Genomic DNA, 144,179 nt, shown 5'->3' on the forward strand with positions numbered 1-144,179 from the left:
ATCAACAATGTTTTAAATGCACACGTAGCCTACATACCAATACACACACACACTATCAACAATGTTTTAAATGCACACGTAGCCTACATACCAATACACATACACACTATCAACAATGTTTTAAATGCACACGTAGCCTACATACCAATACACACACACACTATCAACAATGTTTTTAAATGCACACGTAGCCTACATACCAATACACACACACTATCAACAATGTTTTAAATGCACACGTAGCCTACATACCAATACATACACACACTATCAACAATGTTTTAAATGCACACGTAGCCTACATACCAATACATACACACACTATCAACAATGTTTTAAATGCACACGTAGCCTACATACCAATACATACACACACTATCAACAATTTTTAAATGCACACGTAGCCTACATACCAATACATACACACACTATCAACAATGTTTTAAATGCACACGTAGCCTACATACCAATACACACACACACTATCAACAATGTTTTAAATGCACACGTAGCCTACATACCAATACACACACACACTATCAACAATGTTTTAAATGCACACGTAGCCTACATACCAATACATACACACACTATCAACAATGTTTTAAATGCACACATAGCCTACATACCAATACACACACACTATCAACAATGTTTTAAATGCACACGTAGCCTACATACCAATACACACACACACTATCAACAATGTTTTAAATGCACACGTAGCCTACATACCAATACACATACACACTATCAACAATGTTTTAAATGCACACGTAGCCTACATACCAATACACACACACACTATCAACAATGTTTTAAATGCACACGTAGCCTACATACCAATACATACACACACTATCAACAATGTTTTAAATGCACACGTAGCCTACATACCAATACACACACACACTATCAACAATGTTTTAAATGCACACGTAGCCTACATACCAATACACACACACACTATCAACAATGACAAGAAACAAGTATGTGGACCTGTTTGCTATTACCTGGATTTCTGCATATATTTCATCATCAAATTTGATCTGATCTTCATCTAAGTCACAATGATAGACTAACAGTCTGCTTAAACTATTAACACGCAAATTGTATTTTTCTTGTCTATATTGAATACATACATTATTTAAATATTCACAGTGTAGGTTGGGGAAAAGTATGTGAAAAGCTAAATGGAGTCAGGAGTCAGCAAACCTTTAGTCCAATCAATGAGATGAGATTGGAGATGTTGATTAGAGCTGCCCTGCCCTATAAAAAACACTCACAATATTTGAGCTTGCTATTCACAAGAAGCATTGCCTGATGTGAACCATGCCTCGGACAAAAGAGGTCTCAGAAGAACTAAAATTAAGAATTGTTGACTTGCATAAAGCTGGAAAGGGTTACAAAAGTATCTCTAAAAGCCTTGGATGTTCATCAGTCCACGGAAAGACAAATAGTCTATAAATGGAGAAAGTTCAGCACTGTTGCTACTCTCCCTAGGAGTGGCTGTCCTGCAAAGATGACTGCAAGACCACAGCGCAGAATGCTCAATGGGGTTAGGAAGAATCCTAGAGTGTCAGCTTATAGAAATCTCTGGAACATGCTGACATCTCTGTTGAGTCTACGATACGTAAAACACTAAACAAGAATGTTCATGGGAGGACACCACGGAAAAAGCCACTGCTGTCCAAAAAAACATTGATGCCCGTCTGAAGTTTGCAAAAGTGCACCTGGGTGTTCCACAGCGCTACTGGAACAATATTCTGTGGACAGATGAAACTACAGTTGAGTTGTTTGGAAGGAACACACAACACTATGTGTGGAGAAAAAAAAGGCACAGCACACCAATATTAAAACCTCATCCCAACGGTAAAGTATGGTGGAGGGAGCATCATGTCCTGACTTAGAGCATCTGGACGGTTCGGACTTAGAATATGTGAACAACTACAAATACGTAGGTGTCTGGCTAGACTGTAAACACTCCTTCCGGACTCATTAAGCATCTCCAATCCAAAATTAAATCTAGAATAGGCTTCCTAGTTCACAACAAAGCATCCTTCACTCATGCTGCCAAACATACCCTCGTAAAACTGACCATCCTACCTATCCTTGACTTCAGCGATGTCATTTACAAAATAGCTTCCAACACAATACTCAGCAAATTGGATGCAGTCTATCACAGTGCCATCCGTTTTGTTACCAAAGCCTCATATACTACCCACCACTGCGACCTGTATGCTCTCATTGGCTGGCCCTCGCTACATATCTGTCACCAGATCATCTATAATTCTTTGCTAGGTAAAGCCCTGCCTTATCTCAGCTCACTGGTCACCATAACAACACTCACCCGTAGTACGCGCTCCAGCAGGTATATCTCACTGGTCACCCCCAAAGATAACACCTATTTTGCCACCTTTCCTTCCAGCTCTCTGCTGCTAATGACTGGAACTAATTGCAAAAATAAATTGGAGACTTATATCTCCCTCACTAACTTTAAGCATCAGCTGTCAGAGCAGCTTACCAATCACTGCAGCTGTACACAGCCCATCTGTAAATAGCCCATCCAACTACCTACCTCATCCCTATATTTGTTTTTGTCTTTCTGCTCTTTTTGCACACCAGTACTTCTACTTGCACATCCTCATCTGCACATCTCTCACTCCAGTGTTAATTGCTAAATTGTAATTACTTCGCCACTATTGGCCTATTTATTGCCTTACCTCATTTGCACACACTGTATACATAATTTTCTATTGTGTTATTGACTGTACATTTGTTTATCCCATGTGTAACTCTGTGTCGTTGTTTTTGTCGCACTGCTTTGCTTTATCTTGGCCAGGTCACATTTGTAAATGAGAACTTGTTCTCAACAAGACTACCTGGTTAAATAAAGGTGTTCTCAACTAGCCTACCTGGTTAAATAAAGGTGTTCTCAATTAGCCTACCTGGTTAAATAAAGGTGTTCTCAACTAGCCTACCTGGTTAAATAAAGGTGTTCTCAACTAGCCTACCTGGTTAAATAAAGGTGTTCTCAACTAGTCTACCTGGTTAAATAAAGGTGTTCTCAACTAGCCTACCTGGTTAAATAAAGGTGTTCTCAACTAGTCTACCTGGTTAAATAAAGGTGTTCTCAACTAGCCTACCTGGTTAAATAAAGGTGTTCTCAACTAGTCTACCTGGTTAAATAAAGGTGTTCTCAACTAGCCTACCTGGTTAAATAAAGGTGTTCTCAACTAGTCTACCTGGTTAAATAAAGGTGTTCTCAACTAGCCTACCTGGTTAAATAAAGGTGTTCTCAACTAGCCTACCTGGTTAAATAAAGGTGTTCTCAACTAGTCTACCTGGTTAAATAAAGGTGTCCTCAACTAGCCTACCTGGTTAAATAAAGGTGTTCTCAACTAGCCTACCTGGTTAAATAAAGGTGTTCTCAACTAGTCTACCTGGTTAAATAAAGGTGTTCTCAACTAGCCTACCTGGTTAAATAAAGGTGTTCTCAACTAGCCTACCTGGTTAAATAAAGGTGTTCTCAACTAGCCTACCTGGTTAAATAAAGGTGTTCTCAACTAGCCTACCTGGTTAAATAAAGGTGTTCTCAACAAGCCTACCTGGTTAAATAAAGGTGTTCTCAACTAGCCTACCTGGTTAAATAAAGGTGTTCTCAACTAGTCTACCTGGATAAATAAAGGTGTTCTCAACTAGCCTACCTGGTTAAATAAAGGTGTTCTCAACTAGCCTACCTGGTTAAATAAAGGTGTTCTCAACTAGCCTACCTGGTTAAATAAAGGTGTTCTCAACTAGTCTACCTGGATAAATAAAGGTGTTCTCAACTAGCCTACCTGGTTAAATAAAGGTGTTCTCAACTAGCCTACCTGGTTAAATAAAGGTGTTCTCAACTAGCCTACCTGGTTAAATAAAGGTGTTCTCAACTAGTCTACCTGGTTAAATAAAGGTGTTCTCAACTAGCCTACCTGGTTAAATAAAGGTGTTCTCAACTAGCCTACCTGGTTAAATAAAGGTGTTCTCAACTAGCCTACCTGGTTAAATAAAGGTGTTCTCAACTAGCCTACCTGGTTAAATAAAGGTGTTCTCAACTAGCCTACCTGGTTAAATAAAGGTTAAATAAATAAAAAATACATTTAAAATAAACAATATTTTGCTTTGCAGCCTCAGGGCCTGGACAGTTTGCTATCATCGACAGAAAAATGAATACCCACGTTTATCAAGACATTTTGCAGGAGAATGTTAGGCCATCTGTCTGCCAATTGAAGCTCAAAGGAAGTTGGGTGATGCAACATGACAACGACCCAAAACACAGAAGTAAATCAACAAACAAGAAAAATACCAGAGTCCTGACCTCAAGCCGTTTGAGATGCTGTGGCATGACCTCAAGCCGTTTGAGATGCTGTGGCATGACCTCAAGCCGTTTGAGATGCTGTGGCATGACCTCAAGCCGTTTGAGATGCTGTGGCATGACCTCAAGCCGTTTGAGATGCTGTGGCATGACCTCAAGCCGTTTGAGATGCTGTGGCATGACCTCAAGAGAGCAGTTCACAACAGACATTCCAAGACTATTGTGGAACTGAAACAGTTTTGTAAAAAGGAATGGTCCAAAATTCCCCCTGGCCGTTGTGCCGGTCTGATCCGCAACTACAGAAAACGTTTGGTTGAGGTTATTGCTGCCAAAAGAAGGTCAACCTGTTATTAAATCCAATGGTTCACATACTTTCCCCACCCTGCACTGTGAATGTTTACACTGTGTGTTCAATAAAGACATGAAAACATATCATTGTTTGTGTGTTATTATAAGCACACTGTCTTTTGTTGTGACCTAGATGAAGATCAGATCTCATTTGATGATAGAATTACCTGGATTTCTGCATAAATTGTAAAGGGCTCACATACTTTTTCTCGCCACTGTAGGTTAAAAATCTGCCACACTCACTGCCAGAAGTGAGAAACAACTTGTAAAGTAATATCACAGGCAGGCAAAGATGTGAGAAAGGATAGAAAGATGGGAATGAGATAATGGAAATGCTACATACTAAGTATACGTATTATGTACAGTTGAAGTCAGAAGTTTACATACACCTTAGCCAAATACATTTAAACTCCGTTTTTCACAATTCCTGACATTTAATCCTAGTAAAAATTCCCTGTTTTAGGTCAGATAGGATCATCACTTTATTTTAAGAATGTGAAATGTCAGAATAATAGTAGAGAAAATGAATTATTTCAGCATTAATTTTTATTTCATCACATTCCCAGTGGGTCAGACGTTTACATACACTCAATTAGTATTTGGTAGCATTGCCTTTAAATTGTTTAACTTGGAAAAACGTTTCGGGTAGCCTTCCACAAGCTTCTTTTTTTTTGGAATCAGCTGTTGTTTTCTCAGAGAAGAAACACATTTACAATTGGCTCATTCATCCCCCTCCTCTCCCCAGGTCGTTGCTGCAAATGAGAACGTGTTCTCAGTCAACTTAAAATAACGGATAAATAAATACAAATATTTAAAAAAATTCAAAACCACACACCACACACTTATCCTTTTTATCTATGAAAGGTCTTTCACAACTCAATTCCTTTTCATCTCTTCACACATTTCTTTGGGATTCCACCTATTAAATGTAATTTGCCTCATGACGCATCAGCGGAGTGGGAGTTATTTTATGCCAATGCGTTTGTTTCCATGTTTTCCTCTCCTCCCATTACCTTTGACCTTTTTCAAAGTGTTTTGAGGAGAGGACAGAGGACAGGAGGCAAAGCACAACCAAAACTGGGATCCTTCCACAGTGGAAGCTCCACAAGATGGTGAAAGCTATCCGAGGGCACGACGGAGCTATTTCCACGTGAGTAGAAAATACTGTACAAGGCCAAACTGTTCAGATCAACAGAACACGAGGAGCCTTTGGATAGGCTGTAGGGTTCTCCGATGGCCCTCCTGATACCCAATCTGGTCTCTCCCTCCCAAACAGATTGAATAGGTTTTCCCATCCTCCCCCACCATCTCTACCCAGGCCCCAGATCTTTCTCTCTGCACCTCTGGAACTCTCTCATCTACTTACACCTCTCTCCCCATGCATACAATTACACCCCCACCACTCCCCGCATACAATTAACCCCCCCCCCCTCTCCCCGCCAGCCATTCCCTTCATTAGCACAAGTACAGTAGAGCAGACAGAAAGGAGACTAGGCAGAAAAGGAATGTCATCATCATGGTCAAAGATTGAGTTGTGCATTTCATGCACTGTAACTCCCTATGGGGGTGGGGGGTAAACAGAGTTGCTGAGTTTGGCTTTACTACCATCTCCCTCTTATGCAGTCAGACAAGCTCGTCTGAACGTTAAGACAATTAAATAAACACTATGGTTGTGTTTTCAAATCAAATTTATTTATATAGCCCTTCGTACATCAGCTGATATCTCAAAGTGCTGTACAGAAACCCAGCCTAAAACCCCAAACAGCAAGCAATGCAGGTGGAGAAGCACGGTGGCTAGGAAAAACTCCCTAGAAAGGCCAATACCTAGGAAGAAACCTAGAGAGGAACCAGGCTATGTGGGGTGGCCAGTCCTCTTCTGGCTGTGCCGGGTGGAGATTATAACAGAACATGGTCAAGATGTTCAATGTTCATAAATGACCAGCATGGTCGAATAATAATAAGGCAGAACAGTTGAAACTAGAGCAGCAGCACAGTCAGGTGGAAGTTGAAACTGGAGCAGCAGCATGGCCAGGTAGACTGGGGACAGCAAGGAGTCATCATGTCAGGTAGTCCTGGGGCATGGTCCTAGGGCTCAGGTCAGTTGAAACTGGAACAGCAGCATGGCCAGGTGGACACTTGTTGGTTGTGTACCTGTAAAACGACCGGAGCATTAGACAATACAATAGAAACACTATTGTTGTGTACCTGTAATACGACCTGAAGAACCTATCTATTCCTACCTCCTCACACCATTTGCACACACTGTATATAGACTTTTTCTATTGTGTTATTGACTGTACGCTTGTTTATTCCAGGTGTCACTCAGTTGTTTTTGTCGCACTGCTTTTGCTTTATCTTGGCCAGGTCACATGAGAACTTGTTCTCCACTGTCCTACCTGGTTAAATACAGGTGTTCTCCACTGTCCTACCTGGTTAAATACAGGTGTTCTCCACTGTCCTACCTTGTTACATACAGGTGTTCTCCACTGTCCTACCTGGTTAAATACAGGTGTTCTCAACTGGCCTACCTGGTTAAATACAGGTGTTCTCAAGTGGCCTACCTGGTTAAATACAGGTGTTCTCAACTAGCCTACCTGGTTAAATAAAGGTGTTCTCAACTAGCCTACCTGGTTAAATAAAGGTGTTCTCCACTGTCCTACCTCGTTAAATAAAAGGTGTTCTCCACTGTCCTACCTGGTTAAATAAAGGTGAAATAAATAAATACAATTCAACTGGTCCACTGCCCTCAGCTTTGATAATGGTAATTATGACATGATATACACATTACATTCTGCCACTCAGAAATCATGAGATGGGTGAGAAAAATCAGATTTTTTGAGCACAGTTAAAAAAAGAGACATTTAGAAAATGAACAACCAAACTATGACTCATTGACATAGCAGTGGGAGAAAGCCATCAATTGAGAACACCCCCCTCCCCCCCGTTGAAGAGGATTGGTCAATACCACTGATGTCGAAGCGGATTGGTCAATACCACTGATGTCGAAGCGGATTGGTCAATACCACTGTGATCGCTGTATTTTGTGTCTGTTAAACTCAGCCTGGTCGATGTCTCAGATTAGTCCATCATAGTCTCCTCAAGCTAGGGGGACAATGAACTACAACGGAATAAAATCACACTAAACTAAAGCAAGATAACCTGCTGCCAGGTATATGAATGGAGCTAGCTCTAGGAGTCATCCAATCAAGAACAAGCAGAGTTTGAGTTGGTGGTTTATTGATATTCTGCCTTGTAGCAACAAAAGAACATTTAAAAAAATAAAAATGGAGAAAACAATATTTTCACTTTGTTGAGTGAGAAGAATATGGTTGTTGTACACTCCAACAGACAAAACAAATAAATATGCAGAAATTGAAATATAAAAATGTTTGGTTAAGTTTGATGGCAGTTATACACCAGTGTCTAAAATGTCAATACTCAGAAAAAATTGTTTTGAGAACAAAAAAACAAAAAAAGATATTTAAAAAAAATAAAAGGTAAAAGACAAAAACAGAATTGATCAAAACTAAACATACCACAGTTTAAGACTTCACATGTCAAGAAGATACTTCACAGTATAGTTACCAGATAAAAATATTGGTAGTTAAAAAATAAAAAGCATGGTACAGCAAGAAAATAGAGATTCATAACAGAAATATATACTTAATGAGGCCAATTAGTACATTCTAAGTACATGTTCTGGTAGTGAGTCCAGAACTGTTGTAAGCCTTCATTAGTAAACAAATCAATGAAAATAAAACAAAAATGTCTTGAACCCTGTAACATATGCTGGAAAACCAATGAACCCTCTCATACTGTAAATAGCATTGGGGTGGCAGGTAGCCTAGTGGTTAAAGCATTGGACTAGGTAGAAATCTGTCATTCTGCCCCTTGAACAAGGCAGTGGATGAACACTTCAATTGTCATTTTTTTTGTGTGGGTGGAATCAAAACTCTGTGTTTGCAGAACACGCTTAGAAAACAAAAAAGGGAGGTAAACAATAAAGGAGAACCTTGATTCCTGAAACGTTTCCCGATAACTCAAGACTTCTTTCAACGCATCACATCTTAAACTAAATCTAGTAAAAAAGGTCAACCACTATGAATCTTCTAGAACAGATAGACATCAAATGGATTAACAAAAAACAGCACACCTTGAGAACAATTAACTAACTTAAAATGAGAACATGGAAATAAAGTGGTGTTGAACACATTACTGAGAGAGAAATTAAAAACCAACATTACTGAGAGATGAAAACCCATCATAATGAGAGAGATGGGATTATAAAACCCACCATAATGAGAGAGATGGGATTATAAAACCCACCATAATGAGAGAGATGGGATTAAAACCCACCATAATGAGAGATGGGATTAAAACCCACCATAATGAGAGAGGTGGGATTAAAACCCACCATAATGAGAGAGGTGGGATTAAAACCCACCAAAATGAGAGCGATGGGATTATAAAACCCATCATTATAAGAGAGAGATGGGATTAAAACCAAGACTAGAGAGACAAGAGAAGCAGAAACAACCAGTCTCAAACAAAGAGCCATTTAAATAAAGCCCCACTGTGACCATCATGGTGACTTTCAACTGCCTTTTGCCTGGAGGCCAGCGGAACATTAGTGGATCAGTGTCTTTTCACACACATGCAAATGTCCATGAGCTGAAGGTGATAGGTAAAGGAATGGAGGGAGGAGGGGAACAGACAAGGAGAGAAGGACAAATCAAGATTAAAGATGCATTTAGCTACAATTCCAATGCATTAGGCTTCACCCACGTGCTCTACCCAAACAAATAGTGTGTTCAGTTGAAGAAAAATCAACATTTTTTAAAGAGGGTGAGATGATACTGATGGCTCTGTTTGAGGAAGTGAAGGAGGAAGAAGAGATTGTTTAGGATTCTGAAGAGACAAGAGAGCATTTCAGTTTGTTACAGGGGCACCGTTCTGCTTAAATCTAGTGTAACAGAGTATGCCCTCTCTCTCTCAGCCATGCCCCCTCTCTCTCTCTCTCTCTCAGCCATGTACCAGTGGCACTCCGTGATGCAGGGCTCTCTTCCACATATAGTAGGTGGAACGGGGAGTCAGGGGGAAGAAGGACCTGAACTCTTTGAAGGTGGGGAAGGACTTCTCCTCAAAGCGTTTCTGGAGGAACAGTTTGGCCTTGGCCTTGAAGTTAGCCAGGGCCACCAGATCCATCACAAACATCTGGTCGTCTGTTGTGGTGGTGGTGGTAGACATCTTGGTTGGGTTGGGGAGGGGCAAAGGGGACATGGGTAAAGGGAGGGGAGCATCGAACGCGGGTGTCACAAAAGTCATTGTGGAAGGGTCTCTCAGACCCTCTGTTGGATCCCCCCCTAAGAACAACACGTCCTGAGTCACGTCCTGAGTCAGACCCCTCGTCTTTATCTCACTCTCCGTCACGCCGTTAACATTCTCCGTTACTGCGTTGTTGTTTTCCATAATATTCTCAGGCCTGTTCACCTCTAGAGACGGAGACGGATGGGTGCTTTTCTCCTTCCTGTTTTGACTCGGGCCGTTGCGCCACATCCAATAGAAACAGAGTGACAGGGAGGGGTAGTTCACTTTGAACTTGGACATCGGCCATCTTGACATCCACACCTTCACCTTGGCTGCTTCTCTCAGCTTCTTCCTGTGTAGGAACACCAACCTGAACCTTTTGTGGTTGTTTCTACAGATCTTCATTCTGGGGAAGACAGCAGCAGCATGACCATGTCTCTCAGTACCCCCGATAGGGGACAGTCCACCAGTGGAACTACTCTTATCCACATCAGAGTTGTCTTCACTACTCCTAGCCTTGTAGCCTCTATTGAACAGCATGGCTTCCCTTCTCCAGTTGTAGTAAGTGGATCTGTATTCATTCAAATTAAACTCGTGTTAAAGTGCATTTAAAATTGTAACACACTTAGTAAAATCAATAAAATGAAGGAGATGAATAAAAGAACAAAAGAAAATGATTGATTAAAGGCCACGCTATATAGCAGTTAAATCCTTGTCACTGACCTGGAGATGCCTGGGAAGCTCCTCTTGAAGATCCTGAAGGGGAACGAGGTGTTCATAGCGATGCAGTTCTGAAGAACTTTCTTGGCTTCCTGCATCAGCGCCAGGTTCTGGGCCCGTTCCCCGTCCACCTTATCATTGTTGTAGTTCAGGCCGAACATACCGGCCACGCTGTCGTGGTGCTCTGGGTCTGGCTCTACCTCTTTGTCCTCCTCCTGCCTGGGCTTGGACTCTGGGGAGGACCAGGACTCTTGCTCCGTGCTGTCCCCTGGACTCACCTCGTCCGTGGAGAAACTACCACCGGACGAGATCAGCTCGTGCTTCCAGGCATAGTAGGTGGACCTGGGAGAGAATGACATTGTTGTTGCCCCAAAAGGAAAGGTAATTCAGAGGCAACAGAACTATAAAAGACTGCGGTAGCATAACTACAGCATTCTAGGCACAGAAAAGTCAAGTTAAAAATCTAGATATTTTTTAACCACTTAAAAAGGTATTTTTTGGGTATTTTTTTTGTAAATACATCATGCCATGTGATCTCAACTGTATTGATGCTTTCAGTATCTTATTTACCGGGAGATCTCAGGGAAGAACTCTTTAAACTGGTGCAGTGGCATAAGTTTCCCTTCCAGATAACACGCCTGGACGAAGTGCTTGGCCTCGTACCTTCATAGAAAGGAGATTGAATTAGTATTAAATCTGTCTATGTCAGCAGAAGTTTAAATATACAGACCAAACAACACCACAATAAACACAGCACCACAACAAAACACCACAACAAAACACAAGCCATTAAAGTGCGATTGACCCAGAGTGCTGTGACGCTGTCATCACTATCTACGACTGATAAAGTATTGAGCTGTATAGAGGTGGACCTGGCAGCTGATTTCTCGCGGTGCTCCTGTGTCTGCCGTCTCCAGCGGTAGAACGTACTCTTGGTGACGTTGTACTTGTCCTTCAGACTGGAGTAGGACAGGAGAGAGTCCTGCTTGAGAAGCTCCTGGGTCTTCAGAGGGGGGGCCCTCTTTTCCGTGTTAGGACTGCCCATCCGGAGGTCACTAGCCTGGACTAACGCTACAAAGATTATGGGTCTAAATCTGGAGCTGGTGGAGCCCACCTCTAGCTCTCCAGACCACATAATGTGCAAGGTGATAGGATCCATGTCTTTGGGGTAGGACCTGGGTCTTATCAGGCGGTTGAAGTAGGGTCGTATCTTGAGGTTGTACATGGGGTAGACAGAATAGATGTTGCACTGGAGGACAGAGGAGAGGGAATAGAGGTGCCACATGTTGGCGTAGGAGCCAGAGAAGCAGGAGGCTTTGACATCAGCGTCAAATATAGCCTCGAGGACGGACAGGGGCAGGTTGAGCATGTCCTGGGACTCCTCGGCACACAAGCTGAACCTGGCTGCCTGCAGCATCACCTTAGAGTCGATCATACCACACAAGTAGTACCTCTTCCACAGCAGCATGTCGACCACTGTACGCACCTGGAGGGAATAGAGTACATGTTTCGGTACTTGTCAAAATACAGATTAGGCTACAAACCAGTATAGTAACTAATTATATATTTCTAAAATGTGTTGTCAGAATACAGTATTTTATATTTTGAAAACACAGAAAAATGACTTTTTTTTTTGCTCTGAGTTATCCACATTCAAAAGGACATAATTATAACCTTCATGCCTTGGAAATACAAATCCATAGAAGCAAATAAAACACGCAATTCAAACGCAATGTGAAACACTTGCTGCTCACCTGTAGCTCCAGACTGAGACTAGTCGTCCCCACTAGCAGCATGCTGGCTGCATCAAACAACAGGTTCCCCTCTCCCTTACAGACCAGAGGTAGGAGGCCCCTGGGGGCGTCAGCAGGGTACAGGCTCTGGGCCATGCCGTCGATGCCCGCCCAGCCGGGGAACTCCTGGCAAGGGGAGGAGGGCAGGGTGAAGGGGGTCAGTACCTGGTGGACCTCCAGAGCTACCCTGGTGAGGGCGTGCAGGCCGGAGCTCTCTGTAGCATCCTGAAGCTGTCCTAGAACTGACAGAACCACATCCTTCCTCTGAATCATACCTGCTGGGATACGGAGACAGAACAGAGATCGTTATATAGGAAGATGCACAAAAACCTTACAGAAAGATATTGTACAGAAACGGGACAGAAGCTTTCCAGTAAATTAATTCAATGTAGCGTTGTCTCTCTTGTCATGATGTGCGTTTTGTCCTATATTTATATTTTTATTTTGAATCACAGCCCCTGTCCCCGCAGGAGGCCTTGTGCTTTTTGGTAGGCCTTCATTGTAAATAAGAAAGTGTTCTTAACTGACGTGCCTAGTTAGGGCAAAGTAAATCAAATGAATGAAAAATGTAATTCTGCTGTTGCATGAAACATTTTCAAAAGTAGACTTAACAAGACACCTGTTTACGGTTTTTATTGAATAGGCCTTGACATACATACATTTATAACTGACTGCGAATGATTGAATTCTAGTGTCACGCTGAATGTTCAAACTAACGAGAACTACACTGTTTAGTGAAGGCATATGTATGTCTGTGACAATGTTGTTTTAAAGCATTTAAAATATGTATTAAATTCCCTATTAGAAAATGTAACCTGTGTAAAACACCCAATAGCAGTCTCCACGGAGATAAAAGTCGCTTATTTACCGTGCTAAGTGAAGTGCAATAATTTCAACCTAATGCAACGCACGAAGAAGACGTGTGGCACGCAGTACAAGAATACGTGTGCTGAACCGAGGAACTATGGGTCATTACAATTATAATTATTTAATTAAAAAAGGAAGCAAACAAACAATCTCTACACTACTGATTCATGGTCATTAATAAACGCGTGCGCAAAATTGCACCAGCCAACTTTGCCAGAAAACAGTTTCGGACTATGCCAATTTTTTCTCCCGATTACATCTCTGCGGTACTTTATACACTGCAACAGCAACAAAAAAATAGTCATTCGGGCACATTCCTTACCTGAAATATTTGGTATAAATAGTTTTCCAAGAGGACGTCACTCACTTCTGGAGTGGTAAAATGCACAGCATAGATTTTGAGCTTTCGTTCCAGTTTCCCCCTCAGATAGTTAGTCCATTGTGTGCGCGTGTAACAATGTAATCTGCGTGCTTGCGCCAATTCAGCCAACCTAGGTCCACTCCAGATGGAACACTTTGGAGAGAAATTTGAGAGTGATTAGCCCAACCTCCCTTCAGGAAATTGTCAATTGCCTAATATTTTTTTTTTTTTTTTTGCCTGTGGCTTCAGAAAACACCGCACTCCTTCCCTCGCTCAGGGCCACGGTCAATATCAACGTGAAGTGTTAACAAAAGCCGCGGTGTCAAAGGCTATCTGTAGAGGAACAGTTATATGGGTATATATCGGGTTGCTGACTACTTTAGGATTTTTACAACGTTGTTATGGGTTTGTTTTGTTTGGAGTGTTTGTGGGTTTTTTCACGCTGTTGCTTAATAATTAGGCCTAGTTCGATTACAAGTTTATTTAATTTCCAAGTTCTAGGGCTTTCCAAAACATACATGTTTTACTCATATCATGCTTGTAGAATATTGAATAATTTACACAGAACATGGATTCTTTAACTTGAGTTTACAACAGCACATGTTGTGTTGTGTGGTGACCTGGCCTCCCTGTTTCTCCTTAGACAAGGCCTTCTTCATGGAAGTGCAGAAAAGTCCTCCAAATAACAGTGACCTCACTTTGTACTTTCTGTAACTTGTGCATATTAACATTGATAGTCTGATGACCCATATCCAACCTCTCCCATTGACACGTCAGGCCAGTATCACTCTCAGAACCTGTACTGAACAGACTAGAAGCATTGTCTCAGTTGGTAGAGCATGGCATTTGAAAAGCAAGGGTTGTGGGTTTGATTTCCATGGAGGACCAGTATGAAAACATATGCACTCACTACTGTAGTGTCTCTGGATCAGAGAGTATGTTAAATGACTCACTACTGTAGTGGCTCTGGATAAGAGAGTCTTAATTAAATGACTCACTACTGTAGTGTCTCTGGATCAGAGAGTATGTTAAATGACTCACTACTGTAGTGGCTCTGGATCAGAGAGTATGTTAAATGACTCACTACTGTAGTGGCTCTGGGTAAGAGAGTCTGTTAAATGACTCACCACTGTAGTGTCTCTGGATCAGAGAGTCTGTTAAATGACTCACCACTGTAGTGTCTCTGGGTAAGAGAGTCTGTTAAATGACTCACTACTGTAGTGTCTCTGGGTAAGAGAGTCTGTTAAATGACTCACCACTGTAGTGTCTCTGGGTAAGAGAGTCTGTTAAATGACTCACCACGGTAGTGTCTCTGGGTAAGAGAGTCTGTTAAATGACTCACCACTGTAGTGTCTCTGGGTAAGAGAGTCTGTTAAATGACTCACCACTGTAGTGTCTCTGGGTAAGAGAGTCTGTTAAATGACTCACCACTGTAGTGTCTCTGGGTAAGAGAGTCTGTTAAATGACTCACTACTGTAGTGTCTCTGGGTAAGAGAGTCTGTTAAATGACTAAAATGTGGAACTGTTCCTCACAGCTCTGTCCTGCAAGTCTTTTGTTCTCCACACACTGCACAACAACCCTGTATGTCAACCACACCAGACTAAACCCATCTAATCTATGCACACACACACACATCTAAAACAAATGTATAAACCCCCACCTTTGTCTCCCCTCTGTCCAATGCCGTCCTGGGTAGACGTGCTGGTGCCTGGGTGTTCTGGTGACTGGGGTTCAAGGGATTGACCTGCTGGGAGGGAGATAGAGATTACACAACAATTTATCTGGGGGTTTAGGTCAAACCACAGCTAGATGTAAGTGAACAGATATTAGGTACAGGCAGATGGGAATATTCAAACCTATTTTAGGATAGATTATAGACAGGAAAGTCTAAACTGGTCTCTCACACATCTCTCTACCTCTGTTTATTTTTCCTTCATTTAACTAGGCAAGTCAGTGAAGAACAAATTCTTAGTTACAATGACGGCTTACCCTGGGCTAATTGTGCACCGCCCTATGGGACTCCCAATCACAGCCAGATGGGATACAGCCTGGATTTGAACCAGGTACTGCAGTGACACATCTAGCACTGAGATGCAGTGTCTTGGACCACTCGGGAGCCTACTGGCTTGCTCGCTCTCTGTCTCTCATTATGTTTTCCACTTTTGATTGGACTGGCATTGATGTGTTAGGAGTATTGGCTTCCAGATTGGTTGAATAGCTCTGTGTAATATTTTCAGATTCCTCACATCAAAAGAAGCTATTTCCGAATATAGTACAGGCTATAGTAAAGGCCCATAGCAATATAATACTCTTGACCTTGTAGATACTACAAAGGTAGTCTGCAGGAGGCCCTTGATTTAAAACCAAGTACTTTCATTCTTTAATTTCATTTCAACCCATGGAGCTTCCCCACATCCCAGGGAAGGTATTGGTCACATCCCAGGGAAGGTATTGGTCACATCCCAGGGAAGGTATTGGCCACATCCCAGGGAAAATATTGGCCACATCCCAGGGAAGTTATTGGCCACATCCCAGGGAAGGTATTGGCCACATCCCAGTGAACATATTGGCCACATCCCAGGGAAGGTATTGGTCACATCCCAGGGAAGGTATTGGTCACATCCCAGGGAAGGTTTTGGCCACATCCCAGGGAAGGTTTTGGCCACATCCCAGGGAAAATATTGACCACATTGTTCCCCATTTGCTTCAAATCTGCCAAGTCTGGTTCTGTCTTTGGGAAACTTGTGGATGTTTGTAATTTTCTATGTAAGTCTTATATTTGTGTGTGTGGGTGGGGGGAGGGGGGGGGAGAGGGTGTTACTTGCTTGATATTAATATCAAGTTTGTTTTAACATGTCTAATGTTTAAAATGCTGTGTTTGTAGTTAAGTTTTCGACTGACCCCAGCAACCCTTTTCATTTGTGATCTGTACTTGAGCTGTTGAACTGACTCTTCTTCTGTTCTTGGCGAAATATATCCTGCTGTGTTTTATTTACTTCCCATTGGCTGAGCAGATTGATATTCTGGTCTTGTGGAGTCCATTGACTGGGGTCAGCCCCACACCTTAAGTGTGTTGATTAGCTGTACTGTGCTACACTGTGGACACAGGAGGGAGGGCTGGCCAAAGGTGTTTGAATGCAAATAGAGCAACACTGAGAACGGCTCCGATAGTCTCTCACATGCTGTGTGTGTGTGTGTGTGTGTGTGTGTGTGTGTGTGTGTGTGTGTGTGTGTGTGTGTGTGTGTGTGTGTGTGTGTGTGTGTGTGTGTGTGTGTGTGTGTGTGTGTGTGTGTGTGTGTGTGTGTGCGTGTAGGGGGAAGGGGGAGACGGCAGATCAGTGAAGACAGTCCACTTAGTTTTAGTTTAGTTTATTAATTCGACCATTTAACAAAAAAACAAAACAAAAACACACATTAAACTTAAAAGCCAGACATGGAGGATAACACACAATACAGTCTGGGACTTATTTCCATTGTTAAATCATGGAGGATAACACACAATACAGTCTGGGACTTATTTCCATTGTTAAATCATGGAGGATAACACACAATACAGTCTGGGACTTATTTCCATTGTTAAATCGTGGAGGATAACACACAATACAGTCTGGGACTTATTTCCATTGTTAAATCATGGAGGATAACACACAATACAGTCTGGGACTTATTTCCATTGTTAAATCATGGAGGATAACACACAATACAGTCTGGGACTTATTTCCATTGTTAAATCATGGAGGATAACACACAATACAGTCTGGGACTTATTTCCATTGTTAAATCATGGAGGATAACACACAATACAGTCTGGGACTTATTTCCATTGTTAAATCATGGAGGATAACACACAATACAGTCTGGGACTTATTTCCATTGTTAAATCATGGAGGATAACACACAATACAGTCTGGGACTTATTTCCACTGTTAAATCATGGAGGATAACACACAATACAGTCTGGGACTTATTTCCATTGTTAAATCATGGAGGACAACACACAATACAGTCTGGGACTTATTTCCATTGTTAAATCATGGAGGATAACACACAATACAGTCTGGGACTTATTTCCATTGTTAAATCATGGAGGATAACACACAATACAGTCTGGGACTTATTTCCATTGTTAAATCATGGAGGATAACACACAATACAGTCTGGGACTTATTTCCATTGTTAAATCATGGAGGATAACACACAATACAGTCTGGGACTTATTTCCATTGTTAAATCATGGAGGATAACACACAATACAGTCTGGGACTTATTTCCATTGTTAAATCATGGAGGATAACACACAATACAGTCTGGGACTTATTTCCATTGTTAAATCATGGAGGATAACACACAATACAGTCTGGGACTTATTTCCATTGTTAAATCATGGAGGATAACACACAATACAGTCTGGGACTTATTTCCATTGTTAAATCATGGAGGATAACACACAATACAGTCTGGGACTTATTTCCATTGTTAAATCATGGAGGATAACACACAATACAGTCTGGGACTTATTTCCATTGTTAAATCATGGAGGATAACACACAATACAGTCTGGGACTTATTTCCATTGTTAAATCATGGAGGATAACACACAATACAGTCTGGGACTTATTTCCATTGTTAAATCATGGAGGATAACACACAATACAGTCTGGGACTTATTTCCACTGTTAAATCATGGAGGATAACACACAATACAGTCTGGGACTTATTTCCATTGTTAAATCATGGAGGATAACACACAATACAGTCTGGGACTTACTTCCATTGTTAAATCATGGAGGATAACACACAATACAGTCTGGGACTTATTTCCATTGTTAAATCATGGAGGATAACACACAATACAGTCTGGGACTTATTTCCATTGTTAAATCATGGAGGATAACACACAATACAGTCTGGGACTTATTTCCATTGTTAAATCATGGAGGATAACACACAATACAGTCTGGGACTTATTTCCATTGTTAAATCATGGAGGATAACACACAATACAGTCTGGGACTTATTTCCATTGTTAAATCATGGAGGATAACACACAATACAGTCTGGGACTTATTTCCATTGTTAAATCATGGAGGATAACACACAATACAGTCTGGGACTTATTTCCATTGTTAAATCATGGAGGATAACACACAATACAGTCTGGGACTTATTTCCATTGTTAAATCATGGAGGATAACACACAATACAGTCTGGGACTTATTTCCATTGTTAAATCATGGAGGATAACACACAATACAGTCTGGGACTTATTTCCATTGTTAAATCATGGAGGATAACACACAATACAGTCTGGGACTTATTTCCATTGTTAAATCATGGAGGATAACACACAATACAGTCTGGGACTTATTTCCATTGTTAAATCATGGAGGATAACACACAATACAGTCTGGGACTTATTTCCATTGTTAAATCATGGAGGATAACACACAATACAGTCTGGGACTTATTTCCATTGTTAAATCATGGAGGATAACACACAATACAGTCTGGGACTTATTTCCATTGTTAAATCATGGAGGATAACACACAATACAGTCTGGGACTTATTTCCATTGTTAAATCATGGAGGATAACACACAATACAGTCTGGGACTTATTTCCATTGTTAAATCATGGAGGATAATACACAATACAGTCTGGGACTTATTTCCATTGTTAAATCATGGAGGATAACACACAATACAGTCTGGGACTTATTTCCATTGTTAAATCATGGAGGATAACACACAATACAGTCTGGGACTTATTTCCATTGTTAAATCATGGAGGATAACACACAATACAGTCTGGGACTTATTTCCATTGTTAAATCATGGAGGATAACACACAATACAGTCTGGGACTTATTTCCATTGTTAAATCATGGAGGATAACACACAATACAGTCTGGGACTTATTTCCACTGTTAAATCATGGAGGATAACACACAATACAGTCTGGGACTTATTTCCACTGTTAAATCATGGAGGATAACACACAATACAGTCTGGGACTTATTTCCATTGTTAAATCATGGAGGATAACACACAATACAGTCTGGGACTTATTTCCATTGTTAAATCATGGAGGATAACACACAATACAGTCTGGGACTTATTTCCATTGTTAAATCATGGAGGATAACACACAATACAGTCTGGGACTTATTTACATTGTTAAATCATGGAGGATAACACACAATACAGTCTGGGACTTATTTCCATTGTTAAATCATGGAGGATAACACACAATACAGTCTGGGACTTATTTCCATTGTTAAATCATGGAGGATAACACACAATACAGTCTGGGACTTATTTCCATTGTTAAATCATGGAGGATAACACACAATACAGTCTGGGACTTATTTCCATTGTTAAATCATGGAGGATAACACACAATACAGTCTGGGACTTATTTCCATTGTTAAATCATGGAGGATAACACACAATACAGTCTGGGACTTATTTCCATTGTTAAATCATGGAGGATAACACACAATACAGTCTGGGACTTATTTCCATTATTAAATCATGGAGGATAACACACAATACAGTCTGGGACTTATTTCCATTGTTAAATCATGGAGGATAACACACAATACAGTCTGGGACTTATTTCCATTGTTAAATCATGGAGGATAACACACAATACAGTCTGGGACTTATTTCCATTGTTAAATCTTGGAGGATAACACACAATACAGTCTGGGACTTATTTCCATTGTTAAATCATGGAGGATAACTCAGATTACACATTTTGGCCCACCACTCAGATTACACATTTTGGCCCACCACTCAGATTACACATTTTGGCCCACCACTCAGATTACACATTTTGGCCCACCACTCAGATTATATTTTGGCCCACCACTCAGATTACACATTTTGGCCCATAGCCTGGTGGACTGTCTTCACTGATCTGCAGTCCTGCTACAACCTGTCCTGTAGAGTGACATCCTGTCCTGTAGAGTGACATCCTGTCCTGTAGAGTGACATCCTGTCCTGCTACATCCTGTCCTGTAGAGTGACATCCTGTCCTGTAGAGTGACATCCTGCCCTGCAGAGTGACATCCTGTCCTGTAGAGTGACATCCTGTCCTGTAGAGTGACATCCTGTCCTGTAGAGTGACATCCTGTCCTGCTACATCCTGTCCAACAGAGTGACATTCTGTCCTGCTACAACTTGCCCTGTAGAGTGACATCCTGTCCTGTAGAGTGACATCCTGTCCTGTAGAGTGACATCCTGTCCTGTAGAGTGACGTCCTGTCCTGTAGAGTGACATCCTGTCCTGTAGAGTGACATCCTGTCCTGTAGAGTGACATCCTGTCCTGTAGAGTGACATCCTGTCCTGTAGAGTGACATCCTGTCCTGTAGAGTGACATCCTGTCCTGCTACATCCTGTCCTGTAGAGTGACATCCTGTCCTGTAGAGTGACATCCTGCCCTGCAGAGTGACATCCTGTCCTGTAGAGTGACATCCTGTCCTGTAGAGTGACATCCTGTCCTGTAGAGTGACATCCTGTCCTGCTACATCCTGTCCAACAGAGTGACATTCTGTCCTGCTACAACTTGCCCTGTAGAGTGACATCCTGTCCTGTAGAGTGACATCCTGTCCTGTAGAGTGACATCCTGTCCTGTAGAGTGACGTCCTGTCCTGTAGAGTGACATCCTGTCCTGTAGAGTGACATCCTGTCCTGTAGAGTGACATCCTGTCCTGTAGAGTGACATCCTGTCCTGTAGAGTGACGTCCTGTCCTGTAGAGTGACATCCTGTCCTGTAGAGTGACATCCTGTCCTGTAGAGTGACATCCTGTCCTGTCCAGCAGTGTGATGTCCTGTAGTGTGACGTCCTGTAGTGCATAGGCAGAAATCCCAGGGGGGATGGGGGGACACAACCCCATTGTCACAGCCACGGCAGGACCAACCTTGTTGCCAGAAGCACCAATATAGGGGACAGTGGCACAGCATTGTCCAGTTACCTCAGTGATAGCACAAAACCAAAACACCCACCCAATTTACAGAACCTCAAAACTCTTTCCAACAGAGTGTGGCGATTTCCCCTGGCTACATTATAATCCATCAATAAAAGGAGTGTTGTGTTTTCAGTGTAGCCAAGGGTTTTCAAGCCAGCCGTCTTTTGGCCAAAGAGCGGATGCTGCCTTCATTAGGATTCAGCAGGATTTAGGAAATGGAGAAAAGCCATTGTAAAATTCACAGCACATCAAAACTGCTAAACCCACCGCCACTTTGTAACTGTAACAGCACACCAACTACAGTGGGGCAAAAAAGTATTTAGTCAGCCACCAATTGTGCAAGTTCTCCCACTTCAAAAGATGAGAGAGGCCTGTAATTTTCATCATAAGTACACATCAACTATGACAGACAAAATGAGAGAAAAAAAAAATCCAGAAAATCACATTGTAGGATTTTTAATGAATTTATTAGCAGATTATGATGGAAAATAAGTATTTGGTCAATAACAAAAGTTTATCTCAATACTTTGTTATATACCATTTGTTGGCAATGACAGAGGTCAAACGTTTTCTGAAAGTCTTCACAAGGTTTTCACACACTGTTGCTGGTATTTTGGCCCATTCCTCCATGCAGATCTCCTCTAGAGCAGTGATGTTTTGGGGCTGTTGCTGGGCAACATGGACTTTCAACTCCCTCCAAAGATTTTCAATGGGGTTGAGATCTGGAGACTGGCTAGGCCACTCCAGGACCTTGAAATGCTTCACAGTAGGTATGGTGTTCTTTGGATGCAACTCAGCATTCTTTGTCCTCCAAACATGACGAGTTGAGTTTTTACCAAAAAGTTATACTTTGGTTTCATCTGACCATATGACATTCTCCCAATCTTCTTCTGGATCATCCAAATGCTCTCTAGCAAACGTCAGACGGGCCTGGACATGTACTGGCTTAAGCAGGGGGACACGTCTGGCACTGCAGGATTTGAGTCCCTGGCGGCGTAGTATGTCACTGATGGTAGGCTTTGTTACTTTGGTCCCAGCTCTCTGCAGGTCATTCACTAGGTCCCCCCGTGTGGTTCTGGGATTTTTGCTCACCGTTCTTGTGATCATTTTGACCCCACGGGGTGAGATCTTGCGTGGAGCCCCAGATCGAGGGAGATTATCAGTGGTCTTGTATGTCTTCCATTTCCTAATAATTGCTCCCACAGTTGATTTCTTCAAACCAAGCTGCTTACCTATTGCAGATTCAGTCTTCCCAGCCTGGTGCAGGTCTACAATTTTGTTTCTGGTGTCCTTTGACAGCTCTTTGGTCTTGGCCATAGTGGAGTTTGGAGTGTGACTGTTTGAGGTTGTGGACAGGTGTCTTTCATACTGATAACAAGTTCAAACAGGTGCCATTAATACAGGTAACGAGTGGAGGACAGAGGAGCCTCTTAAAGAAGAAGTTACAGGTCTGTGAGAGCCAGAAATCTTGCTTGTTTGTAGGTGACCAAATACTTATTTTCCACCATAATTTGCAAATAAATTCATTTAAAAATCCTACAATGTGATTTTCTGGTTTTGTCTGTCATAGTTGAAGTGTACCTATGATGAAAATTACAGGCCTCTCTCATATTTTTAAGTGGGAGAACTTGCACAATTGGTGGCTGACTAAATACTTTTTTGCCCCACTGTAAATCCAATCAGTGTCCAGTTATCCAGCGTGTGGGGTAAACAGAAGGAGGCATTGCTTGATGAAAATTGTTAGTTCGTTGTGGCATGTAGCAAGACAGGGACAAGCCATTTAGGGGCCACATGGATGACAATGGGAATGTATAAATCTTATTACACAGGCTGGCTGCTCAGCCTCTCTACTGATCCAGGATTCCTTTCTTGGGTCCATCAGTTAGTTGTCCTCTATGGCCAGTCAGGAAAGTTTAAGAGCATGTTTGAATCAATTGCCACATCCGATGATACACATCTGACCACCCTGAAACCACCCAATAAGGTGGACTGTGTAGAATACTGCTATTAGAGCTGTGCTGGGCAGTATGAACCAGCCTAGAGGAGATGGCAAAAAACTGCATCCAAGACCGCTTCAACTGCCAGTGACTTATTTGAGCACTTCAGCAAAGGCAAGACTGTGTTGGGCCTCACACTTGCCTCTGCTGTTCTTGGAGAGCTTGAATGCCTAAACATTTCACTGCAACAGAAAACTCAGACTGTCTCTGGTATGCAGGTGCGGTCATCAAAGAGACATGACAAAAGCTACATTGCACTGTATGAGAAAGCAACAACATTGATTGACTCCATTGAATCCATTGAGACACACTCAAGATGATTTGCTGGCAAAGCAGTGGATAGGGCAGAATTTTTTAAAAGTGTTGGATGGTTGGGAGGTTCAGTTTGGCGACCGTTTTGACCAGGACAGTCTAAACGTCCTGCAAAAGTTGGAAAGACCGCTTCTCACGGTGGAGTTGGATGAGTCTCTAGATCAGTACCCTGAGCTGAACATAGATTCTCTTTCAGTGCAGTTGCCTCTCTTTTGCAACAAATACCCCTGTAGTAGCAGTGGAGAGGTAGCAGAGGTCCTCAGGAGGCTTCCAGTGGAGGTGTGGGGGTTGTTTGACCAAGTTGAGGTGCTGATCAGAATTTTGTTTGTGGTGCCAGTGTCAAATCAATCAAATGTATTTATAAAGCCTGTCTTACATCAGCTGATATCTCAAAGTGCTGTACAGAAACTCAGCCTAAACCCCAAACAGCAAGCAATGCAGGTGTAGAAGCACGGTGGCTAGGAAAAACTCCCTAGAAAGGCCAGAACCCAGGATGAAACCTAGAGAGGAACCAGGCTATGAGGGGTGGCCAGCCCTCTTCTGGTTGTGCTGGGTGGAGATTACAACAGAACATGGCCAAGATGTTCAAATGTTCATAAATTACCAGCATTGTCAAATAACAATAATCACAGTAGTTGTCGAGGGTGCAACAGGTCAGCACCTCAGGAGTAAATGTCAGTTGGCTTTTCATAGCCGATCATTCAGAGTATCTCTACCGCTCCTGCTGTCTCTAGAGAGTTGAAAACAGCAGGTCTGGGACAGGTAGCACGTCCGGTGAACAGGTCAGGGTTCCATAACAGTTGAAACTGGAGCAGCAGCACGGCCCGCTAGACTGGGGACAGCAAGGAGCGAGAGAAAGAGAGAGAGAGAGAGAGAGAGAGAAAGAAAGAAAGAAAGAAAGAGAGAGAGAGAGAGAGAGAGAGAGAGAGAGAGAAAGAAAGAAAGAAAGAAAGAAAGAAAGAAAGAAAGAAAGAAAGAAAGAAAGAAAGAAAGAAAGAAAGAAAGAAAGAAAGAAAGAAAGAAGGAAGGAAGGAAGGAAGGAAGGAAGGAAGGAAGGAAGGAAGGAAGGAAGGAAGGAAGGAAGGAAGGAAGGAAGGAAGGAAGGAAGGAAGGAAGGAAGGAAGGAAGGAAGGAAGGAAGGAAGGAAGGAAAGAGAGAACGAGAGAGAATTAGAGAGAACATATTTAAATGCACACTGGACACCGGATAAGACAGGAGAAATACTCCAGATATAACAGACTGACCCTAGCCCCCTCGGGGCAGCATAAATACGTGTCTTCATGTGAGGCTGAGAGGAGTTTCAGTGCACTCTGCAGGTTACAAACTTGACTACGGGCTAGCATGGGCCAAGAGAGACTGAACAGCACAGATGTCTGTAATCAAATCAAAACAGTTTATTTGTTGTAGTCCACAATCATCTCCTTAGTCTTGGTTACGTTGAGGGATAGGTTGTTGTTCTGGCACCACCCAGGACTCTGACCTCCTCTCTATAGGCTGTCTCGCTGTTGTAGGTGATCAGGCCTACCAATGTTGTGTCATCTGCAAACTTAATGATGGTGTTGGAGTTGTACACTGGCCACACAGTAGTGGGTGAACAGGGAGTACAGGAGGGGACTGAGCACACACCCCTGGGGAGCTGCAGTGTTGAGGATCACCATGGCAGATGTGTTGCTACCTACCCTCACCACCTGGGGATGACCCATCTGGAATTTCAGGATCCAGTTGCAGAGGGAGGTGTTTAGTCCCAGGATCCTTAGCTTAGTGATGAGCTTTGAGGGTACTATGGTGTTGAACGCTGAGCTGTAGTCAATGAATAGCATTCTCACATAGGTGTTCCTTTTGTCCAGGTGGGAAAGGGCAGTGTGGAGTGCAATAGAGATTGCATCATCTGGTGATCTGTTTGTGCGGTATGCAAATTGGAGTGGGTCTAGGGTTTCTGAGATAATGGTATTGATGTGAGCCATTACCAGCCTTTCAAAGCACTTCATGGCTTCAGGCAGATTGCAGGAAAAAAAAGCTATTTCAGGTGTTTGAAAAATACAGAAATCTCCAACTCCAACCACCCCGCCCACCCTCCAGATGACCCTCCCAGCCATCCTCACATATTTTCCGTCCCCTCAGCCATCCTCACATATTTCCCGTCCCCTCAGCCATCCTCACATATTTTCCGTCCCCTCAGCCATCCTCACATATTTTCCGTCCCCTCGGCCATCCTCACATATTTTCCGTCCCCTCAGCCATCCTCACATATTTCCCGTCCCCTCAGCCATCCTCACATATTTCCCGTCCCCTCAGCCATCCTCACATATTTCCCGTCCCCCTCAGCCATCCTCACATATTTCCCGTCCCCTCAGCCATCCTCACATATTAATATTTCCCGTCCCCCTCAGCCATCCTCACATATTTCCCGTCCCCTCAGCCATCCTCACATATTTCCCGTCCCCTCAGCCATCCTCACATATTTTCCATCCCCTCAGCCATCCTCACATATTTTCCATCCCCTCAGCCATCCTCACATATTTTCTGTCCCCCCAGCCATCCTCACATATTTCCCGTCCCCTCAGCCATCCTCACATATTTTCCGTCCCCCCAGCCATCCTCACATATTTCCCGTCCCCCTCAGCCATCCTCACATATTTTCCATCCCCTCAGCCATCCTCACACATTTTCCGTCCCCCCAGCCATCCTCACATATTTCCCGTCCCCCTCAGCCATCCTCACATATTTCCCGTCCCCTCAGCCATCCTCACATATTTCCCAGCCCCTCAGCCATCCTCACATATTTTCCGTCCCCTCAGCCATCCTCACATATTTCCGGTCCCCACAGCCATCCTCACATATTTCCCGTCCTCCTCAGCCATCCTCACATATTTCCCGTCCCCCTCAGCCATCCTCACATATTTCCCGTCCCCTCAGCCATCCTCACATATTTCCCGTCCCCTACAGCCATCCTCACATATTTCCCGTCCCCTCAGCCATCCTCACATATTTCCCGTCCCCTCAGCCATCCTCACATATTTACGTCCCCTCAGCCATCCTCACATATTTCCCGTCCCCTCAGCCATCCTCACATATTTCCCGTCCCCTCAGCCATCCTCACATATTTCCCGTCCCCTCAGCCATCCTCACATATTTCCCGTCCCCTCAGCCATCCTCACATATTTCCCGTCCCCTCAGCCATCCTCACATATTTCCCGTCCCCTCAGCCATCCTCACATATTTTACGTCCCCTCAGCCATCCTCACATATTTCCCGTCCCCCTCAGCCATCCTCACATATTTTACGTCCCCTCAGCCATCCTCACATATTTCCCATCCCCTCAGCCATCCTCACATATTTTACGTCCCCTCAGCCATCCTCACATATTTTCCGTCCCCTCAGCCATCCTCACATATTTCCCATCCCCTCAGCCATCCTCACATATTTCCTGTCCCCTCAGCCATCCTCACATATTTCCCGTCCCCCTCAGCCATCCTCACATATTTCCCGTCCCCCTCAGCCATCCTCACATATTTCCCGTCCCCCTCAGCCATTCTCACATATTTTCCGCCCCTCAGCCATCCTCACATGTTTTCCATCCCCTCAGCCATCCTCACATATTTTCCGTCCCCTCAGCCATCCTCACATATTTTCCATCCCCTCAGCCATCCTCACATATTTTCCATCCCCTCAGCCATCCTCACATATTTTCCATCCCCTCAGCCATCCTCACATATTTTCCATCCCCTCAGCCATCCTCACATATTTTCCATCCCCTCAGCCATCCTCACATATTTTCCATCCCCTCAGCCATCCTCACATATTTTCCATCCCCTCAGCCATCCTCACATATTTTCCATCCCCTCAGCCATCCTCACATATTTTCCATCCCCTCAGCCATCCTCACATATTTCCCGTCCCCTCAGCCATCCTCACATATTTTCCGTCCCCTCAGCCATCCCAGAGTTATATTTGTAGATGTAAAATATGTTTTATTCTTGTGTGATCCTTCAAAAAATAAAACTAGTTTGCTTTGAACTTTAAGAATAGGCCAGCTTATGATGACAACTGACACATGAAACATTAAAGTTTATATTGACGAACAAACTTTTGAATTAGTAAAATGCAAAATCCTGCAGTGTCTTTTCCTTTCAAAGGAAATTCATTTAATTTAATAAAATCTAATGGCTCTTTGTTCCGATTAATATTTTATTTTAAAGCTGTGAAACAAATCAAATGGATGGATGAAAGAATACTTCATCATGTTTTATTCCATTCATAAAGACATGTTTTATTCCATTCATAAAGACATGTTTTATTCCATTCATAAAGACAAGAGTTATATCTTCATCATTGATTCAACCTTAATCAATGTCTCTGTAAGCACCATCAGACTCATCCTTCTTGTACAAACCATCCAATCAAATGGCCTCAAACTGACAATCCAGCCAGGGGGGAGAGAGGGGTGTTTACCTAGCTGGACCTGGTACCAGGGGAGAGAGGGGTGTTTACCTAGCTGGACCTGGTATCAGGGGAGAGAGGGGTGTTTACCTAGCTGGACCTGGTACCAGGGGAGAGAGGGGTTGTTTACCTAGCTGGACCTGGTACCAGGGGAGAGAGGGGTGTTTACCTAGCTGGACCTGGTACCAGGGGGAGAGAGGGGTGTTTACCTAGCTGGACCTGGTACCAGGGGAGAGAGGGGTGTTTACCTAGCTGGACCTGGTACCAGGGGAGAGAGGGGTGTTTACCTAGCTGGACTGGTATCAGGGGAGAGAGGGGTGTTTACCTAGCTGGACCTGGTACCAGGGGAGAGAGGGGTGTTTACCTAGCTGGACCTGGTACCAGGGAGAGAGGGGTGTTTACCTAGCTGGACCTGGTACCAGGGGGAGAGAGGGGTGTTTACCCTAGCTGGACCTGGTACCAGGGGAGAGAGGGGTGTTTACCTAGCTGGACCTGGTACCAGGGGGAGAGAGGGGTGTTTACCTAGCTGGACCTGGTACCAGGGGAGAGAGGGGTGTTTACCTAGCTGGACCTGGTACCAGGGGAGAGAGGGGTGTTTACCCTAGCTGGACCTGGTACCAGGGGAGAGAGGTGTGTTCATGTTGCTGAACCTGGTACCAGGGGAGAGAGGGGTGTTTACCTAGCTGGACCTGGTACCAGGGGGGAGAGAGGGGTGTTTACCTAGCTGGACCTGGTACCAGGGGAGAGAGGGGTGTTTACCTAGCTGGACCTGGTACCAGGGGGAGAGAGGGGTGTTTACCTAGCTGGACCTGGTACCAGGGGAGAGAGGGGTGTTTACCTAGCTGGACCTGGTACCAGGGGAGAGAGGGGTGTTTACCTAGCTGGACCTGGTACCAGGGGAGAGAGGTGTGTTCATGTTGCTGAACCTGGTACCAGGGGAGAGAGGGGTGTTTACCTAGCTGGACCTGGTACCAGGGGGAGAGAGGGGTGTTTACCTAGCTGGACCTGGTACCAGGGGAGAGAGGGGTGTTTACCTAGCTGGACCTGGTACCAGGGGAGAGAGGGGTGTTTACCTAGCTGGACCTGGTACCAGGGGAGAGAGGGGTGTTTACCTAGCTGGACCTGGTATCAGGGGAGAGAGGGGTGTTTACCTAGCTGGACCTGGTATCAGGGGAGAGAGGGGTGTTTACCTAGCTGGACCTGGTACCAGGGGAGAGAGGGGTGTTTACCTAGCTGGACCTGGTACCAGGGGAGAGAGGGGTGTTTACCTAGCTGGACCTGGTACCAGGGGGAGAGAGGGGTGGTTTACCTAGCTGGACCTGGTACCCAGGGGAGAGAGGGGTGTTTACCTAGCTGGACCTGGTACCCCAGGGGGAGAGAGGGGTGTTACCTAGCTGGACCTGGTACCAGGGGAGAGAGGGGTGTTTACCTAGCTGGACCTGGTACCAGGGGAGAGAGGGGTGTTTACCCTAGCTGGACCTGGTACCAGGGGAGAGAGGTGTGTTCATGTTGCTGAACCTGGTACCAGGGGAGAGAGGGGTGTTTACCTAGCTGGACCTGGTACCAGGGGGAGAGAGGGGTGTTTACCTAGCTGGACCTGGTACCAGGGGAGAGAGGGGTGTTTACCTAGCTGGACCTGGTACCAGGGGGAGAGAGGGGTGTTTACCTAGCTGGACCTGGTACCAGGGGAGAGAGGGGTGTTTACCTAGCTGGACCTGGTACCAGGGGAGAGAGGGGTGTTTACCTAGCTGGACCTGGTACCAGGGGAGAGAGGTGTGTTCATGTTGCTGAACCTGGTACCAGGGGAGAGAGGTGTGTTCATGTTGCTGAACCTGGTACCAGGGGAGAGAGGGGTGTTTACCTAGCTGGACCTGGTACCAGGGGAGAGACGTGTGTTTACCTAGCTGGACCTGGTACCAGGGGAGAGAGGTGTGTTCATGTTGCTGAACCTGGTACCAGGGGAGAGAGGGGTGTTTACCTAGCTGGACCTGGTACCAGGGGAGAGAGGGGTGTTTACCTAGCTGAACCTGGTACCAGGGGGAGAGAGGGGTGTTTACCTAGCTGAACCTGGTACCAGGGGAGAGAGGTGTGTTTACCTAGCTGGACCTGGTACCAGGGGGAGAGAGGGGTGTTTACCTAGCTGGACCTGGTACCAGGGGAGAGAGGGGTGTTTACCTAGCTGGACCTGGTACCAGGGGAGAGAGGGGTGTTTACCTAGCTGGACCTGGTACCAGGGGAGAGAGGTGTGTTCATGTTGCTGGACCTGGTACCAGGGGAGAGAGGTGTGTTCATGTTGCTGAACCTGGTACCAGGGGAGAGAGGTGTGTTCATGTTGCTGAACCTGGTACCAGGGGAGAGAGGGGTGTTTACCTAGCTGGACCTGGTACCAGGGGAGAGACGTGTGTTTACCTAGCTGGACCTGGTACCAGGGGAGAGAGGTGTGTTCATGTTGCTGAACCTGGTACCAGGGGAGAGAGGGGTGTTTACCTAGCTGGACCTGGTACCAGGGGGAGAGAGGGGTGTTTACCTAGCTGAACCTGGTACCAGGGGGAGAGAGGGGTGTTTACCTAGCTGAACCTGGTACCAGGGGAGAGAGGTGTGTTTACCTAGCTGGACCTGGTACCAGGGGGAGAGAGGGGTGTTTACCTAGCTGGACCTGGTACCAGGGGAGAGAGGGGTGTTTACCTAGCTGGACCTGGTACCAGGGGAGAGAGGGGTGTTTACCTAGCTGGACCTGGTACCAGGGGAGAGAGGGGTGTTTACCTAGCTGGACCTGGTACCAGGGGAGAGAGGGGTGTTTACCTAGCTGGACCTGGTACCAGGGGAGAGAGGTGTGTTCATGTTGCTGAACCTGGTACCAGGGGAGAGAGGGGTGTTTACCTAGCTGGACCTGGTACCAGGGGAGAGAGGGGTGTTTACCTAGCTGGACCTGGTACCAGGGGAGAGAGGGGTGTTTACCTAGCTGGACCTGGTACCAGGGGAGAGAGGTGTGTTCATGTTGCTGGACCTGGTACCAGGGGAGAGAGGTGTGTTCATGTTGCTGAACCTGGTACCAGGGGAGAGAGGTGTGTTCATGTTGCTGAACCTGGTACCAGGGGAGAGAGGGGTGTTTACCTAGCTGGACCTGGTACCAGGGGAGAGACGTGTGTTTACCTAGCTGGACCTGGTACCAGGGGAGAGAGGTGTGTTCATGTTGCTGAACCTGGTACCAGGGGAGAGAGGGGTGTTTACCTAGCTGGACCTGGTACCAGGGGGAGAGAGGGGTGTTTACCTAGCTGAACCTGGTACCAGGGGGAGAGAGGGGTGTTTACCTAGCTGAACCTGGTACCAGGGGAGAGAGGTGTGTTTACCTAGCTGGACCTGGTACCAGGGGGGAGAGAGGGGTGTTTACCTAGCTGGACCTGGTACCAGGGGAGAGAGGGGTGTTTACCTAGCTGGACCTGGTACCAGGGGAGAGAGGGGTGTTTACCTAGCTGGACCTGGTACCAGGGGAGAGAGGGGTGTTTACCTAGCTGGACCTGGTACCAGGGGAGAGAGGTGTGTTCATGTTGCTGAACCTGGTACCAGGGGAGAGAGGTGTGTTCATGTTGCTGAAGCTAGTACCAGGGGAGAGAGGTGTGTTCATGTTGCTGAACCTGGTACCAGGGGAGAGAGGTGTGTTCATGTTGCTGAACCTGGTACCAGGGGAGAGAGGTGTGTTCATGTTGCTGAACCTGGTACCAGGGGAGAGAGGTGTGTTCATGTTGCTGAACCTGGTACCAGGGGAGAGAGGTGTGTTCATGTTGCTGAACCTGGTACCAGGGGAGAGAGGTGTGTTCATGTTGCTGAACCTGGTACCAGGGGAGAGAGGTGTGTTCATGTTGCTGAACCTGGTACCGGGGGAGAGAGGTGTGTTCATGTTGCTGAACCTGGTACCAGGGGAGAGAGGTGTGTTCATGTTGCTGAACCTGGTACCGGGGGAGAGAGGTGTGTTCATGTTGCTGAACCTGGTACCAGGGGAGAGAGGTGTGTTCATGTTGCTGAACCTGGTATCAGGGGAGAGAGGTGTGTTTACCTAGCTGGACCTGGTACCAGGGGAGAGAGGTGTGTTTACCTAGCTGGACCTGGTACCAGGGGAGAGAGGTGTGTTCATGTTGCTGAACCTGGTACCAGGGGAGAGAGGGGTGTTTACCTAGCTGGACCTGGTACCAGGGGAGAGAGGTGTGTTCATGTTGCTGAACCTGGTACCAGGGGAGAGAGGTGTGTTCATGTTGCTGAACCTGGTACCAGGGGAGACGTTCGCTGGAATAAATATCAGACCAAGGCGCAGCGGATGTTGAGTTCCACATAATTTTAATAATAAAGTGAAACTTAGCAACGATAAAAACAAATAAACAATAAACTAACAACGAACCGCGACTACAGAGATGCTACGTCCACTAACTCAAAACACAATATCCCACAAACACAGGTGGGAACAATAACTACTTAAATATGATCCCCAATTAGAGACAACAATTACCAGCTGCCTCTAATTGGGAATCATACAAAATCACCAACATTGAAAAAATAAACTAGAACCCCACATAGAAATAATCAACTAGAATAACCCCCAGTCACGCCCTGACCTACTATACCATAGAGAAACAAAGGCTCTCTATGGTCAGGGTGTGACAGCCCCATACTGACAGCTTAGCCAATCAGACGGTCTCATACAGCAGCATCCCGCTGAAGATTGTGAGGGGTTCAGAAGAGTGGGCCAGTTCCCCGGTGACCAGGTCGATGCAGACGGTATCTCCCACCTTCATAGGGAGGATGATGTTGAAGACAGCCAGGGCTCCAGGCGTGAGTCTGGCCTCCGCCATGGGTTTCTCCAGTCCCTCTGGTTGGTAGCCTGCAGAGTCCCCACGCGCCACTCCGTAGTTAGACTTAGATAGGACAGCCTCAATCTTCACATTCTTATGGCCTGTCAGGATAGCGCTGAAGGAGTATGTACCACTCACTGGGGCTGTAAAATAACCTGGGGAGACAGGTTATAGCAAGTGATATTAACTTCATTTTTTTTGGACAACAAAGTTTCATTGTAAAATATAAAATAACATAGCAAATAAAACAAATTGTGTCGTGAGTTTTTTACATTCAAACAAGCACAACATACCAGAATTCAGTATTCATTATTTACTCAAATGGAAATTATAGACCTCCTTGTTTACAAAGACCTTGGTGAAGACTACGGTTCCTGCCCTGGCCTGAAGGCGGGTCAGAGCTGCTCAGAAGGACAAACGAGGAACATGGGCATCTGATCCAGCTGGACGTGGTATCAGGGGAGAGAGGTGTGTTTACCTAGCTGGACCTGGTACCAGGGGAGAGAGGTGTGTTTACCTAGCTGGACCTGGTACCAGGGGAGAGAGGTGTGTTTACCTAGCTGGACCTGGTACCAGGGGAGAGAGGTGTGTTTACCTAGCTGGACCTGGTATCAGGGGAGAGAGGTATGTTTACCTAGCTGGACCTGGTACCAGGGGAGAGAGGTGTGTTTACCTAGCTGGACCTGGTATCAGGGGAGAGAGGTGTGTTTATCCAGCTGGACCTGGTATCAGGGGAGAGAGGTGTGTTTACCTAGCTGGACCTGGTACCAGGGGAGAGAGGTGTGTTTACTTAGCTGGACCTGGTACCAGGGGAGAGAGGTGTGTTTACCTAGCTGGACCTGGTACCAGGGGAGAGAGGTGTGTTTACCTAGCTGGACCTGGTACCAGGGGAGAGAGGTGTGTTTACCTAGCTGGACCTGGTATCAGGGGAGAGAGGTGTGTTTACCTAGCTGGACCTGGTACCAGGGGAGAGACGTGTGTTTACCTAGCTGGACCTGGTACCAGGGGAGAGAGGTGTGTTTACCTAGCTGGACCTGGTACCAGGGGAGAGAGGTGTGTTCATGTTGCTGAACCTGGTATCAGGGGAGAGAGGTGTGTTTACCTAGCTGGACCTGGTACCAGGGGAGAGAGGTGTGTTTACCTAGCTGGACCTGGTACCAGGGGAGAGAGGTGTGTTTACCTAGCTGGACCTGGTACCAGGGGAGAGAGGTGTGTTCATGTTGCTGAACCTGGTACCAGGGGAGAGAGGTGTGTTTACCTAGCTGGACCTGGTATCAGGGGAGAGAGGTGTGTTCATGTTGCTGAACCTGGTACCAGGGGAGAGAGGTGTGTTTACCTAGCTGGACCTGGTACCAGGGGAGAGAGGTGTGTTTACCTAGCTGGACCTGGTACCAGGGGAGAGAGGTGTGTTCATGTTGCTGAACCTGGTATCAGGGGAGAGAGGTGTGTTTACCTAGCTGGACCTGGTACCAGGGGAGAGAGGTGTGTTTACCTAGCTGGACCTGGTACCAGGGGAGAGAGGTGTGTTTACCTAGCTGGACCTGGTACCAGGGGAGAGAGGTGTGTTCATGTTGCTGAACCTGGTACCAGGGGAGAGAGGTGTGTTTACCTAGCTGGACCTGGTATCAGGGGAGAGAGGTGTGTTCATGTTGCTGAACCTGGTACCAGGGGAGAGAGGTGTGTTTACCTAGCTGGACCTGGTACCAGGGGAGAGAGGTGTGTTTACCTAGCTGGACCTGGTACCAGGGGAGAGAGGTGTGTTTACCTAGCTGGACCTGGTATCAGGGGAGAGAGGTGTGTTTACCTAGCTGGACCTGGTACCAGGGGAGAGAGGTGTGTTTACCTAGCTGGACCTGGTACCAGGGGAGAGAGGTGTGTTTACAGATATAGATGTATCATAAAACAATAGGCCTTCACATTGGTGGCGTTAGTTAAAGCACAGCCTATGTAGATGTACTACCATAAAACACAATACAGGACTCAGATTACCTAAAGGCTACAGTACAATACACCACATGCTAACAAACCTAAATAGTCAAATTCAGGATTGGATGTGGGATTTCAAGTGAGGACAAATGAAAGAGGAATCACACGATGCTTTCCTGTTAACATTATCAATGAAGAGATACATGAACACACCTTCTTCACCTCTCAGACCTGGTATGAAATAACACATGTAAAGAAGAAATAACAGAACACTGAAATAGTTCATTTTAGAATTTATTTCATTTTTAGTACAGTGATGGTTATTATAACTTTTGTGAGTATTTTTCACTTTTATAAGATTTGGGAGAAATTGAAACCCTGCACTGTGCATCTGCCACTGTCAATTGTGTTTATTGAGACCTCACATCCTTTCCAGAGCTTCTGTATCACTTGGTGAAGATCAAAATGTGTGTTTGTTTCAGCTGGAGGTCCCAGGGGCCCCTTCTTGCCAGGTTTGCCTTGCGACCCTTCTTCTCCTTGGGATCCCATTGGCCCCGGTAGTCCAGAGTAGTCCCTCTCTCCCATTGGACCGGGCAGACCAGGGGAACCTTACACATGGAACACAGGGTGTGTTATTTTAGGACAGCTAATGCACGCACACGTAATTCTTCTCTGGAAATATACCTTTTCTAGTTTAGTTGTTGGTGCTTACCAATACAAAATGAGTATGTGGGCACAGAGTGCCACAGGTAATTACATAGGATGTCACAGGTAATGACATAGAGTGCCACAGGTAATTACATAGGATGTCACAGGTAATGACATAGAGTGCCACAGGTAATTACATAGGATGTCACAGGTAATGACATAGAGTGCCACAGGTTATTACATAGGATGTCACAGGTAATGACATAGAGTGCCACAGGTAATTACATAGGATGTCACAGGTAATGACATAGAGTGTCACAGGTAATTACATAGGATGTCACAGGTAATGACATAGAGTGTCACAGGTAATCACAGAGTGTCACAGACCAGACCAGTCAGACTGAGGGTTATTAGAATAGAGGTATAGATTAGACCAGTCAGACTGAGGGTTATTAGAGATATAGATTAGACCAGTCAGACTGAGGGCTAATAGAGATATAGATTAGACCAGTCAGACTGACAGTTAATAGAATAGAGGTTTAGATTAGACCAGTCAGACTGAGGGCTAATAGAGATATAGATTAGACCAGTCAGACTGGGGGTTATTAGAGATATAGATTAGACCAGTCAGACTGAGGGCTAATAGAGATATAGATTAGACCAGTCAGATGGACAGTTAACACCATTAAGCATGTTTTTTAAAACGCTATACTGTAACCGTGGCAACAGTCTGATACAGGAGGGTTTGGCCAGTTCAACAGAACGACCTGGTCAGATACAGATACAATACGTATCAACGATATCATGATGACAATTCTGTAAAAACCCTTCAACTTCTATTGCATCATTCAGCGTGTTTACTGTGGTAACACAGTTTTTTTCAGTGTTATAGAGTCAGTGTTATAGAGTCAGTGTTATAGAGTCAGTGTTATAGAGTCAGTGTTATATAGTTATATATTCAGTGTTATAGAGTCAGTGTTATAGAGTCAGTGTTATAGAGTCAGTGTTATAGAGTCAGTGTTATATAGTTATATATTCAGTGTTATAGAGTCAGTGTTATAGAGTCAGTGTTATAGAGTTATAGAGTCAGTGTTATATATTCAGTGTTATAGAGTCAGTGTTATAGAGTTATAGAGTCAGTGTTATATATTCAGTGTTATAGAGTCAGTGTTATAGAGTCAGTGTTATAGAGTCAGTGTTATATAGTTATATATTCAGTGTTATAGAGTCAGTGTTATAGAGTCAGTGTTATAGAGTTATAGAGTCAGTGTTATAGAGTCAGTGTTATAGAGTCAGTGTTTTAGAATCAGTGTTATAGAGTCAGTGTTATATATTCAGTGTTATAGAGTCAGTGTTATAGAGTTAGTGTTATAGAGTCAGTGTTATAGAGTCAGTGTTATAGAGTCAGTGTTATAGAGTCAGTGTTATATAGTTATATATTCAGTGTTATAGAGTCAGTGTTATAGAGTCAGTGTTATAGAGTTATAGAGTCAGTGTTATAGAGTCAGTGTTATAGAGTCAGTGTTTTAGAATCAGTGTTATAGAGTCAGTGTTATATATTCAGTGTTATAGAGTCAGTGTTATAGAGTTAGTGTTATAGAGTCAGTGTTATATATTCAGTGTTATAGAGTCAGTGTTATAGAGTCAGTGTTATAGAGTCAGTGTTATAGAGTCAGTGTTATATAGTTATATATTCAGTGTTATAGAGTCAGTGTTATAGAGTCAGTGTTATAGAGTCAGTGTTATAGAGTCAGTGTTATATAGTTATATATTCAGTGTTATAGAGTCAGTGTTATAGAGTCAGTGTTATAGAGTTATAGAGTCAGTGTTATATATTCAGTGTTATAGAGTCAGTGTTATAGAGTTATAGAGTCAGTGTTATATATTCAGTGTTATAGAGTCAGTGTTATAGAGTCAGTGTTATAGAGTCAGTGTTATATAGTTATATATTCAGTGTTATAGAGTCAGTGTTATAGAGTCAGTGTTATAGAGTTATAGAGTCAGTGTTATAGAGTCAGTGTTATAGAGTCAGTGTTTTAGAATCAGTGTTATAGAGTCAGTGTTATATATTCAGTGTTATAGAGTCAGTGTTATAGAGTTAGTGTTATAGAGTCAGTGTTATAGAGTCAGTGTTATAGAGTCAGTGTTATATATTCAGTGTTATATAGTTATATATTCAGTGTTATAGAGTCAGTGTTATATATTCAGTGTTATAGAGTCAGTGTTATAGAGTTATAGAGTCAGTGTTATATATTCAGTGTTATAGAGTTAGTGTTATAGAGTCAGTGTTATAGAGTCAGTGTTATATAGTTATATATTCAGTGTTATAGAGTCAGTGTTATAGAGTCAGTGTTATAGAGTTATAGAGTCAGTGTTATAGAGTCAGTGTTATAGAGTCAGTGTTTTAGAATCAGTGTTATAGAGTCAGTGTTATATATTCAGTGTTATAGAGTCAGTGTTATAGAGTTAGTGTTATAGAGTCAGTGTTATAGAGTCAGTGTTATAGAGTCAGTGTTATATATTCAGTGTTATATAGTTATATATTCAGTGTTATAGAGTTATATATTCAGTGTTATAGAGTCAGTGTTATAGAGTCAGTGTTATATAGTTATATATTCAGTGTTATAGAGTCAGTGTTATAGAGTCAGTGTTATAGAGTCAGTGTTATATAGTTATATATTCAGTGTTATAGAGTCAGTGTTATAGAGTCAGTGTTATATAGTTATATATTCAGTGTTATAGAGTCAGTGTTATAGAGTCAGTGTTATAGAGTCAGTGTTATAGAGTCAGTGTTATATAGTTATATATTCAGTGTTATAGAGTCAGTGTTATAGAGTCAGTGTTATAGAGTCAGTGTTATAGAGTCAGTGTTATATAGTTATATATTCAGTGTTATAGAGTCAGTGTTAAAGAGTCAGTGTTATAGAGTCAGTGTTATATAGTTATATATTCAGTGTTATAGAGTCAGTGTTATAGAGTCAGTGTTATATAGTTATATATTCCGTGTTATAGAGTCAGTGTTATAGAGTCAGTGTTATAGAGTTATAGAGTCAGTGTTATATATTCAGTGTTATAGAGTCAGTGTTATAGAGTCAGTGTTATATAGTTATATATTCAGTGTTATAGAGTCAGTGTTATAGAGTCAGTGTTATAGAGTCAGTGTTATATAGTTATATATTCAGTGTTATAGAGTCAGTGTTATAGAGTCAGTGTTATAGAGTTATAGAGTCAGTGTTATAGAGTCAGTGTTATAGAGTCAGTGTTATAGAGTCAGTGTTATAGAGTCAGTGTTATATAGTTATATATTCCGTGTTATAGAGTCAGTGTTATAGAGTCAGTGTTATAGAGTCAGTGTTATAGAGTCAGTGTTATATAGTTATATATTCAGTGTTATAGAGTCAGTGTTATAGAGTCAGTGTTATAGAGTCAGTGTTATATAGTTATATATTCAGTGTTATAGAGTCAGTGTTATAGAGTCAGTGTTACAGTGTTATATATTCAGTGTTATAGAGTCAGTGTTATATATTCAGTGTTATATATTCAGTGTTATAGAGTCAGTGTTATAGAGTCAGTGTTATATAGTTATATATTCAGTGTTATAGAGTCAGTGTTATAGAGTCAGTGTTATAGAGTCATTGTTATCGAGTCAGTGTTATAGAGTCAGTGTTATATATTCAGTGTTATAGAGTCATTGCTATAGAGTCAGTGTTATAGAGTCAGTGTTATAGAGTCAGTGTTATCGAGTCAGTGTTATAGAGTCAGTGTTATAGAGTCAGTGTTATAGAGTCAGTGTTATAGAGTCAGTGTTATATATTCAGTGTTATAGAGTCAGTGTTATCGAGTCAGTGTTATCGAGTCAGTGTTATAGAGTCAGTGTTATCAAATCAAATGTATTTATATAGACCTTCTTACATCAGCTGATATCTCAAAGTGCTGTACAGAAACCCAGCCTAAAACCCCAAACAGCAAACAATGCAGGTGGCTATGAAAAACTCCATAGAAAAGCCAAAACCTAGGAAGAAACCTAGAGAGGAACCAGGCTATGAGGGGTGGCCAGTCCTCTTCTAGCTGTGCCGGGTGGAGATTATAACAGAACATGGCCAAGATGTTCAAATGTTCATAAATGACCAGCATGGTCAAATAATAATAATCACAGTAGTTGTCGAGGGTGCAACAGGTCAGCACCTCAGGAGTAAATGTCAGTTGGCTATTCATAGCCGATCATTCAGAGTATCTCTACCACTCCTGGCGCGGGTGTCATCTGAAGAGGAGAGGCAAGAAGGATCAGAGGACCAAAATGCGGCGTGGTATGTGTTCATAGTGAATTTTAATTAAAGAAAGTACTGAACACTATACAAAAGAGGAACAAAAAACAATAAACCAAATACGACCGTGAAGCTACAAATGAGACCTGTGCTGACACAAGCCACTAACATAGACAATCACCCACAAACAAACAGTGAAACCCAGGCTACCTAAATATGATTCTCAATCAGAGACAACTAATGACACCTTCCTCTGATTGAGAACCATTCTAGGCCGAAACATAGAAATCCCAAAATCATAGAAAAACAAACATAGACTGCCCACCCAACTCACGCCCTGACCATACTAAATAATGACAAAACAAAGGATATAAAGGTCAGAACGTGACAGATGGGGTCTAAAACCAGACCGAAGAATTCCAGATAGATTGTTTGTCTTTGTCACGGTCGTCCTCCTCTTCATCTGAAGAGGAGAGGCGAGAAGGATCGGACCAAAATGCGGCGTCGTAAGTGTCCATGGTAAATCTTTAATACCGAAAGTACTGACACTGTATACAAAACAATAAACAAATGACGACCGTGAAGCTACAACATAGACAATCACCCACAAACAAACAGTGCAACCCAGGCTACCTAAGTATGATTCTCAATCAGAGACAACTAATGACACCTGCCTCTGATTGAGAACCAAACTAGGCTTTGGCTTTTTCAAGAGAGGCTTTATTACTGCCACTTTTAGTGAGTTTGGTACACATCCGGTGGATAGAGATCCGTTTATTATGTTCAACATAGGAGGGCCAAGCACAGGAAGCAGCTCTTTCAGTAGTTTAGTTGGAATAGGGTCCAGTATGCAGCTTGAAGGTTTAGAGGCCATGATTATTTTCATCATTGTGTCAAGAGATATAGTACTAAAACACTTGAGTGTCTCCCTTGATCCTAGGTCCTGGCAGAGTTGTGCAGACTCAGGACAACTGAGCTTTGGAGGAATATGCAGATTTATATATATATATATAAATAAATAAAGTTATATATTCAGTGTTATAGATGTATAGAGTCAGTGTTATAGATGTATAGAGTCAGTGTTATAGATGTATAGAGTCAGTGTTATAGATGTATAGAGTCAGTGTTATAGAGTCAGTGTTATAGATGTATAGAGTCAGTGTATAGATGTATAGAGTCAGTGTTATAGATGTATAGAGTCAGTGTTATAGATGTATAGAGTCAGTGTTATAGAGTCAGTGTTATAGAGTCAGTGTTATAGATGTATAGAGTCAGTGTTATAGATGTATAGAGTCAGTGTTATAGATGTATAGAGTCAGTGTTATATAGTCAGTGTTATAGATGTATAGAGTCAGTGTTATAGATGTATAGAGTCAGGTGTTATAGAGTCAGTGTTATAGAGTCAGTGTTATAGATGTATAGAGTCAGTGTTATAGAGTCAGTGTTATAGATGTATAGAGTCAGTGTTATAGAGTCAGTGTTATAGATGTATAGAGTCAGTGTTATAGAGTCAGTGTTATAGATGTATAGAGTCAGTGTTATAGATGTATAGAGTCAGTGTTATAGAGTCAGTGTATAGAGTCAGTGTTATAGATGTATAGAGTCAGTGTTATAGAGTCAGTGTTATAGATGTATAGAGTCAGTGTTATAGAGTCAGTGTTATAGATGTATAGAGTCAGTGTTATAGATGTATAGAGTCAGTGTTATAGAGTCAGTGTTATAGATGTATAGAGTCAGTGTTATAGAGTCAGTGTTATAGATGTATAGAGTCAGTGTTATATAGTCAGTGTTATAGATGTATAGAGTCAGTGTTATAGATTATAGGAGTCAGTTGTTATAGAGTCAGTGGTTATAGATGTATAGAGTCAGTGTTATAGAGTCAGTGTTATAGATGTATAGAGTCAGTGTTATAGAGTCAGTGTTATAGATGTATAGAGTCAGTGTTATAGATGTATAGAGTCAGTGTTATAGATGTATAGAGTCAGTGTTATAGAGTCAGTGTTATAGATGTATAGAGTCAGTGTTATAGAGTCAGTGTTATAGATGTATAGAGTCAGTGTTATAGAGTCAGTGTGCCCTAGATAATTTAATTAAAGATGATTTCATTGTGAAGCATCAGGGATGACATCATATTTTAGATTACTTCCCACTAGCCCTCTCTCTGGCCGCCCTATCTGTTTTGTCTTAGGCTAGAGCGAGAGAGAGAGAGAGAGAGAGAGACAGAGACAGAGAGAGAGAGAGAGAGAGAGAGAGAGACAGAGAGAGAGACAGAGAGAGAGAGAGAGAGAGAGAGAGAGAGAGAGAGAGATAGTGTGTGCATTCTGTTATGTGTGTACTGCTACTATCTGCTCACAAACACACACACACACACACACACACACACAGACAAACACACACACACAGTTTAACATTGATCTGCTCCTGATGTTTCCTCCCTCGGATTATCTCTATCTCTGACTCTCTCTCTCACCTCTCCCCTGTTCTCTCTCTCCCCTCTCCCCTCTCCCCCATTCTCTCTCGCCCTTCTCCACTCTCCCCGTTCTCTCTCTCATCTCCCCATTCTCTCACTCTCCCCCATTCTCTACTCCACTCTCCCCCATTCTCTCCTCCACTCTCCTCCCATCTCCCCCGTTCTCTCGCTCTCCTTCCCTCTCCCCGTTCTCTCTCCTCCCATCTACCCCTCTCTTTCTCTCTCCTCCCATCTCCCTGTTCTCACTCTCCCCCTTTATCTCTCTCTACTCTCCTCTCCCCTTTCTCTCTCTCCTCCCCTCTCCCAGTACTCTCTCTCCTCCCCCCTCTCCCCCTTCTCTCTCTCCTCCCATCTCCCCCACTCTCTCTCTCCTCCCGTCTCCCCGTTCTCTCTCTCCTCCCCTCTCCCCCGCTCTTTCGCTCTCCCACGCTCTCTCTCTCTCCTCCCCTCTCGCCCATTCAATCTCTCTCCTCCCCTCTCCCCCGTTCTCTCTCTCTACTCCCCTCTCCTCATTCTCTCTATCCTCCCCTCTCCCCATTCTCTCTTCTCCCCCTCTTCCCATTCTCTCTCCTCCCCTCTCTCTCCTCCCCTGTCCCCATTCTCCATCTCCTCCCCTCTCCCCTGTTCTTCATCTCTCTCCTCCCCTCTCCCCTGTTCTTCATCTCTCTCCTCCCCTCTCCCCTGTTCTCTCTCTCTCATCCATTCTCTCTCTCTCCTCCCCTGTCCCCATTCTCCATCTCCTCCCCTCTCCCCGTTCTCTCTCTCTCCTCCCCTGTCTCCATTCTCCCCCATCTCCTCCCCTCTCCCCGTTCTCTCTCTATCCTCCCCTGTCCCCGTTCTCTCTCTCTCCTCCCCTGTCCCCATTCTCCATCTCCTCACCACTCCCACGTTCTCTCTCTCTCATCCATTCTCTCTCTCTCCTCCCCTGTCCCCATTCTCCATCTCCTCCCCTCTCCCCGTTCTCTCTCTCTCCTCCCTTGTCTCCATTCTCCCCCATCTCCTCCCCTCTCCCTGTTCTCTCTCTCTCCTCCCCTGTCCCCATTTTCCATCTCCTCCCCTCTCCCCGTTCTCTCTCTCTCCTCCCCTGTCCCCATTCTCCATCTCCTCCCCTCTCCCCGTTCTCTCTCTCTCCTCCCCTGTCCCCATTCTCCATCTCCTCACCACTCCCACGTTCTCTCTCTCTCATCCATTCTCTCTCTCTCCTCCCCTGTCCCCATTCTCCATCTCCTCCCCTCTCCCCGTTCTCTCTCTCTCCTCCCCTGTCCCCATTCTCCATCTCCTCCCCTCTCCCCGTTCTCTCCATCTCCTCACCACTCCCCGTTCTCTCTCTCTCCTCCCCTGTCCCCATTCTCCATCTCCTCACCACTCCCCGTTCTCTCTCTCTCCTCCCCTGTCCCCATTCTCCATCTCCTCACCACTCCCCGTTCTCTCTCTCTACTCCCCTGTCCCCATTCTCTCTCTCTCCTCCCCTGTCCCCATTCTCCATCTCCTCCCCTCTCCCCGTTCTCTCCATCTCCTCACCACTCCCCGTTCTCTCTCTCTCCTCCCCTGTCCCCATTCTCCATCTCCTCACCACTCCCCGTTCTCTCTCTCTACTCCCCTGTCCCCATTCTCTCTCTCTCTCCTCCCCTGTCCCCATTCTCCATCTCCTCACCACTCCCCGTTCTCTCTCTCTACTCCCCTGTCCCCATTCTCTCTCTCTCCTCCCCTGTCCCCATTCTCCATCTCCTCCCCTCTCCCCGTTCTCTCTCTCTACTCCCCTGTCCCCATTCTCCCCCATCTCCTCCCCGCTCCCACATTCTTTCTTTGCTTTGGGTATTATGTAAGTGTCCAATTCAGAGGGTGAACGGGCAAGACAACATTTTTTATTTTTCCCGTGTGTATCAAGAATGGTCCACCACCCAAAGGACATCCAGCCAACTTGACACAACTGTGGGAAGCATTGGAGCCTTACATGGGCCAGCATCCCTGTGGAACACTTTTGACACCTTACAGAGTCCCTGCCCCCGATGAACTGAGGCTGTTCTGAGGGGAAAAGGGAGGCATGAAACTCAATATTAGGAAGGTGATCTTAATGTTTTGTACAATCAGTGTATGTTTACATTGCCAAAGCCACAGAAACAAACAATAAACAAAATTGAGAAGAAACAAAAACAACAACAAAAAATGAAATTAATAGTAAATATTACACTCAAGAAGATTTGTGAAAAGATTGACAATTCAAAATGTTAAACAGATCAATATTGATGTTATTTAAAATGACTTTCTCCCCCTCTCTCTCCCCCTCTCTCTATCCCTCTAGTGAGCTCATTTCCAGGATGTGTGTGATGTCTGATCTGAGGCGTGTATTTCCTGTCAGAGGCTATAGGCTCAAGTAGAGTTGAACAGAGAGGAGGAGAAGAGGAGAAGAGAGAGGTTGGAGCAGAGGGCAGTGACAATAGGACACTCCTTAAAATGACCCCCTCCCTCATCTGCCGTTCTGTCTTGCACTACCTCTCCCTTCTATTCCTCCCTCTGTCTCTCTCTCACTGCGATTTCAATGTCCTGCCTGCAGACAGCGTGGCGACATCATCTGGTACCGGTAATATTATGAGGGTTATGTGAGGTGAATAACAGATCAAAGGGCTGCAACACCACATGCCAAAATGTTATACCTATCAACAACATAATATAAAACCTATCAAAACCACACCACAATATTAAAGCTAGCAAAACCACAATATAATATAATACCCATCAACACCACAATATAATATAATACCCATCAACACCACAATATAATATAATACCTATCAACACCACAATATAATATAATACCTATCAACACCACAATATAATATAATACCTATCAACACCACAATATAATATAATACCTATCAACACCACAATATAATATAATACCCATCAACACCACAATATAATATAATACCCATCAACACCACAATATAATATAATACCTATCAACACCACAATATAATATAATACCTATCAACACCACAATATAATATAATACCTATCAACACCACCATATAATATAATACCCATCAACACCACAATATAATATAATACCTATCAACACCACCATATAATATAATACCCATCAACACCACAATATAATATAATACCTATCAACACCACCATATAATATAATACCCATCAACACCACCATATAATATAATACCCATCAACACCACAATATAATATAATACCTATCAACACCACCATATAATATAATACCCATCAACACCACCATATAATATAATACCTATCAACACCACAATATAATATAATACCCATCAACACCACAATATAATATAATACCTATCAACACCACCATATAATATAGCACCCATCAACACCACCATATAATATAATACCCATCAACACCACCATATAATATAATACCCATCAACAACCACCATATAATATAATACCTATCAACACCACAATATAATACCTATCAACACCACAATATAATACCTATCAACACCACCATATAATATAATACCCATCAACACCACCATATAATATAATACCCATCAACACCACCATATAATATAATACCCATCAACACCACCATATAATATAATACCCATCAACACCACCATATAATATAATACCTATCAACACCACCATATAATATAATACCTATCAACACCACCATATAATATAATACCTATCAACACCACAATATAATATAATACCTATCAACACCACCATATAATATAATACCTATCAACACCACAATATAATATAATACCCATCAACACCACAATATAATATAATACCTATCAACACCACCATATAATACCTATCAACACCACAATATAATATAATACCTATCAACACCACCATATAATATAATACCTATCAACACCACCATATAATATAATACCTATCAACACCACAATATAATATAATACCCATCAACACCACCATATAATACCTATCAACACCACAATATAATATAATACCTATCAACACCACCATATAATATAATACCTATCAACACCACCATATAATATAATACCCATCAACACCACCATATAATATAATACCTATCAACACCACCATATAATATAATACCTATCAACACCACAATATAATATAATACCCATCAACACCACAATATAATATAATACCTATCAACACCACCATATAATACCTATCAACACCACAATATAATATAATACCTATCAACACCACCATATAATACCTATCAACACCACCATATAATATAATACCTATCAACACCACAATATAATATAATACCCATCAACACCACAATATAATATAATACCTATCAACACCACCATATAATACCTATCAACACCACAATATAATATAATACCTATCAACACCACCATATAATATAATACCTATCAACACCACCATATAATATAATACCCATCAACACCACCATATAATACCCATCAACACCACAATATAATATAATACCTATCAACACCACCATATAATATAATACCTATCAACACCACCATATAATATAATACCTATCAACACCACAATATAATACCTATCAACACCACCATATAATATAATACCCATCAACACCACAATATAATATAATACCTATCAACACCACCATATAATATAATACCTATCAACACCACCATATAATATAATACCTATCAACACCACAATATAATACCTATCAACACCACCATATAATATAATACCCATCAACACCACAATATAATATAATACCTATCAACACCACCATATAATATAATACCTATCAACACCACCATATAATATAATACCTATCAACACCACCATATAATATAATACCTATCAACACCACAATATAATATACTACCCATCAACACCACCATATAATATAATACCCATCAACACCACCATATAATATAATACCTATCAACACCACCATATAATATAATACCTATCAACACCACCATATAATATAATACCCATCAACACCACAATATAATATAATACCTATCAACACCACAATATAATATAATACCTATCAACACCACCATATAATATAATACCTATCAACACCACCATATAATATAATACCTATCAACACCACAATATAATATAATACCTATCAACACCACAATATAATATAATACCCATCAACACCACCATATAATATAATACCTATCAACACCACAATATAATACCTATCAACACCACAATATAATATAATACCTATCAACACCACAATATAATATAATACCTATCAACACCACAATATAATATAATACCTATCAACACCACAATATAATATAATACCTATCAACACCACAATATAATATAATACCCATCAACACCACCATATAATACCTATCAACACCACCATATAATACCTATCAACACCACCATATAATACCTATCAACACCACAATATAATATAATACCTATCAACACCACAATATAATATAATACCTATCAACACCACAATATAATATAATACCCATCAACACCACCATATAATACCTATCAACACCACCATATAATACCTATCAACACCACAATATAATATAATACCTATCAACACCACCATATAATAGAATACCCATCAACACCACCATATAATATAATACCCATCAACACCACAATATAATATAATACCTATCAACACCACCATATAATATAATACCCATCAACACCACCATATAATATAATACCTATCAACACCACCATATAATATAATACCTATCAACACCACCATATAATATAATACCCATCAACACCACCATATAATATAATACCCATCAACACCACAATATAATATAATACCTATCAACACCACAATATAATATAATACCTATCAACACCACCATATAATATAATACCTATCAACACCACCATATAATATAATACCTATCAACACCACAATATAATATAATACCTATCAACACCACAATATAATATAATACCCATCAACACCACCATATAATATAATACCTATCAACACCACAATATAATACCTATCAACAACCACAATATAATATAATACCTATCAACACCACAATATAATATAATACCTATCAACACCACAATATAATATAATACCTATCAACACCAACAATATAATATATACCTATCAACACCACAATATAATATAATACCCATCAACACCACCATATAATACCTATCAACACCACCATATAATACCTATCAACACCACCATATAATACCTATCAACACCACAATATAATATAATACCTATCAACACCACAATATATATAATACCTATCAACACCACAATATAATATAATACCCATCAACACCACCATATAATACCTATCAACACCACCATATAATACCTATCAACACCACAATATAATATAATACCTATCAACACCACCATATAATATAATACCCATCAACACCACCATATAATATAATACCCATCAACACCACAATATAATATAATACCTATCAACACCACCATATAATATAATACCCATCAACACCACCATATAATATAATACCTATCAACACCACCATATAATATATACCTATCAACACCACAATATAATATAATACCCATCAACACCACAATATAATATAATACCCATCAACACCACCATATAATATAATACCTATCAACACCACAATATAATATACTACCCGTCAACACCACCATATAATATAATACCCATCAACACACCACCATATAATATAATACCTATCAACACCACCATATAATATAATATAATACCCATCAACACCACAATATAATATAATACCTATCAACACACCATATAATATAATATAATACCCGTCAACACCACAATATAATATAATATAATACCCATCAACATCACAATATAATACCCATCAACACCACCATATAATATAATACCTATCAACACCACCATATAATATAATACCTATCAACACCACAATATAATATAATACCTATCAACACCACAATATAATATAATACCTATCAACACCACCATATAATATAATACCTATCAACACCACCATATAATATAATACCTATCAACACCACAATATAATATAATACCTATCAACACCACAATATAATATAATACCTATCAACACCACAATATAATATAATACCTATCAACACCACAATATAATATAATACCTATCAACACCACAATATAATATAATACCTATCAACACCACAATATAATATAATACCCATCAACACCACCATATAATATAATACCCATCAACACCACCATATAATATAATACCTATCAACACCACAATATAATATAATACCTATCAACACCACCATATAATATAATACCCATCAACACCACCATATAATATAATACCCATCAACACCACAATATAATATAATACCTATCAACACCACCATATAATATAATACCCATCAACACCACCATAAAATACCTATCAACACCACAATATAATATAATACCCATCAACACTACAATATAATATAATACCCATCAACACTACAATATAATACCTATCAACACCACAATATAATATAATACCTATCAACACCACAATATAATATAATACCTATCAACACCACCATATAATATAATACCTATCAACACTACAATATAATATAATACCTATCAACACCACAATATAATATAATACCCATCAACACCACCATATAATACCTATCAACACCACCATATAATACCCATCAACACCACCATATAATACCCATCAACACCACCATATAATACCTATCAACACCACAATATAATACCTATCAACACCACAATATAATATAATACCCATCAACACCACAATATAATATAATACCTATCAACACCACCATATAATATAATACCTATCAACACTACAATCTCTCTCTGTCTCTCTCTCACACACCCTCTCTCTGTCACACACACACACTCTCTCTCTCTCACACACACACACTCTCTCTGTCACACACACACTCTCTCTCTCACACACACACTCTCTCTCACACACACACTCTCTCTCCCTCACATACACTCTCTCTCCCTCAAACACTCTCTCTCCATCACACACACCTCTCTCTCTCACACACACACTCTCTCTCTGTCACACACTCTCTCTCACACACACTCTCTCTCACACACACACACACACTCTCTCTCTGTCACACACTCTCTCTCTCTGTCACACACACACTCTCTCTCTCACACACACACTCTCTCTCCCTCACATACTCTCTCTCCCTCAAACACTCTCTCTCCCTCACACACACACACATACACACACCTCCCTACTGTATAATTCTGGATGATGCCCTCTGCAGTATACAACCCAAAGGGTTAACAGCCCTTCCCTTCCCTGCTCTCTCACCTGATAGGCTGCTAGGGCTGGATGCTGCCATTCCTCTTAGCCAATAGTAGGGCTCGGTGGTGATGTCATGGGGAAGGAGAGGGGCTGTGGCTGATGCTGCTGCTAGCCTGTATCCAAGGGGCCAGACAGACAGAGAAGGAGACAGACAGCCTGAAAATTGGGACCACACAGGCACCACCATCATCATCTCAACACTGATCTGGAGGAGGGTAAGGCTAAACAAGCTAGATATAGAGAGGGAGGTTGATATTACAGAGTTATTAAACTAGTTATGGGATGTTACAATGCAATGTTTTGTAGATGTAGGGCAGACATCATCTCAGCACACTGCTCTGGAGGGGGGTGTGGGGGGGGGGGGGGGGTCAGAATGCATCTCTGCTAAACACCACCTAGAAAGAGATGAAGGAGGTGATATTGGCTGTTATTAGTGTCGATGTTGTGGCTGGATCATGTCGTCTACGGTACTCCATTTACCCTCGACTCCACGCTGTGTCCCCCTGTCTGTCTCCATTGCAGCTCTCTGTGTGTGTGTGTGTGTGTGTGTGTGTGTGTGTGTGTGTGTGTGTGTGTGTGTGTGTGTGTGTGTGTGTGTGTGTGTGTGTGTGTGTGTGTGTAAACTTGCAGGGTATGTGTATGTGTATTTTTTGTTTGTTATCGAGTCTAAGATGTGTATGTAAGTAGTGTACCTATCGGTATATGTGTTATGGACACGTCTGTCTGGGTGGGAGAACAGATATTTGCCAACATCTTCATAACCATGTGTTCGAAAACATTTGCAGCTGAACAATATCGCTCACAAATTACATGTAGATTAATTTCATTTGGATATCATCTGTGAATAGATATCATCTGTGAATAGATATCATCTGTGAATAGATATCATCTGTGAATAGATATCATCTGTGAATAGATATCATCTGTGAATAGATATCATCTGTGAATGGATATCATCTGTGAATAGATATCATCTGTGAATGGATATCATCTGTGAATAGATATCATCTGTGAATAGATATCATCTGTGAATAGATATCATCTGTGAATAGATATCATCTGTGAATGGATATCATCTGTGAATAGATATCATCTGTGAATAGATATCATCTGTGAATAGATATCATCTGTGAATAGATATCATCTGTGAATAGATATCATCTGTGAATAGATATCATCTGTGAATAGATATCATCTGTGAATGGATATCATCTGTGAATAGATATCATCTGTGAATAGATATCATCTGTGAATAGATATCATCTGTGAATAGATATCATCTGTGAATAGATATCATCTGTGAATAGATATCATCTGTGAATAGATATCATCTGTGAATAGATATCATCTGTGAATAGATATCATCTGTGAATAGATATCATCTGTGAATAGATATCATCTTTGGTGCACTGGCTTCCCTCTGGGTGTATTTGGAGGACATCGGGTAATAGGATAATGACAGGAGAGAGAGATAGGCAGGCAGGTACCCTAGTGGTTAGAGCGTTGGAAAGGTTTCAAGATCGAATCCCTGAGCTGACAAGGTAAAAATCTGTCGTTCTGCCCCTGAACAAGGCAGTTAAACTAATGTTCCTAGGCCGTTATTGAAAATAAGAATTTGTTCTTAACTGACTTGCCTAGTTAAATAAAGGTTAAAAGAGAGAGAGGTATGGCACATTGTAGGTTTGTTCTGTATAGAAAGGTATTGGGCAGACTGCCTAAGTAAAAAAAATAAACACAATTACGTACAAATAATTTTCGGGATGGTAAACCCATTTTAGTGTAAACATAAACAACTACAACCAGATATAAGTAAGTGTCGGCTGTTTTCGACCTGCTCTACCGCACCTGCTGTCTCGACCTCTGAATGCTCAGCTATGAAAAGCCAACTGACATTTACTCCTGAGGTTTCATCTGTTTCACCCTCTACAACCACTGTGATTATTATTTGACCCTGCTGGTCATCTATGGATGTTTGAACATCTTGAAGAACAATCTGGCCTTAATGGCCATGTACTCTTATAATCTCCCCCTGGCACAGACAGAAGAGGACTGGCCACCCCTCAGAGCCTGGTTCCTCTCTAGGTTCCTTCCTAGGTTCCTGCCTTTCTAGGGAGTTTTTGCCACCGTGCTTCTACAGCTGCATTGTTTGCTCTTTGGGGTTTTAGGCTGGGTTTCTGTAAAGCACTTTGTGACATCATATGCATTGTTTGCTCTTTGGGGTTTTAGGCTGGGTTTCTGTAAAGCACTTGGTGACATCATCTGCATTGTTTGCTGTTTGGGGTTTTAGGCTGGGTTTCTGTAAAGCACTTGGTGACATCATCTGCTGATGAAAAAAAGGCTTTATAAAACATTTGATTGACATAGAAAAGGTAATGGACCTATATATTTGAAAAAATTAGGTCATCTTTGAGAACTTAACAATTGCCCCCCTTGATTTTGTTATATTGTTTGAGTCAGTCAGATAACATTAGAACATGGCATAAGCTGTGACAAAATGTGTAGAATCGCAGTAAATTTGCTTCAAAACTTTAAAATGTTCTCTCAAAGTGCGTAGAATTGCAATTGTGTGATTACCACGCCCACTACCACGCCTCCAGCCACGCCCACCACCACGCCCCCGGCCACGCCCACCACCTAAGCCTCATTTTGATCCAGAAAAAAAATCCTGTTTGTTGACAGGCAGAGACAGAACCTAAAGGAGACACGTTGTAGTGCAGTGTTTTCTATCACTGTACTAGGGATGATAGTTTCAGGATGGAGGCCTTACTTCAGCTGTAGCAGTATGGCAGTATGGCAGTATGGCAGTATGGCAGTATGGCAGTATGGCAGTATGGCAGTATGGCAGTATGGCAGTATGGCAGTATAGCAGTATGGCAGTATGGCAGTATGGCAGTATGGCAGTATGGCAGTATGGCAGTATGGCAGTATGGCCAGGGTTCGATCGTGTTTATTTGGCTATATCTTTGAACCCGGCATTGATCCAAATGAGGAAAAAGGTCTATTTTCAATCTATAGCCATTTTTAGGACCCTTTTGTTGTGGAATATCAATTCAGTGTTGAGGATTCCATCTGAAGGTCTGGGGGTGGAGTCAGACACCTGCCGTTCCCTCTGCATGTCTCACAACTTTGATTCATCACTATGCAGGGGTGACAGCCCCCCCCTCAATCTGTATATATATTTCACCACCATAAACACCCTGATTATAAACATTCATGATAATGATCCAAACCCCACTTTCCAAACAACTCTATACAGTTTGAGTTTTTCTAACTTTAAATCTCTTGTTTATATTACCTTGTCTTCCTTGACTTTATTTTTCTATTTGAAGCCATTTTTTTGTCACTACGACTTCAAGCATCGGTCTCTTGAACATAGTATGGTTAAACCCCAGAATATTTTAATATTCATTCTTAGAAAGTAAATCCTCATTGAAGCCCTTTTTATCTACAGGAGCAGCATTGTGAGGATCTGAGCTAATCTCTGGTGAGGAACACAGACACATTGAAAACATGACCCTAGCAGGTAAGATATAACTTCAAATATACTGTATATTTATTGTTTACTAAGTATCTATTATAATTTCAGACAGTATATACAGAGACACACAATACAGAGATACACAATACCTTATACCTACCATGACCAAAATGATGTGGACACCTGCTCGTCATTTCAAAATCATCGGCATTAATATGGAATTGGTCCCCCCTTTGCTGCTATAACAGCCTCCACTCTTCTGGGAAGGCTTTCCACTAGATGTTGGAACATTGCTGCGGGGACTTGCTTCCATTCAGCCACAATAGCATTAGTGAGGTCGGCCCTGGTGTTGGGCGATTAGGCCTGGTTTCGCAGACCAAAGGTGTTCGAACATGGAACATGGAACAAGGAACATGACAGCCCGCTTGGAGTTTGCCAAAGGGCACCTAAAGGACTCTCAGACCTCATGAGAAACAAGATGCTTTGGTCTGATGAAACCAAGATTGAACTCTTTGGCGATTAGGCCTGGTTTCGCAGACCAAAGGTGTTCGATGGGGTTGAGGTCAGGGCTCTGTGCAGGCCAGTCAAGTTCTTCCACACCGATTACAACAAACCATTTCTGTATGGACCAAGCTTTGTGCACGGGGGCATTGTCATGCTGAAACGGGAATGGGCCTTCCCCAAACTTTTGCCACAAAGTTGGAAGCACAGAACTGCCTAGAATGTCATTGTATGTTGTTGTGTTAAGATTTCCCTTCACTGGAACTAAGGGGTCCGAACCATGAAAAATAGCCCCAGACCATTATTCCTCCTCCACCAAACTTTACAGTTGGCACTATGCATTCGGGCAGGTAGCGTTCTCCTGGCATTCGCCAAACCAAGATTTGTCCATCGGACTGCCAGATGGTGAAGTGTGATTCATCACTCCAGAGAACCCGTTTCCACTGCTCCAGCTGACACTTGGCATTGTGTGTGGTGATCTGAGGCTTGTGTGCGGCTGCTCGGCCATGGAAACCCAGTTCATGAAGCTCCTGACCAACAGTTCTTGTGCTGACGTTGATTCCAGAGGCAGTTTGAGCAGTTGTTGCTCATAGATGTTTCCACTTCACAATTACGGCACTTAGAGTTGACCGGGGCACCTCTAGCAGGGCAGAAATTTGATTAACTGACTTGTTGGAAAGGTGTTGAACGAAGATCCTGCTTATACAGTAGCTACTGTGTTAAGCCATGTTTGGGAGGTGTTGATTTAAACTGTAAACTAAAAGGGGTGGGGATAATGCTTATCTCTCTCTCTCCTCCTAGGAGCAGTAGATGGCTAGTCTTATCTCTCTCTCTCTCTCTCCTCCCAGGAGCAGTAGACAGATGATCTTATCTCTCTCCTCCTAGGAGCAGTAGATGGCTGGTCTTCTCTCTCTCCTCCTAGGAGCAGTAGACGGCTGGTCTTATCTCTCTCTCTCTCTCTCTCTCCTCCCAGGAGCAGTAGACAGATTATCTTATCTCTCTCCTCCTAGGAGCAGTAGATCAGATTATCTTATCTCTCTCCTCATAGGAGCAGAAGATCAGATGATCTTATCTCTCTCCTCCCAGGAGCAGAAGATCAGATGATCTTATCTCTCTCTCTCTCTCCTACTAGGAGCAGTAGACAGATGGTCTTATCTCTCTCCTCCTAGGAGCAGTAGATCAGATTATCTCTCTCTCTCTCCTCCTAGGAGCAGTAGATGGCTGGTCTTATCTCTCTCTCCTCCCAGGAGCTCTTTTTATTTTAATCCAGGCTTTTATCTAAAAATTCTGTAAACAGAAATATACAAAAAAACGTTTCAGTTTCTCCTCATGGCTCAGCCACATAATTCCAGGGTAAATACAGAGCATTCAGAATATATTCAGACCCCTTCACTTTTCCCATATTTTGTAAGGTTACAGCCTTATTCTAAAATGTATTCAATAGTTTCTTTCCCCCCTCATCAATCTACACACAATACCCCATAATGACATCACAATACCCCATAATGACATCACAATACCCCATTATGACATCACAATACCCCATAATGACAATTTAAAGTGTTTTAAAAAATTAAAAAGTTAAATCACATTTACATACGTATTCAGAACCTTTACTCAGTACTTTGTTAAAGCACCTTGGCAGTGATTACAGCCTCAAGTCTTCTTGGGTATGAAGCTACAAGTTTGGCACACCTGTATTTGTGGAGTTTCTCCCATTCTTCTCTGTCAGGTTGGATGGGGAACATTGTTGTACAGCTATTCTCTGGTCTCTCCAGAGATGTTTGATCAGGTTTAAGTCCGGGCTCTGGCTGGGTCACTCAAGGACATTCAGAGATTTATGCCACTCCTGCGTTGTCTTGGCTGTGTGCTTAGGGTTGTTGTCCTGTTGGAAGTTGAACTTTCTCCTCGGTCTGGGGACCTGAGCGCTCTGGAGCAGGTTTTCATCAAGGATCTCTTTATTTTGCTCTGTTCATCTTTCCCTCGACCCTGACTAGTCTCCGAGACCCTGCTGCTGGAAAACATCCCCACATCACGATGCTGCCACCACCATGCTTCACCGTAGGGGTGGTGCCAGGTTTCCTCTAGACGTGACACTTGTCATTCAGGCCAAATAAGTCCATCTTTGTTTCATCAGACCAAAGCATCTTGTTTCTCATAGTCAGAGTCCTTTAGGTGTTTTTTGGCAAACTCCAAGCGGGCTGTCATGGGCCTTTTACTGAAGAGTGGTTTGCTTCTGGCCACTTTACCATAAAGACCTGATTGGTGGAGTGCTGCAGAGATGGTTGTCATTCTGAAAGGTTCTCTCTTGAGTTTCTCTCTCTTTCTCTCTAGTCATTCTTTCTGTTTCGGTCAGAGTTACAAAAATGGATTGAAGAAAATACTTCTCATCTACACACAATACTCCATAAGGAGCGAATGTATTCAAAATAAAATACTGAAATACCTTATTTACATAAGTATTCAGACACTTTGCTATGAGACTTGAAATTGAGCTCAGATACATCCTGTTACCATTGATAATCCTAGAGATGTTTCTAAAACTTGATTGGAGTCCACCTGTGGTAAATTCAATTGATGGACATGATTTGGAAAGGCACACACCTGTCTATAAAAGGTCCCACAGTTGACAGTGCATGTCACGGCAAAAAAAAAGCCACGAGGTCAAAGGAATTGTCTGTAGAGCTCTGAGACAGGATTGTGTCAAAGCACAGATCTGGGGAAGGGTACCAAAACATTTCTGCAGCATTGAAGGTCCCGAAGAACACAGTGGCCTCCATCATTCTTAAATGGAAAAAGTTTGGAACCAGCAAGGCTCTTTCTAGATCTGGCCGCCAGACCAAAACTGAGCAATCGGGGAAGAAGGGCCTTGGTCAGGGAGGTGACCTAGAACCTGATGGTCACTCTGACAGAGCTCCAGAGTTCCTCTGTGGAGATGGAAGAACCTTCCAGAAGGACAACCATCTCTGTAGCACTCCACCAATAAGGCCTTTATGCCAGAATGAAGCCACTCCTCAGTAATAGGAACATGACAGGCCGCTTGGAGTTTGCCAAAGGGCACCTAAAGGACTCTCAGACCTCATGAGAAACAAGATGCTTTGGTCTGATGAAACCAAGATTGAACTCTTTGGCCTGAATGCCAAGCGTCATGTCTGGAGGAAACCTGTCACCATCCCTACGTTGAAGCATGGTGGTGGCAGCATCATGCTGTAGGGATGTTTTTCAGCGGCAGGGACTGGGAGACTAGTCAGGATCGAGGGAAAGATGAGGAGAAAAGCACAGACCGCTCAGGACCTCAGACTGAGGTGACTGGGGTGAAGGTTCACCTTCCAACAGGACAACAACCCTAAGCACTTAGCCAAGACAACGCAGGAGTGGCTTCAGGGGCAAGTCTCTGAATGTCTTTCAGTGGCCCAGCCAGAGCTCGGATTTGAACCCGATCAAACATCTCTGGAGAAACCTGAAAATAGCTGTTCAGCAACACTCTCCATTGCAACCTGACAGAGCTTGAGAGGATCTGCATTGGGAATGACCTCCGTTCTGATCTCGCTGTGTAGCGAAACAGTTTGGTTCATACGAGGCAAAAAAAATCACTGTTGTTTTTTATTAAAGTACATGAATTTAAATCTATAAATCTATATCCTGACTGATCTTTTGATAATGATAGTAATTAGTGACGATGGGCTCTTGTCACCCAGAACCAAATATCTGTCCAACTATTACATTTGCCATTGAGTTTAACATTCAAATGTGAACCGTCTCAAGAGATGATAACGATGATGACGATGATGATGATGATGATGATGATGACGAACTACTATTATGTGTCTGTGTCTATTCTTTATGATTAACTGTGTGTGCGTGCATGTGTGTGTGTGTGTGTGTGTGTGCGTGTGTGTGTGTGTGTGTGTGTGTGTGTGTGTGTGTGTGTGTGTGTGTGTGTGTGTGTGCGTGTGTGTGTGTGTGTGTGTCCTGCAGCGTACAAAGAGAAGTTGAAAGAGCTCCCCCTGGTGTCTCTGTTCTGCTCCTGCATCAACCCTCAGACCATCGACTGTAAGCCCATATACAAAGCAGAAGGTAAGACGACACGTTTAGACACTCAGTACACCTATCTTGCGCCGTGGATTCTCCAAAGTGTGGCGTTCAAACAACTCAACTGCTATCAAGGTTCTAACGTGTGCCATTCCCCACACCATTACACCACCAAGCCCGTACCGTTGACACCAGGCTGGATGGGTCCATGGACTGATGCTGCTTACGCCAAATCCTGACTGTGCCATCAGCATGACGCAACAAGAACCAAGATTCGTCGGACCAGGCAGTGTTTTTTCCCCATTCCTCAGTTGTCCAGTGATGGCGTTGCCCACTGGAGCTGCTTCTTCTTGTTTTTAGCTGATAGGAGTGGAACCCAGTGTGGTCGTCTGCTGCAAAAGCCATCTAGTATCATCTAGTGTCGGACCCCCTTTGGATGGAGCCGCTTCTTAGCTGATAGGAGTGGAACCCGGTGTGTAGACGGAGGGTCGTCTGCTGCAATAACCCATCCCTGACAAAGACAGACGAGTTCTGCGTTCCGAGATTCCGTTCTGCACACCACTGTTTTACTTTGCCGTTATTTTGAGGCCTGCCTGTTAGCTTCCATGATTTTTCTATTCACCTTAGACCTCTCTCATCAACAAGCTATTTTCACCCACGGGACTGCCAATAACAGGATGTGTTTTTGTTTGTCGCACCATTCTCAATTAACCCTAGACACTGTCATGAGTGAAAAGCCCAGGAGGCCGTTTCTGAGATACTGGAACTGGCGCGCCTGGCACCAACGATCATACCCACGCTCAGTCACGTAGGTCACTCGTTTGGTCCATTCTAACGTTCAGTCGAACAGTAACTGAATGCCTCGATGCCTGTCTGCCTGCTTTATATATCAAGCCACGGCCACGTGACTCACTGTCTGTAGGAGCTATCCATTTTCAAGAAGGTTTGCTGTGTCTGTCAGCGTAGTGTCCAGAGCATGGAGGCGCGACCAGGAGACAGGCCAGTACATCAGTACATTTTCATGAACGGTGTACCTAATAAACTGCCAACGGATATCTAATTTACACTAAATATAAACACAGCATGTGAAGTGTTGGTCCCATGTTTCATATGCATTAAAAACATATTTTTCTTAAACTGTTTTCACAAATTTGTTTACATCCCTGTTAGTGAGCATTTCTCCTTTGCCAAGATAATCCATCCACCTGACAGGTTTGGCATGTCAAGAAGCTGATTCAACAGCATGCACATTACACAGGTGCACCTTGTGATGGGGACAATAAAAACCACTCTAAAATGTGCAGTTTTGTCACACAGCACAATGCCACAGTTGTCTCAAGTTTTGAGGGGGCTTGCAATTGGCATGCTGACTGCAGGAATGTCCACCAGAGCTTTTACCAGAAAAGTGAATGTTAATTTATCTACCATAAGCCTCCTCCAACATCGTTTTAGAGAATTTGGCAGTACGTCCAACCGGCCTCACAACCGCAGACCACGTGTATGGCGTCGTGTGGGCGAGCAGTTTGCTGTTCACAACGTTTACATCAGAGTGTCCCATGGTGGTGATCGGGTTATGGTATGGGTAGGCGTAAGCTATGGACAACAAACACAATTGCATTTTATCGATGGCAATTTGAATGCATAGAGATACCGTGACGAGATCCTGAGGCCCATTGTCGTGCTATTCATCCGCCCCCATCACCTCATGTTTAAGCATGATAATGCACGGCCCCATGTCGAAATGATCTGTACACATTTCCTTGAAGCTGAAAATGTCCCAGTTCTTCCATGACCTGCGTACTCACCAGACATATCACCCATTGAGCATGTTTGGGATGCTCTGGATCGACGTGTACGAGAGTGTGTTCCAGTTCCCGCCAATATCCAGCAACTTTGCACAGCCATTAAAGAGGAGTGGGACAACATTCCACAGGCCACAATCAACAGCGTGATCAACTCTATGTGAAGGAGATGAGATGTCGCGCTACATGAGTCAAATGGTGGTCACACCAGATACTGACTGGTTTTCTGAACCACGCCCCCTACCTTTTTTAAAGGTATCAGTGACCAACAGATGCATATCTGTATTCCTAGTCATGTGAAAGATTAGGGCCTAATTCATTTATTTGAATTGACTGATTTCTTATAGGAACTGTACGTCTGTAAAATCTTTGAAATTGTTGCATGTTGCGTTTATATTTTGGTTGGTACACTTGAGACTTGCTCCTGTATTAACCTGTAGGGTTCCCTGATTATATTTTTTGTTCAGTATAGTTCCTGATGACATCACAGTACAACATATTCAGACAGAAATTAAGAAATGATATATAAATTTTATATAACTATATAGCAATTATATATATTATATTATTTAAAAAATATATGTATTAACATATATAACTAGTATAACTAGTTATATAACTAGTTATATAACTAGTTATCTAAAGGATTGTGTTTTAAAGTGCTTACCTCCAGTCTCTCCTGTACCATCCCCAGATGCGGTGGATCTGGGCTGGTGTGTGATAAAGGACGTAGAGGTGATAGAGTTGAACAAGCGTGCGTCGGGCCAGGCCTTCGAAGTCATCCTGAAGCCCCCGTCGTTCGATGGCGTCCCAGAGTTCAACGTTACCATGCCCCAACGCAGGGAACTCTCCATGGAGGAGATCCAGAATAAACTAGAGGCTGCAGAGGAGAGGAGGAAGGTGAGGAGGACAGGGAGGAGGGGAGGAAGGTGAGGAGGACAGGGAGGAGAGGAGGAAGGTGAGGAGGACAGGGAGGAGAGGAGGAAGGTGAGGAGGACAGGGAGGAGAGGAGGAAGGTGAGGAGGACAGGGAGGAGATACAGAATAAACTAGAGGCTGCAGAGGAGAGGAGGAAGGTGAGGAGACATGAATTGAGGAAATATTCATGTACACACACACACACAAACCATAGAGATAGATAAAGGACTAGTGCCCAAAGGCCTGTTTTAGAATGGAAATCGCCATTGAGGACTTTCACAATTTTGAAGTAGTCAAATGGGTGGGACTTATCGGTTAAGGAAGGATCGGTTAAGGAAGGATCACATAATTCCATCCAGGTCGACAGGAGAGATCAGCCAGTGAATTAAACTTGTGAACAAATATTCCATTACTCCAGGTGGCAGTAAACCGCCAACTTTGACTTTCTACCTTTTCAAACAACACACTCTAGGTGGCAGTATGCACCCTTTCAGTTTACCAACTCATAGAAGTACTAGAAGAAAATTGACTTCAAAATGGAGATGGCCTCAACGGCGCTACCCATCATGCTCTCAAAGATGCTATAATGGGACAGATATAATGTCCTCTAACTATCTCTATGGCACAAACACACATGTCTGTATCCTGCTCCTGATACTCTCACAACGCCCTTTAGTGCCAGGAGGCTGAGCTGCTGAAGCACCTGGCAGAGAAGAGAGAGCACGAGAGAGAGGTGATCCAGAAGGCCTTTGAGGAGAACAACAACTTCATCAAGAACTCCAAGGAGAAGCTGGAGCAGAAGATGGAGGCCAACAAGGAGAACAGAGAGGCTCTGCTGGCGGCCATGTTGGAACGGCTGCAGGAGAAGGTAATATTTAACTGTCTTCTCGTTCTTTCTCTTGAGTTTCTCTCTCTTTCTCTCTAGTCATTATTTCTGTTTCTGTCTATGTCTGTCTGTATCTCTCTCTCTCTTTGTCTCTTTCTTTAGTCTCTCTCTTTAGCGTCTCACTTCAGCTTGTCTAATCAAACTCACTCTTTCGTCCCCCTCTCTCTTCCTCTCACCAGTCTCTCACAATGATTCTATAAAGGAAGGTAGATAATATGACACGATGGTGCTGACAAACATGGTCTCCCTGTTTTTAGCTCTTTTGCCGACTTTGCAGTATTTTTGCTTTTATTAGTGTCATACCTTACATTATTTGCCCTGAACGTTTCTAGTATTATTTCCTACATCTCCAAAGTCAGCTGTCAATCACCAGACATTTGACCAGAACATTGGACTTCCTTGACCTGGATCCTTTGTTTGGACTTCCCGAGGAAGACCCTTTCATCCCGGGTGCTACAACAAAACGTTGATGCCGGAGGATAGGGAGGAGGGAGATGGGGTTTCTAGTCAGGCGGCGAGCAAACCGTCCACCGCTTCTGAGTATATTACTCGCTAACTGTCAGTCCTTGGACAATAATGTAGACAAGATCAGGCCGAGGATCTCCCCCTGTTTTACGGAATCGCGGCTCTCCCCACGATATATTGTCCCCATCTATACAACCAGCGGGGTTCTCCGTACATCACACGGACAGGAGGAAAGAACTCTCTGGGAAAAACAAAGGTGGAGGGGTATGTCTCATGGTTAACAACTCATGGTGTGATTGTGCTAACGTACAGAAACTCAAGTCCTTTTGGTGTCCCGATCTGGAAATCCTCACCATCAAATATTGACCGCATTACCTCCCAAGATCATTTTCTTTGGTTATTGTCACTGCGGTGTATATCCCCCCCAAACCGACACGGCTCTCAAGAAACGACACTGCACTTTGTGCAAACTGGAAACTGCATATCCTGAGGCCGCATGTATTGTAGCTGGAGACTTTAATAAAGTAAATCTGAGGAGAACGCTCCCAAAATTCTACCAACACATCTCCTGTGCAACACGTGGATAGAACACGCTTGACCATTGCTACTCTCCCTTCCGGGATGGATACAAGGCCATCCCCAACCCCCACTTAGGCAAATCAGATCATGCCTCCATCCTGCTCCTCCAAACATAAACAGGAAGCACCCGTGGTAAGGACTGTTCAACATTTGTCTGACCAATCGGAATCCATGCTTCAGGATTGCTTTGATCAAGCGGACTGAAAAATGATCCGGGTCACCTCTAGGTATAGTATCGACGTATACATTGACTCGGTGACTGGGTTCATCAGGAAGTGCATAGGGGATGTTGTTTCTACTGTGACGATTAGAACTTATCCAAACCAAACACTGGATAGATGGCAGCATATGTGCAAAACTGAAAGCGCAAACAACAAGCATTTAAACACGGCAAGGTGACTGGGTACATGGACAAACAGGCCAGCTATGACCTCTGTAAGGCAATCAAAGAGGCAAAATGACACTACAAGTTGCAATTCAATGGCAGGGACTCCAGAAAATCATGGATTATAAAAAGAAAGCCAAGTCGCGGACACCGACGCCTCACTCCCGGACAAGATAAACACCTTATTCACCGCTCCCGAGGAAAACAACACAGAGCCACTCACGTGGGTCCCGCCACTCACAAGGACTGTGTGCTCCCGATCTCCTTGTCCAGCGAAAGACATTCAAGCTTGTTAACCCCTTGCTAACCCCTTACACAAGGCTACTGGTCCAGACAGCATCCCAAGCCGCATCCTCAGAGCATGTGCAGAACAGCTGGCTGGAGTGTCTAAAGAATTTTTGTTGTTGTTGAAAACTCTGTTTATTCAGTTTTACACACAAAACAATATAAATTATATACTCAATTAGAATAAAAAAAGAATAGCTATAAAGATACCGTACTTTAGACAAGTTAAACACACCGGGCAGAAGGCTACTGTCTCGGTCGTCATAAAGAGGAGAACAAGGCGCAGCGTGTTGAGCGAACATAACTCTTTAATTAAAGAGAGAACACTGAACAACACTAAACAACACAACAAAACGTGAAGCAATATGACTAGAAGAGAAGAAGAGGCAACTAAACATAGAATAACAACCCACAAAATAACCAAAGAATATGGCTACCTAAATATGGTTCCCAATCAGACACAACGATAAACAGCTGCCAACCATAGACATATAAACACCTAGACTAGGGAAACCCCTAGACATACAAAAAACCCTAGACAATTCAAAAACTAAACAAACCACTTGTCACACCCTGACCTAACCAAATAATAAAGAAAACAAAGATAACTAAGGTCAGGGCGTGACAGCTACAAAGGTTAAAGGGCAATCTGTAGTACAGGGACAGAGCGGACACCTCACCATTGTTCCTGTAAACAGACAATGGATAGGGGTGGAAAAATGCAATCTAACACACTCACAGACAGTCATGGCCACAGACCGACCATCCACTGGAATAAAAATACAGTTTACAATACTTTTATTTTTTATTTTTTAATGTAAACCAAATAAAAACAGGGCAATACAAACATTTGAATCTCTGATAGAAGAAAAAGGCATCCGCAGGTCACAATCAATAAGCACATCATCAACCTTAATGCCCCCCCCCCCCTCCAAAACAAATCTCTGATAGAAGAAAAAGGCATCCGCAGGTCACAGTCAATAAGCACATCATCAACCTTAATGCCCCCCCCCCCTCCAAAACAAATCTCTGATAGAAGAAAAAGGCATCCGCAGGTCACAGTCAATAAGCACATCATCAACCTTAATGCCCCCCCCCCCCCCCTCCAAAACAAATCTCTGATAGAAGAAAAAGGCATCCGCAGGTCACAGTCAATAAGCACATCATCAACCTTAATGCCCCCCCCCCCCTCCAAAACAAATCTCTGATAGAAGAAAAAGGCATCCGCAGGTCACAGTCAATAAGCACATCATCAACCTTAATGCCCCCCCCCCCCCCTCCAAAACAAATCTCTGATAGAAGAAAAAGGCATCGGCAGGTCACAGTCAATAAGCACATCATCAACCTTAATGCCCCCCCCCCCTCCAAAACAAATCTCTGATAGAAGAAAAAGGCATCCGCAGGTCACAGTCAATAAGCACATCATCAACCTTAATGCCCCCCCCCCCCCCCCCCCTCCAAAACAAAAAAACACAAAGAAATGCTCATCCAACCCTTATGTCACAGTGGAGTCACATACAGACTTATTTTTAGTTTTACTAGGAATGCCATCAGAGGACTGTTTAAAGTAAGACCGGAATCGAGCCTAAGACTCATAAAACAGCTTGAGGTTCCGCATATTGAATCAAATATTTTCTAGTTTCAGAGAGGAGCACAACACATCTCTCACCCAATATTTATAAGATGGAGGAGCTGCCATCTAGCCGTCTAGCTAAAAGAGTTGTATAAGCAACAGTGTCCGACTGGATTCTTGATAGGGGGGTACCCATGGGCAGTACTCCCAAAAGGTCTGTCAGAGGAGACAGATCTATAACAGTGTCATATATATCAGAGAAACATTTAAATATTAATTCCCAGAAACCTGACAGTTTGTGACAGCCCCAAAACATATGATACAGTGTGGCTGGTTCCGTTTTACATCGGACACAGGTACGATCAAAATCAGAGAATATTCTTTCGAGTTTGGCCCCAGACCAGTGGATACGGTGAACCACCTTGAATTGAATGAGGCTGTGTCTAGTGCTAACAGAGGATGAATGCGCCCTGTGCAGCAGAGATTCCCCGGTGTCATCTGCAAGTTCCTCCCACAAATCCTTTTCCCATCGAGTCTTTAAAGGAAACAAAGAAGAGTCCTGTAAGTGATTAATGATTGCATATACATCTGAAATTGCACCCATCGGAAGCTTGTTTAGCTCAAAGATGCTCTCAAAGATGCTCTCAAAGATGCTCTCAAAGATGCTCTCAAACATGCTCTCAAACATGCTCTCAAACATGCTCTCAAAGATGCTCTCAAACATGCTCTCAAACATGCTCTCAAACATGCTCTCAAACATGCTCTCAAACATGCTCTCAAACATGCTCTCAAAGATGCTCTCAAACATGCTCTCAAACATGCTCTCAAACATGCTCTCAAACATGCTCTCAAACATGCTCTCAAAGATGCTGTATTCGAAGGCCTATGGGGAAATGCAGGTGTGTTAGCTCTGACAAAGTTCATAGTCTGGAGATAGCGGAAAAAGTGGGATTTTGGGGAGGTTTAACTTTTCATGTAGTTGAGCAAAAGATGCAAATGTATCATCAAAGAATAATTGGGCTAATGAGGAGAGGCCTAGTGAGTGCCACTTGCCAAAAGCCCCATCATTTAAAGATGGAGGAAATAAAACAGAACTGGTTCCACATTTTAAGAGACTGCGTTACGATTGGGTTGACACACCTTTTGCCTAGGGACACTGGGAGAGACAAGCACAACACAGAAGAAAGAGCAGCAAGTTTACATGATTCAGACTCCATCTGGACCCAGAGTGGTTTTTTGGGCCAGTAGGTTCAGTCTGCAGCCAGTACAAAAGGGCTCTGAAATTTGCAGCCCAATAGTATGTATGAAAATTTGGAAGAGCTAAACCCCCCCAATGCCTTAGGCTCCTGTAAATGTTTTCTACCAATCCATGGTACCTTGCCATCCCAAATAAAATGCATGAATGTTTGATCCAGTTCATTTAAAAAAAGATTTGGGAATAAAAATGGGTAAACATTGAAATAAATCTAAACATTTGGGCAACACATTCATTTGAATGACATTAATCCTTCCGATAAGAGAAAGAGGTAGAAACTTCCAAAAAGTTAGAGATTGTTTCAAACTGCTGGAGCAACAATGTTTTCCTTAAACAAATTGGAATATTTCAATGTCACATGGCCAAGATGTTCAAATGTTCATAAATTACCAGCATGGTCAAATAATAATAATCACAGGCAGAACAGTTGAAACTGGAGCAGCAGCACGGCCAGGTGGACTGGGGACAGCAAGGAGTCATCATGTCAGGTAGTCCTGAGGCATGGTCCTAGGGCTCAGGTCCTCCGAGAGAGAGAAGGAGAGAATTAGAGAGAGAGAATTAGAGAACGCACACTTAAATTCACACAGGACACCGGATAGGACAGGAGAAGTACTCCAGATATAACAAACTGACCCTAGCCCCCCGACACATAAACTACTGCAGCATAAATACTGGAGGCTGAGACAGGAGGGGTCAGAAGACACTGTGGCCCCATCCGATGACACCCCCGGACAGGGCCAAACAGGAAGGATATAACCCCACCCACTTTGCCAAAGCACAGCCCCCACACCACCAGAGGGACTGTATTCTGGACATAGCTCATCCCATACTACTACTGCTTGTACATACTGTATTCTGGACATAGCTCATCCTATATAACTACTGCTGGGCATACTTTATTCTGGACATAGCTCATCCTATGTAACTATTGCTGGGCATACTGTATTCTGGACATAGCTCATCCTATATAACTACTGCTGGGCATACTGTATTCTGGACATAGCTCATCCTATATAACTACTGCTGGGCCTACTGTATTCTGGACATAGCTCATCCTATATAACTACTGCTGGGCATACTGTATTCTGGACATAGCTCATCCTATATAACTACTGCTGGGCATACTGTATTCTGGACATAGCTCATCCTATATAACTACTGCTGGGCATACTGTATTCTGGACATAGCTCATCCTATATAACATACCTTTTCCTACTTGTCTACTGTCCATACTGTCTTTACACATCAGGTATTTACATCCTGGACCCTGCTATTTCTTAATCTCTTGTTTATTCTTATTTTATTTTATTGTGCTCTTAGATGTGTATTTCACTGCTGGAAACAAAAGCTGCACTTGCTTTGTCATCTGCTCATCTGTGTACGTGACAAATACACTTTTAAAAAATGTATTATATTATTCTAGAATGTATCATTTTTACATTTTTTATTTTATTTTCATCATAACACATCATATCATAACAAAATCTAATCTAAAATCCTCCCCACTAAGATCTCAAATCTAATTTTTTTACAAATATTTTATAGACACTGAATGACTTATATAACACTACATGACAAAAAGTATGTGGACACCTGCTTGTCGAACATCTCATTCCAAAATCATGGGCATTAATATGGAGTTGTTTTGCTTTGCTGCTATAACAGCCTCCATTCTTCTGGGAAAGGCTTTCCACTAGATGGTGGAACATTGCTCTGGGGACTTGTTTCCATTCAGTCCCAGGAGCATTAGTGAGGTTGGGCTCTCAGTCGGTGTTCCAATTCATCCCAAAGGTGTTCGATGGGGTTGAGGTCAGGGCTCTAATCAGGCCAATCAAGCTCTTTCACACCAATCTTGACAAACCATTTCTGTTTAGACCTCGCTTTGTGCACAAGGGCATTGTCACGCTGAAACAGAAAAGGGCCTCCCCCAAACGGTTGCCACAACCTGGGGTGGCAGGTAGCCTAGTGATTAGAGCGTTGTACTAGAAACCGAAAGGTTGCAAGATTGAATCCTCGAGCTGACAAGGAAAAAAAAAATCTGTCGTTCTGCCCCTGAACAAGGCTGTTAACTGTTAACTGGCCATCATTTAAAATAAGAATTTGTTCTTAACTGACTTGCCTAGTTAAATAAAGACATAAAAATGTTGTAAGCACAGAACTGTCTAGAATGTCATTGTATGCCGTAGTGTTAAGATTTCCCTTCACTGGAACTAAGGGGCTTAGCCTGAACCATGAAAAACAGCCCCAGACCATTATTCCTCCTCCACCAAACTTTACAGTTGGCACTATGCATACGAGCAGGTAGTGTTCTCCTGGCATTCGTCAAACCCAGATTTGTCTGTCGGACTGCCAGATGATGAAGCGTGATTCATCACTCCAGCTAACGCTTGTCATTGGTGATCTTAGGCTTCGCCATGGAAACCCATTTCATGAAGCTCCCGACAAACAGTTATTGTGCTGACGTTGCTTCCAGAGGCAGTTTGGATCATGGTCGTAAGTGTTGCAACTGAGGACAGATGATTTTTACGCGCAGCGTCCCGTTCTGTGAGCTTGTGTGGTCTACCACATCGCGGCTGAGCCGTTGTTGCTCCTAGACGTTTCCAATTCCCAATAACAGCACTACAGTTGACCGGGGGCAGCTCTATTAGGGCAAAACATTTGATTAACTGACTTGTTGAAATGGTGGCATTCTATGACGGTGCCACATTGAAAGTCACTGAGCTCTTCAAGACCATTTTACTGCCAATGTTTGTCTATGGAGATTGCATGGCTGGGTGCTCGATTTTATGCACCTGTTACCAACGGGTCGGGCTGGAAGCCCGAATCCACTCATTTGAAGGGATGTCTAGGTACTTTCGTTTATATTAGGATTTTTTTTGTTTCATGCAGTTTTTACGTCTGGATATTATTCATGCCAGTAGATTCCTGAATGTAAATATTGCTGTTGTTGTTTTCCTGTGTGGCAGGACAAACATGCAGAAGAGGTGAGGAAAAAGGTACTAGCTTTGGCAGATGTGGTGGATCTGGGCTGGTGTGTGATAAAGGACGTGGAGGTGATAGAGTTGAACAAGCGTGCGTCGGGCCAGGCCTTCGAGGTCATCCTGAAGCCCCCGTCGTTCGATGGCGTCCCAGCGTTCAACGCTACCATGCCCCAACGCAGGGAACTCTCCATGGAGGACATCCAGAATAAACTAGAGGCTGCAGAGGAGAGGAGGAAGGTGAGGAGGACAGGGAAGAGAGGAGAAACAAACACACACATATAAACGCATACACACACACACACATTCACAAGCATACCAGTATACACACACACATTCACAAGCATACACACACACATTCACAAGCATACCAGTATACACACACACATTCACAAGCATACCAGTATACACACACACATTCACAAGCATACCAGTATACACACACACACGCTCACTTTCACAAAAATATGGAATGCACACACATACACAGACACAGACACACACACACACACACACACACACACAAGCATGCATATACAGTACGTGTGCACAAACACACTCGCCATATCCATGTCTGTCTGTATCCTGCTTCTGATACCCTCACACCGCCCTTTAGTGCCAGGAGGCTGAGCTGCTGAAGCACCTGGCAGAGAAGAGAGAGCACGAGAGAGAGGTTATCCAGAAGGCCTTTGAGGACAACAACAACTTCATCAAGAACGTCAAGGAGAAGCTGGAGCACAAAATGGAGGCCAACAAGAAGAACAGAGAGGCTCTGCTGGCGGCCATGTTGGAACGACTGCAGGAGAAGGTAATGTTTAGCTGTGATCTCTCTCTTTCTGTCTATTCTCTCTTCAGTCTGTGAGTCTGTCTGTCTCTCTCTCTCAGGAGAAGGTAATGTTTAGCTGTGATCTCTCTTTCTCTCTATTCTCTCTTCAGTCTGTGAGTCTATCTCTCTCTCTCTCTCTCTCTCTCTCTCTCTCTCTCTCTCTCTCTCTCTCTCTCTCTCTCAGGAGAAGGTCATGTTTTGCTACTATCTGGCTCTCCTTTCGTTCTCTTGATTGTCTCTCTGTCTTTCTCGAGTCCCTCATTGTCACTGTGTCTGTCTGTCTCTCTTTCTCACTCTCTCACACACTCTCTCGCTCTCTCCCCTTTCTCTCTCTCTCTCTCTCTCTCTCTCTCTCTCTCTCTCTCTCTCTCTCTCTCTCTCTCTCTCTCTCTCTCTCTCTCTCTCTCTCACACTGTCCCTCTCTTTCCCTCTCTCTCACACACACACACTGTCCCTCTCTCTCCCTCTCTCTCACACACTCTGTCCCTCTCTCTCCCTCTCTCTCACACACACTGTCCCTCTCTCTCCCTCTCTCTCACACACACTGTCCCTCTCTCTCCCTCTCTCTCACACACACTCTGTCTCTCTCTCTCACACACTGTCCCTCTCTTTCCCTCTCTCTCACACACACACTGTCCCTCTCTCTCCCTCTTTCTCACACACACACTGTCCCTCTCTCTCCCTCTTTCTCACACACACACTGTCCCTCTCTCTCCCTCTCTCTCACACACACTCTGTCTCTCTCTCTCCCTCTCTCTCTCACACACTGTCCCTCTCTTTCCCTCTCTCTCACACACACACTGTCCCTCTCTCTCCCTCTCTCTCACACACTCTGTCCCTCTCTCTCCCTCTCTCTCACACACACTGTCCCTCTCTCTCCCTTTCTCTCACACACACTGTCCCTCTCTCTCCCTCTCTCTCACACACACACTGTCCCTCTCTCTCCCTCTCTCTCACACACACTCTGTCCCTCTCTCTCCCTCACTCTCTCAACTACATACATTTTCAAACTTCTACAGTCTTGATGAATAATACATGGAGTATTATATATTTGTATTTCTCCCTTGTCTTAGGTTTTTTTGTCTTATAATTCCCTTGTTGAGTACCTCCCTTCTTGAATGTTTTCAAGTTGAATCTGTTTACATCTGGATCATTAATGCTAATAGATTCCTGAATGTAAATATTGTTGTTGTTTTTGTTGTTTTTCAGGAAGAACACGCATTAGAGGTGAGGAAGAAAAAAGAACTGAAGGAGGAGGCCTGCCATTAGACGAGCGGAAAGATAGAGGGAGAGAGAACGGAGGAGTGGTTTTGTGTCATAAAAAAAAACAAGAGATCAAGACAATGAGGGGAAAAAAAGAAAAACCAAAAGCTGCCCCATCAGAGCGATGAAGACAGGAGTTGATGTACAGTACCAGTCAAACGTTTGGACACAACTACTCATTCAAGTTTTTAAAAAGTTAAAATAAACAACTATTTTCTACATTGTAGAATAATAGTGAAGACATCAAAACTATGAAATAACACATATGGAATCATGTAGTAACCAAAACAGTGTTAAACAAATCAAAACATATTTTAGATTTTAAATTCTTCAAAGTAGCCACCCTTTGCCTTGATGACAGCGTTGCACGCTCTTGGCATTCTCTCAACCAGCTTCACCCGGAATGCTTTTCCAACAGCCTTGAAGGAGTTCCCATATATGCTGAGCACTTGTTGGCTGCTTTTCCTTCACTCTGCAGTCCAACTCATCCCAAACCATCTCAATTGGGTTGATGTCGGGTGATTGTGGAGGCCAGGTCATCTGATGGAGCATTCCATTACTCTTTGGTCAAATAGCCATAACATAGCCTGGAGGTGTGTTGGGTCATTGTCCTGTTGAAAAACAAATGATTGTCCCTGTAAGCGCAAACCAGATGGGATGGCGTATTTCTGCAGAATACTGTGGTAGCCATGCAGGTTAAGTGTGCCTTGAATTCAAAATTATTCACAGTGTCATCAGCAAAGCACCCCCACACCATCACACCTCCATGCTTCATGGTGGGAACCACACATGCGGAGATCATCCATTCATCTACTCTGCATCTCATCTCTGTTTTTTGGCCCAACCAAGTCTCTTCTTATTATTGGTGTCCTTTAGTAGGGGTTTCTTTGGGCTGCAATCTGAGGTGCAGTTAGCTCTAACGAACTTATCCTCTGCAGCAAAAGTAACTCTGGGTCTTCCTTTCCTGTTGCGGTCCTCATGAGAGACAGTTTCATCATAGAGCTTGATGGTTTTTGCGACTGCACTGGAAATGCATTCCAGGTGACTACATCATGAAGCTGGTTGAGAGAATGTCAAGACAGTGCAAAGTTGTCATCAAGGCAAAGGGTGGCTACTTTGAAGAATCTCAATTATAAAATATATTTTGATTTGTTTAACGCTTTTTTTGGTTCCTACATGATTCCAAATGTGTTATTTCATAGTGTTGATGTCTTCACTATTATTCTACAATGTAGAAAGAAGTTTAAATTTTTTTAAAAAAACACTTGAATGAGTAGGTGTTCTAAAACTTTTGACTGGTACTGTATGCGTCAACGATTTGGAACAAGCGCACAAACTAAACCGTTTTTACTTGGGGGATTTGACTACATACAACAAAAACATTGCGATGAAATACAAGAGAAAATAAGAAGCGAATGCAGTGCTTGTCTGGCTGGCAGATCAAGGTGCGCACGAATGAGGAAGTGGTCTGGTAGTGTGAGGGGGGTGATGTAAATGATTATGTTAGAATGGGTATGGTGCCTTAGTCAACCGCAGAACCGTTACTGTAAATCAAGTTACGCAGGCTACAACGCAACACCCTTATAGAGCCCACTTTCCCATAGTTTACACGCCTCACATCTACGCTCATACACAATCTCTCTGTATCTCACATGCAAGCTTTTACACATTAGAGCTATTTATACCGTGAAACATTTTCCCTATAGCTTTAACAGAATGCTGTGAACAGTTTATGCACGTGTTCCATTCTACGTGTTCTATTTTGGAATTTACCAGGAAACACTATAAATGATGAATGATTTGTGAATGACAGATAAAAGATTGAGTTGTGTCATTGGAAAAAGCTCTCAAGTAAACTTGACCAACTTGAGTTAGTGATAGTAAATTGACTTCATCCACATAGCTACAGACTTAAGAGTACAAAATGGACTCTGTTTTAATGGACATATGATCATCACTCTCTTTTTTTAACCATGACTCAATAAAAAAAATACTCCGATACAAAAGAACATGGAGCAGAACACACCTTGGATGTTAGGGAGGGTGAGGACCTGGTTCCGATTGGTTCATTGATTGATTGACAGGATGGTAAACTGCGCTGTCAGACCAGACCATCCAATGGGTACGCTTTGCTTTGGCATGTCACTGTACTTACTTGTTAACTGTGATTGTCTGTTGTTTTTTTGATGATAGAAGAAGAGAGAGAACGAAAGAATGAGAGAAGAGATTGATGTTAGCTGGAGCCACTCTGGGTACATCCTAAATGAGAGGAAAAGATTGGGGTTGATGTTAGCTGAAGCCACTCTGGGGACATCCTAAATAAGAGGAAAAGATTGGGGTTGATGTTAGCTGAAGCCACTCTGGGGACATCCTAAATGAGAGGAAAAGATTGGGGTTGATGTTAGCTGAAGCCACTCTGGGTACATTCTCAATGTCTCCTTATTCCCTAAATAGGCTTCATTTACACAGGCAGCCCAATTCTAATATTTTTTTCTCTCACTTATTTGTCTTTTGACTAATCACATCAGATCTTTTCACATCAGATCTATTTCAGATCTGATTGGTCAAACGCAGCCAGGAACAGGGTATAGGGAATAGGGAATAGGGAATAGGGTATAGGGAATAGGGAATAGAGTGCTATTTAGGACGCAAGTCTCTGTCTTCATTGTGGCGTTGTGTGAAATGTTTGTTGGGGGAATGTGGGGGTTTTAACTTGCGATGTGTGTATTTGTTATGTTCTTCTCTTTGGCAGTAAACGCTTCTCTTGACTGAACTCGTTTTCGTCTTTTGTTTTGTTTTTAAATAGAAATATAGAAATCTTTCATTTTGGTCTTTTAGCAGATGCTCTTATCCAGAGCGACTGAGTCACAAAAAAATATATATAATGACAATCGTCTAACAAAATAATAACAGACGTGAAAATCTGTCACAATTTTTTTTTTTTACAGAATAAGTGGTAAGATGTTTTACAATTATTTAAAAGCTACACATTCTACTGTAAACTAGGGTAGACACATTCTACTGTAAACTAGGGTTGACACATTCTGCTGTAAACTAGGGTTAATACATTCTACTCTAATCTAAGGTAGACACATTCTACTGTAAACTAGGGTAGACACATACTACCGTAAATTACAGTAGACACATTCTACTGTAAACTAGGGTAGACACATTCTACCGTAAACTAGGGTGGACACATACTACCGTAAATTAGGGTATACACATGCTACTGCAAACTAGGGTTGACACATTCTACTGTAAACTAGGGTGGAAACATTCTACTCTAAACTAGGGTGGACACATTCTACTGTAAACTAGGGTAGATAAATTCTACTGTAAACTAGGGTAGACATATCATACTGTAAACTAGGGTTAATACATTCTACTGTAAACTAGGGTGGACACATTCTACTGTAAACTAGGGTAAACACATTCTACTGTAAACTAGGGTGGACGCATTACTGTAAACTACGGTAGAAACATTCTACTGTAAACTAAGGTAAAGACATACTACTGTAAACTAGGGTAAAGACATACTACTGTAAACTAGGGTAAAGACATACTACTGTAAACTAGGGTAGACACATTCTACTGTAAACTAGGGTAGACACATTCTACTGTAAACTAGGGTAAAGACATTCTACTGTAAACTAGGGTAAAGACATACTACTGTAAACTAGGGTAGGCACATTCTACTGTAAACTAGGGTAGGCACATTCTACTGTAAACTAGGGTAGACACATTCTACTGTAAACTAGGGTAAAGACATTCTACTGTAAACTAGGGTAAAGACATACTACTGTAAACTAGGGTAGGCACATTCTACTGTAAACTAGGGTAGGCACATTCTACTGTAAACTAGGGTAGACACATTCTACTGTAAACTAAGGTAAAGACATACTACTGTAAACTAGGGTAAAGACATACTACTGTAAACTAGGGTAAAGACATACTACTGTAAACTAGGGTAGGCACATTCTACTGTAAACTAGGGTAGACACATTCTACTGTAAACTAGGGTAGACACATTCTACTGTAAACTAGGGTAAAGACATTCTACTGTAAACTAGGGTAAAGACATACTACTGTAAACTAGGGTAGGCACATTCTACTGTAAACTAGGGTAGGCACAATCTACTGTAAACTAGGGTAGGCACATTCTACTGTAAACTAGGGTAGGCACATTCTACTGTAAACTAGGGTAGACACATTCTACTGTAAACTAGGGTAAAGACATTCTACTGTAAACTAGGGTGGACACATTGATTGTGTATGTGTGCCATTCAAAGGGTGAACGGGCCAGACAAAAGATTTAAGTACCTTTGAACAGGGTATGGTAGTTTTGTGTTTGAGTGTGTCAAGAACTGCAACACTGCTGAATTTTTCACACTTTCCTGTGTGTATGAAAAATGGTCCACTACCCAAAGGATACCCAGCCAACTGGACACAACTGTGGAAAGCAACATGTGGAGTCAACATGAGCCAGTATCCCTGTGGAACACAGGGACTAGGCAAGTCAGTTTACAAATTCTTATTTACAATGAAGGCCTACCACGGCCAAATCCTAACCCGGACGACGCAGGGCCAATTGTGCGCCGTCCTTGTAGAGCCCATGCCCCGAAGAATTGAGGCTGTTCTGAGGGCAAAAGAGACACCGGACTACTTATGATCTATACCATTAGCCTTTGCAAATATACGAGGCAGGCGAAATTAACGCACTCTCTGATTTTAAGACAATGGGGACTATTTAAGACTACTCCGCTCCTCAAACTAGGCTCTGTATGTTTGTTCCACTAAATTATGCAAATTAACCTTTAGACAATAAGCATGACTGACTGGTCAAATGTTTTTTCAGCAGCTAACCAGGTGAGTACTGGAAGGTATTCACAGGACTTGTTTTTTCAGCAGCTAACCAGGTGAGTACTGGAAGGTATTCACAGGACTTGTTTTTCAGCAGCTAACCAGGTGAGTACTGGAAGGTATTCACAGGACTTGTTTTTTCAGCAGCTAACCAGGTGAGTACTGGAAGGTATTCACAGGACTTGTTTTTTCAGCAGCTAACCAGGTGAGTACTGGAAGGTATTCACAGGACTTGTTTTTCAGCAGCTAACCAGGTGAGTACACGTGCTTCTACACCTGCATTGCTTGCTGTTTGGGGTTTTAGGCTGGGTTTCTGTACAGCACTTTGAGATATCAGCTGATGTACGAAGGGCTATATAAATTAATTTGATTTGATTTGATTTGAGTACTGGAAGGTATTCACAGGACTTGTTTTTCAGCAGCTAACCAGGTGAGTACTGGAAGGTATTCACAGGACTTGTTTTTCAGCGGACATTGCGTAAACTCACTTCTTAATCGCCACTATGCGTATCAAGCACAGGAGGTTGGTGGCACCTTAATTGGGGAGGACGGGCTCGTGCTAATGGCAGGAGCGTCATTTGTGGAATGGTATCAAACACATGCCATTCCACCCCCCCCCCCCGTTCCAGCCATTATTATGAGCCGTCCTCCCCTCAGCAGCCTCCACTGGTATCAAAGTAGTGTAGTGGAGGTATATGCTGTATCAATTCATAAGGCTGATGGAACAGATCAGAATGTTAGGATCCAAATGTTGAAAAACTATTATTTCTTCACATTTCAGGCGCAGCTATGTGCACACGGCGCCGATGTTCCTGTGTGCACCCCGGTAACCAATTGTTCCGTACACTTATCCGGAACATTTATTCCTTTGTCCCCCTTTTCCCAGCTCTGTGCCCCAACAACAATTACACACCCTCATGTGGGCCAACCTGTGGACTTCTCCATTACCTTCCCAATGCTTCCCGTCGGTGGTGTGAATTCAATATTTGTTTTTGTAATGAGTTCTGCTATTTTCTTTTCCATGACCCCCTGCCTGTGGGCCACTTCTTTACCCTTTAGCACCCTCATAACCATTTTCCTCCCAAATCCCCAGATCCTCCTTGTGACCTTGGACAGTAATCACTATCAATGATCAAGTACCTGCTTTATCTATCCGCTTTTCAGTCTCCAGCCCTCCAGTATTGCTCCTACCTCTGGCCTGTTTGGGTGTAGCCAACGGTGGTACCTCTGGCCTGTTTGGGTGTAGCCAACGGTGGTACCTCTGGCCTGTTTGGGTGTAGCCAACGGTGGTACCTCTGGCCTGTTTGGGTGTAGCCAACGGTGGTACCTCTGGCCTGTTTGGGTTGAGCCAATGGTGGTACCTCTGGCCTGTTTGGGTTGAGCCAACGGTGGTACCTCTGGCCTGTTTGGGTTGAGCCAACGGGGGTACCTGGCCTGTTTGGGTTGAGCCAACGGTGGTACCTCTGGCCTGTTTGGGTTGAGCCAACGGGGGTACCTGGCCTGTTTGGGTTGAGCCAACGGTGGTACCTCTGGCCTGTTTGGGTTGAGCCAACGGGGGTACCTCTGGCCTGTTTGGGTTGAGCCAACAGTGGTACCTCTGGCCTGTTTGGGTTGAGCCAACGGTGGTACCTCTGGCCTGTTTGGGTGTAGCCAACGGTGGTACCTCTGGCCTGTTTGGGTTGAGCCAATGGTGGTACCTCTGGCCTGTTTGGGTTGAGCCAACGGGGGTACCTGGCCTGTTTGGGTTGAGCCAACAGTGGTACCTCTGGCCTGTTTGGGTTGAGCCAACGGTGGTACCTGGCCTGTTTGGGTTGATCCAACGGGGGTACCTGGCCTGTTTGGGTTGAGCCAACGGGGGTACCTGGCCTGTTTGGGTTGAACCAACGGTGGTACCTGGCCTGTTTGGGTTGAGCCAACGGTGGTACCTGGCCTGTTTAGGTTGAGCCAATGGTGGTACCTCTCCTGTTTGGGTTGAGCCAACGGTGGTACCTGGCCTGTTTGGGTTGAGCCAACGGTGGTACCTCTCCTGTTTGGGTTGAGCCAACGGTGGTACCTCTCCTGTTTCGGTTGAGCCAACGGTGGTACTTCTCCTGTTTCGGTTGAGCCAACGGTGGTACCTCTGGCCTGTTTGGGTTGAACCAACGGTGGTACCTCTGCCCTGTTTGGGTTGAACCAACGGTGGTACCTCTGGCCTGTTTGGGTTGAACCAACGGTGGTACCTCTGGCCTGTTTGGGTTGAACCAACGGTGGTACCTCTCCTTTGCGACACCGTTTTCCCCTACTGTTTTAATACGTAACAGTCCCCTTACGGGAGACATCGGTATACAGTTCCTACTACTATCTCAGGCTCATTCACCTCCTTAGCTTCTCCAGTTCATCACCATACACAAACTATAACTATGGGTCCAACAGGATCCCATGCACCCTGCTCCGAGTGTGTTCTATGATCGGCATACCTCCAGCCAGGTTCATTATCCTCTTCCAATAATGAGCCAGTACTGCCTATTCCTGCTTTGGTTGAACATATTTCTGCTCCACCGACCGTAAACTCCCAAGACCAAGGTGCTATTAGCTCTTCTCCTTTATTTACCAAAGTAGTTTCTGAACCCATTTCTTCCACACGGATCCTTACTTCCAGATCTTTGTCTTGGTCCCTATGTTCGAGTTCCGTGTATCTATGTACACTACCGTTCAAAAGTTTGGGGTCACTTGGAAATTTCCATGTTTTTGAAAGAAAAGCAATTTTTTTGGTCCATTAAAATAACATCAAATTGATCAGAAATACAGTGTAGACATTGTTAATGTTGTAAATTACTGTTGTAGCTGGAAACGGATGATTTTATTATGGAATATCTACATAGGCGTACAGAGGGCCATTATCAGCAACCATCAGTCCTGTGTTCCAATGGCACGTTGTGTTAGCTAATCCTAGTTTATAATAAATAAAAAAATGTAGCATTAGAAAACCCTTTTTTGCAAATTTGTTAGCACAGCTGAAAACCGTTGTTCTGATTAAAGAAGCAATTTGTGGGTTAAATTGAGAGGCAAAGGGTTACTGACCATGAATCCGTTTGATAGGTCAATACAGCTGCCGTGCTTCCTTATTGACAGTGCATTCAAACATGGCCTGTGGGTTGATATCAGGTTAGCCTGGTGCGCCTTTCCTCCATCGATTCATGGCCCTTGTAATTAATCACAGCCCTCCATTCTTCCAGCTTGTCCACAATGAGATTCATCTCTTCCCGGGCCATTATCCATATCGTCTCTCTGTGGTGGACGGGCGCCTCCCTGAATTTCCTGCTCATATTCTCTCCCCAATCAACCTTCCGCAGTCGTGTTTGAACTTAGCCACCCTTTGGCTTTGCGAAGAATGACTTCCAATTGCCTTTTTCCCCTCTGTGCTGAGAGTTCACCCTTTTCCACCTTTTTTAGATTTTGTTGTCTTCTAGATCCGGTTCCTTGTAATCACCTCACTTCGGTGCCTGCTAACCCAACAACAGTACTCGGTGCCTGTTTACCCAACAACAGTACTCTGTGCCTGTACTACAGAAACATTGTTAACTCAACAACAGTACTAGGTGCCTGCTCACTTGAATTAAAGGGTAACTACACCAAAATAAAATCTAAATTTGTTAAGATTTTTCTCAGACCTCAAAAGTGTTTTCCTGATGTGGTTTAGGCATTTTTATGGATTTACAACATCCAATGTTGTTGCTTTTCTAATAATAAAGAGTGGCTTTGAGAAAGCAAGAAAAAACTGAACTCATTTGGGGAAATCAGAAACCGGTGAATTTCTGCCTCAGTTGACAGACCTTTTTATCTATTTTAATAGTAGTCCTACTATTAGCCGACCTGCACAGTACAGCTTGGGTTGGCCTGACTGTTTATAGACCAATATGGGATTGATCATTTTAGGTCCTTCAGAGTGTCACTGTTTCTCGTAGAATTATTCACACAGGGCACCTTTCCTTCAGCGGGAGGGCTGTTTGGGATTGTTGTTTTTTTTGCAAGATTTGAGGAAGATTTTTTGAGGAAGATTTGAGGATACCCACTTCTCCTCGCACCACTGCAGCTAACCGGTTAACATCTCAATAAGAGGCACAATCTTCACAAACACACTGTCATTGTCCCAAATGGCACCCTATTCCCTACATAGTGCACTACATTTGACCAGAGCCCTATGGGCCCTGACCAAAAGTAGTGCACTATAAAGGGAATAGGGTGCCATTTGGGATGTATAGACTGTCCACCCACTTCTCTCTAGCCCGACCTATCCAGGTCACAGATATGCTGTTCAGTTTCTCAGGTCAAATCAGCATTACTCAGGTCAAGAGACTGAAAACGGAACAGAGATTATATTTTGAGATTTGGGCCAATTGTTTTTTTTTTTACTTTCTCATTCTATACATTCAGTTCCACAGCATAAACAACAACAACAAGATTCCCCATGTATTGTTAATGGGGCGCGAACATGGCTGCCTTATAATGCCCCAGTGTCATGTAAATCACAATACAGAATCCTCAATGTCCCAACACTAATAAAAGGTACAAATCTGCCGTTCTGCCCCTGAGCAAGGCAGTTAACCCACTGTTCCCCCGGGCGCCGAAGACATGGATGTCGATTAACGCCCCCCCCCCCCCCCCCCCTCCTCCCCCCTCCCTCTTCCCCGCACCTCTCTGATTCAGAAGGGTTGGGTTAAATGCGGGAAGACACATTTCAGTTGAAGGCATTCAGTTGTACAACTGACTAGGTATCCCCCTTTCCTTACTATATTGCTCTGGGTCTAACTAACCCCGGCCCCTAGCCATTGGAAAGAATCACCGCTCGCCTTGATTATGGTTTGGGGCCCCGAGTTGAGTATTGTGTTAAATAGAAACTGCCAGGGTTGGGGAGTAACTGATTACAAGTAATCTATTACAGTACATGTAATCTGATTACAAGTGATCTGTTACAGTACATGTAATCTGTTTCGAAGTAATCTATTACAGTAAATGTAATCTGATTACAAGTGATCTGTCTCAGTACATGTAATCTGATTACAAACTGCAGTCAGGTGTTGGGGGGGCCTGATTACTTGTAAAAAAATATATATATATTATTTAAAAAACGAACTAATTAGTTATGTTACCAGCAATAATATTGTAATCAGATTACTTTGGAAAAACTAGATGATTACTTCTTGGATTACTTTTAAATTCAGAAAGGAGGTAAGTTAAAAAATACATGATGAAATCTTTCTGTTTTCTCAATGACATTCAATTCAGCATTGAAAGAAAAAAAAGGCGGAAGTTTAAGTTTGTTTCATCTGAGTGAGTCTGACCACCAATCAGAGACCACTATGATGACACACCAAATGATGACCACCAATCAGAGACCACTGTGATGACACACCAAATGATGACCACCAATCAGAGACCACTATGATGACACACCAAATGATGACCACCAATCAGAGACCACTATGATGACACACCAAATGACAACCAGCAATCAGAGACCACTATGATGACACACCAGATGATGAACACCAATCAGAGACCACTATGATGACACACCAAATGATGACCACCAATCAGAGACCACTGTGATGACACACCAAATGATGACCACCAATCAGAGACCACTATGATGACACACCAAATGATGACCACCAATCAGAGACCACTATGATGACACACCAAATGATGACCACCAATCAGACTACTATGATGACACACCAAATGATGACCACCAATCAGAGACCACTGTGATGACACACGAAATGATGACCACCAATCAGAGACCACTATGATGACACACCAAATGATGACCACCAATCAGAGACCACTATGATGACACACCAAATGATGACCACCAATCAGAGACCACTATGATGACACACCAAATGACAACCAGCAATCAGAGACCACTATGATGACACACCAGATGATGAACACCAATCAGAGACCACTATGATGACACACCAAATGATGACCACCAATCAGAGACCACTATGATGACACACCAAATGATGACCACCAATCAGAGACCACTATGATGACACACCAAATGATGACCACCAATCAGAGACCACTGTGATGACACACCAAATGATGACCACCAATCAGAGACCACTGTGATGACACACCAAATGATGACCACCAATCAGAGACCACTATGATGACACACCAAATGATGACCACCAATCAGAGACCACTGCGATGACACACCAAATGATGACCACCAATCAGAGACCACTATGATGACACACCAAATGATGACCACCAATCAGAGACCACTATGATGACACACCAAATGACGACCAGCAATCAGAGACCACTATGATGACACACCAAATGACGACCAGCAATCAGAGACCACTATGATGACACACCAAATGACGACCACCAATCAGAGACCACTATGATGACACACCAAATGACGACCAGCAATCAGAGACCACTATGATGACACACCAGATGATGAACACCAATCAGAGACCACTATGATGACCACCAATCAAGAGACTGTTGGGGCTATAAGGATAGAGGAGAGGCAGGGTGTTGGTTGTGGCTATAAGGATAGATGAGGAGAGGCAGGGTGTTGGTTGGGGCTATAAGGATAGAGGAGAGGCAGGGTGTGGGTTGGGGCTATAAGGATAGATGAGGAGAGGCAGGGTGTGGGTTGGGGCTATAAGGATAGATGAGGAGAGGCAGGGTGTGGGTTGGGGCTATAAGGATAGATGAGGAGAGGCAGGGTGTGGGTTGGGGCTATAAGGATAGATGAGGAGAGGCAGGGTGTAGGTTGGGGCTATAAGGATAGATGGGGAGAGGCAGGGTGTAGGTTGGGGCTATAAGGATAGATGGGTAGAGGCAGGGTGTAGGTTGGGGCTATAAGGATAGATGGTTAGAGGCAGGGTGTGGTTTGGAGCTATAAGGATAGATGGTTAGAGGCAGGGTGTGGTTTGGAGCTATAAGGATAGATGGTTAGAAGCAGGGTGTGGTTTGGAGCTATAAGGATAGATGAGGAGAGGCAGGGTGTGGGTTGGGGCTATAAGGATAGAGGAGAGGCAGGGTGTGGGTTGGGGCTATAAGGATAGATGAGGAGAGGCAGGGTGTGGGTTGGGGCCCGTACCCCCAGTAGATGATTCAGACGTGGGTGTAGAGAGCAGAGAGACTAACCTGCGTGGAGGTTGGGCTAGGGAGGCCCAATCAAAACCACAGTTTATGATTTCCCCATTGTACAACACAGTGAACCCCCATTTCACAGGCAGCTGCACCTCACTGCATTGTTCATCAGTTGTTTAAAAGGGATGCGTTATACCCCGATGTGTGTGTGTGTGTGTGTGTGTGTATGCAAATGAGGGCACAGCTGTTAGTGTACCTTCAATCAGCCACATAATGTCTAACATCAAACAATTTAATGTTCAATCTCGATGCACTATTACAGTTGACAAAACATTACAATGAAGACATTTATTTTTTTAACAAAACAATATGTACAAGAAAGGTCATTCTAAAAAATCTATGTTTTTTTTAAAACAGAATCAAATGGAAAAAAGAAGGCATAGAAGGCTTTTCTGTAGAGACAACGGTCCTTTTAACCCACAGCTCATGATTGTAACCAGACCCTGTACATACCGTAACATGTAGCTAAAACATGAGTAAAGCAAATCAACCAAATGTTGAAACTAATCCAAGAATAAACCTAAGACATTAAACAACATAAAATCTAAATCGTTCAACTCCTTTTTAGTCCATAAGTGGTTGTTGCCCAAAAAGGCTAACTGGAGGAATGCCCCAAAACCCAGAAGAACCAGTCAAAATCTACTTAAATTCTTCTTCTGAATTCCTTCTCATCCTTTTTGATCTCAAACGGGAAACAACATCTTTCCATTCAGACTTGCTCCTCCTTCTGTCCTTCTCTCTCTACTACCTCCATTTCCTCCCACCTCTTCCCTCTCCTCCCTCCACCTCTGCCAGATGAGGATGATAATGTCGTTGTCCCAGGTCTTCAGATGAGGAAGATGATGATGTCGTCAGCCAACATGATCTGGTTGTCGTGCTGCATGCGAGCGAGGGCAGCCCGGACCTCTGTCAGGGTGAAGGGGGCATCACTATCCTTGTTGACACTCTCCATCAGAGAGTTCATACCGACGGACTGGGCATGTGTGGAACGGAACACCTCCAGGAGAGAGTACTTAAACACACACACAGAGACAGAGACAGAGAGAGAGAGACAGAGAGAGAGAGACAGAGAGGACTTAAACTCCTTCAGCCTAGAAAACAGAGAGAGAGAGAGAGAGAGCCCTCTAGACTTCCAACAGTACATATATATATGTATATATATATATAGCATCCAGCCCCCTAGCCCACCTGTCTACAGACACCTCAGTCTGTCCGTCCTTGCTAGGTGGGACAGGGGCATCCATCGGCTCCTCTTCTGCCTCAGCCGGTTTGGGCGTGCCAGTCTGGACTGTGGGAGGGAGGGTCAAACAAAGTATGGTAACAATTCCCAAAACTGAGAATCAATTAGAATCATAAAGGTCTCTATTCCAACTTGAGATGAGTAGACGTAACATGGACATCAGTCAAGAAAAATGTTGACTAAAGCCCATGTTAAGTGAACTCATCTTAAGTCAGAATCGAGCCCACAGTGCTTTTCACATATTGTATAGAGTGAAAGAAGCGTTCTGGTTCCTACTCTCAGGGATGTCCTTCTCTCCAGCGAAGTCATACGGGTCGTGGACCTCGCTGCTCTGGGAACTACGGCGACTCCTACAGGACAAACACAGAATTACACACATCATGTACAGAAAACACAACTATCATTTAAAAAAAGGGCCAATCCACAGCTGGAACATATACATTTTTAGTAATTTAGTAGACGCTCTCATCTATAGCGACTTACAGTAATAGTGCATTCATCTTAAGATAGCTAGCTGGGAACACCACATATCTCAGTCATAGTAAAGTAGCTATCAGCAAAGTCAGTGCTAGTCAGGAGGAGGGGGGGGTCAGTTAGTTCACCAAAGTTTTTGTTACAAAGTGGACACCCCGTCTCTGTTTTGGTAAAAAGCTGAGGGATGGGGCCTGGAGAAATGTAACGACTCTCAAACTCATAGGCAGAGCTATGGATACAAGGACCAACCATCCATAGTGATAGTTGTAACCATGTTTTGAAGCTATACAGTGTTTGTTTACATCTAGAGTCTAACGCCGTACCTCTTCTTGTCTGAGCGAGGGGAACGTTGTGTTGTCTCCTCCTCTTCCTCCTCAGAGTCAGACTCCTTCCTCCCTCTTTTCTTCTCCAGAACCTACAGGACCATGGATACACTCTGTATTAACTGCAGACATCAAACAGGCTTTACTAAAACTTCAGCAGAGTTTATTTAAATGAAGATGTATATTTGCTTAAAGGGTGTATTGTGTTATAACCCTATATGGGCTGGCCACCATGTGGAAGACAAAAAAAACTGTCAATCAATCAGTCAACCAATCATAGACGTAGAGACCTTTTTGAAGTAAGCGAACTGGACCAGCTCCACAGCGACCCCAGAGTCCTCCAGCTCCACAGCGAACCCAGAGTCCTCCAGCTCCACAGCGACCCCAGAGTCCTCCAGCTCCACAGCGAGCCCAGAGTCCTCCAGCTCCACAGCGAACCCAGAGTCCTCCAGCTCCACAGCGAACCCAGAGTCCTCCAGCTCCACAGCGAACCCAGAGTCCTCCAGCTCCACAGCGACCCCAGAGTCCTCCAGCTCCACAGCGAGCCCAGAGTCCTCCAGCTCCACAGCGACCCCAGAGTCCTCCAGCTCCACAGCGACCCCAGAGTCCTCCAGCTCCACAGCGACCCCAGAGTCCTCCAGCTCCACAGCGACCCCAGAGTCCTCCAGCTCCACAGCGAACCCAGAGTCCTCCAGCTCCACAGCGACCCCAGAGTCCTCCAGCTCCACAGCGAGCCCAGAGTCCTCCAGCTCCACAGCGAACCCAGAGTCCTCCAGCTCCACAGCGACCCCAGAGTCCTCCAGCTCCACAGTGACCCCAGAGTCCTCCAGCTCCACAGCGAACCCAGAGTCCTCCAGCTCCACAGCCTTACTCATGCAGGCTTTAGCGTGGGCCGTAGACAGACGGATGAGGGTCTCCAGAGTATGAGCAGTTACTGGGGACGTCTGGAGGGACCGAGGGGGGCAGGGGGTTAGACGGGGGAGAAGGTTAGATGGGGGGGAGGTTTGGTATTTTATTAGGATCCTCATTAGCTGTTGCAAAAGCAGCAGCTACTCTTCCTGGGGGTCCACACAAAACATGAACCATAACGCAGTATGACATAATACAGAATGACATAATACAGAATGACATAATACAGAATGACATAATACAGAATGACATAATACAGAATGACATAATACAGAATGACATAATACAGAATGACATAATACAGAACATCATTAGACAAGAACAGCTCAAGGACAGAAACTACATACATGTTTTATAAAGACACACGTAGCCTACATGTCTACGCATACACACAAACTATCTAGGTCAAATAGGGAAGAGCGAGGTGTTGCTTTATCTGTTTTTTAAAACCAGTGACAAACAAACATCCAGTCAGGCGAAGTCCTGTGGGTGAAAACTGCTCGTTGATGAGAGAGGTCCAAGGAGAATGGCACGAATCGTGGAAGCTAACAGGCGGGCCACAAACAGACAAATAACAGCACGGTACAACAGTGGTGTACAGAACGGCATCTCGGGACACACAACTCGTCTGTCCTTGTCAGGGATGGGTTATTGCAGCAGACGACCACACTGGGTTTCAATCCTATCAGCCAAAAACCAGAAGCGGCTCCATCTGGCACACGATCACCAACACTGGACAACTGAGGAAAGGAAAAACACTGCCTGGTCCGACATATCCTGGTTCCTGTTGCGTCATGCTGTTGGCAGAGTCAGGATTTGGTGTAAGCTGTATCTTGGGCCCCGTCCTGCCTGGTGTCAACGGTACAGGCTGGTGACGGTGGTGTAGCGTTGTCCAATCTGCAGCACTAATTAGAGGGCATGTTTGTTTTTCCTCACCCAGTGGGAAGAGTCTGCACATTTAGACCAGTGGTTCCCAACTCCAGTACCCCCAACAGTACCCATTTAGACCAGTGGTCCCCAACTCCAGTACCCCCAACAGTACCCATTTAGACCAGTGGTTCCCTACCCCAGTACCCCCAACAGTACCCATTTAGACCAGTGATTCCCAACTCCAGTACCCCCAACAGTACCCATTTAGACCAGTGGGTCCCTACCCCAGTACCCCCAACAGTACCCATTTAGACCAGTGGTTCCCAACTCCAGTACCCCCAACAGTACCCATTTAGACCAGTGGTTCCCAACTCCAGTACCCCCAACAGTACCCATTTAGACCAGTGGTTCCCAACTCCAGTACCCCCAACAGTACCCATTTAGACCAGTGGTTCCCAACTCCAGTACCCCCAACAGTACCCATTTAGACCAGTGGTTCCCAACTGTACCTTAAATGACTAATAATCTCAAATAGAAAATCATTTTATGGGGTCATATACCCTTTTCATGCATAGGACGCTGCTACGCTAACGGGTCGATAGCGACAATTGATACCCTTTCAGACACTAAAACAAAGCGGCTCATCTGAAGCGTCTGTTTTCAGATAGTAGAATTCTTCTCCGGAATAGAATATTCAGCGTTGTTTCCCTGACAACGATACACGTTGCTGATTGGTGTGCTGCTGTGTTGTTGTTTATGGTAGCTAGATGTGTTTTTATTTCTACTAATTGTCTTGGTAAATCATTGTATAGTACTTTTCCTATGAGTTAGTGGGCTGCGTGCAGGCAGCTCGAGATCATTTGATTGACAGTTCCGGTAGCCTAGTGACGGACGTTAGTCCCGCTTCAGAAGCGGCATTCCTTTACAGACAAGTTAAACGCTCGTTCCAGTGGCGCTTCGAAACGATCTCCAGAGAAGGTTCTGTGGCGGCATCGTAGCCGACATTCCATACGTCTGAAAGCGGTAATAGTTCATAACTCGCCCTGCCGTAGATGGGGTTGGCAGCTGCCAGCACGGAGCAGCGGGCGTTGAGCCTGGCATGGACACCGGCCCTGCTCCATCACCTCGTGGATGGCTGTACGGTCCATGTCGGACATCTTGTCAAACTCATCGATACAGACCACACCCCTGTCCCCCAGAACCATCGCCCCAGCCTCCAGACGACGCTCACCTCGTGGGAGAGGATAGAAGCAATATAGTAATATACCTGTAATAACAGTGGTATATTACCGGCAGGTAGCCTAGCGGCTGCTGGTTCGAGTCCCCTATCCGACTAGTTGAAAAATGAGCAAGGCACTTAAACCTAATTGCTCCTGTAAGTGGCTCTGGATAAGAGAGTCTGTTAAATGACTCACTACTGTAGTGGCTCTGGATAAGAGAGTCTGTTAAATGATTCACTACTGTAGTGGCTCTGGATGAGAGAGTCTGTTAAATGACTCACTACTGTAGTGGCTCTGGATAAGAGAGTCTGTTAAATGACTCACTACTGTATTATCTCTGGATAAGAGTCTGCTAAATTACTCAAAAATATGGGTGAGGGGGATCAGTGAGTCATTTATGGTGTGATTCGTTCACTTTTTCAACTAATGATTCATTGATGTAAATATGATATGATTCACTTATTCATTTGTTGTATATTTGAATGTTTCACTACCTAATTTGATAGGCATGTCACGGATTCATTCACTTTCAGGTAGGATGATCATATTCACTCTTTCAGTCGAGTTTCACCTCAGTGTGTGAGTGCGAGCCTGTGTGTGTGTCTGTACCAGTCTCCTGGTCAGTAGTGACAGCAGCGCTCAGGCCCGCTCCAGATGACCCTCGGACGGTGGTTGGGATGGCTCGGGGCGCCGTGTGCAGGACATAACGCACCAGCTGGGACTTAGCCACTGAAGGGTCACCTAGTGGAGGGAGAGAGAGGGGAAGAAAGAGAGAGGGGAAAGAGAGGGATCGAGAGAGAGAGAGAGAGAGAGAGAGAGAGAGAGAGAGAGAGAGAGAGAGAGGGATTGAGAGAGAGAGGGATTGAGAGAGGGATCGAGAGGGGATCGAGAGAGAGGGAGAGAGAGAGAGAGAGATGGATCGAGAGAGGGATCGAGAGGGGATCGAGAGAGAGGGAGAGAGAGAGAGAGAGAGAGAGATGGATCGAGAGAGAGGGGGATCGAGAGAGAGAGGGATCGAGAGAGAGAGGGATCGAGAGAGAGAGAGGGATCGGGAGAGAGAGGGATCAAGAGAGAGCGAGAGAGAGAGAGAGAGAGGGGAGAGAGAGGGATCGAGTGAGAGAGGGATCGAGAGAGAGAGAGAGAGCGAGAGCGAGAGCGAGCGAGAGAGAGAGAGAGAGGGATCGAGAGAGAGAGAGAGAGAGCGAGAGAGAGAGAGCGAGAGAGAGGGATCGAGAGAGCGAGAGCGAGCGAGTGAACGAGAGAGAGAGAGCGAGAGAGGGATCGAGAGGGGATCGAGAGAGAGGGAGAGAGAGAGAGAGAGATGGATCGAGAGAGGGATCGAGAGGGGATCGAGAGAGAGGGAGAGAGAGAGAGAGATGGATCGAGAGAGAGGGGGATCGAGAGAGAGAGGGATCGAGAGAGAGAGGGATCGAGAGAGAGAGGGATTGAGAGAGAGAGGGATCGAGAGAGAGAGGGATCAAGAGAGAGCGAGAGAGAGAGGGATCGAGAGAGAGCGAGAGAGAGCGAGAGCGAGCGAGAGCGAGCGAGTGATCGAGAGAGAGAGAGAGAGAGAGCGAGAGAGAGAGAGGGATCGAGAGAGAGAGAGGGATCGAGAGAGAGAGAGAGAGAGAGGGAGAGAGAGCGAGAGAGAGAGAGAGAGGGATCGAGAGAGAGCGCGAGAATTAGACCCAACCAAATCATGAGAAAACAAAAAGATAACTACTTAACACATTGGAAAGAATTAACAAAAAAACAGAGCAAACTAGAATGCTATTTGGCCCTACACAGAGAGTACACAGCGGCAGAATACCTGACCACTGTGACTGACCCAAAATTAAGGAAAGCCTTGACTATGTACAGACTCAGTGAGCATAGCCTTGCTATTGAGAAAGGCCGCCGTAGGCAGACATGGCTCTCAAGAGAAGACAGGCTATGTGCTCACTGCCCACAAAATGAGGTGGAAACTGAGCTGCACTTCCTAACATCCTGCCCAATGTATGACCATATTAGAGAGACATATTTCCCTCAGATTACACAGATCCACAAAGAATTCGAAAACAAATCCAATTTTGAAAAACTCCCATATCTACTGGGTGAAATTCCACAGTGTGCCATCACAGCAGCAAGATTTGTGACCTGTTGCCACGAGAAAAGGGCAACCAGTGAAGAACAAACACCATTGTAAATACAACCCATATTTATGCTTATTTATTTTATCTTGTGTCCTTTAGCCATTTGTACATTGTTAGAACACTGTATATATATATAATATGACATTTGTAATGTCTTTACTGTTTTGAAACTTCTGTATGTGTAATGTTTACTGTTAATTTTTGTTGTTTTTCACTTTATATATTCACTTTGTATGTTGTCTACCTCACTTGCTTTGGCAATGTTAACACATGTTTCCCATGCCAATAAAGCCCTTGAATTGAATTGAATTGAGAGAGAGAGAGAGGTCATTCTTACATGTGATACAATTAGGATCCAGACCATTACTGTAACACTTTTAACAGTGCTCACTAATAGGGTTGGGAATTGCCAGGGACCTCACAATACAATATTATCACGATACTATTTAAACAGACGAGAACAAGATATAGGATGAAAAATGTAGTTTTGGTGCAGGTACAGCCGACTAGCGCTAGCTAACGTGACCTAGCACTGTGAGTGACAGGTTAGTATAGTGGAGAACCTATAGCTCTTCAGTGTGTGACAGGTTAGTATAGTGGAGAACCTATTGGTCTTCAGTATGTGACAGGTTAGTATAGTGGAGAACCTATTGGTCTTCAGTGGAGAACCTATTGGTCTTCAGTGTGTGACAGGTTAGTATAGTAGAGAACCTATTGGTCTTCCGTGTGTGACAGGTTAATATAGTGGAGAACCTATTGGTCTTCAGTGTGTGACAGGTTAGTATAGTAGAGAACCTATTGGTCTTTAGTGGAGAACCTATTGGTCTTCAGTGAGTGACAGGTTAGTATAGTGGAGAACCTATTGGTCTTCAGTGTGTGACAGGTTAGTATAGTGGAGAACCTATTGGTCTTCAGTGTGTGACAGGTTAGTATAGTGGAGAACCTATTGGTCTTCAGTGTGTGACAGGTTAGTATAGTGGAGAACCTATTGGTCTTTAGTGGAGAACCTATTGGTCTTCAGTGAGTGACAGGTTAGTATAGTGGAGAACCTATTGGTCTTCAGTGGAGAACCTATTGGTCTTCAGTGTGTGACAGGTTAGTATAGTAGAGAACCTATTGGTCTTCCGTGTGTGACAGGTTAATATAGTGGAGAACCTATTGGTCTTCAGTGTGTGACAGGTTAGTATAGTAGAGAACCTATTGGTCTTTAGTGGAGAACCTATTGGTCTTCAGTGAGTGACAGGTTAGTATAGTGGAGAACCTATTGGTCTTCAGTGTGTGACAGGTTAGTATAGTGGAGAACCTATTGGTCTTCAGTGTGTGACAGGTTAGTATAGTGGAGAACCTATTGGTCTTCAGTGTGTGACAGGTTAGTATAGTGGAGAACCTATTGGTCTTTAGTGGAGAACCTATTGGTCTTTAGTGGAGAACCTATTGGTCTTCAGTGAGTGACAGGTTAGTATAGTGGAGAACCTATTGGTCTTCAGTGGAGAACCTATTGGTCTTCAGTGTGTGACAGGTTAGTATAGTGGAGAACCTATTGGTCTTCAGTGTGTGACAGGTTAGTATAGTGGAGAACCTATTGGTCTTCAGTGTGTGACAGGTTAGTATAGTGGAGAACCTATTGGTCTTCAGTGGAGTACCTATTGGTCTTCAGTGTGTGACAGGTTAGTATAGTGGAGAACCTATTGGTCTTCAGTGTGTGACAGGTTAGTATAGTGGAGAACCTATTGGTCTTCAGTGTGTGACAGGTTAGTATAGTGGAGAACCTATTGGTCTTCAGTGGAGAACCTATTGGTCTTCAGTGTGTGACAGGTTAGTATAGTGTGGCACCTATTGGTCTTCAGTGTGTGACAGGTGTGTGATGCTGAAAGAACAGCAACCATAATACCAGCCCACTCATGTAGCAGAGTGTACTTTTATAAAACACAAAGGGTCAGTGGTGTAGTGGAGGCTATACGCAGGTATAAACTGTACACTTAGCCTAGTTTCAGCTGAATATTATCTGTCGGCAGCAAGAGTGTACTGCTCTCAAAATCACAGAAGAATGACATCGGTAGCCAGTAGGATAGGGAGGAACCGGTAGGGTAGTCAGTGGGGTAGGGAGGAACCGGTAGGGTAGTCAGTAGGGTAGGGAGGAACCGGTAGGGTAGCCAGTAGGTTAGGGAGGAACCGGTAGGGTAGTCAGTAGGTTAGGGAGGAACCGGTAGGGTAGCCAGTAGGATAGGGAGGAACCGGTAGGGTAGTCAGTAGGTTAGGGAGGAACCGGTAGGGTAGTCAGTAGGATAGGGAGGAACCGGTAGGGTAGTCAGTGGGGTAGGGAGGAACCGGTAGGGTAGTCAGTAGGGTAGGGAGGAACCGGTAGGGTAGCCAGTAGGTTAGGGAGGAACCGGTAGGGTAGTCAGTAGGTTAGGGAGGAACCGGTAGGGTAGCCAGTAGGATAGGGAGGAACCGGTAGGGTAGTCAGTAGGTTAGGGAGGAACCGGTAGGGTAGTCAGTAGGATAGGGAGGAACCGGTAGGGTAGTCAGTAGGATAGGGAGGAACCGGTAGGGTAGTCAGTAGGTTAGGGAGGAACCGGTATGGTAGTCAGTAGGATAGGGAGGAACCGGTAGGGTAGTCAGTAGGGTAGGGAGGAACCGGTAGGGTAGCCAGTAGGATAGCCAGTAGGATAGGGAGGAACCGGTAGGGTAGCCAGTAGTATAAGGAGGAACCGGTAGGGTAGCCAGTAGGATAGCCAGTAAGATAGGGAGGAACCGGTAGGGTAGCCAGTGGGGTAGGGAGGAACCGGTAGGGTAGTCAGTAGGGTAGGGAGGAACCGGTAGGGTAGTCAGTAGGTTAGGGAGGAACCGGTGGGGTAGTCAGTAGGTTAGGGAGGAACCGGTATTGTAGTCAGTAGGTTAGGGAGGAACCAGTAGTGTAGTCAGTAGGGTAGGGAGGAACCGGTAGGGTAGCCAGTAGGATAGCCAGTAGGGTAGGGAGGAACCGGTAGGGTAGCCAGTAGGATAGCCAGTAGGGTAGGGAGTAACCGGTAGTGTAGCCAGTAGGGTAGGGAGGAACCGGTAGGGTAACCAGTAGGGTAGGGAGTAACCGGTAGGGTAGCCAGTAGGATAGCCAGTAGGGTAGGGAGGAACCGGTAGGGTAGCCAGTAGGATAGCCAGTAGGGTAGGGTGGAACCGGTAGGGTAGCCAGTAGGGTGGCCAGTAGGATAGGGAGGAACCGGTAGGGTAGCCAGTAGGATAGGGAGGAACCGGTAGGGTAGCCAGTAGGATAGCCAGTAGGGTAGGGAGGAACCGGTAGGGTAGCCAGTAGGATAGCCAGTAGAGTAGGGAGGAACCGGTAGGGTAGCCTGTAGGGTAGCCAGTAGGATAAGGAGGAACCGGTAGGGTAGTCAGTAGGTTAGGGAGGAACCGGTAGGGCATCCAGTAGGGTAGGGAGGAACCGGTAGGGTAGCCAGTAGGGTAGAGAGGAACCGGTAGGGTAGTCAGTAGGTTAGGGAGGAACCGGTAGGGTAGCCAGTAGGATAGGGAGGAACCGGTAGGGTAGTCAGTAGGTTAGGGAGGAACCGGTAGGGTAGTCAGTAGGATAGGGAGGAACCGGTAGGGTAGTCAGTAGGATAGGGAGGAACCGGTAGGGTAGTCAGTAGGATAGGGAGGAACCGGTATGGTAGTCAGTAGGATAGGGAGGAACCGGTAGAGTAGTCAGTAGGATAGGGAGGAACCGGTAGGGTAGTCAGTAGGTTAGGGAGGAACCGGTAGGGTAGTCAGTGGGGTAGGGAGGAACCGGTAGGGTAGCCAGTAGGATAGCCAGTAGAGTAGGGAGGAACCGGTAGGGTAGTCAGTAGGATAGGGAGGAACCGGTAGTGTAGCCAGTAGGGTAGCCAGTAGAGTAGGGAGGAACCGGTAGGGTAGTCAGTAGGATAGGGAGGAACCGGTAGGGTAGCCAGTAGGGTAGCCAGTAAGGTAGGGAGGAACCAGTAGGGTAGCCAGTAGGGTAGGGAGGAACCAGTAGGGTAGCCAGTAGGGTAGGGAGGAACTGGTAGGGTAGCCAGTAGGATAGGAAGGAACCGTGAGACCCTGATTTAGCCCACTGCATTAAAAAAAAGTTAACTTCTTATTGAAAGTTATTCTTGAAAAGGGAGAAGCTAACAAATTAGCATCAACATCCTCTTTGATAACACCTGCTGCAAACTAGCCTACAACAAAAGCTAGCTAGACTGTGGGAAAACTACTGCTCTGCTCGCTATTGTTGCCCTTTGAGAAGGCAGTCCCACCCATTACAAGTCAAAATGTGATTGGTTGATTCCACTGTCACTCCAAAATGTTTTGCCCTAACACAGTTGAATGGCTGATGCCTTTCCATCTAGCTTCTGATGGCGTAGCCAATGGCCAATAGCTAAAATTATCTCCACATAGACCACCAAAGAAAAATCCTGATTGGATCTTTTTTTCTCTACAGTGTTAACCCTTTCCAACAAAAACTGAAGAGATGAGATCAGAATATCACTGAAAATAATAATATAATTATAATCATTATCATTAGAGAGAACGAGAGAGAGAAGGAAAGAGAGAGAAAATGACAGTAGTTCAGTGGTCTCAGTACCTATGAGCAGTACATTGATGTCTCCTCTGATGCGTGACCCATTCTCCAGAACCTTCTCCACTCCTCCCAACAACATACACAGGATGGCCTTCTTAATGTACTCATGACCGTGAATGCTGGGGGCTAGGGAGCAGGATAGCTGGTCAAACACATCCTGGAGAAGAGAGAGTTAGTATAGCTAGAGATGGTCTATAACGTTCTTCATGTCTTTATGAACGAGTTTGGAGTGTGACTGTTTGAGGTTGTGGACAAGTTCAAACAGGTGCCATTAATACAGGTAACGAGTGGAGGACAGAGGGACCTCTTAAAGAAGAAGTTACAGGTCTGTGAGAGCCAGAAATCTTGCTTGTTTGTAGGTGACCAAATACTTATTTTCCACCATAATTTGCAAATAGATTCATAAAAAATCCTACAATGTGATTTTCTGGATTTTTTTCTTCTCATTTTGTCTGTCATAGTTGAAGTGTACCTATGATGAAAATTACAGGCCTCTCTCATCTTTAAGTGGGAGAACTTGCACAATTGGTGGCTGACTAAATACTTTTTTGCCCCACTGTGTGTGTGTATATATATATATGGTGTACAGCAGTAATTGCAGTACAATAGATGAGCCTTGACTAGAATACAGTATATACATATGAAGTAGGTTAAACAGTATGTAAACATTATTAAAGTGACCAGTGTTTAATGTCCATTGGGCAACAGTCTAAGGTGCTGGGTAAAGTACAGGGTGGTAGACAGCTAGTAACAGTGACTAAGTTCAGGGCAGGGTACTGGGCAGAGACTGGCTGGCTAGTGGTGACTGTTGACCAGTCTGAAGGCCTGGAGATGGCCTGTTTTTCAGTCTCTCGGTCCCAGCTTTGATGCACCTGTACTATCTCCGCTTTCTAGATGGTAGTGGGATGAACAGGTGGATGGTGCTCTCTCTCTGCTGTCTCCTGAAGTCCACAATCAGCTCCTTCTTTCTGTTAACGTTGAGGGAGAGGTTATTTTCCTAGCACCACTCCGCCAGGGCCCTCACCTCCTCCCTGTAAACGGCCTCATCGTTGTTGGTAATCAGGTCTACTACTGTTGTGTCGTCAATCATCAAGCAAACTTGATGATTGAGTTGGAGGCGTGCGTGACCATGCAGTCATGGGTGAACAGGGAGTACAGGTGGGGGCTGAGCACGCACCATTGTGGGTCGTGTTGAGGATCAGCGTGGCGGAGGTGTTGTGTCCAACCTTCACCACCTGGGGTCGGCCAGTCAGGAAGTCCAGGACCCAGTTGCACGGGGAGGGGTTCAGACCCAGGGCCTCAAGATTAATGATGAGCTTGGAGAGTACAATGGTGTTGAAGGCTAATCTGTCGTCAATGAACAGCATTCTTACTAGAGGTTGGCCGATTAATTAGGGACGATTTCAAGTCTTCATAACAATCGATAATCTGCATTTTTGGATGCCGATTACATTGCACTCCACGAGGAGACTGCGTGGCAGGCTGACTACCTGTTATGTGAGTGCAGCAAGGAGCCAAATTAAGTTGCTAGCTACCAATAAACTTATCTTGTAAAAAAAACAATAAATCTTAACATAATCACTAGTTAACTACACATGGTTAATGAAATTATTAGTTTAACTAGCTTTTCCTGTGTTGCATATGATCAATGCGGTGCCTGTTAATTTATCATCAAATCACAGCCTACTTCGCCAAACGGGTGATGATTTAACAAGCACATTCGTGAAAAAAGCACTGTCGTTGCACCAATGTACCTAATTAGAAACATCAATGCCTTTCTTTAAAATCAATACACAAGTATATTTTTTTTAAACCTGCATATTTAGTGAAAAGAAATTCATGTTAGCAGGCAATATTAACTAGGGAAATTGTCACTTCTCTTGCGCTCTGTGCAAGCAGAGTCAGGCTATATTGCAGCAGTTTGGGTTGCGAACTGTGTGAAGACCATTTCTTCCTGACAAAGACCGTAATTAATTTGCCAGAATTGTACATAATTATGACATAATATTGAAGGTTGTGCAATATAACAGCAATATTTAGACTTAGGGGTGCCACCCGTTTGATAAAATACAGAACGGTTCTGTATTTCACTGATAGAATAAACATTTTGTTTTCGAAATGATAATTTCCGGATTTGATGATATTAATGACCTAAGGCTAATATTTCTGTGTGTTTATTATAATTAAGTCTATGATTTGATATTTGATAGAGCAGTCTGACTGAGCAGTGGTAGGCAGCAGCAGGCTCGTAAGCATTCATTCAAACAGCACTTTACTGCTCGCAATACTTGAAGCACAGCGCTGTTTATGACTTCAAGCCTATCAACTCCAGAGATTAGGCTGGCAATACTTTAGTGCCTATATGAACATCCAAAAGTCCCCCCCAAAAAATAGTTAAAAAGTATAGAGAGAAATAGTCCTATAATAACTACAACCTAAAACTTCTTACCTTGGAATATTGAAGACTCGTGTTAAAAGGAACCAACAGCTTTCATATGTTCTCATGTTCTGAGCAAGGAACTGAAACGTTACATGGCACATATTGCACTTTTACTTTCTTCTCCAACACTGTGTTTTGGCACTATTTAAACCAAATTGAACATGTTTCATTATTTATTTGAGACTAAATAGATTTGTATTTATGTATTATATTAAGTTATATTTAAGTTAAAATAAAAGTGTTAATTCAGTATTGTTTTAATTGTCATTATTACAAATATATATATTTTTTAAATCAGCCGATTAATCTGTATCGTTTTTGTTTGGTCCTCATAATCGGTTGACCTCTCTTACATGGGTATTCCTCTTGTCCAGATGGGATAGGGCAGTGTGCAGTGTGATGGCGATTGCGTCATCTGTGGACCTGTTGGGGCAGTATGATCCTTAACTAGCCTCTCAAAGCACTTCATGATGACATAAGTGAGTGCTACAGGGCAATAGTAATTTAGTTCTGTGGACCTGTTGGGGCGGTATGCTAATTGTAGTGGGTCTAGGGTGTGAGGTAAGGTGGAGGTGATATGATCTTTAACTAGCCTCTAAAAGGACTTCATGATGAAAGAAGATAATGCAACGCTCATTTATACAGAACAAAATAGAAACCCAACATGTAAAGTGTTGGTCCAATGTTTAATGAACTGAAATAAGATCCCAGAAATATTCCATATGCACAAAAAAAGCTTATTTCTCTTAAATCATTAGCAAGCATTAGATCAGCTAATATGCCTGAGGGAGGATGGTTCGAGCCAGGTACGGGCCGAGTCGGGAGGAAGTGATACTCGCTAAGCAGGCAGTGTGACATCCTTTACATTGGTAAGAGCACAAACAGAACTGGAGCCATGGGAAGGAGGGGTGCTGAGGGGTGCTTCAGACCCACTACTGTTGTCATTCTGTAGTGTGGTGATAAGTAACATTTAAAAAGTAATTAATATTATTTAAAAATATATATATTTTTTCAAATCTTTATTGCTCCTCTATGAGAGGAGAAAAATACTCAACAGCAGAGCAGGAAGAAAATACTTTTCCTCAGCACCCCCCCCCCCCCCAAAACAACTTTCCCCTGCCATGGCAATAAGAGAGGCTCGGAAGATACACTGTAGAACATGCACCAGCTGCCTATGACGCATGTTCAATATCTTCTCAGCACCCATTGCATTGCCTGGTCCCACAAACGACGCTCTTCCACCGATAGTACACCAGATGACGCTATTTAACTAAAACGAGCTGTGGCCATTGCATTATTTGCAAAGTATGTAATTTTGTAGTGCATTGTAGTGTATGTATTGTAACGCATAGGCACTGATTGGTCTTTAAACGTATAATGAGGCTCTGCATATTCAAATGTAAAAATGCAAAAAAATATATTAGAATGCTATTCGAAATAATTTATCAACATATCATGCAATTTGATATTATGCTTCAATAATAAATGATGTTTTTTGTTTCTAGTGTGCATGAAAAAATTGTTGTTTTGATAAGCTATTGTGATTGTATTATGAGACGCAAAATATCCTAGGCTATATATTATATTGTGATGCGTAACCCTATGTGCGTAGCTTTAGGATTAGATCATTTTTTTCATAGCGCCACTGCCTCGGAAAATGTAGGTCAGTCCTTGAGTTTTGGGCGTTCTCTGTTTAGCCCAATGGTTTAGCATACCTTTTTAGGCACGCCCAGTCTCCCAAATCACTTCTTTACAGTAGGGTTGCTATGCTGTCACTTGTAGATTGCTAGAGTTCACCTGTCGTGCTGCTTCCACTCACTGTCTGCTTGAGAATAGGCTTCACCATCAGCATCACGAAATCGATGTAGAAATGAAAAACGATGTGGAAGGGGGTCTAGCGCTGTAGTGGTATTTGATAACTGCGACGGCTCCCAGCAACAGGTGTGTTCTGTCTAGACATTCAGGAACATACAGAAAGACAGGTGAGATTTCTATATTTTCAAACAATAATTTGAATATGAGAGGATAATAACTTGTCTAGCATTTTTTTAAATATATTATTTCCCCTTTTACATTAATCTAGAACTCTCTCTCTCATTGCTTCTTGTGCTTAACCCATTTTTGGTTATTTTCTTCTAGATTCTAGAGGTTTAGTTTGAATGCTGATAATGGACCACTGACATGGATAGAGACAGACAGACACTTCACGCAGCCAGTGCAGAATGCTGTTGCCTCATCTGTTTTTGTAGTTGTATTTGCTAGAATGCTGTTGCCTCATCTGTTTTGTAGTTGTATTTGCTAGAATGCTGTTTGCCTCATCCCTGTCTTTCTAGTCTTTTTCTCCCCTTGTACAAGTAACCTGATCCTAGATCTGGGGCCAGGCTACTGTAGAACGCATGATAACAAGTAGTGGAATGATAATTCAAACAGACTGGCTACCCAGGCTAATTGTAGAAGCATTTCACCCATAAATGACAACCCCGGTTGTAAAGTTTTCAAATAAGGGAAATGTCACCACTAATATCTGTCACAATCACGCTTAATGTGAGGAAGGTAAGGCGCTGTTAGGAGTTTCAGAAGTGTCCCCTTTCCAGTTGGCACTGTATCAGTCACAATCATGGCTTGGTTTGTATTCTCTGGGTGTATATGTTTGTCTTTGGTCTCCATAGGTGCTTATTAGTATCGCTGCTGACGCCATAGATAGGGTGGCTGTTGTCATTCCGTACTGTGTGGGTGGGGTGTCAAGGGAGGCAGTGAGACTAGGGTACTGGGTCAGGTAGCAGGCTAGAGGTAACAATTTACAGGTATGACTGCATGCCTGCTCTCTGGTGCATGCTAGCTTACCTACCTGCTTCCCAGTGTAAGCTGACAGACCGGTGAACCAATTCCCAGATGGCCAGCTATGTGAGAAATGTGTGTCTGTCAGCCTGCCTCATTTTAAACAGCATCCGTTTTGACCTAGTTGCTACTGTTGGTATAATACAGAATACAATACAACCTAATCTATACTTTGATTCTTAAATCATCTTAACTGCATTTTGTTTCTCTCTGTTTCCACAGCAAAACCCAAGTCTTCCCAAATCAACTTTCCACCCTACTCCTCCTCTATACCCATTCCCACCATCCCTCTTTCCTTCCCTCGCCCCACCTCTCCATCATCATGTCCAGCGGAGCCCTGGGGCGTCTCAGTACCTTGACTCTGAGTGTGAAGCAGCTCAGCCGGCTGCCTCACCTCTCCGACATCCTCCCCTCTTCACTCCCCTCCCTCCCCTCCCCCAGCCCCACCGTCCCTGTCTCCTGCGTCCCCACTCTGTTCCAGGAGCCTTACATCCTCTCTGGCTACCGCCCGGTGGGGCAAGACTGGCGCTGTTACGTTCTCAGCCTCTTCCAGAGACACAATGAATCCCTCAACGTCTGGACACACCTTCTGGCAGGTCCCCTGGTGCTACTACGCGTCTGGGCCTATGGATTGTCCCTAGACTCGGCGTCCCTGCCTCTCTGCCTGTACATACTGTCTGCCCTCACCTACTTGTGTTGTAGCGTAGCAGCCCACCTGCTTCAGTCCCACTCTGAGCTGGCCCACTATACTCTGTTCTTCCTGGACTATGTGGGTGTGTCTGTGTATCAGTATGGCTGTTCTCTGGCTCACTATTTCTACTGCTCTGAGCCAGCCTGGAGGGAGAGCCCCGTAGGTAGTTTGTGTTTTTATTATTGCTATGGCAACACGCTTTCTCTCCACACTCTAGTGCACTTTATTCAACCTGTCTGCATCCCAAGTGATACCCGATGTAGTGCACTACTGTTCACCTGGGCCCAAAAGGGAAAATAATGCCATTTTGGATGCCTTAGGTACATTGTGTTTCGTTTTAGCATACTTGATTCTGATGTTGTGTTATAATTGCCTACGGAGGATTACAGTCTCTTAACTCTAAGTGGTCCCACATGGTGGCTTTTAAATCTGTAATATGTTTTGCCGATTGTTGTAATATTGTGCTCCGGGGTGAAATTTCCCCTAGACACTGTTCTAGGATCAGCTTCTCCTCCCTCAATCCTAACTATAACCATTAGTGGAGGAAATGCAAAAGTGACCCAGGATCAGCATCTAAGGGCAATATCACCCTATTCTTTATACTGTGGAATGACAAACTGTTCTACCTCTACCTCTAGGGTTCTGGTTCCTCCCTGGCGCTGCCCTACTTGGCTGGCTGTCCTGTGCTAGCTGCTGCTTTGCCAAGTCACGCTACCGCCGGCCTTACCCGCTCCGGAGAAAGATCTGCCAGCTGATCCCCACCAGCATGGCCTACTTCCTGGACATCAGCCCTGTAGCCCACCGCCTGGCTACCGTACCCTGGGGTCAGGACCCTGCTCTACCGCTCCACGCCCTGCAGGTGGGTGGATGAATGAATGGAGGGAATTATCATGGCTGAGGCAACTCTATATGGGCCGGTTTCCCAGACACAGATAACGAAAGCCAAGTCCTAGTCTACAAAGCATGGTCAATGGAGAAGCTCCCATCTGTGTCTGGTAAACTGGCCCATAGAGTTGCCTGAGCCGTGAGAATACAACACACACAAAAAATGATTGAGGATTAAAAAAAACACAATTCATGGAGTCAACTGACTTGTTTCCATTGTGGTCCTCCATTTTTAGATGGCCGCCTTCCTGCTTGCAGCCTTCTTCTTCTCCTGCCCTGTTCCTGAGAGGTTCTTCCCGGGGCATTGTGACATCATGGGTCAGGGTCACCAGATCTTCCACCTCTTCCTGTCTCTGTGTACTCTGTGTCAGCTGGAGGCCCTTTTCCTGGACTATGGCAGTCGGAGGGATACAGTGCTGCAGTTGTATGGGGAGAGGCAGCTGTGGTTCGCCGGTGTATCCTTCCTCGCCCTAGCACTATGTAGCACCCTGACCGCGGTTGTCATGAGGAGGCATGTACAGAGACGACTGGAGAAAAGTGAAACTGTGAAACAGTGAGGAATGGCAGGGAGAGGAGGAACGAGAGACATTTTCAGTGTTTTGAGAATAATCATGTCCTGTAAATGTATAGAGAGACAATATTTATCTAAGATGATGAGCATCTTTGTAGCAGATAAAGATTTCTTGCCTTAAAAGATCTTTTGATTCCTGTACAATCTAACCATGTCCTTCTTTGTTTACTTCCTGGACACGGGGTAAATATTTCTTTATTGCCTATTTCTGACTAGTTATTGATCAATAAGCTTAGATTCAGTAGCCTGGTCCCAGATCTGTTTGTGCTGTATAGCCAACGCCTATGGACATTGTCATGCCAAATGTACAAACAGATCTGGGACCAGGCTATTGATTCAGTATATATCTGAGGAACCCATGAAGGGGGTTTTTGTGTTAAGCTTAATGGAGTTTCACCCCAAAGTCCGTCTGATAAAGAGTTAGTGACATTTTTAAAGCTGGATTTTTTTGTCGTTCTCTTTCAGCTGTCGGAGTGAAACAGGCCAAGCCACGGGATTGAGCAAACAAAGAAGTCCGTTTTATTGAGCAGTGAACAGAACAGGCTGTGATTTTGGCCATAGTGACAGGCAGACTATAGGCCATTGCAGAGCAGGATCTGGCAACTAGAGCGAGTGGGTTGAGGATCAGGAGGAGAGCTGTGGGTGACTAGGAGTGATGCTTTTATACAGGCCGAACCTGGGTCATAGTGGATACACTAATTGGCATTTTTACAAAACTAGCAAAAAAAAGCATTGATGCAAGACACATCTACACAAAGAAATGTGTTGTGTGATTGGACCTAGACATTTGTATGACGTCATATGAAAAAAGCCCATCAACATCCATGTGTAACTCTGTGTTGTTGTCTGTTCACACTGCTATGCTTTATCTTGGCCAGGTCGCCTACCTGGTTAAATAAAGGTGTTCTCAACTAGTCTACCTGGTTAAATAAAGGTGTTCTCAACTAGTCTACCTGGTTAAATAAAGGTGTTCTCAACTAGCCTACCTGGTTAAATAAAGGTGTTCTCAACTAGCCTACCTGGTTAAATAAAGGTGTTCTCAACTAGCCTACCTGGTTAAATAAAGGTGTTCTCAACTAGTCTACCTGGTTAAATAAAGGTGTTCTCAACTAGTCTACCTGGTTAAATAAAGGTGTTCTCAACTAGCCTACCTGGTTAAATAAAGGTGTTCTCAACTAGCCTACCTGGTTAAATAAAGGTGTTCTCAACTAGCCTACCTGGTTAAATAAAGATAAAATTAAATAAATAAATAAATAGGATGACTTGCTTGGGAATGGGAATTTTCCGAACATGAATGTAGAATTCTATAGCAAGCTTGTTGTTTGTATGGCCGGTAATTGAATACCAGTGTTCTGCTTTTAGTTGACATTGCGATCCATGAAAACCATGACAGTAGCAGGCAGGCAGGCAGAGAAAGCCGTTTAAACTCTTCCTCTAATTCTGCTATTGGTACACAGCACACTTGATCAGGTTTCTGTGCACACTATTGACTCTGGTTGCATCTGAAATGCTGCCCGATTCCTCACAGGGCATATATGTATGGTCAAGAGTTGTGCCTTCGGAAAGTATTCAGACCCCTTTGACTTTTTCCACATTTTGTTACATTACAGCCTTGCTCTAAAATGGATTAAGTTGTTGTTGTTCCGCATCAATCTACACACAATGCCCCATAATGACGAAGGAAAAACAGGTTTTTAGAAATGTTTTCAATTTTTTTATACTGCCGTTACAAGCTTGGCACACCCGTATTTGGGGAGTGTCTCCCATTCTTCTCTGCAGTTCCTCTCAAGCTCTGTCAGGTTGGATGAGGAGCGTCGCTGCACAGCTATTTTCAGGATTCTCCAGAGATGTTCCATTGGGTTCAAGTCCGGGCTCTGGGTGGGCCACTTAAGGACATTCAGAGACATTCAGAGTCCCAAAGCCACTCCAGCGTTGTCTTGGCTGTGTGCTTAGGGTATTTGTCCTGTTGGAAGGTGAACCTCCACCCCAGTCTGAGGTCCAGAGCGCTCTGAAGCAGGTTTTCATCAAGGATCGCTCTTTTACTTTGCTCTGTTCATCTTTCCCTCAATCCTGACTAGTCTCCCAGTCCCTGCTGCTGAAAAACATCCCCACAGCATGATGCTGCCACCACCATGCTTCACCGTAGGGATGGTGCCTGGTTTCCTCAGGACGTAACACTTAGCATTCAGGCCAAAGAGTTCAATCGATGTATCATCAGACCAGAGAATCTTGTTTCTTATGTTCTGAGAGTCCTTAAGGTGCCCTTTGGTAAACTCCAAGTGGGCTGTCATGTGCCTTTTACTGAGGAGTGGCTTCTGTCTGGCCACTCTACCATAAAGGCCTGATTGGTAGTGTGCTGCAGAGACAGTTGTCCTTCTGGAAGGTTCTCCCATCTCCACAGACGAACTCTGGAGCTCTGTCAGAGTAACCATCGGGTTCTTGGTTACCTCCCTGACCAAGGTCATTCTCCCCTGATTGGTCAGTTTGGCTGGGCGGCCAGCTCTAGGAAGAGTCTTGGTGGTTCCAAACTTCTTCCATTTAAGAATGATTTGGGCCGTGTCCCCTGATTCTGTTTCTCTGCCCTGGTTGGCCCATCTGTTCTAGTGCTGCAGTACAGAACAACAGTATTTCTGCGGACTGAAGACTTTCCTTGTGAAAATGGTCTTACTAAGGGGTTTTAGCCAGCCAGCTCTTAGGAAGAAGAATTTAAATTTAAAACAGAGTATTTTTGTTATACCCAATATTGCTCATTCTGTGATCGAACCAGATATAGAGACCAAACCTGACATAGTTGACAATGGCAATATATAATGGCATTTTCAACCAAATGTGATAGACCAGAGGATTTCAATTGATCCACAGCAGTGACATATTATTTTCAGGCCTATGTTATTACTCCTGACTCAAGTACTCAAGGGCTTGATGATTAGTTGAATCAAGTGTGATAGTGTTATCCTAGCTGGAATATAAATGAGCTGGCTGTGGAGCCTCTGTACTAGAACTGCCAAATGCTTCCATCGCCCCGTAGCATTCACTTCTTTCATCATGAAGTTCTTTGAGAGGCTAGTTAAGGATCATATCACCTCCATCTTACCTGATACCCTAGACCCACTTCAATTTGCTTACCCGCCCCAATAGATCTACCGATGACGCCATCGCTCTGAACACTGCTCTATCCCAACGGGACAAGAAAAATACTTCATGTAAGAATGCTGTTCATCGACTACAGCTCGGCTTTCAACACCATGGTGCCCTCCAAGCTCATCACTGAGCTCGGGGCCCTGTGCAACTGGGTCCTGGACTTGCTGACGGGACGACCCCAGGTGTTGAAGGTAGACAACAACACCTCCAAAAACGCTGATCCTCAACATGGGGGCCCCACAAGCACAGCTGTAGGAGGTAGGACGGCTGAGGGTGCTGCAGTACCCCCTGAAAATCTGAAGGAAAAAATATATATTATTTCACAAAATTTTGTGCAGTTTTTTTATCCAGCATCTCCACTTTGGAAAAAAAGGTAGTTGTATAATTAAGAACAGAATCTTGTAGGATTCAATAGTTGGAATTATAAGAGTTGTTGCCCCTGCCCCTTCTCTGCGATGTCATTCTAATAGAATCCAGAAAGAACAAAACCCTGGCCCTTTCTCTGTGATGTCATTCTAATAGAATCCAGAAAGAACAAAACCCTGTTCCATTTCTCTGTGATGTCATTCTAATAGAATCCAGAAAGAACAAAACCCTGTTCCATTTCTCTGTGATGTCATTCTAATAGAATCCAGAAAGAACAAAACCCTGTTCCATTTCTCTGTGATGTCATTCTAATAGAATCCAGAAAGAACAAAACCCTGTTCCATTTCTCTGTGATGTCATTCTAATAGAATCCAGAAAGAACAAAACCCTGTCTCTTTCTCTGTGATGTCATTCTAATAGAATCCAGAAAGAACAAAACCCCGGTCCTTTCTCTGTGATGTCATTCTAATGGAATCCAGAAAGATCAAAACCCTGGCCCTTTCTCTGTGATGTCATTCTAATGGAATCCAGAAAGATCAAAACCCCGGTCCTTTCTCTGTGATGTCATTCTAATGGAATCCAGAAAGAACAAAACCCTGTCCTCAAACATTTACATGAAAAGGTGCAAAGTTACAGGCAAAGACATCCACATCAAATTAAATATTTTTCTTGATCAAATAACCTGGAAAACAACCACTTTTTGTGCATCATTAATTGACCATCCTTACAAACCACTTCATGTAAATGTACAGTACTGTATTGTACATAGGCTGGTCGTTTAGGGTTGTACCTGTAGAATTTCTATGTGGCTCAGTTGATAAGAGTATGGCGTTTGCAATGGTAGGGTTGTGGGTTCAAGATGAAGTATAAACATGTAGACACTACTGTAAGATGCTACGGATAGGAGCGTCTACTAAAATGGAAAAGTATGAATAAACCATTTCAGTTTTCATGTAGAAATAAGTTGCATTTGCAAAGCGTCATTGGAACACAGGAGTGATGGTTGCTGATAATGGTCCTCTGTACGCCTATGTAGATATTCCATTAAAAATCAGCCGTTTCCAGCTACAATAGTCATTGACAACATTAACAATGTCTACACTGTATTTCTGATCAATTTGATGTTATTTTAATGGAGATTTTTTTTTGTGCTTTTCTTTCAAAAACGAGGACATTTCTAAGTGACCCCAAACTTTTAAACGTTAGTGTATATTTTTCTGTATAAAAAACTAAAAACGCATAAAACAATGTACATTTTCTCACCAGAGATGTGTTTCCATCAAATTGACTTGTTGTGGATAAAAAGCTGTGCAAATAAAAAAAATACAGTTTACTGTTAAAATTACCATGTACCGAATAAAAAATACAGTTTACTGTTAAAATTACCATGTACCGAATAAAAAATACAGTTTACTGTTAAAATTACCATGTACCGAATAAAAAATACAGTTTACTGTTAAAATTACCATGTACCGAATAAAAAATACAGTTTACTGTTAAAATTACCATGTACCGAATAAAAAATACAGTTTACTGTTAAAATTACCATGTACCGAATAAAAAATACAATTTACTGTCAAAATTACCATGTACCGAATAAAAAATACAGTTTACTGTTAAAATTACCATGTACCGAATAAAAAATACAGTTTACTGTTAAAATTACCATGTACCGAATAAAAAATACAGTTTACTGTTAAAATTACCATGTACCGAATAAAAAATACAAGTTAAATGTGTTTCCATCGCATTTTCAACTATACTGATGGTTTTCTCACAATTATTTTTTGCATTATATAGCGAGTGTGGCAACTCCGGCTTCTTCACCTGTGGGATGGTCTAAGATGAGCCAGCCGGACAGCTGATGAAACAGAGGGTTTGCACATACAAATCATTTCTGCACAAACTGTCACAAACCGTCTCAGGGAAGGTAATATCAGTGCTTGTCGTCCTCACACGGGTCTTAACTTGACTGGAGTTCGGCGTCGTAACCCGACTTCAGTGGGCAAATGCTCACCTTCGATGGCCCCTGGCACGCTGGAGAAGCTCTTTAGGGATGAATCCCGGTTTCAAGTGTATCTGGAAGATGGCACATGACGTCTTGTGAAGGTGATGAAAGGATTAATACATTTGCACACCAAAAAAATTTAAATCTGTTTTCGCTTTGTCATTATGGGGTATTGTGTGTAGATTGATGAGAAAAACAAAATATTGAATCAATTTTAGAATAAGGCTGTAACGTAACAAAATGTGGAAAAAGTCCAGGAGTCTAAAACTTTCCCAAGGCGCTGTGTGTGTATGTATGTATATATATATATATATTTGTGTGTATACAGTATATATATATCTGTATATACATACATACATACATACATACAGTACATACACATATATATACACTACCTTTTAAAAGTTTGGCGTCTCTTAGAAATGTCCTTGTTTTTGAACGAAAAGCCCCCAAAAATTGTCCATTAAAATAACATCAAATTGATCATAAATGCAGTGTAGACATTGTTAATGTTGTAAATTACTATTGTAGCTGGAAACGACAGATTTTTTTAATGGACTATCTACATAGGCGTAAGGAGGCCCATTATCAGCAACCATCACTCCTGTGGTCCAATTTTACCCCCTTTTTCATAGTATCCAACTGTTAGTAGGACATCCCTACCGAAGGACATCCCTACCAACCAAACCCTCCCTAACCCGGGCGACGCTAGGCTAATTGTACATCGCCCCATTGTGTTAGCTAATCCAAGTTTCTCATTTTAAAATGGATCATTAGAAAACCCTTTTGCAATTGTGCTAGCACAGCTGAAAACTGCTGTCATGAATTGAAGAAGCAATAAAACTGGCCTTCCTTAGACTAGTTGAGTATCTGGAGCATCAGCATTTGTGGGTTCAATTACAGGCTCAAAATGGCCAGAAACAAATAACTTTCTTCTGAAACTTATCAGTCTATTCTTGTTCTGAGAAATGAAGGCTATTCCATGTGAGAAATTGCCAAGAAACTGAAGATCTCGTACAAAGCTGTGTACTACTCCCTTCACAGAATAGCGCAAACTGGCTCTAACCGGAATAGAAAGAGGAGTGGGAGGCCCCGGTGCACAACAGAGCAAGAGGACAAGTCCATTAGAGTGTCTAGTTTGAGAAACAGACGCCTCACAAGTCCTTAACTGGCAGCTTCATTATTAATTAGTACCCGCAAAACACCAGTCTCAACGTCAACAGGGAAGAGGTGACTCCGGGATGCTGGCTTTCTGGGCAGAGTTGCAAAGAAAAAAGCCACATCTCAGACTGGCCAATAAAAATAAAAGATTCATTAAACACAAACACTGGACAGAGAAGCTCTGCCTAGAATTTGCCTCCCGGGTGGCGCAGTGGTCTAAGGCACATCGCAGTGCTAACTGTGTCACCAAAGACTCTGGGTTCGAGCCCAGGCTCTGTCACAGCCGGCCGCGGCCGGGAGGTCCATGGGGCGATGTACAATTAGCCTAGCGTTGCCTGGGTTAGGGAGGGTTTGGTTGGTAGGGATGTCCTTCGGTAGGGATGTCCTACTAACAGTTGGATACGATGAAAAAGGGGGTAAAATTATGTATTTTGTTAAATCCTTTTTTTTTTAAGCGTTTACATCAATTTTATGTTATTTTAATGGACAAAATATTTGCTTTTCTTTCAAAAACAAGGACATTTCTAAGTGAACCCAAACTTTTGAAAGATTGTGTATATGTGTGTGTGTCTGTGTGTGTGTGTGTGTGTGTGTGTGTGTGTGTGTGTGTGTGTGTGTGTGTGTGTGTGTGTGTGTGTGTGTGTGTGTGTGTGTGTGTGTGTGTGTGTGTGTGTGTGTGTGTGTGTATATATACATTGCTCGTTCTGATGTCTTCATTTGCTTCTTTACATTTTTGGGGGGAATTGTGTGTATTTTTTATGTTAGATATTATGGCAATGATGGAGCTAGAAATATAAGCATTTTTGATGCACCTGCGATAACATCAAAAAAATATGTGTAAACGACCAATAACCTTTAATTTTATTTACATATATTTTAATTCCTGTCTGTGATTTTCTGTAATCCTATAAATCACCAGTAGGGGTCAGTGTTGTCCTTAAAAGTGATGTCACAACATGACTGACAATAGCAGCACAACGAACCTGAAGAAATGTAGTCACAAACAAACATTGTGTGTCACCACAGCCCATCAATGCTCAATTACCTCAACTGAGTATCCTTCACAGTAAATTCTGTGAAGTGTGTTCATATCTGGTTGTTGTTGGAATGTGAGAAATATCATGGTAGTAAAAGTTTCCTTTATGCATTTCCATAAACCTCAGGAATTCATGTGTTGTATCCAGACAAAAAAAATTTAATAGACAGACAGGAACTATGGATTAGATAATAACCTCTAGAATCTAGACAGAGACACAGAACAACAACAGTACACAGACTAGATCATGCAATCAGTCTGGTGAATGACAGACACCAGACAGACTGACTACTGCTTTTGACTAGTTGATTTAATGACTGACTTCAATTTGATAGTTTAGGCTACGAGTTGCCACAGCAGAAAACGTGTCACTCAGCAAAGAAAAATACATATACCTTTTTACTGTGGGTGTGTACTGTCACGTTCTGACCCTAGTTCTTGTGTTGTTTGTTTGTTTTAGTTGGTCAGGACGTGAGTTGGGTGAGCATTCTATGTTTTGTGTTTCTAGGTTGGTTTTCTGTGTTCGGCCTAGTATGGTTCTCAATCAGAGGCAGGTGTCGTTAGTTGTTACTTAGGTAGCCTGGGTTTCACTGTTGTTTTGTGGGTGATTGTTTCCGTGTCTGTGTTTATCGCCACACGGTACTGTTTCGGTTTGTTCACGGTTATTGTTTTTGCATTCATAGTGTCCAATATATGTTTTCTAAATAAACAACCATGGACACTTACCACGCTGCGCATTGGTCCCCCGATCCTTCTCGCTTCTCCTCCTCAGACGAAGAGGAGGAAAACCCTTACATGTACACTGCTTCGATTCTACTGTTTGGGTATGTTATCGACTTTGTCTACTTGTGTAGTATAGCATTAATGGTCATAATGTAATATACTGTATAATCTATCATCTGAACCTGTGGTGTGTAAGATAATGTATAATGTGTTGAGATGAGTATTGAGAGGCATCAGGAAACAGACAATGGGCCTCTGTACGCCTATATAGTGCTGGTGCACTACTTTTGACCAGGGCCCATAGGGGAATAGGGTGCCATTTAGGGCCCATAGGGGAATAGGGTGCCATTTAGGGCCCATAGGGGAATAGGGTGCCATTTAGGGCCCATAGGGGAATAGGGTGCCATTTAGGGCCCATAGGGGAATAGGGTGCCATTTAGGGCCCATAGGGGAATAGGGTGCCATTTAGGGCCCATAGGGGAATAGGGTGCCATTTAGGGCCCATAGGGGAATAGGGTGCCATTTAGGGCCCATAGGGGAATAGGGTGCCATTTAGGGCCCATAGGGGAATAGGGTGCCATTTAGGGCCCATAGGGGAATAGGGTGCCATTTAGGGCCCATAGGGGAATTGGGTGCCATTTAGGGCCCATAGGGGAATAGGGTGCCATTTAGGGCCCATAGGGGAATAGGGTGCCATTTAGGGCCCATAGTGGAATAGGGTGCCATTTAGGGCCCATAGTGGAATAGGGTGCCATTTAGGGCCCATAGGGGAATAGGGTGCCATTAAGAGCCCATAGGGGATAGTGGAATAGGGTGCCATTTAGGGCCCATAGGGGAATAGGGTGCCATTTAGGGCCCATAGGGGAATAGGGTGCCATTTAGGGCCCATAGGGGATAGTGGAATAGGGTGCCATTTAGGGCCCATAGGGGAATAGGGTGCCATTTAGGGCCCATAGGGGATAGGGGAATAGGGTGCCATTGAGGGCTCATAGGGGAATAGGGTGCCATTTAGGGCCGTAGGGGAATAGGGTGCCATTTAGGGCCCATAGGGGAATAGGGTGCCATTTAGGGCCCATAGGGGAATAGGGTGCCATTTATGGCCCATAGGGGAATAGGGTGCAATTAAGGGCCCATAGGGGAATAGGGTGCCATTTAGGGCCCATAGGGGATAGGGTGCCATTTAGGGCCCATACTTTATATTGATGGCTTAGGCTCCTTGCACAATGCATTATGGGTTGGGTCGCATCGTTGTCACCCAGAGGAATGGAATGCTGTCCCCGTACTGGAATGAGTCTGGGTGATGATTGACAGCTAGCCATAACAGTACTAATGTTGCATAGTAAATGGGTGTATTTTAGATTTTACAAGGATTCAAGATTATTTTCTCGTGACAAAAGAGACACCACTTGAAGTGTCTGGGAAATTGAACTGAATTATTGATCACACAGTTGTAAAACCCAAGTACTTATCCCCAATGACACCCTATTACACTTCCCATATGACACCCTAGGACATGTCCCATATGGCAGGGAGAGGAACTACCTTCGGGAGAGGTCGTGACAGCACCCCCCCCCCCCCCCCCCACCCTGACGCTCGGCTCCCGCAGCGCGCCGACGCCGGCCTCGAGGACGACCCGGAGGACGAGGCGCAGGGCGATCCGGATGGAGGCGGTGAAACTCTCTCAGCATAGATGGGTCCAATACGTCCTCCACCGGCACCCAGCATATCTCCTCCGGACCGTACCCCTCCCAATCCACGAGGCACTGAAGGCCCCTCACCCGACGCCTCGAGTACAGTATGGACCAAACTGCAAACGCCGGCGCCCCCTCGATGTCCAGGGGGGGCGGAGGGACCTCCCGCACCTCATCTTCTTGAAGAGGACCAGCCTCCACCGGCCTGAGGAGAGACACATGAAACGAGGGGTTAATACGGTAATAAGGGGGAGCTGTAACCTATAACACACCTTGTTTATTCTCCTCAGGACTTTAAATGGCCCTATAAACCGCGGACCCAGCTTCCGGCAGGGCAGGCAGAGGGGCAGGTTTCGGGTCGAGAGCCAGACCCGGTCCCCCGGTGCGAACACCGGGGCCTCGCTGCGGTGGCGGTCAGCACTTGCCTTCTGCCGCCCTTCGGCCCTTTTAAGGTACCCGTGAGCGGCCTCCCAGGTCTCCCTTGAGCGCCTTACCCAATTGTCCACCACAGGAGCCTCGGTCTGGCTCTGATGCCATGGTACCAGAACCGACTGATAGCCCAACACGCACTGGAAGGGCGATAGGTTCGTGGCGGAGTGAGTTCTGGACCACCTCTGCCCATGGGATATTCTTTGCATACGCATTGGCCCACTCCAGGGCTTTGCCTGAGAGACAGGAGACGAGGGCGTTCACGCTCTCACCTCGCGACGGAGTCGGGTGAACGGGTGACCGCTCTGGTCGCGGTTCCATCGTACTCCCTCAGGAGTGCAAGTCGAATACCACTGGACCCAGGCAACAAAGGAGAGGGTTTTGGTACTGGTTGGGGTGTGGCTGATGGAGTTGTGGGAAGGCCACCTCTCTCCCATCTTTCCATCGTTGCCATCACCTGATCCATCACGGTCCCCAGACGGTTTTTATCAGGAGACGTTGCTGTCACCCAAGGCATTGGCTTTCACTATACATGTAATTCAGAAGCACAATGTCAACTTTCACTGCTATGCAGATGACACACAACTGTACATTTCAAAATTGCCTACCTTGGAAGCCTGTGTTTCAGACATTAGGAAGTGGATAGCAGCAAATGTTTTACTTTTAAACTAGGACAAAACAGAGATTCTAGTTCTAGGTCCCAAGAAACAAAGACATCTGCTGTTTGATATGACAATTAATCTTGATGGTTGTACAGTCAAATAAAACTGTGAAGGACCTCGGCGTTACTCTAAACAATGCTCTTTTCACAAACATATCAAAAATATTTAAAGGACAGCTTTTTTCCCCCATCTTCGTAACATTGCGAAAAAATCGGAAACTTTTTGTCCAGAAATGATGCAGAAAAGCTAAACCATGCTTTTGTCCATTTTAGATTTGAAGACTGCAATGCTCTACTCTCCGGCTAATAGACTTCAGTTAATGGTAAATACAGCTGCTAGCCTCTCTACACTGGCTTCCTGTTACAGTTAGGACTGATTTCAATGTTTTACTGCTAACCTACAAAGCATTACATGGGGCTTGGGTCATGTATGGGTCCTCGGATGGGGCCACAGTGTCTCCTGACCCCTCCTGTCTCAGCCTCCAGTATTTATGCTGCAGTAGTTTATGTGTCGGGGGGCTGGGGTCAGTTTGTTATATCTGGAGTACTTCTCCTGTCCTATTCGGTGTCCTGTGTGAATCTAAGTGTGCATTCTCTAATTCTCTCCTTCTCTCTTTCTTTCTCTCTCTCGGAGGACCTGAGCCCTAGGACCATGCCCCAGGACTACCTGACATGATGACTCCTTGCTGTCCCCAGTCCACCTGGCCATGCTGCTGTTCCAGTTTCAACTGACCTGAGCCCTAGGACCATGCCCCAGGACTACCTGACATGATGACTCCTTGCTGTCCCCAGTCTACCTGGCCATGCTGCTGCTCCAGTTTCAACTTCCACCTGACTGTGCTGCTGCTCTAGTTTCAACTGTTCTGCCTTATTATTATTCGACCATGCTGGTCATTTATGAACATTGAACATCTTGGCCATGTTCTGTTATAATCTCCACCCGGCACAGCCAGAAGAGGACTGGCCACCCCACATAGCCTGGTTCCTCTCTAGGTTTCTTCCTAGGTATTGGCCTTTCTAGGGAGTTTTTCCTAGCCACCGTGCTTCTACACCTGCATTGCTTGCTGTTTGGGGTTTTAGGCTGGGTTTCTGTACAGCACTTTGAGATATCAGCTGATGTACGAAGGGCTATATAAATAAATTTGATTTGATTTGATTTGATTTGATGATTACATGGGCTTGCTCCTACCTATATCTCCGATTTGGTCCTGCCTTACATACCTAAACATGCCCTATGATCACACAAGACACAGGCCTCCTTATTGTCCCTCGTCAATGGCTTACCAGTGCTCTTCCATGCCGTCCCTAGGAGGGGTGCGTCACATCGTGCCAGGCTTTTTTCGCTATACTCGACTTGAGTGGGTTGAGTCACTGACGTGATCTTCCTCTCCGTGCCCCCCCCCCCCACCTCAGCCTCCAGTATCTATGCTGCAATAGTCTATGGGGGCAATAGTCTATGGGGGCTAGCGTCAGTCTGTCTTATCTGGTGTAATTCTCCTGTCTTATCTGGTGTAATTCTCCAGTCTTATCTGGTGTAATTCTCCAGTCTTATCTGGTGTAATTCTCCAGTCTTATCTAGCGTTTTGTGTGATCTTAAGTATGCTCCCTCTAATTCTCCCATCTCTCACTCTCTCTTCTCTCAGAGGATCTAAGCCCTAGAACCATGCCTCAGGACTACCTGGCCTGTTGACTCCTGGCTGTCCCCATTCCTCCTGGTCATGTTGCTGATCCAGTTTCTGCTGTTTTGCCTGTGGCTATGGAACCTGTTCAACAGATGTGTTACTTTGTCGTGCTGTTGCTCCAGTTTCAACTGTTCAGCCTGCTGCTATGTAATCCTGACCTGTTCACCGACGTGCTCTACATTGTCCCAGACCTGCTGTTTTCGACCTTCTCTCTCTCGCTCGCACCTGCTGTTTTGACCTCTGACTGCTCGGCTATGAAAAGCCAACTGACATGAACTTCTGAGGTGCTGACCTGTTGCACCCTCTATAACCACTGTGATTTATTATTTGACCCTGCTGATCATCTATGAATGTGAAGAACGAAGAACGATCCGGCCTTAAAATAAACAAATTAGGCACATTTGGGCAGTCTTGGTACAACATTTTGAACAGAAATGTAATGGTTAATTGCATCAGTCTAAAACTTTGCACATACACTGCTGCCATCTAGTGGCCAAAATCTAAACTCTACCTAGGCTGGAATGATACATTATGGCCTTTCTCTTGCATTTTCAAAGATAATGGTACAAAAAAAATACAAAATAAAGTTTTTTTTCCTTGTATTATCTATCACCACATCTATTGTGTTATATTCTCCTACATTCCTTTCACATTTCCACAAATTACAAAGTGTTTCCTTTCAAATGATACCAAGAATATGCATATCCTTGCTTCGGGGCTTAAGCTCCAGGCAGTTTGATTTGGGGATGTCATTTTTGGCAAAAATTGGGGGGAAAAGGGGCGGATCCTTTTAATGGCCATGTAGTCTTATAATCTCCACCCGGCACAGCCAGAAGAGGACTGGTCACCCCTCAGAGCCCGGTTCCGCTCTAGGTTTATAATCTCCACCCGGCACAGCCAGAAGAGGACTGGTCACCCCTCAGAGCCCGGTTCCGCTCTAGGTTTATAATCTCCACCCTGCACAGCCAGAAGAGGACTGGTCACCCCTCAGAGCCTGGTTCCTCTCTAGGTTTATAATCTCCACCCGGCACAGCCAGAAGAGGACCGGTCACCCCTCAGAGCCTGGTTCCGCTCTAGGTTTATAATCTCCACCCGGCACAGCCAGAAGAGGACCGGTCACCCCTCAGAGCCTGGTTCCTCTCTAGGTTTATAATCTCCACCCTGCACAGCCAGAAGAGGACTGGTCACCCCTCAGAGCCCGGTTCCGCTCTAGGTTTATAATCTCCACCCGGCACAGCCAGAAGAGGACTGGTCACCCCTCAGAGCCCGGTTCCGCTCTAGGTTTATAATCTCCACCCGGCACAGCCAGAAGAGGACTGGTCACCCCTCAGAGCACGGTTCCTCTCTAGGTTTATAATCTCCACCCAGCACAGCCAGAAGAGGACTGGTCACCCCTCAGAGCCCGGTTCCTCTCTAGGTTTATAATCTCCACCCGGCACAGCCAGAAGAGGACTGGTCACCCCTCAGAGCCTGGTTCCGCTCTAGGTTTATAATCTCCACCCGGCACAGCCAGAAGAGGACTGGTCACCCCTCAGAGCCTGGTTCCTCTCTAGGTTTATAATCTCCACCCGGCACAGCCAGAAGAGGACTGGTCACCCCTCAGAGCCAGGTTCCTCTCTAGGTTTATAATCTCCACCCGGCACAGCCAGAAGAGGACTGGTCACCACTCAGAGCCCGGTTCCGCTCTAGGTTTATAATCTCCACCCGGCACAGCCAGAAGAGGACTGGTCACCCCTCAGAGCCTGGTTCCTCTCTAGGTTTATAATCTCCACCCGGCACAGCCAGAAGAGGACTGGTCACCCCTCAGAGCCAGGTTCCTATCTAGGTTTATAATCTCCACCCGGCACAGCCAGAAGAGGACTGGTCACCACTCAGAGCCCAGTTCCGCTCTAGGTTTATAATCTCCACCCGGCACAGCCAGAAGAGGACCGGTCACCCCTCAGAGCCCGGTTCCTCTCTAGGTTTATAATCTCCACCCGGCACAGCCAGAAGAGGACCGGTCACCCCTCAGAGCCCGGTTCCTCTCTAGGTTTATAATCTCCACCCGGCACAGCCAGAAGAGGACCGGTCACCCCTCAGAGCCCGGTTCCTCTCTAGGTTTATAATCTCCACCCGGCACAGCCAGAAGAGGACCGGTCACCCCTCAGAGCCCGGTTCCTCTCTAGGTTTATAATCTCCACCCGGCACAGCCAGAAGAGGACCGGTCACCCCTCAGAGCCCGGTTCCTCTCTAGGTTTATAATCTCCACCCGGCACAGCCAGAAGAGGACCGGTCACCCCTCAGAGCCCGGTTCCTCTCTAGGTTTATAATCTCCACCCGGCACAGCCAGAAGAGGACCGGTCACCCCTCAGAGCTCTGTTCCTCTCTAGGTTTATAATCTCCACCCGGCACAGCCAGAAGAGGACCGGTCACCCCTCAGAGCCCGGTTCCTCTCTAGGTTTATAATCTCCACCCGGCACAGCCAGAAGAGGACCGGTCACCCCTCAGAGCCCGGTTCCTCTCTAGGTTTATAATCTCCACCCGGCACAGCCAGAAGAGGACCGGTCACCCCTCAGAGCCCGGTTCCTCTCTAGGTTTATAATCTCCACCCGGCACAGCCAGAAGAGGACCGGTCACCCCTCAGAGCCCGGTTCCTCTCTAGGTTTATAATCTCCACCCGGCACAGCCAGAAGAGGACCGGTCACCCCTCAGAGCCCGGTTCCTCTCTAGGTTTATAATCTCCACCCGGCACAGCCAGAAGAGGAACGGTCACCCCTCAGAGCCCGGTTCCTCTCTAGGTTTATAATCTCCACCCGGCACAGCCAGAAGAGGACCGGTCACCCCTCAGAGCCCGGTTCCTCTCTAGGTTTATAATCTCCACCCGGCACAGCCAGAAGAGGACCGGTCACCCCTCAGAGCCCGGTTCCTCTCTAGGTTTATAATCTCCACCCGGCACAGCCAGAAGAGGACCGGTCACCCCTCAGAGCCTGGTTCCTCTCTAGGTTTATAATCTCCACCCTGCACAGCCAGAAGAGGACTGGTCACCCCTCAGAGCCCGGTTCCGCTCTAGGTTTATAATCTCCACCCGGCACAGCCAGAAGAGGACTGGTCACCCCTCAGAGCCCGGTTCCGCTCTAGGTTTATAATCTCCACCCGGCACAGCCAGAAGAGGACTGGTCACCCCTCAGAGCCCGGTTCTGCTCTAGGTTTATAATCTCCACCCGGCACAGCCAGAAGAGGACTGGTCACCCCTCAGAGCACGGTTCCTCTCTAGGTTTATAATCTCCACCCAGCACAGCCAGAAGAGGACTGGTCACCCCTCAGAGCCCGGTTCCTCTCTAGGTTTATAATCTCCACCCGGCACAGCCAGAAGAGGACTGGTCACCCCTCAGAGCCTGGTTCCGCTCTAGGTTTATAATCTCCACCCGGCACAGCCAGAAGAGGACTGGTCACCCCTCAGAGCCTGGTTCCTCTCTAGGTTTATAATCTCCACCCGGCACAGCCAGAAGAGGACTGGTCACCCCTCAGAGCCAGGTTCCTCTCTAGGTTTATAATCTCCACCCGGCACAGCCAGAAGAGGACTGGTCACCACTCAGAGCCCGGTTCCGCTCTAGGTTTATAATCTCCACCCGGCACAGCCAGAAGAGGACTGGTCACCCCTCAGAGCCTGGTTCCTCTCTAGGTTTATAATCTCCACCATGCACAGCCAGAAGAGGACTGGTCACCCCTCAGAGCCAGGTTCCTCTCTAGGTTTATAATCTCCACCCGGCACAGCCAGAAGAGGACTGGTCACCACTCAGAGCCCAGTTCCGCTCTAGGTTTATAATCTCCACCCGGCACAGCCAGAAGAGGACCGGTCACCCCTCAGAGCCCGGTTCCTCTCTAGGTTTATAATCTCCACCCGGCACAGCCAGAAGAGGACCGGTCACCCCTCAGAGCCCGGTTCCTCTCTAGGTTTATAATCTCCACCCGGCACAGCCAGAAGAGGACCGGTCACCCCTCAGAGCCCGGTTCCTCTCTAGGTTTATAATCTCCACCCGGCACAGCCAGAAGAGGACCGGTCACCCCTCAGAGCCCGGTTCCTCTCTAGGTTTATAATCTCCACCCGGCACAGCCAGAAGAGGACCGGTCACCCCTCAGAGCCCGGTTCCTCTCTAGGTTTATAATCTCCACCCGGCACAGCCAGAAGAGGACCGGTCACCCCTCAGAGCCCGGTTCCTCTCTAGGTTTATAATCTCCACCCGGCACAGCCAGAAGAGGACCGGTCACCCCTCAGAGCTCTGTTCCTCTCTAGGTTTATAATCTCCACCCGGCACAGCCAAAAGAGGACCGGTCACCCCTCAGAGCCCGGTTCCTCTCTAGGTTTATAATCTCCACCCGGCACAGCCAGAAGAGGACCGGTCACCCCTCAGAGCCCGGTTCCTCTCTAGGTTTATAATCTCCACCCGGCACAGCCAGAAGAGGACCGGTCACCCCTCAGAGCCCGGTTCCTCTCTAGGTTTATAATCTCCACCCGGCACAGCCAGAAGAGGACCGGTCACCCCTCAGAGCCCGGTTCCTCTCTAGGTTTATAATCTCCACCCGGCACAGCCAGAAGAGGACCGGTCACCCCTCAGAGCCCGGTTCCTCTCTAGGTTTATAATCTCCACCCGGCACAGCCAGAAGAGGACCGGTCACCCCTCAGAGCCCGGTTCCTCTCTAGGTTTATAATCTCCACCCGGCACAGCCAGAAGAGGACCGGTCACCCCTCAGAGCCCGGTTCCTCTCTAGGTTTATAATCTCCACCCGGCACAGCCAGAAGAGGACCGGTCACCCCTCAGAGCCCGGTTCCTCTCTAGGTTTATAATCTCCACCCGGCACAGCCAGAAGAGGACCGGTCACCCCTCAGAGCCCGGTTCCTCTCTAGGTTTATAATCTCCACCCGGCACAGCCAGAAGAGGACCGGTCACCCCTCAGAGCCCGGTTCCTCTCTAGGTTTATAATCTCCACCCGGCACAGCCAGAAGAGGACCGGTCACCCCTCAGAGCCCGGTTCCTCTCTAGGTTTATAATCTCCACCCGGCACAGCCAGAAGAGGACCGGTCACCCCTCAGAGCCCGGTTCCTCTCTAGGTTTATAATCTCCACCCGGCACAGCCAGAAGAGGACCGGTCACCCCTCAGAGCCCGGTTCCTCTCTAGGTTTATTATCTCCACCCGGCACAGCCAGAAGAGGACCGGTCACCCCTCAGAGCCCGGTTCCTCTCTAGGTTTATAATCTCCACCCGGCACAGCCAGAAGAGGACCGGTCACCCCTCAGAGCCCGGTTCCTCTCTAGGTTTATAATCTCCACCCGGCACAGCCAGAAGAGGACCGGTCACCCCTCAGAGCCCGGTTCCTCTCTAGGTTTATAATCTCCACCCGGCACAGCCAGAAGAGGACCGGTCACCCCTCAGAGCCCGGTTCCTCTCTAGGTTTATAATCTCCACCCGGCACAGCCAGAAGAGGACCGGTCACCCCTCAGAGCCCGGTTCCTCTCTAGGTTTATAATCTCCACCCGGCACAGCCAGAAGAGGACCGGTCACCCCTCAGAGCCCGGTTCCTCTCTAGGTTTATAATCTCCACCCGGCACAGCCAGAAGAGGACCGGTCACCCCTCAGAGCCCGGTTCCTCTCTAGGTTTATAATCTCCACCCGGCACAGCCAGAAGAGGACCGGTCACCCCTCAGAGCCCGGTTCCTCTCTAGGTTTATAATCTCCACCCGGCACAGCCAGAAGAGGACCGGTCACCCCTCAGAGCCCGGTTCCTCTCTAGGTTTATAATCTCCACCCGGCACAGCCAGAAGAGGACCGGTCACCCCTCAGAGCCCGGTTCCTCTCTAGGTTTATAATCTCCACCCGGCACAGCCAGAAGAGGACCGGTCACCCCTCAGAGCCCGGTTCCTCTCTAGGTTTATAATCTCCACCCGGCACAGCCAGAAGAGGACCGGTCACCCCTCAGAGCCCGGTTCCTCTCTAGGTTTATAATCTCCACCCGGCACAGCCAGAAGAGGACCGGTCACCCCTCAGAGCCCGGTTCCTCTCTAGGTTTATAATCTCCACCCGGCACAGCCAGAAGAGGACCGGTCACCCCTCAGAGCCCGGTTCCTCTCTAGGTTTATAATCTCCACCCGGCACAGCCAGAAGAGGACCGGTCACCCCTCAGAGCCTGGTTCCTCTCTAGGTTTATAATCTCCACCCGGCACAGCCAGAAGAGGACCGGTCACCCCTCAGAGCCCGGTTCCTCTCTAGGTTTATAATCTCCACCCGGCACAGCCAGAAGAGGACGGTCACCCCTCAGAGCCCGGTTCCTCTCTAGGTTTATAATCTCCACCCGGCACAGCCAGAAGAGGACCGGTCACCCCTCAGAGCCCGGTTCCTCTCTAGGTTTATAATCTCCACCCGGCACAGCCAGAAGAGGACTGGTCACCCCTCAGAGCCCGGTTCCTCTCTAGGTTTATAATCTCCACCCGGCACAGCCAGAAGAGGACTGGTCACCCCTCAGAGCCCGGTTCCTCTCTAGGTTTATAATCTCCACCCGGCACAGCCAGAAGAGGACTGGTCACCCCTCAGAGCCCGGTTCCTCTCTAGGTTTATAATCTCCACCCGGCACAGCCAGAAGAGGACTGGTCACCCCTCAGAGCCAGGTTCCTCTCTAGGTTTATAATCTCCACCCGGCACAGCCAGAAGAGGACTGGTCACCCCTCAGAGCCCGGTTCCTCTCTAGGTTTATAATCTCCACCCGGCACAGCCAGAAGAGGACTGGTCACCCCTCAGAGCCGGTTCCTCTCTAGGTTTATAATCTCCACCCGGCACAGCCAGAAGAGGACCGGTCACCCCTCAGAGCCCGGTTCCTCTCTAGGTTTATAATCTCCACCCGGCACAGCCAGAAGAGGACCGGTCACCCCTCAGAGCCCGGTTCCTCTCTAGGTTTATAATCTCCACCCGGCACAGCCAGAAGAGGACCGGTCACCCCTCAGAGCCCGGTTCCTCTCTAGGTTTATAATCTCCACCCGGCACAGCCAGAAGAGGACCGGTCACCCCTCAGAGCCCGGTTCCTCTCTAGGTTTATAATCTCCACCCGGCACAGCCAGAAGAGGACCGGTCACCCCTCAGAGCCCGGTTCCTCTCTAGGTTTATAATCTCCACCCGGCACAGCCAGAAGAGGACCGGTCACCCCTCAGAGCCCGGTTCCTCTCTAGGTTTATAATCTCCACCCGGCACAGCCAGAAGAGGACCGGTCACCCCTCAGAGCCCGGTTCCTCTCTAGGTTTATAATCTCCACCCGGCACAGCCAGAAGAGGACCGGTCACCCCTCAGAGCCCGGTTCCTCTCTAGGTTTATAATCTCCACCCGGCACAGCCAGAAGAGGACCGGTCACCCCTCAGAGCCCGGTTCCTCTCTAGGTTTATAATCTCCACCCGGCACAGCCAGAAGAGGACCGGTCACCCCTCAGAGCCCGGTTCCTCTCTAGGTTTATAATCTCCACCCGGCACAGCCAGAAGAGGACCGGTCACCCCTCAGAGCCCGGTTCCTCTCTAGGTTTATAATCTCCACCCGGCACAGCCAGAAGAGGACCGGTCACCCCTCAGAGCCCGGTTCCTCTCTAGGTTTATAATCTCCACCCGGCACAGCCAGAAGAGGACCGGTCACCCCTCAGAGCCCGGTTCCTCTCTAGGTTTATAATCTCCACCCGGCACAGCCAGAAGAGGACCGGTCACCCCTCAGAGCCCGGTTCCTCTCTAGGTTTATAATCTCCACCCGGCACAGCCAGAAGAGGACCGGTCACCCCTCAGAGCCCGGTTCCTCTCTAGGTTTATAATCTCCACCCGGCACAGCCAGAAGAGGACCGGTCACCCCTCAGAGCCCGGTTCCTCTCTAGGTTTATAATCTCCACCCGGCACAGCCAGAAGAGGACCGGTCACCCCTCAGAGCCCGGTTCCTCTCTAGGTTTATAATCTCCACCCGGCACAGCCAGAAGAGGACCGGTCACCCCTCAGAGCCCGGTTCCTCTCTAGGTTTATAATCTCCACCCGGCACAGCCAGAAGAGGACCGGTCACCCCTCAGAGCCCGGTTCCTCTCTAGGTTTATAATCTCCACCCGGCACAGCCAGAAGAGGACCGGTCACCCCTCAGAGCCCGGTTCCTCTCTAGGTTTATAATCTCCACCCGGCACAGCCAGAAGAGGACCGGTCACCCCTCAGAGCCCGGTTCCTCTCTAGGTTTATAATCTCCACCCGGCACAGCCAGAAGAGGACCGGTCACCCCTCAGAGCCCGGTTCCTCTCTAGGTTTATAATCTCCACCCGGCACAGCCAGAAGAGGACCGGTCACCCCTCAGAGCCCGGTTCCTCTCTAGGTTTATAATCTCCACCCGGCACAGCCAGAAGAGGACCGGTCACCCCTCAGAGCCCGGTTCCTCTCTAGGTTTATAATCTCCACCCGGCACAGCCAGAAGAGGACCGGTCACCCCTCAGAGCCCGGTTCCTCTCTAGGTTTATAATCTCCACCCGGCACAGCCAGAAGAGGACCGGTCACCCCTCAGAGCCCGGTTCCTCTCTAGGTTATAATCTCCACCCGGCACAGCCAGAAGAGGACCGGTCACCCCTCAGAGCCCGGTTCCTCTCTAGGTTTATAATCTCCACCCGGCACAGCCAGAAGAGGACCGGTCACCCCTCAGAGCCCGGTTCCTCTCTAGGTTTATAATCTCCACCCGGCACAGCCAGAAGAGGACCGGTCACCCCTCAGAGCCCGGTTCCTCTCTAGGTTTATAATCTCCACCCGGCACAGCCAGAAGAGGACCGGTCACCCCTCAGAGCCCGGTTCCTCTCTAGGTTTATAATCTCCACCCGGCACAGCCAGAAGAGGACCGGTCACCCCTCAGAGCCCGGTTCCGCTCTAGGTTTATAATCTCCACCCGGCACAGCCAGAAGAGGACCGGTCACCCCTCAGAGCCCGGTTCCTCTCTAGGTTTATAATCTCCACCCGGCACAGCCAGAAGAGGACCGGTCACCCCTCAGAGCCCGGTTCCTCTCTAGGTTTATAATCTCCACCCGGCACAGCCAGAAGAGGACCGGTCACCCCTCAGAGCCCGGTTCCTCTCTAGGTTTATAATCTCCACCCGGCACAGCCAGAAGAGGACCGGTCACCCCTCAGAGCCCGGTTCCTCTCTAGGTTTATAATCTCCACCCGGCACAGCCAGAAGAGGACCGGTCACCCCTCAGAGCCCGGTTCCTCTCTAGGTTTATAATCTCCACCCGGCACAGCCAGAAGAGGACCGGTCACCCCTCAGAGCCCGGTTCCTCTCTAGGTTTATAATCTCCACCCGGCACAGCCAGAAGAGGACCGGTCACCCCTCAGAGCCCGGTTCCTCTCTAGGTTTATAATCTCCACCCGGCACAGCCAGAAGAGGACCGGTCACCCCTCAGAGCCCGGTTCCTCTCTAGGTTTATAATCTCCACCCGGCACAGCCAGAAGAGGACCGGTCACCCCTCAGAGCCCGGTTCCTCTCTAGGTTTATAATCTCCACCCGGCACAGCCAGAAGAGGACCGGTCACCCCTCAGAGCCCGGTTCCTCTCTAGGTTTATAATCTCCACCCGGCACAGCCAGAAGAGGACCGGTCACCCCTCAGAGCCCGGTTCCTCTCTAGGTTTATAATCTCCACCCGGCACAGCCAGAAGAGGACCGGTCACCCCTCAGAGCCCGGTTCCTCTCTAGGTTTATAATCTCCACCCGGCACAGCCAGAAGAGGACCGGTCACCCCTCAGAGCCCGGTTCCTCTCTAGGTTTATAATCTCCACCCGGCACAGCCAGAAGAGGACTGGTCACCCCTCAGAGCCCGGTTCCTCTCTAGGTTTATAATCTCCACCCGGCACAGCCAGAAGAGGACTGGTCACCCCTCAGAGCCCGGTTCCTCTCTAGGTTTATAATCTCCACCCGGCACAGCCAGAAGAGGACCGGTCACCCCTCAGAGCCCGGTTCCTCTCTAGGTTTATAATCTCCACCCGGCACAGCCAGAAGAGGACCGGTCACCCCTCAGAGCCCGGTTCCTCTCTAGGTTTATAATCTCCACCCGGCACAGCCAGAAGAGGACCGGTCACCCCTCAGAGCCCGGTTCCTCTCTAGGTTTATAATCTCCACCCGGCACAGCCAGAAGAGGACCGGTCACCCCTCAGAGCCCGGTTCCTCTCTAGGTTTATAATCTCCACCCGGCACAGCCAGAAGAGGACCGGTCACCCCTCAGAGCCCGGTTCCTCTCTAGGTTTATAATCTCCACCCGGCACAGCCAGAAGAGGACCGGTCACCCCTCAGAGCCCGGTTCCTCTCTAGGTTTATAATCTCCACCCGGCACAGCCAGAAGAGGACCGGTCACCCCTCAGAGCCCGGTTCCTCTCTAGGTTTATAATCTCCACCCGGCACAGCCAGAAGAGGACCGGTCACCCCTCAGAGCCCGGTTCCTCTCTAGGTTTATAATCTCCACCCGGCACAGCCAGAAGAGGACCGGTCACCCCTCAGAGCCCGGTTCCTCTCTAGGTTTATAATCTCCACCCGGCACAGCCAGAAGAGGACCGGTCACCCCTCAGAGCCCGGTTCCTCTCTAGGTTTATAATCTCCACCCGGCACAGCCAGAAGAGGACCGGTCACCCCTCAGAGCCCGGTTCCTCTCTAGGTTTATAATCTCCACCCGGCACAGCCAGAAGAGGACCGGTCACCCCTCAGAGCCCGGTTCCTCTCTAGGTTTATAATCTCCACCCGGCACAGCCAGAAGAGGACCGGTCACCCCTCAGAGCCCGGTTCCTCTCTAGGTTTATAATCTCCACCCGGCACAGCCAGAAGAGGACCGGTCACCCCTCAGAGCCCGGTTCCTCTCTAGGTTTATAATCTCCACCCGGCACAGCCAGAAGAGGACCGGTCACCCCTCAGAGCCCTGGTTCCTCTCTAGGTTTATAATCTCCACCCGGCACAGCCAGAAGAGGACCGGTCACCCCTCAGAGCCCGGTTCCTCTCTAGGTTTATAATCTCCACCCGGCACAGCCAGAAGAGGACCGGTCACCCCTCAGAGCCCGGTTCCTCTCTAGGTTTATAATCTCCACCCGGCACAGCCAGAAGAGGACCGGTCACCCCTCAGAGCCCGGTTCCTCTCTAGGTTTATAATCTCCACCCGGCACAGCCAGAAGAGGACCGGTCACCCCTCAGAGCCCGGTTCCTCTCTAGGTTTATAATCTCCACCCGGCACAGCCAGAAGAGGACCGGTCACCCCTCAGAGCCCGGTTCCTCTCTAGGTTTATAATCTCCACCCGGCACAGCCAGAAGAGGACCGGTCACCCCTCAGAGCCCGGTTCCTCTCTAGGTTTATAATCTCCACCCGGCACAGCCAGAAGAGGACCGGTCACCCCTCAGAGCCCGGTTCCTCTCTAGGTTTATAATCTCCACCCGGCACAGCCAGAAGAGGACCGGTCACCCCTCAGAGCCCGGTTCCTCTCTAGGTTTATAATCTCCACCCGGCACAGCCAGAAGAGGACCGGTCACCCCTCAGAGCCCGGTTCCTCTCTAGGTTTATAATCTCCACCCGGCACAGCCAGAAGAGGACCGGTCACCCCTCAGAGCCCGGTTCCTCTCTAGGTTTATAATCTCCACCCGGCACAGCCAGAAGAGGACCGGTCACCCCTCAGAGCCCGGTTCCTCTCTAGGTTTATAATCTCCACCCGGCACAGCCAGAAGAGGACCGGTCACCCCTCAGAGCCCGGTTCCTCTCTAGGTTTATAATCTCCACCCGGCACAGCCAGAAGAGGACCGGTCACCCCTCAGAGCCCGGTTCCTCTCTAGGTTTATAATCTCCACCCGGCACAGCCAGAAGAGGACCGGTCACCCCTCAGAGCCCGGTTCCTCTCTAGGTTTATAATCTCCACCCGGCACAGCCAGAAGAGGACCGGTCACCCCTCAGAGCCCGGTTCCTCTCTAGGTTTATAATCTCCACCCGGCACAGCCAGAAGAGGACCGGTCACCCCTCAGAGCCCGGTTCCTCTCTAGGTTATAATCTCCACCCGGCACAGCCAGAAGAGGACCGGTCACCCCTCAGAGCCCGGTTCCTCTCTAGGTTTATAATCTCCACCCGGCACAGCCAGAAGAGGACTGGTCACCCCTCAGAGCCCGGTTCCTCTCTAGGTTTATAATCTCCACCCGGCACAGCCAGAAGAGGACTGGTCACCCCTCAGAGCCCGGTTCCTCTCTAGGTTTATAATCTCCACCCGGCACAGCCAGAAGAGGACTGGTCACCCCTCAGAGCCCGGTTCCTCTCTAGGTTTATAATCTCCACCCGGCACAGCCAGAAGAGGACTGGTCACCCCTCAGAGCCCGGTTCCTCTCTAGGTTTATAATCTCCACCCGGCACAGCCAGAAGAGGACCGGTCACCCCTCAGAGCCCGGTTCCTCTCTAGGTTTATAATCTCCACCCGGCACAGCCAGAAGAGGACCGGTCACCCCTCAGAGCCCGGTTCCTCTCTAGGTTTATAATCTCCACCCGGCACAGCCAGAAGAGGACCGGTCACCCCTCAGAGCCCGGTTCCTCTCTAGGTTTATAATCTCCACCCGGCACAGCCAGAAGAGGACCGGTCACCCCTCAGAGCCCGGTTCCTCTCTAGGTTTATAATCTCCACCCGGCACAGCCAGAAGAGGACCGGTCACCCCTCAGAGCCCGGTTCCTCTCTAGGTTTATAATCTCCACCCGGCACAGCCAGAAGAGGACCGGTCACCCCTCAGAGCCCGGTTCCTCTCTAGGTTTATAATCTCCACCCGGCACAGCCAGAAGAGGACCGGTCACCCCTCAGAGCCCGGTTCCTCTCTAGGTTTATAATCTCCACCCGGCACCGGCACAAGCCAGAGAGGACGGTCACCCCTCAGAGCCCGGTTCCTCTCTAGGTTTATAATCTCCACCCGGCACAGCCAGAAGAGGACCGGTCACCCCTCAGAGCCCGGTTCCTCTCTAGGTTTATAATCTCCACCCGGCACAGCCAGAAGAGGACCGGTCACCCCTCAGAGCCCGGTTCCTCTCTAGGTTTATAATCTCCACCCGGCACAGCCAGAAGAGGACCGGTCACCCCTCAGAGCCCGGTTCCTCTCTAGGTTTATAATCTCCACCCGGCACAGCCAGAAGAGGACCCGGTCACCCCTCAGAGCCCGGTTCCTCTCTAGGTTTATAATCTCCACCCGGCACAGCCAGAAGAGGACCGGTCACCCCTCAGAGCCCGGTTCCTCTCTAGGTTTATAATCTCCACCCGGCACAGCCAGAAGAGGACGGTCACCCCTCAGAGCCCTGGTTCCTCTCTAGGTTTATAATCTCCACCCGGCACAGCCAGAAGAGGACCGGTCACCCCTCAGAGCCCGGTTCCTCTCTAGGTTTATAATCTCCACCCGGCACAGCCAGAAGAGGACCGGTCACCCCTCAGAGCCCGGTTCCTCTCTAGGTTTATAATCTCCACCCGGCACAGCCAGAAGAGGACCGGTCACCCCTCAGAGCCCGGTTCCTCTCTAGGTTTATAATCTCCACCCGGCACAGCCAGAAGAGGACCGGTCACCCCTCAGAGCCCGGTTCCTCTCTAGGTTTATAATCTCCACCCGGCACAGCCAGAAGAGGACCGGTCACCCCTCAGAGCCCGGTTCCTCTCTAGGTTTATAATCTCCACCCGGCACAGCCAGAAGAGGACCGGTCACCCCTCAGAGCCCGGTTCCTCTCTAGGTTTATAATCTCCACCCGGCACAGCCAGAAGAGGACCGGTCACCCCTCAGAGCCCGGTTCCTCTCTAGGTTTATAATCTCCACCCGGCACAGCCAGAAGAGGACCGGTCACCCCTCAGAGCCCGGTTCCTCTCTAGGTTTATAATCTCCACCCGGCACAGCCAGAAGAGGACCGGTCACCCCTCAGAGCCCGGTTCCTCTCTAGGTTTATAATCTCCACCCGGCACAGCCAGAAGAGGACCGGTCACCCCTCAGAGCCCGGTTCCTCTCTAGGTTTATAATCTCCACCCGGCACAGCCAGAAGAGGACCGGTCACCCCTCAGAGCCCGGTTCCTCTCTAGGTTTATAATCTCCACCCGGCACAGCCAGAAGAGGACCGGTCACCCCTCAGAGCCCGGTTCCTCTCTAGGTTTATAATCTCCACCCGGCACAGCCAGAAGAGGACCGGTCACCCCTCAGAGCCCGGTTCCTCTCTAGGTTTATAATCTCCACCCGGCACAGCCAGAAGAGGACCGGTCACCCCTCAGAGCCCGGTTCCTCTCTAGGTTTATAATCTCCACCCGGCACAGCCAGAAGAGGACCGGTCACCCCTCAGAGCCCGGTTCCTCTCTAGGTTTATAATCTCCACCCGGCACAGCCAGAAGAGGACCGGTCACCCCTCAGAGCCCGGTTCCTCTCTAGGTTTATAATCTCCACCCGGCACAGCCAGAAGAGGACCGGTCACCCCTCAGAGCCCGGTTCCTCTCTAGGTTTATAATCTCCACCCGGCACAGCCAGAAGAGGACCGGTCACCCCTCAGAGCCCGGTTCCTCTCTAGGTTTATAATCTCCACCCGGCACAGCCAGAAGAGGACCGGTCACCCCTCAGAGCCCGGTTCCTCTCTAGGTTTATAATCTCCACCCGGCACAGCCAGAAGAGGACCGGTCACCCCTCAGAGCCCGGTTCCTCTCTAGGTTTATAATCTCCACCCGGCACAGCCAGAAGAGGACCGGTCACCCCTCAGAGCCCGGTTCCTCTCTAGGTTTATAATCTCCACCCGGCACAGCCAGAAGAGGACCGGTCACCCCTCAGAGCCCGGTTCCTCTCTAGGTTTATAATCTCCACCCGGCACAGCCAGAAGAGGACCGGTCACCCCTCAGAGCCCGGTTCCTCTCTAGGTTTATAATCTCCACCCGGCACAGCCAGAAGAGGACCGGTCACCCCTCAGAGCCCGGTTCCTCTCTAGGTTTATAATCTCCACCCGGCACAGCCAGAAGAGGACCGGTCACCCCTCAGAGCCCGGTTCCTCTCTAGGTTTATAATCTCCACCCGGCACAGCCAGAAGAGGACCGGTCACCCCTCAGAGCCCGGTTCCTCTCTAGGTTTATAATCTCCACCCGGCACAGCCAGAAGAGGACCGGTCACCCCTCAGAGCCCGGTTCCTCTCTAGGTTTATAATCTCCACCCGGCACAGCCAGAAGAGGACCGGTCACCCCTCAGAGCCCGGTTCCTCTCTAGGTTTATAATCTCCACCCGGCACAGCCAGAAGAGGACCGGTCACCCCTCAGAGCCCGGTTCCTCTCTAGGTTTATAATCTCCACCCGGCACAGCCAGAAGAGGACCGGTCACCCCTCAGAGCCCGGTTCCTCTCTAGGTTTATAATCTCCACCCGGCACAGCCAGAAGAGGACCGGTCACCCCTCAGAGCCCGGTTCCTCTCTAGGTTTATAATCTCCACCCGGCACAGCCAGAAGAGGACCGGTCACCCCTCAGAGCCCGGTTCCTCTCTAGGTTTATAATCTCCACCCGGCACAGCCAGAAGAGGACCGGTCACCCCTCAGAGCCCGGTTCCTCTCTAGGTTTATAATCTCCACCCGGCACAGCCAGAAGAGGACCGGTCACCCCTCAGAGCCCGGTTCCTCTCTAGGTTTATAATCTCCACCCGGCACAGCCAGAAGAGGACCGGTCACCCCTCAGAGCCCGGTTCCTCTCTAGGTTTATAATCTCCACCCGGCACAGCCAGAAGAGGACCGGTCACCCCTCAGAGCCCGGTTCCTCTCTAGGTTTATAATCTCCACCCGGCACAGCCAGAAGAGGACCGGTCACCCCTCAGAGCCCGGTTCCTCTCTAGGTTTATAATCTCCACCCGGCACAGCCAGAAGAGGACCGGTCACCCCTCAGAGCCCGGTTCCTCTCTAGGTTTATAATCTCCACCCGGCACAGCCAGAAGAGGACCGGTCACCCCTCAGAGCCCGGTTCCTCTCTAGGTTTATAATCTCCACCCGGCACAGCCAGAAGAGGACCGGTCACCCCTCAGAGCCCGGTTCCTCTCTAGGTTTATAATCTCCACCCGGCACAGCCAGAAGAGGACCGGTCACCCCTCAGAGCCCGGTTCCTCTCTAGGTTTATAATCTCCACCCGGCACAGCCAGAAGAGGACCGGTCACCCCTCAGAGCCCGGTTCCTCTCTAGGTTTATAATCTCCACCCGGCACAGCCAGAAGAGGACCGGTCACCCCTCAGAGCCCGGTTCCTCTCTAGGTTTATAATCTCCACCCGGCACAGCCAGAAGAGGACCGGTCACCCCTCAGAGCCCGGTTCCTCTCTAGGTTTATAATCTCCACCCGGCACAGCCAGAAGAGGACCGGTCACCCCTCAGAGCCCGGTTCCTCTCTAGGTTTATAATCTCCACCCGGCACAGCCAGAAGAGGACCGGTCACCCCTCAGAGCCCGGTTCCTCTCTAGGTTTATAATCTCCACCCGGCACAGCCAGAAGAGGACCGGTCACCCCTCAGAGCCCGGTTCCTCTCTAGGTTTATAATCTCCACCCGGCACAGCCAGAAGAGGACCGGTCACCCCTCAGAGCCCGGTTCCTCTCTAGGTTTATAATCTCCACCCGGCACAGCCAGAAGAGGACCGGTCACCCCTCAGAGCCCGGTTCCTCTCTAGGTTTATAATCTCCACCCGGCACAGCCAGAAGAGGACCGGTCACCCCTCAGAGCCCGGTTCCTCTCTAGGTTTATAATCTCCACCCGGCACAGCCAGAAGAGGACCGGTCACCCCTCAGAGCCCGGTTCCTCTCTAGGTTTATAATCTCCACCCGGCACAGCCAGAAGAGGACCGGTCACCCCTCAGAGCCCGGTTCCTCTCTAGGTTTATAATCTCCACCCGGCACAGCCAGAAGAGGACCGGTCACCCCTCAGAGCCCGGTTCCTCTCTAGGTTTATAATCTCCACCCGGCACAGCCAGAAGAGGACCGGTCACCCCTCAGAGCCCGGTTCCTCTCTAGGTTTATAATCTCCACCCGGCACAGCCAGAAGAGGACCGGTCACCCCTCAGAGCCCGGTTCCTCTCTAGGTTTATAATCTCCACCCGGCACAGCCAGAAGAGGACCGGTCACCCCTCAGAGCCCGGTTCCTCTCTAGGTTTATAATCTCCACCCGGCACAGCCAGAAGAGGACCGGTCACCCCTCAGAGCCCGGTTCCTCTCTAGGTTTATAATCTCCACCCGGCACAGCCAGAAGAGGACCGGTCACCCCTCAGAGCCCGGTTCCTCTCTAGGTTTATAATCTCCACCCGGCACAGCCAGAAGAGGACCGGTCACCCCTCAGAGCCCGGTTCCTCTCTAGGTTTATAATCTCCACCCGGCACAGCCAGAAGAGGACCGGTCACCCCTCAGAGCCCGGTTCCTCTCTAGGTTTATAATCTCCACCCGGCACAGCCAGAAGAGGACCGGTCACCCCTCAGAGCCCGGTTCCTCTCTAGGTTTATAATCTCCACCCGGCACAGCCAGAAGAGGACCGGTCACCCCTCAGAGCCCGGTTCCTCTCTAGGTTTATAATCTCCACCCGGCACAGCCAGAAGAGGACCGGTCACCCCTCAGAGCCCGGTTCCTCTCTAGGTTTATAATCTCCACCCGGCACAGCCAGAAGAGGACCGGTCACCCCTCAGAGCCCGGTTCCTCTCTAGGTTTATAATCTCCACCCGGCACAGCCAGAAGAGGACCGGTCACCCCTCAGAGCCCGGTTCCTCTCTAGGTTTATAATCTCCACCCGGCACAGCCAGAAGAGGACTGGTCACCCCTCAGAGCCCGGTTCCTCTCTAGGTTTATAATCTCCACCCGGCACAGCCAGAAGAGGACCGGTCACCCCTCAGAGCCCGGTTCCTCTCTAGGTTTATAATCTCCACCCGGCACAGCCAGAAGAGGACCGGTCACCCCTCAGAGCCCGGTTCCTCTCTAGGTTTATAATCTCCACCCGGCACAGCCAGAAGAGGACCGGTCACCCCTCAGAGCCCGGTTCCTCTCTAGGTTTATAATCTCCACCCGGCACAGCCAGAAGAGGACCGGGTCACCCCTCAGAGCCCGGTTCCTCTCTAGGTTTATAATCTCCACCCGGCACAGCCAGAAGAGGACCGGTCACCCCTCAGAGCCCGGTTCCTCTCTAGGTTTATAATCTCCACCCGGCACAGCCAGAAGAGGACCGGTCACCCCTCAGAGCCCGGTTCCTCTCTAGGTTTATAATCTCCACCCGGCACAGCCAGAAGAGGACCGGTCACCCCTCAGAGCCCGGTTCCTCTCTAGGTTTATAATCTCCACCCGGCACAGCCAGAAGAGGACCGGTCACCCCTCAGAGCCCGGTTCCTCTCTAGGTTTATAATCTCCACCCGGCACAGCCAGAAGAGGACCGGTCACCCCTCAGAGCCCGGTTCCTCTCTAGGTTTATAATCTCCACCCGGCACAGCCAGAAGAGGACCGGTCACCCCTCAGAGCCCGGTTCCTCTCTAGGTTTATAATCTCCACCCGGCACAGCCAGAAGAGGACCGGTCACCCCTCAGAGCCCGGTTCCTCTCTAGGTTTATAATCTCCACCCGGCACAGCCAGAAGAGGACCGGTCACCCCTCAGAGCCCGGTTCCTCTCTAGGTTTATAATCTCCACCCGGCACAGCCAGAAGAGGACCGGTCACCCCTCAGAGCCCGGTTCCTCTCTAGGTTTATAATCTCCACCCGGCACAGCCAGAAGAGGACCGGTCACCCCTCAGAGCCCGGTTCCTCTCTAGGTTTATAATCTCCACCCGGCACAGCCAGAAGAGGACCGGTCACCCCTCAGAGCCCGGTTCCTCTCTAGGTTTATAATCTCCACCCGGCACAGCCAGAAGAGGACCGGTCACCCCTCAGAGCCCGGTTCCTCTCTAGGTTTATAATCTCCACCCGGCACAGCCAGAAGAGGACCGGTCACCCCTCAGAGCCCGGTTCCTCTCTAGGTTTATAATCTCCACCCGGCACAGCCAGAAGAGGACCGGTCACCCCTCAGAGCCCGGTTCCTCTCTAGGTTTATAATCTCCACCCGGCACAGCCAGAAGAGGACCGGTCACCCCTCAGAGCCCGGTTCCTCTCTAGGTTTATAATCTCCACCCGGCACAGCCAGAAGAGGACCGGTCACCCCTCAGAGCCCGGTTCCTCTCTAGGTTTATAATCTCCACCCGGCACAGCCAGAAGAGGACCGGTCACCCCTCAGAGCCCGGTTCCGCTCTAGGTTTATAATCTCCACCCGGCACAGCCAGAAGAGGACCGGTCACCCCTCAGAGCCCGGTTCCTCTCTAGGTTTATAATCTCCACCCGGCACAGCCAGAAGAGGACCGGTCACCCCTCAGAGCCCGGTTCCTCTCTAGGTTTATAATCTCCACCCGGCACAGCCAGAAGAGGACCGGTCACCCCTCAGAGCCCGGTTCCTCTCTAGGTTTATAATCTCCACCCGGCACAGCCAGAAGAGGACCGGTCACCCCTCAGAGCCGGTTCCTCTCTAGGTTTATAATCTCCACCCGGCACAGCCAGAAGAGGACCGGTCACCCCTCAGAGCCCGGTTCCTCTCTAGGTTTATAATCTCCACCCGGCACAGCCAGAAGAGGACCGGTCACCCCTCAGAGCCCGGTTCCTCTCTAGGTTTATAATCTCCACCCGGCACAGCCAGAAGAGGACCGGTCACCCCTCAGAGCCCGGTTCCTCTCTAGGTTTATAATCTCCACCCGGCACAGCCAGAAGAGGACCGGTCACCCCTCAGAGCCCGGTTCCTCTCTAGGTTTATAATCTCCACCCGGCACAGCCAGAAGAGGACCGGTCACCCCTCAGAGCCCGGTTCCTCTCTAGGTTTATAATCTCCACCCGGCACAGCCAGAAGAGGACCGGTCACCCCTCAGAGCCCGGTTCCTCTCTAGGTTTATAATCTCCACCCGGCACAGCCAGAAGAGGACCGGTCACCCCTCAGAGCCCGGTTCCTCTCTAGGTTTATAATCTCCACCCGGCACAGCCAGAAGAGGACTGGTCACCCCTCAGAGCCCGGTTCCTCTCTAGGTTTATAATCTCCACCCGGCACAGCCAGAAGAGGACGGTCACCCCTCAGAGCCCGGTTCCTCTCTAGGTTTATAATCTCCACCCGGCACAGCCAGAAGAGGACCGGTCACCCCTCAGAGCCCGGTTCCTCTCTAGGTTTATAATCTCCACCCGGCACAGCCAGAAGAGGACCGGTCACCCCTCAGAGCCCGGTTCCTCTCTAGGTTTATAATCTCCACCCGGCACAGCCAGAAGAGGACCGGTCACCCCTCAGAGCCCGGTTCCTCTCTAGGTTTATAATCTCCACCCGGCACAGCCAGAAGAGGACCGGTCACCCCTCAGAGCCCGGTTCCTCTCTAGGTTTATAATCTCCACCCGGCACAGCCAGAAGAGGACCGGTCACCCCTCAGAGCCCGGTTCCTCTCTAGGTTTATAATCTCCACCCGGCACAGCCAGAAGAGGACTGGTCACCCCTCAGAGCCCGGTTCCTCTCTAGGTTTATAATCTCCACCCGGCACAGCCAGAAGAGGACCGGTCACCCCTCAGAGCCCGGTTCCTCTCTAGGTTTATAATCTCCACCCGGCACAGCCAGAAGAGGACGGTCACCCCTCAGAGCCCGGTTCCTCTCTAGGTTTATAATCTCCACCCGGCACAGCCAGAAGAGGACCGGTCACCCCTCAGAGCCCGGTTCCTCTCTAGGTTTATAATCTCCACCCGGCACAGCCAGAAGAGGACTGGTCACCCCTCAGAGCCCGGTTCCTCTCTAGGTTTATAATCTCCACCCGGCACAGCCAGAAGAGGACGGTCACCCCTCAGAGCCCGGTTCCTCTCTAGGTTTATAATCTCCACCCGGCACAGCCAGAAGAGGACCGGTCACCCCTCAGAGCCCGGTTCCTCTCTAGGTTTATAATCTCCACCCGGCACAGCCAGAAGAGGACTGGTCACCCCTCAGAGCCCGGTTCCTCTCTAGGTTTATAATCTCCACCCGGCACAGCCAGAAGAGGACTGGTCACCCCTCAGAGCCCGGTTCCTCTCTAGGTTTATAATCTCCACCCGGCACAGCCAGAAGAGGACTGGTCACCCCTCAGAGCCCGGTTCCTCTCTAGGTTTATAATCTCCACCCGGCACAGCCAGAAGAGGACTGGTCACCCCTCAGAGCCCGGTTCCTCTCTAGGTTTATAATCTCCACCCGGCACAGCCAGAAGAGGACCGGTCACCCCTCAGAGCCCGGTTCCTCTCTAGGTTTATAATCTCCACCCGGCACAGCCAGAAGAGGACCGGTCACCCCTCAGAGCCCGGTTCCTCTCTAGGTTTATAATCTCCACCCGGCACAGCCAGAAGAGGACCGGTCACCCCTCAGAGCCCGGTTCCTCTCTAGGTTTATAATCTCCACCCGGCACAGCCAGAAGAGGACCGGTCACCCCTCAGAGCCCGGTTCCTCTCTAGGTTTATAATCTCCACCCGGCACAGCCAGAAGAGGACCGGTCACCCCTCAGAGCCCGGTTCCTCTCTAGGTTTATAATCTCCACCCGGCACAGCCAGAAGAGGACCGGTCACCCCTCAGAGCCCGGTTCCTCTCTAGGTTTATAATCTCCACCCGGCACAGCCAGAAGAGGACCGGTCACCCCTCAGAGCCCGGTTCCTCTCTAGGTTTATAATCTCCACCCGGCACAGCCAGAAGAGGACCGGTCACCCCTCAGAGCCCGGTTCCTCTCTAGGTTTATAATCTCCACCCGGCACAGCCAGAAGAGGACCGGTCACCCCTCAGAGCCCGGTTCCTCTCTAGGTTTATAATCTCCACCCGGCACAGCCAGAAGAGGACCGGTCACCCCTCAGAGCCCGGTTCCTCTCTAGGTTTATAATCTCCACCCGGCACAGCCAGAAGAGGACCGGTCACCCCTCAGAGCCCGGTTCCTCTCTAGGTTTATAATCTCCACCCGGCACAGCCAGAAGAGGACCGGTCACCCCTCAGAGCCCGGTTCCTCTCTAGGTTTATAATCTCCACCCGGCACAGCCAGAAGAGGACCGGTCACCCCTCAGAGCCCGGTTCCTCTCTAGGTTTATAATCTCCACCCGGCACAGCCAGAAGAGGACCGGTCACCCCTCAGAGCCCGGTTCCTCTCTAGGTTTATAATCTCCACCCGGCACAGCCAGAAGAGGACCGGTCACCCCTCAGAGCCCGGTTCCTCTCTAGGTTTATAATCTCCACCCGGCACAGCCAGAAGAGGACCGGTCACCCCTCAGAGCCCGGTTCCTCTCTAGGTTTATAATCTCCACCCGGCACAGCCAGAAGAGGACCGGTCACCCCTCAGAGCCCGGTTCCTCTCTAGGTTTATAATCTCCACCCGGCACAGCCAGAAGAGGACGGTCACCCCTCAGAGCCTGGTTCCTCTCTAGGTTTATAATCTCCACCCGGCACAGCCAGAAGAGGACGGTCACCCCTCAGAGCCCGGTTCCTCTCTAGGTTTATAATCTCCACCCGGCACAGCCAGAAGAGGACCGGTCACCCCTCAGAGCCCGGTTCCTCTCTAGGTTTATAATCTCCACCCGGCACAGCCAGAAGAGGACTGGTCACCCCTCAGAGCCCGGTTCCTCTCTAGGTTTATAATCTCCACCCGGCACAGCCAGAAGAGGACTGGTCACCCCTCAGAGCCCGGTTCCTCTCTAGGTTTATAATCTCCACCCGGCACAGCCAGAAGAGGACTGGTCACCCCTCAGAGCCCGGTTCCTCTCTAGGTTTATAATCTCCACCCGGCACAGCCAGAAGAGGACTGGTCACCCCTCAGAGCCCGGTTCCTCTCTAGGTTTATAATCTCCACCCGGCACAGCCAGAAGAGGACTGGTCACCCCTCAGAGCCCGGTTCCTCTCTAGGTTTATAATCTCCACCCGGCACAGCCAGAAGAGGACTGGTCACCCCTCAGAGCCCGGTTCCTCTCTAGGTTTATAATCTCCACCCGGCACAGCCAGAAGAGGACTGGTCACCCCTCAGAGCCCGGTTCCTCTCTAGGTTTATAATCTCCACCCGGCACAGCCAGAAGAGGACTGGTCACCCCTCAGAGCCCGGTTCCTCTCTAGGTTTATAATCTCCACCCGGCACAGCCAGAAGAGGACTGGTCACCCCTCAGAGCCCGGTTCCTCTCTAGGTTTATAATCTCCACCCGGCACAGCCAGAAGAGGACTGGTCACCCCTCAGAGCCCGGTTCCTCTCTAGGTTTATAATCTCCACCCGGCACAGCCAGAAGAGGACTGGTCACCCCTCAGAGCCCGGTTCCTCTCTAGGTTTATAATCTCCACCCGGCACAGCCAGAAGAGGACTGGTCACCCCTCAGAGCCCGGTTCCTCTCTAGGTTTATAATCTCCACCCGGCACAGCCAGAAGAGGACTGGTCACCCCTCAGAGCCCGGTTCCTCTCTAGGTTTATAATCTCCACCCGGCACAGCCAGAAGAGGACGGGTCACCCCTCAGAGCCCGGTTCCTCTCTAGGTTTATAATCTCCACCCGGCACAGCCAGAAGAGGACTGGTCACCCCTCAGAGCCCGGTTCCTCTCTAGGTTTATAATCTCCACCCGGCACAGCCAGAAGAGGACTGGTCACCCCTCAGAGCCCGGTTCCTCTCTAGGTTTATAATCTCCACCCGGCACAGCCAGAAGAGGACTGGTCACCCCTCAGAGCCCGGTTCCTCTCTAGGTTTATAATCTCCACCCGGCACAGCCAGAAGAGGACTGGTCACCCCTCAGAGCCCGGTTCCTCTCTAGGTTTATAATCTCCACCCGGCACAGCCAGAAGAGGACCGGTCACCCCTCAGAGCCCGGTTCCTCTCTAGGTTTATAATCTCCACCCGGCACAGCCAGAAGAGGACTGGTCACCCCTCAGAGCCCGGTTCCTCTCTAGGTTTATAATCTCCACCCGGCACAGCCAGAAGAGGACTGGTCACCCCTCAGAGCCCGGTTCCGCTCTAGGTTTATAATCTCCACCCGGCACAGCCAGAAGAGGACTGGTCACCCCTCAGAGCCCGGTTCCTCTCTAGGTTTATAATCTCCACCCGGCACAGCCAGAAGAGGACTGGTCACCCCTCAGAGCCCGGTTCCTCTCTAGGTTTATAATCTCCACCCGGCACAGCCAGAAGAGGACTGGTCACCCCTCAGAGCCCGGTTCCTCTCTAGGTTTATAATCTCCACCCGGCACAGCCAGAAGAGGACTGGTCACCCCTCAGAGCCGGTTCCTCTCTAGGTTTATAATCTCCACCCGGCACAGCCAGAAGAGGACCGGTCACCCCTCAGAGCCTGGTTCCTCTCTAGGTTTATAATCTCCACCCGGCACAGCCAGAAGAGGACCGGTCACCCCTCAGAGCCCGGTTCCTCTCTAGGTTTATAATCTCCACCCGGCACAGCCAGAAGAGGACCGGTCACCCCTCAGAGCCCGGTTCCTCTCTAGGTTTATAATCTCCACCCGGCACAGCCAGAAGAGGACCGGTCACCCCTCAGAGCCCGGTTCCTCTCTAGGTTTATAATCTCCACCCGGCACAGCCAGAAGAGGACCGGTCACCCCTCAGAGCCCGGTTCCTCTCTAGGTTTATAATCTCCACCCGGCACAGCCAGAAGAGGACCGGTCACCCCTCAGAGCCCGGTTCCTCTCTAGGTTTATAATCTCCACCCGGCACAGCCAGAAGAGGACCGGTCACCCCTCAGAGCCCGGTTCCTCTCTAGGTTTATAATCTCCACCCGGCACAGCCAGAAGAGGACCGGTCACCCCTCAGAGCCCGGTTCCTCTCTAGGTTTATAATCTCCACCCGGCACAGCCAGAAGAGGACTGGTCACCCCTCAGAGCCCGGTTCCGCTCTAGGTTTATAATCTCCACCCGGCACAGCCAGAAGAGGACTGGTCACCCCTCAGAGCCCGGTTCCGCTCTAGGTTTATAATCTCCACCCGGCACAGCCAGAAGAGGACGGGTCACCCCTCAGAGCCTGGTTCCTCTCTAGGTTTATAATCTCCACCCGGCACAGCCAGAAGAGGACTGGTCACCCCTCAGAGCCCGGTTCCTCTCTAGGTTTATAATCTCCACCCGGCACAGCCAGAAGAGGACTGGTCACCCCTCAGAGCCCGGTTCCTCTCTAGGTTTATAATCTCCACCCGGCACAGCCAGAAGAGGACTGGTCACCCCTCAGAGCCCTGGTTCCTCTCTAGGTTTATAATCTCCACCCGGCACAGCCAGAAGAGGACTGGTCACCCCTCAGAGCCCGGTTCCGCTCTAGGTTTATAATCTCCACCCGGCACAGCCAGAAGAGGACTGGTCACCCCTCAGAGCCCGGTTCCGCTCTAGGTTTATAATCTCCACCCGGCACAGCCAGAAGAGGACTGGTCACCCCTCAGAGCCCGGTTCCTCTCTAGGTTTATAATCTCCACCCGGCACAGCCAGAAGAGGACTGGTCACCCCTCAGAGCCCGGTTCCGCTCTAGGTTTATAATCTCCACCCGGCACAGCCAGAAGAGGACTGGTCACCCCTCAGAGCCCTGGTTCCTCTCTAGGTTTATAATCTCCACCCGGCACAGCCAGAAGAGGACTGGTCACCCCTCAGAGCCAGGTTCCTCTCTAGGTTTATAATCTCCACCCGGCACAGCCAGAAGAGGACTGGTCACCCCTCAGAGCCCGGTTCCTCTCTAGGTTTATAATCTCCACCCGGCACAGCCAGAAGAGGACTGGTCACCCCTCAGAGCCCGGTTCCGCTCTAGGTTTATAATCTCCACCCGGCACAGCCAGAAGAGGACTGGTCACCCCTCAGAGCCCGGTTCCGCTCTAGGTTTATAATCTCCACCCGGCACAGCCAGAAGAGGACGGGTCACCCCTCAGAGCCCGGTTCCTCTCTAGGTTTATAATCTCCACCCGGCACAGCCAGAAGAGGACCGGTCACCCCTCAGAGCCCGGTTCCTCTCTAGGTTTATAATCTCCACCCGGCACAGCCAGAAGAGGACCGGTCACCCCTCAGAGCCCGGTTCCTCTCTAGGTTTATAATCTCCACCCGGCACAGCCAGAAGAGGACCGGTCACCCCTCAGAGCCCGGTTCCTCTCTAGGTTTATAATCTCCACCCGGCACAGCCAGAAGAGGACCGGTCACCCCTCAGAGCCCGGTTCCGCTCTAGGTTTATAATCTCCACCCGGCACAGCCAGAAGAGGACCGGTCACCCCTCAGAGCCCGGTTCCTCTCTAGGTTTATAATCTCCACCCGGCACAGCCAGAAGAGGACGGGTCACCCCTCAGAGCCTGGTTCCTCTCTAGGTTTATAATCTCCACCCGGCACAGCCAGAAGAGGACCGGTCACCCCTCAGAGCCTGGTTCCTCTCTAGGTTATAATCTCCACCCGGCACAGCCAGAAGAGGACCGGTCACCCCTCAGAGCCAGGTTCCTCTCTAGGTTTATAATCTCCACCCGGCACAGCCAGAAGAGGACGGGTCACCCCTCAGAGCCCGGTTCCGCTCTAGGTTTATAATCTCCACCCGGCACAGCCAGAAGAGGACGGGTCACCCCTCAGAGCCTGGTTCCTCTCTAGGTTTATAATCTCCACCCGGCACAGCCAGAAGAGGACCGGTCACCCCTCAGAGCCTGGTTCCTCTCTAGGTTAATAATCTTCACCCGGCACAGCCAGAAGAGGACCGGTCACCCCTCAGAGCCTGGTTCCGCTCTAGGTTTATAATCTCCACCCGGCACAGCCAGAAGAGGACCGGTCACGCCTCAGAGCCTGGTTCCTCTCTAGGTTTATAATCTCCACCCGGCACAGCCAGAAGAGGACTGGTCACCCCTCAGAGCCCGGTTCCGCTCTAGGTTTATAATCTCCACCCGGCACAGCCAGAAGAGGACGGGTCACCCCTCAGAGCCTGGTTCCTCTCTAGGTTTATAATCTCCACCCGGCACAGCCAGAGGAGGACTGGTCACCCCTCAGAGCCCGGTTCCTCTCTAGGTTTATAATCTCCACCCGGCACAGCTAGAAGAGGACTGGTCACCCCTCATAGCCCGGTTCCTCTCTAGGTTTATAATCTCCACCCGGTCACAGCCAGAAGAGGACTGGTCACCCCTCATAGCCTGGTTCCTCTCTAGATTTATAATCTCCACCCGGCACAGCCAGAAGAGGACTGGTCACCCCTCAGAGCCCGGTTCCGCTCTAGATTTATAATCTCCACCCGGCACAGCCAGAAGAGGACTGGTCACCCCTCACAGCCCGGTTCCGCTCTAGGTTTATAATCTCCACCCGGCACAGCCAGAAGAGGACTGGTCACCCCTCAGAGCCCGGTTCCTCTCTAGGTTTATAATCTCCACCCGGCACAGCCAGAAGAGGACTGGTCACCCCTCAGAGCCCGGTTCCGCTCTAGGTTTATAATCTCCACCCGGCACAGCCAGAAGAGGACGGGTCACCCCTCAGAGCCTGGTTCCTCTCTAGGTTTATAATCTCCACCCGGCACAGCCAGAGGAGGACTGGTCACCCCTCAGAGCCCGGTTCCTCTCTAGGTTTATAATCTCCACCCGGCACAGCTAGAAGAGGACTGGTCACCCCTCATAGCCCGGTTCCTCTCTAGGTTTATAATCTCCACCCGGTCACAGCCAGAAGAGGACTGGTCACCCCTCATAGCCTGGTTCCTCTCTAGGTTTATAATCTCCACCCGGCACAACCAGAAGAGGACTGGTCACCCCTCAGAGCCTGGTTCCTCTCTAGGTTAATAATCTCCACCCGGCACAGCCAGAAGAGGACCGGTCACCCCTCAGAGCCTGGTTCCTCTCTAGGTTAATAATCTCCACCCGGCACAGCCAGAAGACGACCGGTCACCCCTCAGAGCCAGGTTCCTCTCTAGGTTTATAATCTCCACCCGGCACAGCCAGAAGAGGACGGGTCACC

General features: G+C 46.5%; 4 protein-coding genes and 1 pseudogene across 6 annotated transcripts; 2 read left to right on the plus strand and 3 right to left on the minus strand.

Moving 5' to 3' along the window:
- Positions 1 to 7,917: 7,917 nt before the first annotated feature.
- Positions 7,918 to 14,034, minus strand: LOC109866648 (vertnin). 2 transcript variants are annotated; one of them, XM_020455427.2, is made up of 6 exons: positions 13,712 to 14,034; positions 12,484 to 12,797; positions 11,602 to 12,215; positions 11,300 to 11,392; positions 10,733 to 11,071; positions 7,918 to 10,580 (listed from the first exon to the last, which is right to left on the minus strand). In XM_020455427.2, exons 2-6 carry the CDS (start codon positions 12,793 to 12,795, stop codon positions 9,725 to 9,727), a joined length of 2,214 nt encoding a protein of 737 aa, XP_020311016.2. In that variant the 5' UTR covers positions 12,796 to 12,797; positions 13,712 to 14,034; the 3' UTR covers positions 7,918 to 9,724. The 2 variants fall into 2 exon arrangements, with proteins under 2 accessions (XP_020311016.2, XP_020311015.2); XM_020455426.2 differs by having other exon boundaries at positions 7,923 to 10,580; positions 12,484 to 12,800.
- Positions 14,035 to 33,151: 19,117 nt separating this feature from the next.
- On the minus strand, positions 33,152 to 50,963 carry LOC109866452 (EMILIN-1-like). Its single transcript, XM_031800519.1, has 2 exons — positions 50,933 to 50,963; positions 33,152 to 33,471 (listed from the first exon to the last, which is right to left on the minus strand). The coding sequence occupies exons 1-2, from the start codon at positions 50,961 to 50,963 to the stop codon at positions 33,152 to 33,154; spliced, it is 351 nt and encodes a 116-aa protein (XP_031656379.1).
- A 43-nt stretch (positions 50,964 to 51,006) lies between these two features.
- Positions 51,007 to 74,924, plus strand: LOC109866453 (stathmin-4-like). Its single transcript, XM_031800107.1, has 8 exons — positions 51,007 to 51,141; positions 54,378 to 54,449; positions 58,884 to 58,982; positions 61,434 to 61,639; positions 62,333 to 62,524; positions 70,051 to 70,302; positions 70,679 to 70,870; positions 72,098 to 74,924. Exons 2-8 carry the CDS (start codon positions 54,437 to 54,439, stop codon positions 72,155 to 72,157), a joined length of 1,014 nt encoding a protein of 337 aa, XP_031655967.1. The 5' UTR covers positions 51,007 to 51,141; positions 54,378 to 54,436; the 3' UTR covers positions 72,158 to 74,924.
- A 9,641-nt stretch (positions 74,925 to 84,565) lies between these two features.
- On the minus strand, positions 84,566 to 100,235 carry LOC109866454 (DNA replication licensing factor MCM3-like; annotated as a pseudogene).
- paqr8 (progestin and adipoQ receptor family member VIII) lies at positions 100,110 to 104,283 on the plus strand. 2 transcript variants are annotated; one of them, XM_020455467.2, is made up of 4 exons: positions 100,110 to 100,365; positions 101,444 to 102,075; positions 102,551 to 102,771; positions 103,034 to 104,283. In XM_020455467.2, the coding sequence occupies exons 2-4, from the start codon at positions 101,544 to 101,546 to the stop codon at positions 103,352 to 103,354; spliced, it is 1,074 nt and encodes a 357-aa protein (XP_020311056.1). In that variant the 5' UTR covers positions 100,110 to 100,365; positions 101,444 to 101,543; the 3' UTR covers positions 103,355 to 104,283. The 2 variants fall into 2 exon arrangements, with proteins under 2 accessions (XP_020311056.1, XP_031656167.1); XM_031800307.1 differs by lacking the exon at positions 100,110 to 100,365 and having other exon boundaries at positions 100,404 to 102,075.
- The last annotated feature ends 39,896 nt before the right edge of the window (positions 104,284 to 144,179 follow it).

Source organism: Oncorhynchus kisutch, linkage group LG21 (assembly GCF_002021735.2).
Source record: "Oncorhynchus kisutch isolate 150728-3 linkage group LG21, Okis_V2, whole genome shotgun sequence".
NCBI lineage: Eukaryota > Metazoa > Chordata > Actinopteri > Salmoniformes > Salmonidae > Oncorhynchus > Oncorhynchus kisutch.

Bases quoted from the DNA above. Each gene is read 5' to 3' on its own strand.
- LOC109866648 (XM_020455427.2), bottom strand. From the start codon at position 12,795: ATGATTCAGAGGAAGGATGTGGTTCTGTCAGTTCTAGGACAGCTTCAG. The intron at 12,216-12,483 runs GTGAGCAGCAAG...TATTCCCTCCAG, and splicing joins GTCTCAGTCTGGAGCTACAG to GTGCGTACAGTGGTCGACAT. The intron at 11,072-11,299 runs GTAAATAAGATA...ATTCTCTCCCAG, and splicing joins TTCTTCCCTGAGATCTCCCG to GTCCACCTACTATGCCTGGA.
- LOC109866452 (XM_031800519.1), bottom strand. From the start codon at position 50,963: ATGGCAGCATCCAGCCCTAGCAGCCTATCAG. The intron at 33,472-50,932 runs GTGAGAGAGCAG...CTGTCTCCCCAG, and splicing joins CAGCCCTAGCAGCCTATCAG to GTTATTTTACAGCCCCAGTG.
- LOC109866453 (XM_031800107.1), top strand. The intron at 62,525-70,050 runs GTAATATTTAAC...CCTGTGTGGCAG, and splicing joins TGGAACGGCTGCAGGAGAAG to GACAAACATGCAGAAGAGGT. The intron at 70,303-70,678 runs GTGAGGAGGACA...ACCGCCCTTTAG, and splicing joins CTGCAGAGGAGAGGAGGAAG to TGCCAGGAGGCTGAGCTGCT.
- paqr8 (XM_020455467.2), top strand. From the start codon at position 101,544: ATGTCCAGCGGAGCCCTGGGGCGTCTCAGTACCTTGACTCTGAGTGTG. The intron at 102,076-102,550 runs GTAGTTTGTGTT...CTCTACCTCTAG, and splicing joins CTGGAGGGAGAGCCCCGTAG to GGTTCTGGTTCCTCCCTGGC. The intron at 102,772-103,033 runs GTGGGTGGATGA...CTCCATTTTTAG, and splicing joins TACCGCTCCACGCCCTGCAG to ATGGCCGCCTTCCTGCTTGC.